This window comes from Nuphar pumila, chromosome 13, assembly GCF_984573655.1.
Source record: "Nuphar pumila chromosome 13, dmNupPumi1.hap1.1, whole genome shotgun sequence".
In the NCBI taxonomy this organism is placed as follows: domain Eukaryota; kingdom Viridiplantae; phylum Streptophyta; class Magnoliopsida; order Nymphaeales; family Nymphaeaceae; genus Nuphar; species Nuphar pumila.
The window spans coordinates 47104977-47249155 of NC_143261.1; the positions used below are offsets into that span (position 1 = coordinate 47104977).

A 144179-nucleotide genomic window follows, 5' to 3' on the forward strand; every position below is an offset into this window, starting at 1 on the left:
GCTTTCGAGCTGGTACTTCCAAAAAATCCTGCTTTCGAGTTGGTCGGTCAAAACAAAAATCTAAATATTCTTTCCTAATTTCAGCTCAAGGTCTCATCAAAATCTATATTGAGTGATTATTTCACAAAGAATTCATGAAAACTTTGCCAATTTGCTAAAAATATTTGTTGATTCCAATAATCTGACTACACAAAAGGATCACATCAGATTACCTCTAGTATTCTTGCCAAAAAGGTGAAACTTTTTACGAAAAGGGATAAAATTCAAATATTTTCCCTGTTGGTCAACCCAAAGGATATAAGAAATATCCTCGATATGATTAGCGAAAGAAATATTTAATGATGTTGAAAAGCCGAAAGCGAATCGATATTGATTATAGCTATGACGCATATTTAAAGACGACTTTCTGGCAATCAGACAGTGGAAATATCCTGAGCTATGAAAAGAATCCACTTAATCCATATCTCCTCAGCCATCTAAGCTACAATCAAATATCTGCAAAAGGGATCTCTCAATTGTTGTCAAGATGAAGACGAATATACGAGCTAGACCCCTGGGGCCAAAGAAGATTTGGATTATCTCCGAGATGAAGGAGCTTGTGATGGATCCTTCCAAGGAACGTTCATATCATCGTCGAGATGAAGGTGAATGTGATGAACCTACCGACAAACCCTAAAAGATATTTGATTTATGCTCTCATCTAAGACCTTTTTGAACCAATATCATCAGCATAATTCCTGAGACAAAAGAAGGATCGAAACATCTCCAAGATGAAGGAGTTTGTGACGTACCCTTGCCCGAAAAAGAGAGAAAAGTCAGAACATCTCCAAATGAAGGATGATGTAAAAAACCCAAGAAAGCTCAATAACTAAAAGAGAGTGACAAAAAATCATCATGGGAAAACACTCAGACATCAAACTGCCAAAATTGCCAGAAATCATCTTTTCTTATGCAAAATCCTTTTATCAATATCTTTTCATTACTTGCTTTTATAAAATTAAGGATATTTCTTCTCTTCTCATATCAGGGAAATGGATAGCTTCCTTGAAGAAAATCATCAGCGCCAAAATTTTGAAATTGACTCTTAAAACCGAGGAGTTAACCTCGTTGGAGGAAATACTCTAGGTAAAAGAGAAAATATCTTTTGCACATACGTGCACATTTTCAAGCGTTTGAGTCAACTACAATTTTATCTTATTGGCAAAATTTTCTAGCTATTCCAAGAATGAAATAAATATTCAATATCCATTTTGATGCAACCTAGCGTTGTTTATATCTTTTCAGAAGAGTTGCCTCATTCAGGAGAAGTATCTCTTCCTGTCCCATCACGGTTTCTTCATTTGAGGATTCCGTATGGTCGTTTCCCACTCAAGTTAAGGGTCAAACCTGAATTTTCTGCGAGAGGTCATCAATTTCAAAAGCTGATTTAGTCTCAGCAATAAGGTGCCCAAGATCATCCCTTTTTCAGGCTTTAGGGAACCCCATTTTTCTCCTTTCACGAACTTCTTTCGGATTTGTTTGTCCAAACTCCGAAAAGTCCCATCATGGTTCTTCCCATCGAGGAATCCATGCTTTGTATATCCATCCGGGATAGGATTCTGCTTGAGCTTCATCTCACAAGGCATTTTCTCCAAAAATGTCCCATCAAGGTCCTCATATATTCCTCTCCCCATTCAGGTTATCTTGAGATATCTTCGTCCCATCCAGGTTAAGGGCTAAACCTGAGTCATTCCAAAAAGTTGATCTTGTCTCACTCATAAGACTTGATCAAAATTCTTATCTTTCATTATTTTGGGATCTTCACCCAAAGTCTCATCACGATTTCCTCATTTCTATTATTTAGTCATATCATTTTCAAGGATTTCGTCTCCTCAAAGCCATTCAGGATAAGGTATTAAGCCTAAGAAGCCATGTCTTTCAAATAAATTCTTCCACACCCTGTTTCAGATCTGCTGACTAGGGCATTTTTCAAAATTTGGAGTATTTTCTTTGCCACTAAGCTCGGCTTTCAACCGGCTTAGTAGCAAAGAGGGGCATCTGTGAACACCCCAAATTTTTCAAAATCTTATAAATATTCTCTTTTTGCCCCTGACCCCATTTTTTAATTAAGTCAGTTTTGAATCTAAATTCCAGTTTATTTCTTAGGTTTTACTGAAATTAAATCCATTTTATATATCTGACTCGATTTCGGATCTGGATCCAGTGTTAAATCCAAATCTGAGCCTCACTAATCCGATTTTCATATTAAATTTTACAAAAAATACCAAAATAAATTCTAAACTGCTCAGACAGTCGATCCAGTATCCATTTGGATTCAAGACTCTATATTCCTCGATTCGAGGATAAGAACTCAAACATTTCCTCAAAATCCGGATGTAAACCCGTTTTTGAAGAAATTTTCCAAAAATAACCCCAATTCTCAGAAAAAACCCTTCTTTTATAAATATTTGTAAATTTAGTTTAAAAATCCTTTAGTTTTAGAATTTTTATTTCAAAAACACAAAAAATACAGAAAATATAAAAAGAACAAAAAAATAGAAAAAAGAAAAATACAGAAAATTGGTTTTAGAAACCCCTTTTTGAAAGTTTCTTTCTTAAAACCATCTTTTTAGAAAATCCTTAAAAGAGAACCACTTTTTTAGAGTTTTTCAAATATTTCGAACCTTCCTTGTAAAAATCATAACGGCCTCCTGTTATAAAACAGGAGGCGCAGGGGGTCTTCGGGCCAACCGCTTTCACCCCACCACACTCCCTCTTCTCGCAAGCCTTCTTTCTTTCTTTTGCCCTTCTTTGATTCCCCTTTCCCCCCTCTTCTTCTGGTCTTCCCCCAGTAGCATAAAGGATCGACTCCCCCTGCGAAGCTACAGGTGAGTGACTCATTTTCTTCTATTTTTTTGTTTTAGTATTGCTTTTTCCCCCTGCTTCTGTATCATCGCACTTTTTCTAATCTTTTATAAGTTTTCTTTTCCTTCTTCAAACTGATGACCGACGATGCCTCGCAATGGCATCATCGATTCATCCAATCTTTGATGTTATCTCTGCACTCATTTTATTCTTTCCCCTTACTTTCTATGCTTTACTCTTGACTTTCTGTTTTTTCCCCCATTTACGCATCGTCGATGATGTTGAGTTGCTTGTGTAATCTCAACTCATCTCTTTGCAACAGGAATGGAATGATCAATTCCAACATCCATCTTATTTTATTCTATTTTATTTTATTGTTCATCTTTGTTGAATTTCTGCAGTTTATATAAATGTAATATCCGTTTATGGTCGATATTTCCTTCATCGTTTTACTCTTTGTACCTCTCATTCTTTTTTTTTACGTTTCACATTTGCATAATGTTATTTTCGGTTAGGCTATTTTCTGTTTTGATACAGGCGCCACTTTCTGCTCTTTACATTTTTTTTTTTTGCAACCTGTAATGTAATTCATCCTATCGATCTATATTTCCTGAGATTGTTTTCCTATTTCATATGTTCGCAATGTTCGTTAGCTTTTCATTTTCACTTATTAATTTTTTTTTCTTTGTTATTATTTCTCTCTATTTCTTCTTTCTCATTTCCTTGAATCGTCAACTTACTGTTTGTCGCTGAGAACCCCTTTCGATGTGTTTTGTTCATCATCGTCATTTTCGATAGTCCTGCTGGTTCACTTGATTGATTAGGTAAGTGCAATAATTCCTAACGTTTTCTCTTTGCTGCATTATATACATTGACATCCATTTTCGTTTTACCCATCTCATTGTAACCCTCTGACCATGTTCTTTCCCATTTACATTTTTAATTTGTGCTGAATTTGTCCCTCAGTCGTTAGAGAAGCCTTTCTTCACAGAAGACTCATTTGCATTATTTACTGATTCGTATCATAAATTCCCCTCTTTTGCTAAGAGTAGTTTCTGGAAACACTAGCAACTCTGGAAACTTTTTAACACACCAGGCAGGTGTATCATCAGTGGTTATTGAATGGGGGAATCTCCTGCTGCAATAGAACTCTTGCAGAATCGTAGTAATCAATCAGAAAATGAGACCAATGTTCCCATAAATGTTGTGAACCCCAGGATTTGTTTCCACTACATGGCCTCCAGATCAAACTCTCGAGAGATTGGATTCGGGCTACAAGAATTGAGTAACTGACGGCGCTATCCAGGGTACTGCAGAGGTTAATTTCATCATTAAGCTCCTTGTCGAACCTGTTGAGACATGCTCAGAAGAAGGTATCACATCATTTTATAGCTCAAGATTGCAGGCCAAGTATCAACTCGTATTCTCCATCCCTGTCTTCATATTCGTTGTTGCTCCTATTTGTTATGATAAATGTTGCTGCATAGATTCCAACACTATCACGACGAGAAAAGCTGGACACTGCCCGTGGTGAGTTATAATTCATGTTCATTGTCTTTGTAGGTTTTTGAAATTTTTGCATGATACGGTATGTCATTTTGTGGATTTCTGAGATTTAGTAGGATACATCTGAGGCTAATCATGATTCAGAATAATGATAGAGACAATGATGTTAAATGCTACATTCAGAATTTTTACTCTTCTGAATTTTAATCCATGTTACAACACATGTCCTCTGTAGCAGCACAGCTACCTTCACCACACCTACCTGCCGCACCTACCACCTCCAGTTGTTATCCCAGCTTCCACATCAAGTGATGCATCTACTACCATCATCAAACAGCACCTCACCTGTTGGCTCCATAACACCTTCTTCGTAGCATCATTTTCAACATCTGCAGGTCCAGCACACATTCTGTACTTCCTCCACAAGCAACATAGGTCATTGTACCTTCACTCAGCTTTTTGTTGCCTTCTTAAGTCCACCTGTAACATCATACTCACTGCACATATCCCATACCTACAACAATTTATATTTAGTTGTATTTCATTCTACAAACCTCCACTGACTTACAGTATGCCAATCCAACATCCCACTAGCTTGCACCAACATGCACGCACCACCACATGCACATGTTGTGAACACCTACTATAATTACCTATCATTAGTACCTATTAATAATTCTCTGTAAACCCATTTCATTGAATATTTGCTGTAAATTATCTAGCAAATGCATTTTTTTTTCTTCCCTTGCTGTAAATCATTCTTCAAGTGTTGGCATTTCTCTTATGTGCTAAATCACCAACCCCTTTACTTATCCCCAGTCATCTCATCCTGGTAACAGTGACCTCCTTTTTTTTTACCTCCAGCACCCTCCTGTATGCCATAGGACTGTCCAGTCACTATTGCCATTTGCACATAGCACGAGTCCTGTACTTCCACTTTCATTGCCTCCAAAATTCCTGTTTGCATATATCCACCTGTTGAAGCCTTTCACAGCCTTCCACTGTGCTCCTTGTTCCATGCACTATCTACACCTCAAGCTATAATCCACCCTTCATAACACTATTTCCTCCATGCAGTGTAGTTTCTATGTGAACACAACTGCATCGATGGCTTCACCAGTCACAAACAACACAATTTCCACCTCCACTGAGCCCCACAGTGACTCCAAATTTTCTGCAAATCCAACTATTCATTCAGTCTACATTTAGAACCCTTCTTTTCCAAAAATTTTTGTATTTTCCACTGCTGCCTATTACACCCATTGTCATTGTTATTTCAGCCTCACTAAACCATTTGCACACTCTTCACAATACATGCATTGCACCTACCATCTGCAATGTCATCTGACATTTGCACTCAAGCACCCCATTGCTGCATCTACAGCAGTAGCACCCATTTCCAGCTCTCCCTTTTACTCATATCATCATTTGTTGCACTGTGTAGCACATTTCCTGCAAAAATTGTGCTACACTTATGCGCATTTCCTCCCTTCAGCATATTATATTCACCCCTACCACTTGTGCATCATCGAGCATTGCATTGCATTGTCCCACCAGCTTGTTGCACCTTCTTACTTCACACCCTGGGCTACATTGTTGCCCACCTTCATAATGCCACTCCATGCAGTGTTGGCCTGATGTATCACTTACAACAATATAACTCACAGCTCCTCTTTCCAACCTATAGCGTTCTACCATAACCCTCCTCTATCATCTCACCAGCCTATTGCAACACTTGCTGTCACCACTAGTATAGCATCTCCATCACTTCTGTAGCACATTGTTACTTTGTTATCATTTATCCTAGCAACTACGCCACTAGCACCATTCGTTGCATGCCTCCTCTGCCACCTTAATCTCCAGCTATATGGAAATGTGTATACAACACGCCCGCTGCCTGTCATGGTTTGTGCACCACTTGCCCATACACTATATTTAGCATTTTTTTGTTCCTAATGTCATTACCTCATTTCCAGCTCCATCTTCTTTATACATCCACCCTCGTCACCACATGCTATCATCGAAGCCCTTAACTTAGGATATCTTTCCACATTTACCTTTCATTAGGATATTGCATGTAAACCTTGATGTTCATTCCTCACTAGTTTGCCACATCGCCCCAATGTATATTTTAAATAAAGTGTTGCATTTTCATTGATAGAGAACATATACACGAGCATTTCATTAGTTGTATTCTAGGTTCAATGTGAAATTTGGCAAACTTTTATGTGCACCCGTCATCTTTGCTAACTCCATTTTTGTAGGAAAAATGTAAATTATTGAATTTCTTTTTCTAGATTAGGAATTTGAAGATCAAAGCAATTTCAAGAATGTAATAGCTAGATATTAATGAGAACTTTACATTTTATGTACTAGATTAGAATGTATGAGTATACCCGCCTTAGAAATTGCTTGTTTTCATATCATTTTTCTCTTTTATTTCAAAAATTCACCAATGGGAACACGAATGGCACGTGCACCATTCTAATAAAAGATGATTAAATACTAAGTTGATGATTTACATCAATGGCCATAGTCAGGATGTGAACAAAACTTAGGATTTTCATCTTTTATGGAATAACATTGGACCTACACTGGATCCCTCTTCAAAAATCATCTTATTTTTAAATATTTTCCCCTTTTATCAGAGCTTAACTTAAAATTAATTCAAAAATATATATCAATGGCCATAGTCAGGATATATTGAGAGTTAATTTCATTTTAAACTCTATAAAAGCACCAAAATATATCTTATTCTTTATCTGAATTTAAATACGATAATTATATAATACATTCAATGACCATAGTCAGGAGTGTATTATATCATCAATCTTATTTACATTCATTTAAAGAATGAAATATGATTTTCAAAATCCAAATTCAAATTCCTTAAAAATTCATTTAGGGTAGAATTGCACCATCTTTTTAAAATTCTTTTTCAAAAATCCAAGTTCAAAATTCAAATTCAAAGTCAATTTATGACTTTGAAACTTTTTTTCTTTTCTCTTTTATCTCAACTTCAAATTCAAGATTTATTTTCCCAAACTCTGATTATTTCAAAGACTTAGAACTTCAAATCTCTTTCCTGATCTATCTCAAGTTCTAAGTTAAAATTCAACTATTTCAAACCATTTCTTCACCACATTTACTTCAGAATCACTTGGAAAATCTCATATTTCCAAATCATTCTTTTCAAAAGAGCATACATCTTTTGCATTTACACAAGCATGATTTTTTGTGCATTTTCTAGATTTAGAATAAATTCTTAGATGATATTTTAGCAAAGCAAAAAGGCTTAAATTCGATCATTGGTTCGATTACCCCTCGTAAAGGAGCCAGGAACGGTCGAACCTCGTACCGACGAGCGAGCCCCGTCTCCCAATTTTCCTGCAAATATTTCAAAACGGAGGCGAGTAATTTTCTAAAATATTTTCAAAATTAAGGTCAAGTGAGACTTTGCAAAAGAATTCCTCTATCTTCTTCCTTTTCTCATTCTCTCTTCTTTTCTATCTTTTATTCCCCTTCAAAAAGAGAACAGAGGTTAGAAAGGCGAAGAGAAAGGAAAAGAGGAATGAGAAAAAAAAATTGTGATGATCATAGTTTTGGCGACCGTGATGGGACCCGTCTCCGTCCGGTCGAATTTATGCTTTTGCTTTGCTTTAATATTATCTAAGTCTTTATTCTACAAATGTCAGCTTCATTTTCATGCAAAACCTTAGGAGCCTAAACTCTTTCCTAAGCTGACATCATTGCATATAGGATCTAAGTATGGTTTGGTAGAACCATATTGAGGAGATTATTTCATGTTCATATTAGACTTAGGTCTGAAATACAACTCTCCTCAAATTCTAGGGATTGAATGCAAACAATGTATGCAAGTGTATGCTTCTTCTCATTTAAATCTATCTCTTTAGGACTTGCATTAGAGCCATCTGATTTCTTGCATTTGAACATGTTTTTTAAAACATCCCTACCTGTATTCTTGTTCCTTCTTGATTGATTTGCTTCTCTTTATCCTTCCCTCTGTGTACCCTTTAGGTACTTAGGTTGAACACTTTTGTATGGTTTGCTAAAGGGCTCTCTGAGGGCTCCTTGAGGGCACCTCTGAGGATATTTTTACGGCACGAAAAGGGGCTCACCGCACGTTCCAACGCTTTCCTGCAAGACACAAAAACAAACCACAACAGAAAACGAAGAAAACTAAATGCAATCTAAGACTTAGAATTCAGCAAAAGGAGTTTATCTAACTAATATCACATTCACTAAATGACAAAATAGCGAAACAAATTCCTAACAAACGAACAAATTCAGCAACTAACTACACTACTTAATTAAACTATGAAACTAATCAGATCTCGAATAATCAAAATGTATTAGTCTATGAACTAACAATTAATGCAATATGATATCAATTCATGAGGTAAAACAAATCATGACTAATCCAGTGCAACAATGTGTACTATGAACAACGAGTGGGATAACCGACTAATGAATGCTAATAAAATACGTGAGAGAACCTAAGGCATGAACCCTAAAGAAACTTGGGTTTCAAACAACTAAAAAAAACTAATGAACTGTTCCTAAAGGAAAGAACGGCTGATAGATAAAACTCAAAAGAAACGACTCATTTACTAGCACTAAAGATCAGATCTGAAGTAACTAATGCATTAATTAATTAGCAAGACTGGCCAACAACATGCACAAACACTAAATCGCTGAATCATGTGAGGACGAACTGTACTTATCGTCAATCATGAAAACTCATGATTGGCGATAATCACTGAATATAATTCAACGCAGTCTGGCTGTTGTAGCAACAGCGACCGATTTACTCTAAGCATATGAATCACTTAACAGGGTTCAATGATTCATGAAATTACTATTTGAAACCCAAAAACAAAAATTAAGACTTCTAATTAAAACAAGAAAAACTCAAATGAACTAAGAACAAACTGCAACCCACGTTAATTTGTATCTAAAAGACTTGGCTAGGATCTGCTAATTAACTCAATGGAATATTGATAACAAAATAACAGCAAAGTAAAAAAAATGTTGGTAACAAGAAACTAGACTTTATAAAAGCACTTACACGAAACAGACATAAAATATGTATTAGTTGTTGAACCTACATGTTAAAAGACGCTGAACCTGATTAAAAAAAAAGGAATACCGACTGAATGAAATACTATGCAGGTTCAACGAATAAAAAAAGACTTAATTAACACGCATTGACTCAATAAACTAAAACGCAAATTAAGTACCGGCTGAATAAACTAATATGCGACGTTGAGAATAAAAAAAAAATAACAAGCATCGACTAAATTATTTATAAATTTTTATATTTTTATATTTTCAGATGATAGATCTAAACTAAATCTGCAGAATCACACAAAACTATATGTGATGCTATGATTATAAACTACGGAGAACGGGAGAGAAAGAAGATCACCTCGCGGATCGCTTTCGACGGATTGGATGAGAAAAGAAGACGGTCTTTCCAGCTGCATCCATGCTGCCCCGACGAAAAAGAAGTTGTCGATGATGAAAAGGTTCGAAGCTTGAAGAAAAAGAGGAGGAGAATAGTAGAGAAAGAAATCGGCAAAAGAGAGAGAAGAAGAAAGGAAGAGAGAGAAAAGGGAGGCAAGAGGTAAGGGAGGCAAGAGGGCTGCTAGAAAAACCTGTTTTCAGCCCTTGACATGACTATTTATATTAGAATATTAGGTTAAAACATATTTTTCAAAACAAGTCTGATAATTTTTCAATAATTTTCAAAAGGAGTCTTTTGAAAAATGTGTTTCATAAAACCAAACTTCCTAAACTAACTAGAACTCCTACTTGAACTCTTCTAAACTAATTAAAACACTAATTAAAAATTCTTAAATTAAATAAAACATTGAAAAATGCAGGGCAAGCTTTGAAATACGTGATTTTTTGATAAATTCGATTTCAATGCAGTTTCTTAAAACTAACGATAAAATTGGGTTTTTAAAGCAGTTTTAACATGAATCATGTATAAATAAAGATGCATAAAATGCCAAATATTTGCATGATCAAATACCCTCATGCTTATCGTTTGCTAGTCCTCGAGCAAACTGAAGCAAAAACAAAAATATTAAACTAAACACAATAAAAACCTAACTCACTTTCGTAGGAATCACGGTTGCATTTAGCGTATGCAACAAGCTCTTTCAACCCCTGGGTTGCCCCACTGGACGAGTAAGGTCTCGTGAGGGTTTGCATTGATGCTACCCACAAACATCTCTATCATGTATGCATAGAATTACACATCCTCATAAGTAGTAGGTAATTAAAGACTTTGTTTTCACAAATATTTCTTGTTATTACGTAATCAAAATATAATTAGAGTCTTTTATATACCACCACAGAAAAAGAATTTCTTTCACTTTTCTACATATCATAATTATTTATATTTTATTCTTGGAAAATCAAATAAAAACATGTTTTTATTTATTCATCCTCACTCATATGTTTTATGCACAGGTTTTCTCAATCACACTTCTAAGCACTGAACTTTTTTTTTAAACTCTTTTTCTTTTCTTGATTTTCAATTTTTCATGCTTTTTCTTTTTGCCCACTTATTTTTATTTTATGGCTTGCGTATGGTCTGTTTTTATGTCCTGTGCAATGCCAATATCTTCTATACTTATTTCAATGTATACCAAAAGATATTGACTAAGACACAAAAGTGACTTCCTTCATTTACCTTTTCGAAATAAGACTCAAACACTTCAACTTGTGTCTGTTTTCAGCTACTAAAGATCACGAAGATTTTCACTCTCCTTTTTGAAATGAAACTCAAACGCTTTAACTTGCATCTAAGTCCCATCTACTAGGGATTGTGAAATTATCCAAACAACCTAACACATGCTCTTTTTACTTTTGATCTCATTTTTGCGCTTTTATTCATTTGCTTTATTTTTCAAAAATAAAACTGTGCATATTCATATTTGTGATTCAAAATAAACTCTAACATGCATCTATCATCATTTCTTCGAAATTCACATAAACAACCATAATTTCTAGATCCATGTCAGAAAAAAAATTTGTGGGGCTTCAAAATTCTCTAAAAACATTAGATTTGCAAAGCAGTCATATAAGTTCAAACTCGTTCCTTAAAACCCCAATTTTTATAAGTTGACATCAAAAATGCAAGTACAAAGATATGAAAAGTTTGGGTGTGCAAACTACACCCTCCCCCATGCTTGAATGACACTGTCCTCAGTGACACTCCCCCATGCTTGTATGAAACTAAGTGAATGCATATGAAAACAAAAATAAATGAGAGAAAAAAGAGTAGAAGTCACCTGATCCACTCTATAGAACCTTACCTGATACAACATGTGAATGTCTCTGCATAGGTTCCACCTATCTCACAGTTCACAACTCATAGAAATATGCAAAAGAATGCAATGCATACATGATCTACGCTTGGCGCTCATGAAGAAAAACTACCTAAAAATAGAAAAAATACTAACGCTACTAATGGTACATCACAAATATGGGTTATCTCCCATAAAGTGCTAAGTTTTACGTCCTCAGCCAGACGGATCTCTGGAAACCCTTCATCATCCATGAGATCAATGGACGTGAAGTCAAGCTCAATCGGGCTCTCTGAGGAAAAGAGTGTCATCTGTGACACTACGCACTATGTTTATGTTAACTCTACCCCTATAAGTGACACCATGACTCTCGACACTAGATGGTAGGAGGTTAGTCTCCTCGTAGAAACTATGCTCAAAAAGATAGTCATAACCCGAACAACTAGCAGGATGCACATCTAACTGCGGATCAGACTGCTTCTCTATGACATCTGCCACCTGGAAGCAATCATCATGTACTATCACTCTGTTGGCAACATCAAAGATATGCAACCGCATGCACTTGTTGCCAAACGAAATCTCCATCTCCCCAGCAAATTAATCTATACGAGCATGGGCAATGGCCAAGAATGGTCTGCCCAAAATAATGGGGATCTGGTGAGTGACATATGTGCCTTCCATGTCCAGAACAAGAAAATCAACAGGGAAGTAGAAGTCCTCGACCTTGACTAACACATCTTCCAAGATTACTCACGGACGCTTGGTCAATCTATCAGCTAACTGCAATACAGTGGTCGTGGGCTTTAAATCCCCAATCTCAAAAGTGTCATACAGGGAACCCAACAAAATATTCATACTTGCCCCAAGATCGAGCAGTGCACGCTCGATAGTCGTGTTCCCGATAACACAAGAGATAATCGGTGCCCCAGGGTCCTTGAGCTTAGGTGGTGCTTGGTGCTGAAATGCGGAGCTCACTTGTGCAGTCAAGAGGATCATCTTGGGCAATGGCCTCACTTTTCTCTTCTGCATACAAAGTTCTTTGAGGAACTTTGCATAGGCAGGCACTTGCTGGATGGCCTTGAGCAGGGGGATATTTATATGAACTTGCTTGAACAGGTCAAGCATCTCACACATACGCATCCCCTGCTTGCTAAGATCATGGGGGTTGGTAAGGGCCTGAGGAAAAGGGGCTCTAGGGATATACGATGGAGTGGTCACAAGCCGTGGGCCCTGCCTAATTTCCTCAAGACTGGTGGAAGGGGTTGATTGGTCAATAGGTATGAAAATGGGCTCAAAAGTTGACTCCTATGTAGGGTGGTATGACTTCCACTCGAAAGGGATATAACAGAGTTGGCCTGCTCTTGGTGGTAATCTGTGAGGTGCAGGCCAAAAGACATGGGTTTCTTACCCTTTGGGTTGACTACAGACTGATTAGGGAGGCTCCCCTCATTGCGCCTGCTCAAGGTATCTGTCAATTGTCTCATTTGAGTCTCTAGCTTCGCTATTGACTGCGTGTGAGAAAAAAGAGTGACCTTAATGTTAGAAAAGGCCTCTAACATCTCCTGAAATGATGTGCTCAAAGTGGGCTCTTGAAAAGAAGGCAAGCTAAACTGGGAGTGGACCTCTGGAAATGTGGGACGTGAATAACCTTGTAGAAAGATACTCTGTCTGTGTTGTGTCTGAGAGGACTGATGGGGTGGATCTTGTGGATTTCTTCACACAAAGTTGGGGTGATTTCGCCAGCCTGGGTTATATGTGTTGGCATATGGATTGGTTGCGGGCCTAGCAAAATTCTGCGTCATTTGAGCTTGCTCTTGGACAAACTCAGGGTACTGCAACTCGATTGGGCATTTGACAACATGGTGTGCAGGGCTAGCACACAACGCACACACCTGCATGACATGAGAGAAACTCGATAGAAACTGATCCAATTTCTGGGACAACTAATCAACTTTGTTACTTAACTCAAAGTGCATCCCTATCTCAAAAATACCTGCCTTCTTTGTGCCATCCTACGCAGGTGTGGCCCTATCAATTCGTGAAGCATGATGTAAAGAATTTTTGCTCAAGGTCTCAAAGAGAGTTCATGCTTCGTCTTTACTTTTTAGCATAAAGGTGCCCCCACAAGCAACATCAACCATTTGACGGTTATTCTCAGTAAGACCGTCATAAAAATATTGCACCAGTTGCCAGCGAGACGCCTGGTGGTGGGGACACTTGCAGAGAAGATCTTTCATCCTCTCTCAAGTCTCGTAGAATTATTCTCCCTCAATTTGAGAAAAACTGGTTATGGCTTTACAAAACTGATTCGTCTTACCAATTGGGAAGTACTTTTTGAGGAACTCGCGCTGCATTCCTTCCCAAGTGGTAATTTGAACTGTATCGAGAGTCTTTAGCCAATGCTTGGCTTTATCTTTGAGGGAGAACAGAAACAACGTCAACCTCAACGCGTCATCTCCAAAGCTGTTGATTCGCACTATCGAGCAAATCTCCAAAAAATTATCGAGATGATTGTATGGGTCTTCATTGCTAAGGTCATGAAAGGATGGTAGCATTTGAATGACACTGACCTTTATTTCAAATTGATTTGCTCCTACATCAGGTCTCGTGATGCAAGAGGCGGGAGTGTATGTGTTGGGCATGAAGTACTCTCTAAGGGTACGAAACAATGACTGATCTTCGACCATGGTGATGGGATGAGGGGCTCTTCTAACGAAAGACTCGAGATCCTCAATAGACTCAACTAGCTCAGGGTCGAGTGACCATCGCCCTTTCTTGCACCAACGAAGTAGACCGGTACGGCAAACATCCTAACTTTGAGTTTTCTACCTAACTAACGCACTAAGCGGCCAAACCACGCTAACCACAAAGCGAGTAAACAGAAAACAAAGCTAAAAAGCGAGAAATAAACAAACACCACACAGATGCACACAATAGGGATTATGCAAAAAAATGAAATCTATATGCAAGGTACCAATCGTACACAGTCACCTCTAAGGGGATTCTAGTGGGTAGGTTGTGAAGAAAAGTAAGCTCGTCTTTATGGTATGCACACACGTGGTTCTAAGCCTAAATGCGAAAAACAAACTAAACAATCCTAAGTAATCAACAGAAATGTAAACTAAGCAGTCCTAAGTAATGAACAGAAAGCAAACTAGCAACCTAAAATATGAGAACAAACACAAGGCAATAAAGTGAATACTCGTATTTTGCCGTTCCCGGCAATGGAGCCAAAATTTGGTGTGAGTTTTATGAAAACGCTTTTTTAAAATGATTTTTTTAATGAAAATCCATTGAAAGCAAGACACCAAATAATAAAAACCGGCTCACATAAGTGGTGGAGTTTGGGTCGATCTTAGAAAACGGGAAATACTTGTATTTAAACACACAAGTTAAACTACTCTTTATTACCAAAATAAAATGAATTAATTCAATAGTTAACTAACTAAGGGAGTGCTGCCCTACAGAGGGCTTAAACAAATAATAAAGTGCCTTATTACAACCTCAAATGAATTTAATTGAATAAAATAAAGCCTATTCTAAAAATAAAATAAAAGGTCTTCAGTACTTTGAATATTCTTGTTCCTTCTTGATTGATTTGCTTCTCTTTATCCTTCCCTCTGTGTACCCTTTAAGTACTTAGGTTGAACACTTCTGTATGGTTTGCTAAAGGATTCTCTGAGGGCACTTTTGAGGGCTTGAGGGGACCTCAGAGGATATTTTTAGGGCATGAAAAGGGACTCACCGCACGTTCCAACGCTTCCATGCAAGACACATAAACAAACCACAACAGAAAACGAAGAAAACTAAATGCAATCTAAGACTTAGAATTCAGCAAAAGAAGTTTATCTAACTAATATCACATTCACTGAATGACAAAATAGCGAGACAAATTCCTAACAAACGAACAAATTCAGCAACTAGCTACACTACTTAATTAAACTATGAAACTAATCAGATCTCGAATAATCAAAATGTATTAGTCTATGAACTAACAATTAATGCAATATGATATCAATTCATGAGGTAAAACAAATCATGACTAATCCAGTGCAACAATGTGTACTATGAACACGACAAACTATACTTATCCTCAATCATGAAAACTCATGATTGGCGATAATCACTGAATATAATTCAACGCAGTCTGGCTGTTGTAGCACCAGCGACCAATTTACTCTAGGCATATGAATCACTTAACAAGGTTCAATGATTCATGAAATTACTATTTGAAACCCAAAAACAAAAATTAAGACTTCTAATTAAAACAAGAAAAACTCAAATGAACTAAGAACAAACTGCAACCCACGTTAATTTGTATCTAAAAGACTTGGCTAGGATCTGCTAATTAACTCAATGGAATATTGATAACAAAATAACAGCAAAGTAAAAAAAATGTTGGTAACAAGAAACTAGACTTTATAAAAGCACTTACACGAAACAGACATAAAATATGTATTAGTTGTTGAACCTACATGTTAAAAGACGCTGAACCTGATAAAAAAAAAAGGAATACCGACTGAATGAAATACTATGCAGGTTCAACGAATAAAAAAAGACTTAATTAACACGCATTGACTCAATAAACTAAAACGCAAATTAAGTACCGGCTGAATAAACTAATATGCAGTAACTGAATAAAACATTGAGAATCAAGAAAAATAACAAGCATTGACTAAACTATTTGTAATTTTTTATATTTTTATATTTTCATATGTACATGTGATGCTATGATCATAAACTACGGAGAACGGGGGAGAAAGAAGATCACCTCGCGGATCGCTTCCGACGGATTGGATGAGAAAAGAAGATAGTCTTTCCAGCTGCATCCACGTTGCTCCGACGAAAAAGAAGTTGCCAATGATGAAAGGGTTTGAAGATTGAAGAAAAAGAGGAGGAGAATAATAGAGAAAGAAATCGGCAAAAGAGAGAGGAGAAACAAGGGAGAGAGAGAAGAGTGAGGCAAGAGGGCTGCTGGAAAAACCTGTTTCCAGCCCTTGACATGACTATTTATATTAGAATATTAGGTTAAAACATATTTTTCAAAAACAAGCCCCATAATTTTTTAATAATTTCTAAAAAGGGTCTTTTGAAAAATGTGTTTCATAAAACCAAACTTCCTAAACTAACTATGACTCCTACTTGAACTCTTCTAAACTAATTAAAACACTAATTGAAAATTCCTAAATTCAATAAAACACTGAAAAATGTTGGGCAAGCTTTGAAATACGTAATTTTTTGATAAATTCAATTTCAATGCAGTTTCTCAAAACTAACGATAAAAATGGGTTTTTAAAGCAATTTTAACACGGATCATGCATAAATAAAGATGAATAAAATGTCAAATGTATGCATGATCACCCTCCCACTAGTCGGTCTCTCCTTTATCTGATTCTGTTACATGGCCCCAGGTCCCCCCCACCCCCATCCTGGTTCGATCCCACTCCATGTAACCTGGTCTCAAATAGGATCGCTAAAACCCAAGACCTATGTTGTCACTCGATACCCACTTCCTATGATTCTCCTTATAAAATTTTATCAAGAGAGTGAGCCCACATGCTTCTCTCAGGCTCATAAAATTGGATATTGGCGACAGGCTATGACAGATGAGTTCAATGCTCTATTGTGTAATGGAACTTAGAGTCTTGTCCCTCCCAGTTCCGATACTAATGTAGTCGGGTGCAAATGGATCTTAATGATCAAACGTCGTGCTAAGAGTACCCTGGAATGGTATAAGGCACGTCTTGTGGCCAAAGGCTATAGTCAGGAAGAAGGCATTGATTACTTTGAGAACTTTAGCCCAGTAGTTAAATCCCCTATTGTCCGAACTGTCCTCACTATTGCTTTTTTTCTTGGATGGCCCATTCAGTAACTTGATATTTATAATGCTTTTCTTCATGGCATTCTTCCAAAAGAGGTATATATATATATATATATATATATATATATATATATATATATATATATATATATATATATATATATATATATATATATCAACCATAGGTCTTTGTTGATCCTCGTTATATTCATCATGTTTGTAAGTTACACAAAGCTCTTTATGGTCTCAAACAAGCTTGATTCCCATGCTTGATGTCAATGGTTAAGCTTGTTTCTTTTCACTATATATTGGATTTGTGAGCTCTCATATTGACACATTGTTTGTATTGCATAAAGATGGTATTTGAGTCTTTATTCTTATTTATGTGGATGACATTATTATTATTGTCAACTCTACCTCTTGCCTAGATAGCATTATTACTAAATTAGGAGCAGAGCTTACTTTCAAAGATCTTGGATTGTTACATTATTTTCCTGGGCATTGAATCTACGGTTACTTATGATGGTCTCTTCTTGTCTCAACAAAAATACATGTTAAATTTACTGGATCGTACTAATATGATTGGAGCCAAAATAGTAACCATGGCTATGGTTTCCTCTACAAATCTGTCTATTCATGATGAAGACCCTCTGACCGATCCAACTCAATTTCATTAGGTTGTAGGATTGTTACAATACTTAACCCTAACATGGTCAGACTTAGTGTTTGTTGTTGTGTGCCAACTTATGCATCAGCCAACTTTTGTGCATTGGACTGTTGTCAAACGCATCCGCGCATACCCTGACTTATGGCCTGCTTCTCCATAAGTGTTTCCAATTCTGCATCTCTGCGTTTTCTGGTGCAGACTGGGCTGACAGTGTTGATGATCGCAAATCTATAGGAGGTTTTGCGATCTTTCTAGGACAGTCACCCATATCTTGGTCCACCAGAAAACAGAGTTTTGTCGCTCGCTCGAGTACCGAAGTTGAGTATTGGTCTCTATCCAATATTGTTGTTGAAGTTCTATAACTCAGCTATCTTCTGAATGATTTACAGTTTCCTTGCACTCGGCCACCAATCCTATGGTGTGACAATATTAGTGCCTCCTACTTATTGATCAATCCCGTATTTCATAATCGCACTAAACATATCGATGTCCATTTCATCTGGGACCATGTGACCAAGGGACATCTGCTTGTGAAGTATATTTCTTCAGCCGATCAACTTGCCAATATCATGAATAAGCCATTGTCGTCATCCCGGTTTACTTTCCTAAGTGAAAAGCTCCACACCCTCCTATGGCCGTTGAGCTTTAGGGGGGCTGTTAAAGATACTATGGATCCAGGTCAGACCTCAACCGAAGCAGGTTATATGTTCCCCCCTCGAACAGGGCAGTTAGCTACATCTCATGTTCGGGGGTCCCAAAGAGCACCATGTATGTAAGCATGTGTGTCTCGTATCCTCATGTTTGTCAGCATTAATTAGCATTGGAGTTTGATGCGATTGCAAAGACTTAAGTACCCTCTCCTCCATTGGTGTCAAAAAAAATGGCGATTCTTGAAAAGGAGTGGTTGTAAAGACTTAAGTGCCCCGAAGATGATTATTTAAGACTCAGTCCCTACACTGCAGGATTATCCGAGAAAGAAATATCCCCTGGAGGAGGCCATGAACATCAACTCTCTCACTCTCTCTCTCTCTCCCTTCTCTTTCTGCTTCTATGCACATCCAGTAGAAGATCCTACATTGCTCCATCAAGCACCGACTGACCTGCACATTGATTGTTGTGGAGCCTGATTCAGAGTTTTTACCCTTACAAGAGGAGGGCTTGGGGGCTCCTCCCAGCGTGGGTAGCATCATTCAACTAAATGAGTTGTAGATCCTGATTCAGAGTTTTTACCCTTACAGGAGAGGGGTCTGGGAGCTCTTCCCAACGTGGGTAGCATCATTTAACTTGAAGAGTTGTGGAGTCTGATTCAGAGTTTTTACCCTTACAGAAAGGGAGGTCTGAGGGCTCCTCCCAGCGTGGGTAGCATCATTCAACTTGAAGAATTGTGGAGTCTGATTCAGAGTTTTTACCCTTACAAAAGAGGGGTCCGAGGTCTCCTCCCAGCGTGGGTAGCATCATTCAACTTGATGAGTTGTGGAGTCTGATTCAGAGTTTTTGCCTTTATAGGAGGAGGGTTTGGGGGCTTCTCCCAGCGTGGATAGCATCGTTCAACTTGATTCGTTGTGGAGCTTGATTTAGAGTTTTTGCCCTTATAGAAGGAGGGTTTGGGGGCTCCTCCCAGCGTGGGTAGCATCGTTCAACTTGATTCGTTGTGGAGCCTGATTTAGAGTTTTTGCCCTTACAGGAGAGGGGTCCGGGGGCTCCCCTCGGCACGGGTTCCGGATGTTGTGGTCAAAAAATGCACAGGGTATCGTGGTGAGAAAGACATATTTTTGTTCCAAGCAAGATTGAAAGAAATCAATGAAAAATCCAACAAGGAGCATGCCAGAATCAAGATGTGGATGTCAAGCGAGAATGGTGTTGTGCAACTCAAATAACATAGAATAATAGGGGTCTGGTTTTTAGTTAAAATAGAGAATGAAATGTCAATATAAATCACTGAAAATTTACAAAAATAAACTAGACTCAATAACAAAGACACCACTTTTTACGGATTTGGAATATGACCTTCGGTTAGGGAGATATGGCCCTGACAAGTTGGTCCTAATTTGGGTAGCGATTTACAGCGATTTGCTTACTGAATAACACTACAAATCGCTATAGCGATTTGCGGAAGATACTACAAATCGTTATAGCGATCGCTATAGCGATTTGCGGAAGACACTACAAATCGCTATAGCGATATAGCGATTTGCGGAAGACACTACAAATCGCTATAACGATTTTCGGAAGACACTACAAATCGCTATAGCGATTTGCGGAAGACCCGAAAATACTACAAATCGCTGTAGGAAAGGCCGATAACACTACAAATCGCTGTTGGAAGGCCCCAAAAAAATTTGGTCCGGAGGGCGCTGCCCCCGAGCCCTCCGCCAGGGACGGCTCCCCCTGGACCCCCGCCCGCTGACCGCACAGCGGGATCTGCACCGGGGGGGAGCCCCTGGACCCCCTTCCTGTAAGGGAAAAAACTCTAAATCAGGCTCCACAACTCATCAAGTTGAATGATGCTACCCACGCTGGGAGGAGCCCTCAGACCCCTCTTCTGTAAGGGTAAAAACTCTGAATCAGACTCCACAACTCTTCAAGTTGAACGATGCTACAGTCAGTGTGCAGGTCAGTCGGTGTTTGATGGAGCAATGTAGGATCGTCTTTTGGATGTGCACAGAAGTAGAGAGAGAAGGAAGAGAGAGTGAGAGGGTTGATGTTCATGGCCTTCTCCAGGGAGAACTCTTTGTCTCCCTTGATTTCTTCTCTAGAGAGAGAGAGAGAGGGTTTTACAGTGTTTAACGGAGAAAAAAGAAGAAGACTTTGAAGAGTCAACATCATCCTCGACTTTCTGGATGGAGGACATGTTTGTCCTTTTTTTTAACAGAGAAAGAATAAGAAGACTTTGAAGAGTCAACATCATCCTCGACTTTCTGGACGGAGGACATGTTTGTCCTTTTTTTTAACAGAGAAAAAAGAAGAAGACTTTGAAGAGTCAACATCATCCTCGACTTTTTGGATGGAGGACATGTTTGTCCTTTTTTGGAACTGTTTGTTTTTTCTTTTTTGAATGAAGGGCATTTTTGTCATTTTCTCAAACCATCACTTTATGAGAAGAATAGCAAGAAAGGGTACTTAAGTCTTTGCAATAACACCAGAGTCCAATGCAAAGTTATGTCAACATACACGGGAATACGAGTCCCATGTGCTTGTATACGTGGTGCTCATTCAAAGCCCCGAACACAGACGTGGGATTCAGTGAATCATCCGGGGGGAACATACACCACCCTCTCGACCCCAACTCTTGCTCGAGCAAATGCTCAAATGAATCAAACATCAAAATGAAACAAATGGATAACAGTCCCCAAATGGATAACAGTCCGCGTGAGAGAGGATTGAAAGAGGTTCAAATAAAACAAATACAAATGGATAACATTCAAATGAACCAAATGGGTAACAGTCCACGTGAGAAAGGATTGAAAGAGGAAGGAGATAACAACTGCGTAGAGACTTCTTCGGATAATCATGGTTATCAAAAGAGAACCACGATCACAACCAAACTGTAAATCCTGATTCACAGGAGGTTAAACCTCTTTATTATTATGTAATCCAAAAATTATTATTTAAGGAACCTCTCATCTCTTCTCATCTCTGGTTAAAAGAGAAAGAGAGAGGGAGAGAGAGAGAGAGAGAGAGAGAGAGAGAGAGAGAGAGAGAGAGAGAGACCTGGTTCTTCGTGGCCTACCTGGGTCGAACCACGTTACATCTATCACTGCAATATTTTCGTATGTCTGAGTTGATTACTTTTCAATCTAACTGCATTATTTTGTAATCTTTCAACCATTTGGTCTTCAAAATAGGCAACCTACACACACCAGCATATCATGAATCACACTGGATTGCTTTTACCCAACTATTTGGTTCAACAAAATATTTTCTGTACAACTCATGGAATTTTACTCGGTGGACACAAAAACAAGGCCACGGTCAACGTGGCACCTCTTGGCCCGTGTTGGAACAACCCAACTGTGATGGTGGTTTCTCATCGTTATTAAAAATAAAAAATCCCTGTTTGTATCAGCACTGATATAAAATAAATAACAGGTAACTTGATGGTTATCTAGTTTGCTGCATAGACACATACAGACACTATCCTTATAGCTTCGCGTGTTCCCAAAACCGATGGTAAGATGAATAACCAAACCAAACGCCATAGTTCTTAAAAAAGGCCATCCTGTCAAAAGCAATTGATTCTTAGTCATGACCTTCATGACTTTATTGGTGTGGCTCTAGTGTGTTTTGAAACCGAACCAGTGGTTTTTTTTCCCATTTTTTTTCATTTCTTAGGATCTTAGCTCAATTATTCTCATATTTAACCCCCATGAGATGACATCTTTGAGAAATAACGGGCACATTTCCATGTAGACACCCTATTTTATAGTGGGTTTTTTTCATTTTTTTCTATTTCTTAGGCTCTTAGCTCATTTATTCTCATATTTAATCCCCATGAGATATCTTTGAGAAATAAAGGGCACATTTCCATGTAGACGCCCTATTTTATTTTACTTTGCATTATGGGAAACATGAAAGGTGAGGGAGTACTAATTCTCAGATTAGTTTAATCACAAGTTGTCAAAGGCTTCAAGTTGTACTGAATTCGCCTGGTATTTGCAGAATCAAGTATATAGAACTAGCACATCCATAGATATGTGCACGCATATGCAAGGTAAAGGATGATCAAAGGAAAGAAAAGGAGGAAACAATTCATCAAGAGAAGATTTCTTCCATAATTTCAGGATTATCTTACCAACCATTGATACATCTTAAGATCTAAAGCCTAGTGATCCCAATTCCCAACTTGAGGAGCACCTTCATGAGCCATGCCTTAAAAAAATAAAATAAATAACTCCCTCAATTAAACGCCACTTTTGATCACTTTGATAAGAAAGGCGCAACAGCAGCAACAAAAACACGAAAACCAACTAATTAAGCATAAAAGACTTTGCCCAACTGTACATAAATCTTAAAAAATCATGGCCGTTGATCCTATTCCACCCCCATCAATCACTCAAAAGAACTTTGGATCATAGCCGTTGCTTGAGGTTGCAAGGATGTAGTAGGCCACTATGTGGCCGATGGAACCCCAAGCCAACACATCCACGATGTTGAACCCAGCTGGGTCGTTAGATTTCAAGAGACCAACATACTCCTTGGCCCTGGTGTCACCTGCCTCAAAGTGGGTCACTCCATTTTGCTCAGGCAGGCCTTGCTTTGCAACATTCTCCCTCTGAAAGTTCAAGAAAACAAACCTCCCCAAGAACAAGGAGAGGCCGGTGCTTAGGCTGATAACAAGGGAGGGGTTCAGCTCAGCCTTCACCCCACCATACTTGGTGAGCCTGCTAAACTTTACATGGGCTCTGGTTGGGGCCTTGAGGATGGAGTAGAGGGAGTCTGTGGGCTTGAGTGGGCGCAGCCCTTGGAAAGAATGGCGTGTAGGTGAGTCCCTCTGTAGTGGGGTTGTGAGATTGAAGAAGGTGGTAGCCATGGCTTGATCTGATGCAGTCGGGCTCGAGGGTTCAGAAAAAGAAGAAGGATGGTGGGTGTGTGGTGGTGATGTGAAAGGATGTGATTGGTTGGTTTTGGATAAGAGATCCTGTCCTCGAATTCTATGCTGGGTAATGGGGATATTTTATCTCTTTCATATTTTTTTTTCTCCGTGATCAAAATCGTGGTGACCACAGGTTCATTCTTAGATTTGGAATGCGTTGTGTGGATGAAATTGGCTCCACCACATAGATCTCTGACCGACTGTGATACCAAGAGCGGATCATGTCTAGTGTATATCAGGTCATATTGCATATAACCAATTATCAGTAATATTCAATCTCCACCCAAGAACGGATCATGTATGATGCATATATTGTATATAACTGACCAGCAGTAATATTTAATCTCCACCCAAGAGCAGATCATGTTTATTGCATATAAGGTCATATTGTATATAACCAAACAGCGGTAATATTTAATCTCTACCCGAGTGCGGATCATGTTTAGTGCATATCAGGTCATATTGTATATAAGCAAACAGCTGTAATATTTAATCTCTACCCAAGAGCGGATCATGTTTATTGCATATCAGGCCTTATTATATATGGTATATATTTAAGTGCAATCGATTAGTGTAGTTGGAATCTCACGATCTAAGTTGTTTTGACTCAATCTACCCTTATAGATGTGTTCAGCATGGTTGATTTAATAGGCCATTGGATCAAGTTTTTTTTTATGAAAAAACGTTTTTTAAATTTAAAAATAAAAATATGTGCTTTTATAACCATTGATTTTTGCATAGCCGAAAAACCTGTGCATAGCTAGGTTGAATTTAGGCAATTCAAGAGCTGGTTCACAAAAACAAGAGGACGCAGATCACATCTTTGTTAAGTCGTTTGTACGTACAAATGATTGTAGCAAACTTTCACCCATTATATGTATAACCAATCATCGTAATATTTAATCTCCGCCCAACATTGAGAGCACGGCTAAAGCGCATATCCATCAAGTGAGATGCAGATGCACAGTGGAGATTGAATACAACCAAAGAATCAGTGACCTGATCTGCTCACAATCAAGTCAGGGGCACCCTAATGGCATCTGAAGCCCGTTTTTGCGGCATCCATATTTAACCCCTCCAATGCCATCCATCTAGACTTTGTACAGCAGTCTGGAGCCCGTATGAGTGATACTGATTGGTAGTCTGGCTCACCTTTCATCCTGTTGGTTACTCCGATCGAAGAAGATGGTTAACTTTATGGTTTAAGCTCTAATATTATTTTCTCTTTTTACAACAATTTGCCCTGCTTTTTCAACTTCTCTCGTTATAGAGGTCGCGCTCCAGAATACCAGATCAGCTTTTTTTAACATGTAAACGGATTCAGATATCCATTAAATTTGGATATTTTGTCAGATTCGATAGCAAAAAATTAAAAGCATATATGCATCCAATTATAATGGGACATGGTTTTGGGTTACCAAATGCAATGCCACTACAAGGAATCGAGGGCATCGGATAATATCTTATTCATTTGACATCCCTAATTGCATGTAACAAGACAATGAACAAGTACAAGAGCTGGCCAGGCCGGACCATAAACAACTCTTAACACCAAATGCAAGTCAAATGTTGTGTGCTTGGAACATCAGGACCCTAGATCCTAAACAATTTTAGAATTTGGGAAGCTAGGGATTTTCAGGGGGCGTTAAGTACGTGAATATGCTTGTCCCAGGCCGATCTTTCAGAATAGGACATGTGCGGTGCAGAGCTCTATTGAGTGGAAACTGCATCAAGTGTAGAAATGTGCGGTATGCATTCGCTTGATCGGTGACGTGCGGTGGTAGCATGGCATGAGATAGGCATCAGTATCATCGTTAGTGTATCGATGTGTGGCGGCATAGATGTGGAGCGTTGTTCGGTTAAGCAGTGTCAGTGGATCAGAGGATGTTGCCTTTGGAGATTTGGTTAAGGGCCTCTCGGCTTGTAAGATTGTCCCACGCATAGCGGTTGGATGCATGGGGGTGCATGTGAGTTAGGGCTAATTCTCCAAGGGATCACATTAGATGATTTCAACCGAGTATCACTATAAGAAAAACTCTAATTAGCGACGGAAATTTGTGATGAATTTTTTTCGTCGCAAATTTGTGATGGAGTAGCTAGAGAAAACTAGCAGTCGCTAACATTCGAATTATTTACATAATTAGCGGCGAAAATAATTTTGTCATGAATCCATCGTGAATTCGCTACAGATTCGCGACAAATCAATTCTGTCGCAACTTCGCGATGGCTCAACAACAAAAATTTTATGTCACTACTCTATCGCACATTTGCAATGGAATTTTGTCGTTGCGAATCCGTTGCTAAATTTCTTGTAAATCCCTAATGCGAGCCCATTTTTCCTTTCTGTTTCATTTGTCGCTCGCCTGCAGCCCGTCGCCCGCCCGCCACCCGGCGACCTCTCGTCACCCGCCCGATCGGTGCCCGTCGACCTCCCGTCGCCAGCCCGCCGCTCGTCGAACTCCTCTCTCTTTTCCTTCCCGTTCTCTCTCTCATTGCTCCCCCTCTATGTTTTTCGATGACCTCTTTTGTTCCCCTCTCGTTCTCTCTCTTGTTGCTCCCCCTCTAGTTGTTGGAGGGATGACAACCCCAACCCGCCCGTAGGTAACCCTCCCCATTTCCCCTATGTTGGAGCCTCCCCCTTCCCCCTATGGTTGTCGGAGGGTCAGCAGAGGCTTGACAGCCTCTGTCGAGCCCTTCCCACCCCCTATAGTCAGCGGGGGCTGGCAGAGGCCCTGATCGCCTCTGTCAGGCCCTCCCCTTGCCCCGATCTCTGACAGAACAGGGGGCTTTGCCCCTGTCCTTTCGAATGCCGACAGGGAGCTCCATGTCCTCTTGACTTCTCCTGCAGTGGAGCTCCGCCCCACTGCCGAAGAATGATCGGTAGGGGGAGAAGCCCCCTGCCCTTTTGTTTTCCTTGGCAGGGGGTGGCTTCGCCCCCCTGTCCTCGATAATTTTGACAGAGGGCTAAGCCCTCATGCCCCTTGTCTATTTTCCCGGCAGGGGGCGGATCCCTCTGTCGGGAAATTTTGCCTCGGCAGGGGGCGAGACCCCATGCCTCATGATTGATTCTCGATAGGGGGCTCAGCCCATGCCTCCCGATGCTTTCCTTAGGGGGTCTCACCCCCTGCCTCCTGTAAATGTTCCGGTAGGGGGTTTTGCTCCCTGCCTTGACCTTACTGCCGACAGGAGCAACGCCTCTGCCTGCCGCACTTTTAGCAAAGGGCTGTGTCTCCCTGTCTGGGCTCGTTTCCAACAAGGGGTGTCACCCTCCTTGTCATCAGGTAATAAACTTTATTTTAACACAGTGTCTTCTGCAAATTCCGCAATGAATCCCGCTTGTGCCCCACGACCCATGGTAAGTAAGTGACAAAAGCAATGCAAATCGGGTAAATACCCGTGGTGAGTAAGTGATGCATGTGCATCACAGGTTATTTAATTTCTTGGATACAACACTTTTTTGTTCACACACTCACTTAGTTGTGGATATCTAGGACTGCTTTGATGGAGTTTCGAGATCATGCTGAGCATGATTTTAACGTATGAAAATAAAAGTGTTCTTATTTTTTGAGTTTGGATTTCATGCTAGTTATGCTTGTAGTTAGCGGGATATTGGAGTGTGTTTGCTGCAGGTACATGTTTGACATTGTTTTGATATGAATGATTTGAATGTATTGCAATGATTGATGTGATTGTATTCATGCTTGCAGAATGTATCATGTTATGAATGAGTTTGCACATGAAAATGAATGATAAGTTATCAATGCTTCAAACATGCTTCAAATGAATGGTTTTGCACATGAAAATATTAAGTTATCAATGCATACATCATAGTTCTTGTGATTGAATGACATTATATATATATATATGTGTGTGTGTGTGTGTGTGTGTGTATGTATCAAATCATTATATTTACCACAAATGCATGATAAATTTGATATTTTCTTCATTAAAGCATTCTGATGATTCTCTTTTAACTGGTTAGGATAATATCCGTAACATCATAGGACAAAATAATTGCAAACCGTGGAGGGATGTATCGTAGGATAGTTGACAATGAGGTATCGCTTAAATATATGGATGGTGTTGACAGTTTTATTGAATTTGCAATGACAAGTGTCAGTACAGTGGATCTCACAGGTTGGATTAGGTGCCCCTGCACGATGTGTAAAAACAATCGATTTGTAAAACCTCATGGCGTTAGACATCACCTATACAGGAAGGGTTTTGTGAGTGATTATCAGAATTTGACGTTTCATGGTGAAGAATTTATGAACAATTTTGATGCACGGGTAGATGTAGTGTGTGTGCGATAATCCATATATGGATTTGATATTTGATGTCACAGGACCAGAACTGGGTTCTGTTATGGGTTCTAGTGATGTACCAACTGGGTTCTGCAATGTTTGAATGTATTGCATGACATTTTTTATTCTTTGATTATGTATCTTCGATACGTATAGAGTTATGATTTGAATGTATTGTAACGTGCTTAAATGATTTGAATGTATTACAATATTTGAATGTCTTGCATGAAGTTATTTTCGATTTGATTATGTATCCATGAAGATATAGAGTTGTGTAACGGATCCAATTGTATTGCAAGTTAAGGATAAGTTATTCATGATTAGTAAGTGATGTCATATCTTATGTTTTAATGTATTGCAATATTTGATGTGAATGATTTGAATTATTTGAATGTATTGAAATATATTGCAATGATTTGAATGATTTGAAGGTATTGCAATGTTTGAATGTATTGCATGACATTTTTTATTTGTTAGAATATGGTTCATGGAAATTACAGTGGTCGAGCACCCAGTGGTAGTCAGTCTCAGCCTTCATCTTCATGGGCTGCTTAGATAGGTATATCATTTAACTAATTATATACTTGATTAGTTTAAATACGCATTGTGTGAATTTCTAACTCATTTTTTTATAGATGATGTTTCGCTTGCATATGACTCACCTACACCAGTTGTTCATACAAGTCACGAGACAACACTAGATGCAGGGTCTTCTCAGTCTGACACACGATGACTCATTCAAATAGTGTATATCGATAATTGATCGTAAGTATTTCATTTTCACTTATCCTATATTTATCTTATAAATATTATATATTGATAGTTAATGTGTACCAATTCATGTGCAGCGCGAGGTTCGAGCCACAAGAAGTAATACAAGAGATTAAGCATTCGCTACTTCAATATTTACCAGGACCGGGCGCTTAATAGAAAGAGTACCCGAATGAGGTGTTAAACAAATTGTGGTCCTCATTCATGGTATACAATCATTTCTCATAGTTAATGTGTTTCATATTTATTTTTTTGTTATAGCCATGTATACTAACTTCATGAAATTATTTATAGGCTTTGAATCGCTTCGCGACTACGATAGAGGAGCAGGACGCGAGAAAGGTGTGGCAGAAGGTGGTTGTCAGTCAATTTGCAGACATGCTACACAATATGAAGATTGCAGCAAGAAAAGCATCTGGTGGGATAAATGATCCACTGCAGTGGAAGGGCCATGGCCCTCCTACTAACAGGTCAGATGTTTGGAATGCAATGTGCGACAAGTGGGAAGGGCATGGATTTCGAAACCGCTTAGCGAAAGCTGCACAAAACCGAGCGAAGATGCCCGATGCCCATCTACACATAGGTGGATCTAGGACTTTTGGGCGCCACCTGAAGAAAATGGTAACTCATCAATATATATTGTCAAATTTATAAGTATTGTTGCATAACTGTTAAATAATTTTTTTATCATTTAACTTCATAGGAAGCAGATAAAGGAGGCACCATGTCATACAAGGATGTGTTTGTTGAAACACATAAACGTAAGACCACGGGAGAGTTTGTATCAGAGAAGGCGAGAACGATAACGATATGTATTTATTGTATTAATAAATATTGTAATTCATAAGTTATTATAAACATTATAATTCTTAATTATTAATCCATATTGTAATCATTACTTTGTAGGAGTTATACGAGCAACAGATGGTAGAGCTATATGGCGATGACTCCACTCGGCATCTGCCTTTTGATCTTGCAGCATGAGTGATTGCAACAGGTGAACCCAAAAAGGGTCGTGTATTCGGGTTTGGAAGTAATATGAACACCTCACTAGTTGTTGCCTCCTCCAGTCACGGCTCTCAGAGTTCTCTCGCCAGCATCAGCTCCAAGCATCCGACTGTCCCACCTAATTCTTGGGATGGTGTCCGCCAGCTTGTTAAGGACACAATGCGTGACTATTTACATGAAGCAATTTTTGACGTTATTCGTAATGAGTTGTGCAGTTTTTTTCTGGACAGATGAACTTCGTCTGCAGGTGCCTGTCAGGTATGAAAGTTTCATGTCATTTGTTTCATGTCGTTAGATTTCAAGCTAGTATATGCATGATTTTATCATATGAGCATGATTTCAACACTATAAAAGTTTTTGACTGCCTTGTAACACATATATGCATGATTTCATCACTATTAAAGTTTTTTTACTACATTAGAATACATATAAGTATGATTCCATCACTATGAAAGTTTTTTCACTACCTTAGAACACGTATATGCATGATTGAATCACTATGAGAGTTTTTTGACAACCTTAGAACACATATTTGCATGATTAAATCATTATGATTTTTTTCCTGTCATCCTTAGAACACATCTAAATTCTGTTAATATCCTTCACTTTATTGCTAACTAGACTATGTGTAATTCATTCATGTTACTTTGATTGCCTTAGCTTAGGTGCATTGCATATAATTTATTTCATTATATTTTGTTTATCAATACTAACCTTTCTTTTTTCTTGTAGGATGCTGGAGATAATCAACGTAGAGGAGCTGAAGGGGAAGATCGAGACAATGAAGAAGATGACACACAGAATTTTGGTGATGATTAGATTCATGTGTTGAATTTATTGTACCTTCTTGTTGTTTCAAAAGAAACTCTTTGTAAATGTTTATTTATAAATAATTAGAACTTGGCGAGGATTATAGTGGATCGATAAATTGTTTATAGTTGCTTTGTATATGTATTTTTTATGTGTACTTTATTTTTTATTCACATGATATATAAATTGTATCATGAGAATTTTTTTCTTGATATTCATATTTTAAACAATTTTTTTATTTTTTGCGATGGATTTTTATCCGTCGCTAATTAGTATCGGCCTTTAATTTAGCAACGGATCAAGGATGGATATTTAACCATCGCAAAACTGAATCGACTGATGTTGTGCGATGGATTTTAATCTGTCACAATTTTACCGCTACAATAGCGACAGAATTAGCGATGGATTCATATCTGTCGCAAACCCAAATCTCTGCAGATTAACGACAGCCTTGCGATGAATCATAGCATTCGCTAATTCATCGCAATGTAGCAATGAAAGTAGCGATAGATATGTTCCGTCGCTAATTAGCGACTAAAAATTTGCGATGAAAGTTAGTCGTCGCTACTCCGTCATTAAACTCTACAGCGAGAGATTGGCGACGGAATGTGGTCGTCGCTAATCCACAGATTTCTTGTAGTGTGTGATGACTCAGAGCTAAGCGAGTGAATGTCTAGGCACCGGCGAATGAGTTTGGGTGGTGCTCTTCGTTATGGTATTCAATCAACAATTGGTCTTTGGACTGGAGGCCGCAAGGTCTTGTTTCTTTAGTGATGAGGTTAATTTTGCCGTGTTGTGCACATGGAGCCGCAATACGCTTCATGACACGCAAGGCTAAGGCAAAATTTGTGCCTATTTCGAAAGTGATAGCTGGTATGGGACGGCTATGCACTAAGCGGCATAGACTACATGGAATGCGCATTTGAAAATATGCTTGATCAGCTTCCGCTAGGCAGCTGCACATAGGGTGGTACACAGGGCCAATGAAAATGATTCAGTACATGAAAACGTGTTGGTACGCGGTCTTTGGCCGTTAGGTTGGGCAGCTTGGCGTGTCACGGATTTGCGAAGCATTCTATATCCGTGACAGAGCAATAGAAAGGCTTGTGTCGGTAATGAAAGACCGTCACACCACGTTGTCTTATTGGAAAAAGTAAGCCCGTGACAGTGCAGGCCCAATTGCTTTATGTTTCTTAAAAATTTTAAGAACCAATTTGATGGAAGGTTGAATATTAGAGTAATGGACTTTAACATTTAAGTCCTACGTTTGATTGCATGGATGCAATCGTCTGTCCCCAACGTCCCGCATCAAACGCGGAACTCTCTTTTGTCCTCCAAATCGAGACACAAGAGTCAGACCCTCTCCCATACGACTGTTGTGTCAGCAATGCAACAACAGTCCCTGCCCGGACGCTGTCCTGTGGGAAGCTTTATAAATCGTCTGCACAGGACGTGCTAGTCATACCCCCACCTCTATCACAGTGAACTAACCGTTGGGTTGTAGCTACCCCACCTCCATCCACCATTCAAAATTTCAATTACTTACGAAAAGGTGGAAAAGTTCAGGTCAACAACATTGCCCTTTCCCCATTCCTTAAAAAAAAACAAAAGAAAAAAACCTTTCCCCAATCAATTCAACCGGCTATTTATCATCATTGTTAAAAAGTGAACTACGCAAGTGTAGCACCTTCAAAGTTTAGTTTATTGAAGATAACGTGACAGTACGCCCAATTAAATTAAACATAAAGTTCAATTATTTGACATTCTCAAGCGTAGGGCTGGTAACCAAGAGGGTGTTCAAGCTCAGCTCGCTCCTGCTGAGCTTGAGCTCATGGCAAGCTTAAATTAAACAAGCTGAGCTTGAGCTGATTCATTTAAAAAATGGGAAATGATCATACCGTGCAAGTAATTTGACACTTTTTCAAAATACCCCGTAATTTTTTTATATTCTCTTCATGTCAAAAATCGCAAATATCTAAATTTCAAAAGATCTTTTTACCCTTCGCACGTAAACTTTCTCTTATATAAATATAACCGTGAAAACAGAAATTTCTACACAAACATTCAAAGGATTCATGGCATCCCTGAAGGGATAATATTTCGCAAATGCCACCTCAGAGGTAGCCGGAATGGAAAGTGAGGAATACCCAATGCCAAAGTTGTTTGGGATGGATGCAGTTGTAGGAAATGATGGAACTGGGTTGGTATTTGAAACCTCCAGTTCCATATTTCACCTCCCACCTAGATGAGGTGGTAGTTACCAAATACGACACCAGTTCCCACACTGGTGACTGCTCCGATGACCTTCCCAATGCTCTTCAGTTTTGATTTCGTCTTTTCAGCTGCGTTCCAAACAGCTGCACAAGTAGAAGTGATAAATCTCAAGCTGAACCGTTCCACTTAACCCAAACAACCATGTGGATTTGCTAAAACCACAAATTTTAGGGATTTCATAACTGCATCCTTGGCTGCCACCGACTAACAGTTTCCAAACAGGGGCTTAGAGTAGATAACTTTGGGATATCTCGAGCATTTTAAGAGAGAGCCTATGAGACAGAAAAAAGATAATGTAAACTTTTTTTTTTCATATGAGATTTGTTTCTCGCTTCCAAACATGGCCTTCAAGTAGTTCCCCGTGCATTGGAAATCGTATTCTCCAAGCTAAAGGGCGCCACCATTTTCACAATACAAGAAAGAAAACAGAGTAGAAACAAAAAAGGCCATCAAATCCGGTCCTTAAAACAAGTTTTGGGTGGTCCTGCACCATGAGGACCTTTAAAATGATTCCACTACACATGCTTTACTACCTTCTGTACAATCCGTCCCATGCACACTTGTAACATGAAATGCTCTATTGAAAGAACCAGGATCTAGCAGATGATTGCTTTAGTAGAATGAGTCAATGTAGCATCTATTCCGGATCCGGTTATACTGTAGAAGGCTGCCATAAGTCCTATCCCAGATTCCAATGAAAAGCGATTCACTGTCTGGACTGAAAGACACACCAGAGATCTCACCAAAGAAATCAATCTCCTGCTCTTTGTCGTAGTTGTTTTTCGTATCAAACACATGCACGAAATCAGCTGGCTCAGCCATTGTCATGAACTGCCCATCAGAAGTGAATCGGATGGACCTGATTGCACCTAAGTTGCCCCTGAGAACAGCCACAGATTTGGAGAGATTCCTGAGGTCCCAAATGCGGCATGTTTTGTCTTGGTTTCCTGTGGCAAAAGTGAGACCATTCGGGTGCCACGCAGATGCAAAGGAAAAATCCAGGTGACCCAACAGAGGCATAACCGTCTGAACCAAAGTGAGGTCGAGCTTAGAACTTAATCAGGAAAAGTAATGTAAAAAGGATTCTGAGTTCTTCAAATCCTGATAATGATATCCTGCTTTAATTACCAAAAGCTCCCAAAAGCCAGCAAAATTTTCAGTGACATAAATGCACAAATTATTGATCTCAGTGATGGCCATCTTACTAAAGTCAAATAGAAAACCAACAGAAAATACAAAAAACACATCTTTGTAAAAAAACAAAAAGTTTTGACCATAATTCAGATTTTCAGTGTCAACCAGTCTCCTGCCATTAAGAAAAAAAAAATGAAATGAAAAAATGTCTAACTGCAAAAATATAATAAAGAAAAAGTTTTGAAGGCAAATAAAAATGAGGAGATTTTTTATTGCCTTTCTTGAATATTCCTTCTTTTCCCTCCGCTTTTTCATTTTTCACTCCTCACTTTCTTCTTTTATTTATTTTTCTTCCTTCATAAAACTTTGGGCTGGATGACTGCTTTCTAATGTCTTACATACGATGGATTGGGGGGCTCGAGTGGTTTTAGAATCCCCTCTCATGACATGGGGCTTTATGGATTATTTATGAACTTTCAGGTGAGTGAGACGATCTTGTTCCTTTGTTTTGGGCCAACTAGCAACTGAGGTAGTTGGATGCACCAGTTGGGCATGAAGTATGTGTAACGAAACAAATATAACAAGAGATTGCCCCTTATGGGCTTACAAGAACACAAAGACCACTTATTGGTCAACCGCACTAGCACATACACATGGTCCGCTTAGGAGCCAAGAACACTAAAAAAATATAGAATTTGTATAACAAATATGCTTGAACATGCATAACATACAAAAGGGGTTACACTACCTATTTATTTACAAAAGTAAACAAAGAAAAGCCATTAGGAAGTGCTCCCAACAGCTTGAAATATAGTTGTTGGGAGCACTTCCCAATAGCTCTATTTCAAGAGCATTATAAGAACTATAATGCCCTTGATAAATAGAATAAATTACAAAAAATAATAAAAACCTAAAATGCCCCTAAAAATAATATAAAGGACTGTTGTACCCCTCCTAATGGTAAACCTTATTACAAGGCTGTGAAAAGACTAAAATAACTCTATTGGATATTTAACTATTATAATGACAATATATATATATGCATATCTTAACAACCCCCCTCAAACTCACGGTGCCACAACCAAGAGTTTTCCAAGGAAAAATTGAAACCTTGATAATGAAAGTGCTTTATTGAAGAAGTTTACTAATTGATACTCGGTTGGTCCATATGGTAATGTAATGTTCTTTTATAAGAATTTCAATATGACATGATGGCAGTCCATTTTGATATGTTTGGTTCATTTATAAAATGTATGATTGTCGGTGATATAAACTACACTTTTGTTGTCACAACACAATCTTAAGGATTCTACTACATGAACTATCAAGTCTTCTAACAATTGTTTCAGTCATACCAACTCAGAAGTAGTGGTTGTCATGACTTGGTACTCTACTTCTATAGAGGACTGGGACACTTTTTGTTGCTTCTTGCATTTAAATAAAATCAACGAATCTCCTACAAAAACCTGTAGTTGAGCGACGATCAGTCACATCTGCCCAATCAGAGTCTGAATAAGCAATAACTTCTAATAGAGAAAAAGATGACAAAAATAAATCATAACTAATAGTTTTTATGATATATCTAATAATCAACACTCATATGTACTGTAGTAGGAGCATGCTAAAATTGACTAACAGAGTGAATAACATGTATTATATCAGAAGAGTAATAGAGAGATAAGATAAAGCTCCAAATAATTGTCTTTAAGGAATTGATTCTTCAAAGGTTCTTCATCATTCTTCCTCATTTTGGCAATGATAACCTCTTGAGTATCAACTTGTTTTTCACCAGAAAGCCTTAATCATTCAATAATCTTTGATGCATACTTAGTCTGTAATAAATAATAACCACAAGGTAAGTTACTTCAATTCTAAGAAAATACTATAAGAAACTAAGATTTGCAATATTAAAGTTAGAACGTCTTTGATATGATTAAGTCTCTGTTTATCACCTCCTATAATAATCATGTCATCAACATAAAGAAGAGATACTATCATGAAGACTTAACAAAAAATGCAGTGTCAGTATAACAAGATTTAAAACTAAGTTATATCATTACACTATTGAATCAATCATACCAAGCTTTAGAAGATTGTTTTAGACCGAATAAAGCCTTACACAATCGAACCCCAATCTTGGTGGGGGCCATGTAAACTTCTTCATTAAGGTTACCATTCAAAAAGGTGTTTAACGACCATTTAAAAAATAAGTCATTCTTTAATCAAGGTTATAGAAACAAAAGTTCTAACAGTGGTCATTCAAGCAACATGAGCAAAACTTGTGAAGAATCCTTACAAACAATCAAAGTTTTCAAATAACTTGATACTTCAAATACTCAATACACAAAATAAATGTACAGTGTTTATAAGCTTTACACCACAAAAGAAATACAATAAATGCAAGGAGACAACTCCTTACTGTAATACATACATACAATGGGCTCACATAACCCTTATTTATAAGCATACTTAAGAGATGTTGGGCTATTCCCAATGGCTCTTATTAGAGACGTTGGGAATCAGCCCAATGTCTATCTTTTTAAAACTGTGTACACAGTTAGTGGCTGACTGTTGTACACTGTACACGACTAGCCACTGACGGTGTACAAAAGCATTATATAAAAAAACAAAAATAAGAAATGGAAAAATTATAAAAATAAGAAAAAATAAAAAGGAAGAATTACAATCATATTCAAAAACATGAATATGCGTAAAATGTAAAACTAACTAAAATACCCCTGCAGCCAATACAAGAAAGAAATATATATTTTATATATACAAGTAGATGGATACATGTACATATATATGAAATATATATATATATATATATATATATATATATATATATATATATATGTATATGTATCTTCTTTTATATATAGAAAATACATTGTCTTATAAATTACAATTTAACACCCCCCCCCTCAAACTTAGGGCAAGATGACCGAAAGTTTCCAAGGAGGAAATTGAACCGCGGAGCACACAAAGCTTTGGTGAAAAAATCTGTCAACTGATATTCTGAAGTTACATATGGAAGATCTATAACTCCTTTCAGATATGCTTCCCGAACATAGTGACAGTCCATCTCAATGTGTTTAGTCCGCTCATGAAAAGTATGATTTTTGGCAATGTATATTGCACTCTTGTTATCACAGCATAGTTTGGTGGGTCCTTCTATTGAGATCCCCATGTCTTCTAATAGCTGATGAATCCATACAATTTCCATGGTGGTAGTCGTCATGGCATGATATTCAGCTTCTGTTGAGGATAGAGACATTTTTTTTGCTTCTTACATCTCCATGAAATCAGTGAGTCTCCTAAAAACACACAAAAACCAGTGGTGGAGTGATGGTTATTTGGGTCACCTCCCCAGTCAGAGTCAATATAAGCAATTAATTTTAATTCAGAAGAAGAGGATAAGAATACTCCCTTGTTTAGTGTGTCTTTTATGTATCTCACAATCCGCAAGATGGCACTCATGTGAACTGATGTTGGTGCATGTTGAAACTGACTTGCAATATGAACTACATGAGAGATATCTGGTCTAGTAATACTCAGATACATCAAAGATCCCACAAGTTGTCTGTAGGGGGTGGGATCGGAGAGAAGAATACCATCATCAATCTTCATTTTGGCTCCTACTATAGCAAGAGTTTCACAAACCTTATCATCTGTAATACCTGACCGGTCAATAATCTCAGAAGCAAGCTTAGTTTGAGATAAAAAATATTCTCTATGAGAGTATGCTACTTCAATACCCAAAAAATAAGTTAGAAATCCCAGGAAGAAAAACCATTTTCTGACATTACAGAGTTAAATCTATCATAACAAGCCTTGGGGGCTTCTTTTAAACCATAAAATGTTTTTCGAAGACGAAGCACTTTCCCTTTGGGAGTCTTCATTCCTGGTAGAGCATCCATATATACCTCTTCATTCAGATCACCATTTAGGAAGGCGTTTTTAACATCCATTTGATAGATATTCCATTTGTTGATTGAGGCAACGGTAATGAGACATCGGACAGTGACCATTCGGGCCATAGGGGCAAAAGTTTCTTCATAGTCAATCCCGTATTCTTGACTATATCTCTTTGCAACTAATCGAGCCTTATATCTCTCAAGAGATCCATCGCTCTTAGTTTTTATCTTAAATACTCATCTACACCCTATTGCTTACCCTTAGGAAGATCTTGGAACTCCCAAGTCTTTACTCTGTTGAAAGCTGAAAGCTCACATTTCATTGCTTTCAGCCATTCATCATTCTTTTTGGCTTCTTCGAAGTTTTGGGATCTATATAGGAATGAATGGCGCTAATGCAGGCTCTATGTTTAGGAGTAAACGAATCATATGAAATAAACCTAGAAGGCATCTTTCTATTTCTCTCAGTTCTTTGTAGGTTTTCATCATTTGTTGAATTGGACCCACTAGGTTCACTGAATTTTTCAATTGCACTCCTAAAACTGTTTCTATCTCTATGGGTATATGTTATAGGATCTCTCAATGCTCCTTCATTTCTATGTTGGGAGATAGGTGGATGGGAAGAGTCATCTTCTTTATCACTGACGTCATTATGAATGAAATCGTCATCACTATCATCATCATGTGCTAACATTTCAAATAAAAAGGAGTAATCCATGTTTTCTTCAAAGGGTTCACTCCTTTATAAACCATTAATATTTTCCAGAAAACTCACATTTCTGGAAACATATAGCTTGTCATTCTTAATATCATAACAACGAAACCCTTTTTGGGTTTCAGAATATCCAAGAAAAGCGCAGGCAATGGCTTTTGGTGAAAGCTTGTCGTTCTTGTCAGTAAGAACGAAACATTTGCAACCAAAAATTCTCAACCGACTATAGTCGGGTTCTTTGGTATACAATTCTTCAAAAGGCGAGATATTGTTTAAGTTTTTAGAAGGTAGCTGTTTTATCAGATAGACAGATGCTAAAGTCGCTTCAGCCCAAAAACCTTTTGGGATGTTTTGATAAACAAGTAATGTTCGAGTTGTCTTTATTATATATTTATGCTTCCTTTCGGCTAATCCATTTTGTTGAGGGGTTTTGGGACAAGATCTTTGGTAAAGAATACCATGACTTTCAAGATAATTTTTTAATTCACTTGAAAGGTATTCTCCACCAGAGTCAGTTCTAAAAATTTTTAGATTCCCATTAAATTTATTTTTAATCATCATATGATAGGTTTTAAAAATCGAGAAAACTTCATATTTGTGTTTAAGAAAATAAATCCAACAATATCTCGTGTGGTCATCAACAAAAATGACATAATATGCAAAGCCTCCTTTTGATAGGATGGGTGTTGGTCCCCAACATCCGAATGGATAATTTCAAAAGGTCTTGTTGTAAACATAGATCTTTGACAAAAAGGCAATTTTTTCATTTTTCCAAGAATACAGTCATTACAAGTGAAATCACTTTTGCACAGACTTTTAACAAAAGGTAAATGAGAAATCTTTGCAATATTTGGGTGTCCAAGTCTCTTGTGCCACGCATTAATATCCTTTTGTTGGACAACATTACAAAACGGGTTCTTTGGAATTTGAAGGGAATCGACATAGTATAGATCGCCCTTCCTAGAGCCTTCCCCAATCAATCTCCCAGACCGGCGATCATGTAGCCAACATTTGTTAGATGAGAACTTTATATCACACCCATGATCCGAGAGTTGAGAAACAGAAAGCAAATTTAAGTTTAATTTGGGCATAAATCTAATTTTTTGGAATAAAGAACCCTTGTTTTTCAAAATTTTCTATTCCTTTTACTTCAAGAGATGTTCAATCCGCGGTTGAAACAAAAGATGGAGAGGGATTTTTTCAGTATTCGAAAAAAGAACTAAAACTTGGGGTCATGTGAAAAGAAGCACCCAAATCTAAAATCCAAAAGGTCTTACTGGGAAGAGAAGAGGTTGACATGACGGCTCCGGAAATAGCCCCTTTTAGAAGAGGTTGAAGTGCATCCACGATTTGTTGCAATGAAAGAGCTTCATTTGAAGATGACGAGCACTCTTCCTTTGGAGGTTGGGATGTAGTAGCCATGGCAAGTAACTTTTTTCACTTTGGGCAAATAGACTTGATATGCCCCGGTTCCTTACAAAAATGGCATAAAAGATTGCTATAATCCTTCTTCCCTCCGTGACCACTTGAGTTTTGATTCTTGAAGTGAGGAGGCTTGTAGGTCCTTAAGTTGCTCCCCGGTCTTGAGACGGCATTAACTCCTTCATTTTCTTTATTATAGGAAGGTATAGCTAGAACACTTGGGTTGTTCTTGCTTATACTCATACGAGTCTCTTCCCCACTTAGTTTAGTAATTACATTTTCAAGAGAGGGGGAAGTGAAGGCGGATAAAAGAGAAGATCAGATTTGTTCGAATTCAGGCCTAAACCCATTTAAAAAATTAAAAAATCTATCTTCTTCCAATTGTTTACGACGAAGCTCTATGGCGTCTCCACTCCACTTGGGTTCGAGCATAGCAAGCTCATCCCAAATAGAAGAGTTCGGCAAAATACTCTCTTATAGTCATCTCTCCTTGATGAAGAGTTAGAGCTCTCTTTTGGAGGTAATATTTATGAGACAAGTCCCTAGAGGTGTACATCTTCTCAAGGTACTCACACGCTTGAGAAGCCTTCTTAAACTTTATAATATTGGCGTTAATTCTTGTTTCTACAGATGAGAAAATTCATGAGAGGATTTTAAAATTCCTCATCTCCCATTCTTCATGCTTTTTGGTGTAGTCTTCAAGAGCCTTGGCTCTTTCTTCACCTTCAAGGATTTTTATTTCTCCTTTCTCCATCAAGGTTATCTTTGGCTCCAGTTCAGGAATCGAGTCTTGAACATAACCCCAAAGCCCTTTTTCCTTTAATACAAGCCTCCATGTTTCTGGCCCAGACGTGATAGTTGGACCCATTGAGTTTGAAGCCAAGAGAAAAATGAGTCTTTTTCACCCATTAGAGAGGAGAGATGATGAAAAAGAATACATAGCACAAAGGATTTTTAGACCTTTCTTGATAGAAGAGTCTTCTAAAATATTGGATGAACAAGCGAATCCACTTCAATCACCAGAAAAAATGAGGGCACGCTTTTTGAGGCACCCGAAAAAGTGAGAATCCACACGATCTTTTTTTTTCTCCAACCTTGCTCTGATACCATGTGAAGAATCCTTGCAAACAATCAAGTTTTCAAATAACTTGATACTTCAAATACTCAATACACAAAATAAATGTACAGTGTTTATAAGCTTTACACCACAAAAAAAGTGCAATAAATGTATAGTGTTTATAAGCTTTACACCAAAGAAAGTGCAATAAATGCACAGTGTTTATAAGCTTAAGGAGACAACTCCTTACTATAATACATACATACAATGAGCTCACATAGCCCTTATTTATAAGCATACTTAAGAGACGTTGGGCTATTCCCAACGGCTCTTATTAGAGACGTAGGGAATCAGCCCAACGTCTATCTTTTTAAAACTGTGTACACAGTCAGTGGCTGACTGTTGTACACTGTACACAGTCAGCCACTGATTGTGTACAAAAACATTATATAAAAAAACAAAAATAAGAAATGGAAAAATTACATAAATATGAAAAAATAAAAAGGAGGAATTACAATCATATTCAAAAACATGAATATGCGTAAAATGTATAAATGACTACAAATACCCCTACAACCAATACAAGAAAGAAATATATATTTTATATATACAAGTAAATGGATACATGTACATATATATGAAATATATATATATGTATATGCATCTTCTTTTATATATAGAAAATACATTGTCTTATAAATTACAATTTAACAAAAGTTTCATCATAGTTTATTCCGTACTCTTGACTATATCCTTTGGCTACAAGTCTAACTTTATATCTCTCTAATGTCCCATCATGCTTGGTTTTAGTTTTATAAACCCTACACCATATTATTTTCTTTCCTTTGGGTAATGTTTACAACAACAACAACAACAACAACTACGCCTTCATCCTAAAACAATTGGGGTCGGCGATATGAACCAAAAAAGAAAATCATTTTGGGTCTTCCACATGAATCCTTCCCCTCCAATCATTTCTATCCAATGTCATGGCCTCGGTGAGGTTCAAAGCATTCATATCCTTTCCTATCATCTCCATCCAAGTCTTCGTAGGCCTACCCCGACCTCTTTTAACTAATATATTTTCCCATTTCTCCATCCTTCTAACCAGAGCATCATTAGGCCTTCGCCGAATATGTCCAAACCACCATAAACGATTCTCTCTTATCTTATTTTCAATGAATGCAACGCCTACCTTCTTATGTATCTCCTCGTTTCGAATCTTATCTTTTATTGTATTTCCACACATCCATCTAAGCATACGCATTTCAGCTACACTCATTTTTTGAATATGATGTCTCTTGGCAGCCCAACATTCTGTACCATATAGTAAAGCGGGTCTAATTGTCGTCCTATAAAACTTTCCCTTCAACCGCAATGGCATTCTACGATCGCACAACACTCCAGTTGCACTTTTCAATTTCATCCACCCAACCTTTATCCTATGATTTACATCTCCATCAATTTCTTCATATTTTTGAATGATAGATCCCAAATATTTGAAACAGTCATCCACCGGTATTTTTTGCTCACCAAGCTTCACTAAACTCCTATCACTACATCGTTGCTTACTAAACCAACATTCCATATATTTTGTCTTACTCTTACTCAACTTAAAACCTCTTGCTTCCAATGTCTGTTTCCATAATTCTAACTTTGGGTAATGTTTGAATTTCTCAATTTTTTGCTTTATTTAGAGCCTCTAATTCATCATTCATGGCTATAATTCATTCATGATGGTTCTTAGCATCATTATAAGAGGATGGTTCTACATATGAATGGATGACCATTAGACATGCTTTATACTTGGGTTCAAAAGAGTTGTATCACACGAATCTACTTAGAGCTTTGGAAATCCTTATGAATTTTCCAATACTAGATGAATCTATGTCTTAAGTTTGAGAATATCTTTTTAGGGCACATGGTGGATGATCTTCGGTGTGTCGAGAATAAGTTTAAACTTCGTTACAAGACCTTCGTTCACATTCTCATGTGAATAATGAGTGTCCACATTGTCACTCTCATGCACATCATGAATGTCATTACTATCACAATTAACAACTTTATCATGCTCATTAGCTAGATAAAAAAGAAAGGAATAATCATAATGCTCTTTGTTTTTGTTTTTGTTTTTGTTTTTGTTTTTGTTTTTGTTTTAGTTTTTATCAAACTCATTTTCGTTTTCAAGAAACATGACATTTCTTGAAACATACAGCTTGTTTTTTTAATTTCATAATATTTATACCCTTTTTGGTTTTCTGCATATCCTAAGAAAACACAATGTATAGATTTTGCAGAAACTTTATCATTCTTGTTGGGTAAGACAAAACATTTACAACCAAAAACTTTTAACCTTTTATAATCAAGAGGAGTTTTAAATAATTTTTCAATAGGAAAAAAAATTCAAAAGTTCTTTAAGGCATTCTATTTATTAAGCAGACCATCATAAGAGCGGATTCGGCCTAAAAAATTTTAAGAACATCTTTAGATATAAGAAGTGTTTTAGTAGTCTCAACAATATGTTTAAGTTTTCTTTCGACTAGTCCATTTTGTTAAGAAGTGTAGAGACAAGATTTTTGATGAATAATTTCATACAAATCAAGATAATTTTTGAAGTCATTTGATAAAAATTCTCCTTCAAAATCAGATCTAAAAATTTTAATGTTATTTTTAAATTGCATTTTTGCATAATGATGAAATTTTTGGAAGCAATCAAACTTTTGGTATATGAAAAGTTTGATGTTTTCGCAAAATCCCAAAACTTTTGATTTTTAAAGAGGTTTCATCAGTGGTTGAAACATAAGAATCATTTGGATTAGTATGGCATTCGGATAGTATGGAGTCATATAAAAAAAACTCTAGAATCAAGAATCCAAAAAGTCTAATCGGGATCAATACATGCGGCTACGGTCACACCAGAGAGAAAGGAAGTTTGATTTTTAAACATTCATTGTAGTGCTTCCATGAGTTATGCTAAAGACAATGATCCCATGCTTTTGGAGCTTTCATCTACACCATTTCTTTCAAAAGATGGTCCCACGAAAGCCATCTTCTTTTCATATCGTTGTTCTTCTCTCCTTGGGCAAAACGGCTTGATGTGACCCAGTTCATAACAAAAATGGCATATTAATTTGTCACTCTTTGTGTATTCATAGTCTTTTCTTCCATTACCATTTGAGTTTCTCCCATAATCATTGGAGTTTCTCTCATAATCATTGAAACTTCTCTCTTAATCATTGTTTCTCCCAAAGTGAGGAGGTTTTCGGGCCTTGACATAGCAAGAACTGATTATTTATCTTTAGTGGAAGAGGGTTTCTTTAATTTATTTTCTTTCATAGTTAATTCCTCAAGAGTTTCAACTATGGTAGGAACTCCTCTTTTATGAAAGAAGGGCTGATTTGATCCCTTCAAATTCGAGTCTAAGCCCATTTACAAATTAGTAGAAGTGTTCTGTTTTAATTTGATTTTCACAAAATTCTACATCTTAAGAGCAATGTCACTTAGGCTCTAAAAGAGTCAATTCATCCCAAAGAAGAGAAAGAGCATTATAGTATTCTCTAATGCTCATTTCTCCTTGGGTCATGGTTCTAACTTTGTTTTGCACATTTACGTATCCTTAAGATAATTGCATGCAACACTAACAAAATCAAATTTTGCCAAACTTGAGCACTTATTGATGTCAACACCATTGATGAGCCATCGAATAATTTTTTAATGACCCATCATTCATTCTTTTAATCTTTTCTCATGCTCTCTAACGACCTTAGACCTAAGTCACAGGAACTCGGCAAAGCACGTGCCGCACCCGCGTCGATGCAATGTGGGTGCACGTGTGGGTGTGGCACAGGGTGAGGTCAACACGACCCGGGGTGCGGTCAATGCACCAAGGGTCATTTTGGTCCAATTTTTTGGATGTTAAAAAAACGATGAAAAAGGAGGATTAGGGCAAAAAAAAATTGCCTTAATCTCCTCTCTCGTGCAGCTCAGCTCGAGTCCTCCTGACGCCACCTTCTCGTCTCCCTCGTCGCAGGTACCCTCTAGCTCCCTCTCGCTCTCATGTTGGGTCGGCAGGGGAGCGGCCGAGCCCCCCCCCCCCCCACACACACACACACACACACATCTCGCTCTCCTGTTGGGTCGGCAGGGGAGGGACTGAGCCCCCCCCCCCCTGCTCCCTCTATTTTCGACAAGGGAGGGGCCGAGCCCTCCCTCTCGCTCTCCTGTTGGGTCGGTAAGGGAGGGGCCGAGCCCCCCCCCCCCCCCCCCCACATCTCGCTCTCCTGTTGGGTCGGTAGGGGAGGGGCCGAGCCCCCCCCCCCCCCCCCCCCCTCGCTCTCTTGTTGGGTCAGTAGTGGAGGGGTTGAGCCCCCGCCCCTGCTTCCTCTGTTTTCGATAGGGGAGGTGCCAAGCCCCCCACCCTGCTCCCTTTGATTTCAGAGGAGGGGGGGAGCCCCCCCCCCCCCCTCTCGCTCTCTTGTTGGGTCGGCAGGGGAGGGACTGAGCCCCCCCTTGCTCTCTCTATTTTCGACAAGGGAGGGGCCGAGCCCTCCCTCTCGCTCTCTTGTTGGGTCGGTAGGGGAGGGGGCTGAACCCCCCCTACTCCCTCTGTTTTCGGCAATGGAGGGGGTTGAACCCCCCCTGCTCCCTCTGTTTTCGGCAGGGGAGGGGGTCGAGCCCCCCCCCCCCCCTCTCGCTCTCTTGTTGGGTCGGCAGGGGAGGGGTCGAGCCCCCTTCCCTGCTCCCTCTTATTTCAGGAGAGGGGTTGAGTCCCTCCCTGTTTTTGGCAGGGGATATAATATATATATATATATATATATAATATATATATATATATTATATCAAGATAATGTTTGTATAATTGATTTGAAATTTTGAATGTATTTTTTTTTTGTGTTTTCAAGATAAAAATGATGGATAAAGGGAAAGGACTTGCGTCATCCCAACATTTGAGTTCTGCTGCTAGTTTTGTTGATAGTTGCAGTGGGACTGACGAGGTGGGCCACTATGGGTACATGTAGATAAACTTGCAAAAACTGAAGAAGGGGGTGGTGGAAACAAGAGATTTCGATGCAAACTGTGTGAAAGAGATTTTGTTGGGTCTTACACAAGAGTGAAGGCTCATTTGTTGAGGATACCAGGGCATGGCATTTCAGGACGTAGAAAAGTTGATGAAGCAATGCGAAGACAATATAAAAAAATACAAGAAGAATATGAGAAGAGAAAGACAATGATTGATTCTTGTGCAGTTAGTGTGTTATTTGTGAGCCACCGAGAAGATGCTGAAAAAAAAAAGTCAATATAGGAGGTAGAGGAACGATACAAGCAGCATTCAATACATATGGAAGAGAAGAATTGGATAAAAAAGTTGGGAGGTATTTTTATTTTAGTTCACTCTCATTTAATGCGGCAAGAAATCCTCATTGGAAGGATTTAGTAACATCTTTGACAAATTGTAATTTGAGTGGCTATGTACCTCTAGGCTCAGAAAAAATATGAACCACACTTCTTGCAGAAGAGAGGGCAAATGTGGAGAGGTTGTTGGAGATTAAAAAATATTCATGGGAGCAAAATGGAGTTTCTATTGTGTCTGATGGATGGACAGATATTTAAAGGTGTCCACTGATTAATTTTATTGCTTCTTTGATTAGTGACCCAGTATTCTTGAAAGCAGTTGACGCATCTAGAAAATATAAAAATGCAGAGTATTTGAAGGGGTTGTTTATAGAAGTTATAAAAGAAGTGGGTGATCAGAATGTTGTACAAATTATTACAGACAACGCGCCAGTTTGTAAAAGTGCAGCGTTGAGTTTTGAGAGTGACTACCCTCATATTTTTTGAACTCCCTGTGTAGCACAGGGCTTAAATCTGGCCCTAAAGAGCATATGTGTAATGACCCCAACTTACACCCCTTGAAAATACGATTTTTTTTTATGACAAGCTGCGAAAATATTCTCAGAGATCCAGGGCCTTTACAGTTCCACTCACAATTGGATAACCACACACGACAATAGAGCTTACACTTATCATCCATACCAAACCAAGCAATAATTGTAAGAGACATATCACAATTATTTAAACGACATAAAAGTAAATAACCAAAAAAAACCGAGTCACGTTGTCCCTTTGTGAATTGTCTAGCAAGAATGTGACACTCGTAACTCCTACAGGAGCCAGTCGTTTCACTGATCACCTGCGGCTGCGAAAAACCATAGAAGAAGGGTGTCAGAACCGAAATCCTGAGCACAGGTACCTCTAATGAAACAAGTGAGCTAAAGAATATAGATAAGGTTTCATGCAAAAATTTAGAAGAATGCAATTATGATAATTTCATAATTCAATTAAGCATTTATGCAACAAGGAGCATTTATTAAGCATGAGGGAACATTTAAGTAATAGCAAGGATCGCAATTTAAGCAAGACATTAGATATTAAACATCATGCACCCACCAACATGTAACAATTAAGGGAACATATAACATATGCATATTCTAATGCATGGCAGGAATATACATGATTTACGTGCAATGCTTGAACACATCATTATCTTTCATTAAAGTTTCATTTTTTCATATGCATGCCCTATTAAATGCATACAATTTAAGTTTCTCTTTTTAATTATCATTGTCCGTAGATACACCAAACGAGTAAAATCCCCGAAATCAAGTTAGGTTCACAGGGTAGCTTAACACACAATTTTTATTTTATGACTGGGTTCCAAACTTAGCCCTCGACCGAAACAGCATTCGAAATATTAGACTACTCATCTAATGTCGGAAACACCAGGGACACCCCACGCCCATAAGTGTCACTTTCTTAGTATATCAAAACAACAACTGTGTCTACACACTACCCACAGGCAAAGTGGCGGACTCTCTCTAAAACCGGGGCCAGGAGAATGAACCTCAATATCGGGTTCAGGATACAAAAGTAAAGCCCACTGAGTTTTTGTATCCTCAGAGTCTCTCCAAGACCGGATCTCTAAGATCCTCATTCTCCAGATGGGAGATCCCAGAACGTACCCCTGCGAGAACCATCACGGGACTCCCGCCCGTGGAAAAACGCAGAGAACAGTGCAATTCAGAGTAAAATACTTATGTGATTTTTGCGATGCATTCAAAATTAATAAATGAGCAACCCACAGCCCGAGGCCACCCGGCCCTCAAAGCTTCATTTCAATCATTGATGCACCATATGCAAAAACCATAACAATGTGCAATATACGTAATGATATTAACACGATTCCACATGCACAATCTTTCATACAAATTTAGTAATGTGCATGATCCACCATGCTCATATGCATGTGTTCATCATCCCAGGTGCAAGTACTTCCTTTCACATTTATATGACGGATCTTTTAATATCAAAATTGTTGATTATTAAGCTGAGCACATAGTTAGGTTAAACACATACTGTGATATTCTTACATTACAGAAACTGCACAAATTCATATATGTGTTAAGATGTAAAAAATGCATAGATTCAGAGTTTTGACATAGACCTTAACAAACAAAAATGTAATTTCTATCATGGATCCACACAGAAATTTAATTTCTATTAACAAACTTATTACCTATGATCATTCAGCCATTGTATTTAACAATTCTGAAAGTATGCAGCTTAATCGACACACATTAACATTGAACTAACACCCTGTATATCCTGTACATGTTTATACACTGTCATGCGAAAACCCAAAATTTCTTGGCGTATGCTATGGTTTCAGTGTGAACATTTCAGAACATAGGGTAGTATAATTGTGGAATCATACTCCGAACATGGAATAGTTTGAGCATTGAACTATCAAAATCAACGATCTTTTAACAGGGAATAATTCAAAATATACTTAACGCCTTTTGTTCAGCCACTCTAAGGTAAAAAATCAAGAAACTATTGTAAAATTGTCTATGAAAAGACAATACGCATACGAGCACAAATACTTTAGAAAAGATGTGCACGAAGGCACTCTCACAACACTTGAACAAAGTACGCAAAAGCGTAAAAATAATAAACATGCACTATGGCATGTATTTTATAGAAAGAACAAAAATGCTTGAGACTCTCAAGCTTAGGGATTAAAAGGGGGAACACCCCTATTTATACAAATGCCAAAAGGTGCAAAAGGGGGGGCTCCCAAAGGAGTCGTTGGGAGCCCCCAACAGTCACATTTGTGACCGTTGGGGGCCCCCAACGACTCTATTGGGGGACCCCAATGCACTTTAATAAAGAACAAAAAATAAAAAAGAAAAAGTAAAAAGAATTACAAGAAAATAAAAAAGAAAAATTACAACATATTCCAAATAGAATATGCGCAAAACAATGAAATTACAAGAATACCCTTTTTGGGTAAAAATATATAAATATATATATTTATATATAGAGAGATATATGTACATAGAATATATTATATGTAAATGTATCTCTATGTATATAAATATATATATTTATATTTACAATAATGATTTTTAGGAGACACATTTTAACACACTCCTTCAAACTTACGGTGTGATAACCGCAAGTTTGTCAAGAAGGAAATGAAATCTGGGCGAACATAGAGCTTTTGTGAAGAAGTCGGCAAGTTGATACTCAGATGTCACATATGGTAGATCAATGACCTTCTTCAAGTATTCTTCTCTGACATAATGACAGTCCATCTCTATATGCTTTGTTCGCTCGTGAAAGGTGTGGTTCTTGGCAATGTAGATTGCATTTTTATTGTCACAGCATAGCTTTGTTGGTTCTTTGACAACCACTCCCATATCTTTCAAAAGACGTCGAATCCATACAATTTCCATGGTGGTAGATGTCATGGCTCTATATTCGGCTTCAGTGGATGACAAAGAGACCTTCTGTTGCTTTTTACATCGCCATGAGATCAAAGATTCTCCTAAGAAAATACAAAAATCAGTGGTGGAGTGACGGTTACTAGGGTCACCTCCCCAATCTGAGTCAGTATAAGCAAGTAATTTCAATTCAGAAGAAGAAGATAGAAATACTCTCTTATTCACAGTTCCCTTCAAATATCTGATGATGCGAAGCACAGCACTCATATGAACAGTTGTAGGAGCATGCTGAAACTGACTGGCGATGTGTATAGCATGTGACAAATCAGGTCGGGTAATGCTAAGATACATTAAAGAACCTACCAACTGCCTGTAAAGAGTAGGATCGGTTAGAGGAACACCGTCGTCAATCTTCATTTTTGCTCCCACAACTTCAGGAGTTTCGCATACTTTGTCATCAGAAATTCCTGACCTGTCAATAATCTCGCAAGCAAGTTTAGACTGAGATAGAAAATAACCACGTTGCGAATAGGCAACCTCAATTCCAAGAAAATATGTCAGAAAACCCAAGTCTGACATTTAAAATTTTGAAGTCAAGACGGACTTAATACCCTTGACTCCTTGAACATCATCACCTGTTATTAGCATATCATCAACGTAGAGTAACAAAATTACAATCCCTGCATTAGATTTTCTAGTAAACAAAGCAGTGTCAGTATAACATGAGGAAAAAACATTTTCCAACATTACACTGGTAAACCTATCATACCAGGCTTTTGGGGCCTGCTTTAAACCATAGAGGGCCTTTCGAAGACGAAGAACTTTATCTTTAGGAATTATCATGCCTGGTGGGGCATCCATATACACTTATTTGTTAAGATCACCATTTAAGAAGGCATTTTTAACATCCATTTGAAAAATGTTCTAATTTTTAATGGATGCAATAGTAATAAGACACCTAACTGTAACCATTCGGGCTACAGAGGCAAAGGTTTCTTCGTAATCAATTTCATATTCTTGCTCATACTCTTTTGCAACTAAACGAGCTTTATACCTTTCTAAAGAACCGTCGCTCTTAGTTTTAACTTTAAAGACCCATCGACAGCCTATAGTTTTCTTTCCTATAGGTAAAGTTTGGAAATCCCAAGTTTCTGCCCTTTTAAGGGCATTAAGTTCACTTTGCATGGCTTCTTGCCATTCTATACATTTTTTAGCTTCTTAAAAATTTCTTGGTTCAAAATAAGAGTGAATGGCACTAAGGCAAGCCCTATATCGGGATGAAAAAGAATCAAAAGAGACAAAATGAGTTGGAGGTCTTCTATTCCTTTCAGATCTTCTATGGTCAAGAATAGGAGTAAGCTCACTATATTGATCAATAGCACTTTTAAAGGTGTCTTGGTTTCTACAAGAGTAGGTTATTGGCTCACTTGGAACTCTACTTTCTTGTTCATTGAGTGAGTAATGTTCACCAATATCTCCATCATTTTCCTCATCATGGTTTAATGATACATCATCATCACTAGATATATCATCATTACTAGACAATAAGTCGAATAAGAAAGAGTAATCAAAATTTTCTTGTTGAGAAACATTTTTTTCAAAACCACTCTCATTTTCTAAAAAAGTTACATTTCTAGAGACATATAGCTTATCATCTCGAAGGTCATAACAACGAAAACCTTTTTGAGTTTCGAAATAACCAAGAAAGGCACAAGGAATAGCCTTGGGAGAGAGCTTGTCATTCTTATCCGTAAGTATGAAACACTTACATCCAAAGACTCTTAACCTATTATAATCAGGTTCACGCTTATGTAATACCTCAAAGGGAGATATTTTTTCTAATATCCTAGATGGTAAGCGATTTATCAAATAGACAGAAGCAAGAGTTGCTTCAGCCCAAAAGTTTTTAGGAATATTTTGAGATATAAGAAGGGTCCTAGTGGTCTCAATAATGTGCCTATGTTTTCTTTCAGCCAACCCATTCTGTCGAGGCGTTTTAGGACAAGACCTTTGGTAAACAATTTCATGATCCTCAAGATATACCTTAAATTGATTGGAGAGATATTCTCCTCCAGAGTCACTTCTAAAAATCTTTATGTTACTGTTGAATTGATTCTTAATCATTGAATGAAAATTTTTAAAACACGAAAACACTTCATTTTTAAACTTAAGAAAATATATCCACGAATATCTGGAAAAATCATCCACAAATATTACGTAATAAGAAAAACCTCCTTTTGAAACAACAGGTGCAGGTCCCCAAACATCTGAATGAACAATTTCGAAAGTTCTAGAAGAGAACATAGTTCTTTGCTCAAAAGGTAAACTTCGCATTTTTCTGAGAATACAGTCATTACAAGAAAAAGAGCTTTTACATAGGTCTTTTGCAAAATGTAAATATGATAACTTGGTGATATTAGGATGACCAAGTCTTTTGTGCCACACATTTATATCTTTATGTCGGGCAACATTAAACAAAACTTTTGGAACTTGAAGAGATTCCATATAGTATAAATCTCCTCTTCTAAAGCCTTCCCCAATCAATTTCCCGGACTGGCGATCCTGTATTTAACATTTATCACAAGAGAATTTAATATCGCAGCCATGGTCCGTGAGTTGAGAAACAGAGAGGAGATTTAAGTTTAGCTTAGGTATAAATCTGATTTTTGGAATAAAAAACTTTTGAGTTTCAAAATTACCTATTCTTTTAATTTCAAGAGAGGTTCCATCCGCAGTGGAGACATAAGATGGGGAACCATTTTTCGAGTAATCGGAAAGTGAGAAAATGTTTGGATACATATGAAAGGATGCACCGGAGTCCAAAAGCCAAGAGATTTTACCTAGAGAGGAAGAAGTGGATACGGCCGCACCGGAGATAGATCCCTTCAGGAGAGGTTGAAGAGCTTCCACTATTTGATTTATAGAAAGGGTCTCACTCGAAGATGCCTCATCCTTTTGCGGTACACCAGTGGTAGCCATGGCTAGGAGCTTCTTCTATTTGGGACATACGGGTTTGATATGCCCCGGTTCTTTACAAAAATGACAAATAGTTTTGCTATAGTCCCTTTTTCCTCTTTGACCACCATTTTCACCTTGATTTTGAAATTTAAAGTGAAGGGGACGATAGGTTCTTACATTGTTTCTGGGTCTTGATACGGCATTGACCTCACTATTTTCTTCAATATTACAAGGGACCGCAAGAACATTTGGTCCTTGTTTACATAAATTCATACGAGTCTCTTCAGCACTTAATTTGGTGACAACATCTTCAAGAGAAGGGAGGAGAAAAAAAGGAAAGAAGAGATGACCTTATTTGCTCAAATTTGGGCCTTAGCCCATTCAAAAAGTTGAAGAACCGATCTTCTTTAAGTTGCTTGTGACGGAGCTCAATTGCCTCTCCACTCCATTTTGGTTCAAGCATTGCAAGCTCATCCCAAATAGAGGAAAGATCGACAAAGTATTCCCTAATCATCATTTCACCTTGAGTAAGGGAGATAGCCTTCTTTTGAAGATAATACTTATGAGATAGATCCCTTGATGTGTACATTTTTTCAAGACAATGCCAAGCTTCCGATGCCTTTTTGAACTTAATAATGTTGGCATTAATCTTGGTTTCCACAGATGAGAAAAACCATGAAAGAATCTTGAAATTCTTCATTTCTCATTCATCGTGCTTCTTGGAGTATTCTTCAAGGGCTTTGGTTCTTCTCCCTCAAGAATCTTGATTTCGCTTCCATTTACCACGGTAATCTTGGGTTCCGGTTCCGGAATTGTGTCAAGTACATATCCCCATAGGCCCTTCCCTTTTATATGAGCCTCTATATTTCCGGCCCAAACATGATAGTTGGACCCATTTAATTTGAACCCAAGAGCAAAATGAGACTCTTTTTCGCCCATTAGAGAGTAAAGAGGGAGGGAGAAAGGCGTACCAACACAATATTTCCAACACCAACTTTGCACAAGATTCTTCTAAAATATTTGAGAAGAAAGATCCACCATTTCAAACTTCAAAGATCGGAAGGCACGTTTTTCGAGGCACTCGAAAAAAGAGAATCCCACGATCTTCAATAATCAACCTTGCTCTGATACCATGTAAAATTGTCTATGACAAGACAATACGCATACGAGCACAAATACTTTATAAAAGATGTGCACGAAGGCACTCTCACAACACTTGAACAAAGTACGCAAAAGCGTAAAAATAATAAACATGCACTATGGCATGTATTTTATAGAAAGAACAAAAATGCTTGAGACTCCCAAGCTTAGGGATTACAAGGGGGAACACCCCTATTTATACAAATGTCAAAAGGTGCAAAAGGGGGGGCTCCCAAAGGAGTCGTTGGGAGCCCCCAACGGTCACATTTGTGACCGTTGGGGCCCCCAACGACTCTATTGGGGGACCCCCAATGCACTTTAATAAAGAACAAAAAAGAAAAAGTAAAAAGAATTACAAGAAAATAAAAAAGAAAAATTACAACATATTCCAAATAGAATATGCGCAAAACAGTGAAATTACAAGAATACCCTTTTCGGGTAAAAATATATAAATATATATATTTATATATATAGAGATATATGTACATATAATATATTATATGTAAATGTATCTCTATGTATATAAATATATATATTTATATTTACAATAATGATTTTTAGGAGACACATTTTAACAACTATTACTAGATAGTAAAAATGTGTGGTATAGTATGGATGTAGTATCCCGCATCGGATTGCCACCAACCCATGAACCATTCAGCAGGGAACTAGATAGGTAGTAGATACTGTAACCCCGCTTCAGTCGATCCAATGGGTGTCCCAATGTATTTAGGTGAACCACACATGACTGCTTTCATGGCGGAGTTTGATATATTACCCACAGTACAAGCTACAAAAGTTGAACATTACAGTGGCAATACAAATTAAGCAACATATGTTCAAAGATCAAAAGATGCAGTCCCAATTGAAAAAGATGAATTTTATCAATGGATAACAGGAAACAAGGATTTCCCAAGTCTAAGATATGTAACTAAACTGTTTTATTTCCCTATACATGATGAACAAGCTCAAGTTTAGACAGCAAGCTGGAAATTTCAAAACCATGAGACCTCTAGTTGCTATCTCGAACATCAAACACTATTATAACGAGAAAGTCGTGTGAGTGTTCCTAAGCATAATGGATGGTGGAAAAGCAATAAATAAAGCATATTCAAAAGTATACATTAATGAAGTACTGCTGTTGCAGGTAGAAACACACTGGCTTTAAAAACATAGAATCTTGTCAAGCTTCAGTCTCAGAAAAACCATCAAATTATACAAAATTGGAAGTTTGTTGTATCATATAAATACAACAGTATAATTCTAGAACCATCTATGAGACTAAAAATACTAGATGAGGTTATATAGTCTAGTCTATATGTATAATAATACCCACAGTTTAGGTTATTACAAAAAAAAAAACACAGAGAGAAGGAAAATACCACCGTAGGGAGACCCCATTTAAAACAAAATTCCATAACTACATCTAATTAAACCTCTTTTGGTGTCGTTTCACACACAAGAGCACGAATATGCATAAAAAAAATTATAGTTTCAATACCGATCTCCCCAGAACCGATGTGTTAAATGAGAAAACAAAAACTCTATACAGGGCACGCTTGTTGAACCCAGATTCTACCCTTTTATTTTAAACTCACTCGAATGGGCTGAGCAGTTTCTTATATGATACTTGAGACAAGCACTCCACTGAACCATAGAAAAACCCATAGTAGAATCAAAAATTTCAAACAGAAACTTTTCCAACAGCAACACTATGCATGCTTGACATCGCACATATGCAAAAACACATAAACCCTACATCAGTACTCACGCAAGACACAGAGAACCCCCTGTAATCCGAAAACAAAATTTCTCTTTTTTTTCTGTAGCGTCAGCCACAAAGAAAAGAAAACCACGACCAAGAAACTCGATTTGGATTTCCTTGGTAGTCTAAATCATGCAAGAAAACTCCACCCATAATCAATACCTTGCTCAAATCACGAGAGGGAACCCGTACCTCAAACCGGCGATCAAAGACTGTTGTCGCAAAAGGAGGGTTGGTCGGTGCTGATGCTACTGCTGCCACGCGCGAAAACGAGAGGAAGAAGGGGTTACAGAGGATAGAGAAGAGAACGAGAGGCAGAGGTGGGGAGGAAGAGCACGGGAGGCCCTTTGTAGAAAGGGGGTCTCCCGAAAAGGAAGGAGTTTACCTTCCATCTTCTGGCGGCCGCGTATTGCCCCCTCCCCCCTTTTGCGATTCTAGGGTTTTCTTCTGTGTTAGGGTTCATTCAGAACCCTAACTCTTTATTTTTATCGGGCAACCCGTATCGGGTTGCCTTTGAGTTTTTATCTCTTTTTTTCTTTTTCTTTTTTTCGTTTGTTTCACAGGGCACGGGCCGGGTCAGAGACCGAGGTCCGAGTCCAGCCGGGGTTTTGGGCCCGCACCACCCACTCGATATGGATCCATGGGTTGGATCCGAATGGATCCAATCGTGGATCCCTTAATATACTTACGTCTATATATATATTCTACTTCTTATTTTCTTTTTCTTAAATGTATATATAAGATATTATACTTATATAAGTAAATATCTTGGATCCGGAATGTGGATCCCAGGCTTATTTACGTATTTTGTCTAAAAACAATTCTAATTAATTCCCCAAAAAAATGCGGTTATTACAATATGCAACCCAAAAGAATAAGAAAATTCACAAGCATATGCTTTATGTTCATGGATTAAAGGTTTAGAAAGAAATGTCAAAAGCATTAAAAATTTTGTTGTTAACCACCATCGTGCTAATGCTATATTTAATAGGCATTCTGACTTAAAATTGTTGAAGGCCGTTGAAACACGTTTTGCGTCCATCATTGTGATGGTGAAGAGGATTAAAAAAGTGAAGAATGCTTTGGTTAGCATGGTGACCGATGAAAATTGGACATTCTATCGTACTGATGATGATGTCAAGGCTTAAGAAATTAAGAAATTCATTGTTGATGATGAGTTTTGGGACAAAGTAGTATACTTTCTTCAATTTACCCAACTTATTTACTATGTCACACGAACTCGGCTAGTGAGGCGCCGCACCCGAGTCGACACGCCCTGACACGGGTGCGGACACGGGTGCGGCTTAGGACACGGCCCGGACTCGGTCAACGACAAGTCAGACTCAGTAAACGAATCAAGGCCGAGTCCGTCCTCGTTTTGGACTCGGTCAATGTTGATCGAGTCTATATTTGTCTATTTTAGGGTGAAAAAACTAAAAAAATGATTTTTTATATATTTTTTTAAATATATATATATATATATAAAAAGACTGTTGTGCACAGTGCACAGTCACACAGTCACAGTGACTGTGCACAGTCACAGTTGTGTTGTGCATTGTGCACAGTCACAGTGATTGTGTTGTGCACAGTCACAGTGACTGTGTTGTATGCACTGTCGTGATTTTTTTTTCAATATATATATATAGTCGAGTCCCCGTGTCCAAAATTTTTAAAATTGTGTCGCACTCGTGTCGCACCCGCACCCATACCCATGTGACATAGCCTATTTGGGAAATGTTGAAAGAAGTTGATAAGGATGAGCCCATGCTTCACAGAGTTTATGAAATGTGAGATAATATAATTGAAAAAATACAAGTTGTTGTTTTCAAGCATGAAGAAAAAAATCCTGCATGGGATGATTCAAAAATTTTTAACCATATTCATTCAATTTTAGTCAGAAGATGGGATAAGAGCAACACCCTTTTACATTGCATGGCAAATTCTCTTAATCCAAAATATTATGCAAAAAAGTAGCAAGCAGGTGGTGTTGGTCGTGTCCCTCCAAATCTAGACCCAGAGCTATCAAGACATAGAAATATGTGTATGATAAGACTTTTTCCTGAAACATATCTTCTAAATCAAGTCACACAAGAGTTTGAAAAATTTTCATCTTCGAGATTATATGGACCAGCATTATTCGCGAGAGAGGAGGATAATATAGATCCTATCACATGGTGGTCAACATTTGGATGAGAAATACATCTTCTCTAACATCTTGCATTACAATTGCTATCGCAACCTGCTAGTTCATCTTGTTGTCAAAGAAATTTGAGCACATATTCTCAAATCCACAACGTGAAGAGAAACAAACTCATAAGCAAGCGTGCAGAGGATTTAGTATATGTTCATTCAAATCTTCGACTACTTTCGCGAACTAATAATGAATACAGGTACTAATTTGCTCTCTTAGTTATTTGATTATTTATTTTTTAATTTTTCATTTAAATATACTTTTATTGTATTTAACATTTTCAAATTGTGTGAGTAACGCGGACAAGGAACATCTAAATTTTGGGATGTAAACCCCAACATGACAAACATGGATTTATCTGAGCTCAGTCTTCCTTCTAATGATGCATTTGATGTTGAAGAAGAAAATTATTAAGATCCATTACTTTTGGTATGTAATTTAGTTCTTTCCTGCTTTACTTATTTGATCGATATTTAGGTTGATTTATGTAATTGCTTTACTTATTTGATTGATATTTAGGTTGATATATTGTATGCATGATGAATGATATTATGACAATATTCACTGTTAAATTATGATAATGTTAATTGTTAAAACTTCAAAATTATATATATATAATATATATATATATATATATATATATTTACATTTTTGCCCTGCCGCACCCTAGGTTTTTGAAAGTGCCGCACCCCCGCACCCGCACCGATGTGACTTAGCCTTAGACATTTCATCTCCTTGAAGTGCTACTTCTTTGTCATTCTCAATCTTGGTGAGCATAAGTTTGGGTTCGCTTTCGATACCATCAACCAAACCTCATAAACCCTTTTTTCATATTTTGTGTTTTACTATGGATGCTCAGATCATATAGTTTGTATCATTGAGTCTCACAAGAATGGATTTTTTTTCATCCTTCATTTTCACAAGAGATAAAAAGAGTATAAGAGCAAAAAAAAAGACAAAAAAGGAGCTAACAAGAAATGAGTTGAAGAGGTTGATGGTACGCTTTCCAAAGCAATGAGCCAACGAACCAAGCTTCACTCATGATCCTTCTCTTGATCTTCACGTACAAGCCACAATCCAAAAGATCCAATGTCTTTGATACCATATAACGAAACAAGAAATACAACGAGAGTGCTTCTTATAGGCTTACAAGAATACAATTTCAAAAAACACAAATACCACTTATAGATCAATCACACAAGCCTATACACATGGGCCACTTAGGGGCCAAGAACACCATAAAAAAATATAGAATTTATATAACAAATATGCTTGAGCAAGCATAACATACAAGAAGAGTTACACCCCTTATTTATACGCAAAAAAAAAAGCAAAGAAGAGCCATTGGGAAGTGTACAAGGACTATAATGCCTTTGATAAAAGGAATAAATTACAAAAAATAATAAAAACCTAAAGTGCCCTTAAAAGTAACATAAAGGACTGTTGTACCCCTAATGGGTACAACTTATTACAAGGCTATGAAAAAACTAAAATACCCCTGTTGGGTATTTAACTATTACAATGACAAAATATATACATACATATATATGCAAATATGCATATCTTAACGGTATGAACAAAAATGATTTGGGCTGGTCTAGTATGAAACTTTCTACTTTTGTGGTTGGTTATTGCTGACTTAACAGAAAGTCCAATAAGTCAATGGACTCAGTAAGCCATGATAAAGTATTTTGAGGAATTGCAAAGAAAATCTCACCATATCCTGCACTATCTTGACAAGTAAAAGATCAATGACCAAAATCAGATCCTGGCAAAACCAGGTATTCGAAACATTTGAAAACTCTGGTAATAATGTGCAATGTCCATACTGTCTTGCAGGAAACCACATCTGATGCTCTAGACATGTAAAATAATCTTTAATGGAACAAAGTTCAACGTATCTTTAAAAAAAATATGTACTGTCATCTAACAGAAAATAACATCCACTTAGTTTTCCCTCCATATTTAGGAAAGAAAGGCTCTCGGTTTTAAATTCAGATTCCATTTGGTGGCAAAAGTCACCATTTCAAACCCGTCCACAAGAATCTCAATATCCCACCATTTATATACTCAAGTTTGCCTCTCAAAAATCAGTGTGTTTAATAGAAAGACTGTTTGTAAAGCAACATACCTTGCCAGACTGAGAATCAACCAGCATTGCATTCGGGTGGTCACCCACAACAACCATAAGCTTACCGTCAGGGTTTAATGAAGTATGCTGCAAGATGAAATTATCACCATTAGGAATTAGAAGCACGTATTGAACTGAAAAGGCAGCAAGTTATATAACCTGACAACTCAAATCTAGAATGAGACACTTGAACTTCAAGTTTGAATTGGGATTTGAGAGTTTCAGAGAACTCAATTGACCAGGTTGCTCCTTTTTGAGGTCCTTGCGGAGAAGCTGGGGAATCTGGTTAGAGTCTTGCTGAGAGGAACTTTTTTTGGGGTCATCGGAAGACAGACACAAAGGAGACAGAGATTAGTGAGGGGAGGTGCCCAAGAAAAAGAGGAGAGGTGGAAGGCATACTTAAGATCAGTGACTATGGGCCAGGACCCAAGTAAACCATGTGATGGGTAACATAGGAGCCAAACACATATTGGCACTTTTAATGTCCAACTTTAGGTGCATTTAGGGGTATCAATTGGTCGGGTTTCACCCAGACCCGACCTGTACCGAACCCCATAGGGTCAGCGTTTGGAGATAAGAAAGGAGATTCAATTAGAATCCAGGTCAAACCCAAAGGGTTCAATTATGATATGGAACCGGGTATGGTTTGTGAAATTTCATACCAGACCCAGTCCGAAGCGAGTTCCAATTAAGACCCATGATTTTTCAACGTAAAAAAAATAAAAATTATTATTTTACTGGGTATGGACAGATCTGGTTCATGTAACCCTTATAGAACCTGGGTATGGTTTTTCGTATAGCAAACTCTATTGGACCCGGGTCCGAACCCGGTACCAGCATCTCAAAGTCAGATCAAGGCTAGGACTCACCTGGGTCTGAACCAGCTCCGACCCATTGACACCTCTAGGTGCATTCACACACATGCACATACAAATAATTAAAAAAATACAAAAAGGAATCAACTGAGTACTTACATTCACTGGCCATGGAAATCTAAAATGCTTTGTAAGCTGAAACCTCTCCATGTCAAATTCTCTTATTCCACAATCATTATTTGAAACCAGGAAATTGAGAGCACCACTATACCAAAGAAATGATATTTGAGCTATAACATCCCACAGTTGCATAAATTACCAACTCATCTCTTGAAAAAATCAAATACCTAGGACTGTTGTATATCTCAACGGCATTTGTTATTGCATTATCGTCATATGTCGTTCTGGTACAGAAGGAAACCCCTGGCCGATCTAAATACTGATAGCACAAGAAACATGTCAGTGAAGATAAATTATAGCCTCCTCAACTGGAACAATGGAATAACAGGATGCTAAAATGCAAATGCTTTCCTGAACAGTCATTGTGTTATTATACTTCACAAGAAAAAGCAACCTGCAAGTCTAGTAGCACAAATATGGAGATGTAAAATTATTTTGAATCAACAATTATGCGCTACAATTACAAGGTTCATTGTGAATTTAGGACTGTGTCCTTAAGATACTCTTCAGCCTGTATCATCTAGAAGTAGTCTGCTAATAATATGCTTGTGGTGAAAAGGGTCATTTTTGTCCTTTTTGAGAGTTGAAAGCACAAAGTGGGGTTGAACCCGCAGGTTGTGTGCATGTTGGACAACATAACATCGACCATATTATTATGAAAACAGAAAACCTATGTCACAGTGGCATGCCATTTTGGTGGTGCGTCCCTGGTGACACGAGCAGACATGCTTGGACATTGACACATACGGACAATATTTTAATATTATTTATTTTTTAAGTTTTATTTCAAAAAATATGCATTTTTTATATTAAAATATGAGAAATTATTTTGTATTTATTTAAAAAAAAAAAATTGTTTTCTCGTGTCCTGTTTTCTAAAAAAATTGAACTTGATAGTCAAACCCGCGTCACGCATCCTCGTGTCCATGTGTCTTTGTGACAGATGAAAACTATTGGAAACAGTCAAGAAAACATGACATTTTTCTCTATCAAGACCTCTCTTCGCCTCCACCATCTTAATTTCTTCATTTCCTTCCATCAGCACGTATCCATTGAAGGACCCAAGGAGATGCCAAACATAATCTACACAGAAGTTGGATGGTTCATTCAAAGTAACAAAATTTGACAAGGCAAGCATGATATAGCCATTACATTTCACATTAGATTCTCATGATTCTTCAGTCATGCTTTTCATTATTTGTGCTGATGAAAACGAATTCTATTTGTGCATTCCAGCCTTTGAATTTACATTTTCTTGCTTGGTTACCGCCAGGTGATTAATCATCATTTCCGTTTCTAGGTCATTTCTATTGTTTCTATACGAACAGACATGCTCTGTGGGTGTTAATTAAGATTTCAGTTAAACACTGTTTTCTTCTCTTTTTCTTTTTCTGCATCCACTATGATGATGTTTTCTTCCATTTTCAAATCTTTTTTGCATTTTCATGTAATATCTAGGTTTTAAAGAATCATTAGGTTCTGCATTTTTCCTTTCTTCACTAAAAGTAATGTTTCTCTGGTATCACTCATAGAAGAATGATGATTGATGAATGATCCTCGGACTGAATTTTTGTTCCATAGGAAGAAAGCAGTTAAGGACTCAATTTCCCAGTCAATCTCTGCAGATTGAGATCTACAATTTATTGTAAGTAAATAATAGCCAAAAAGATTAAATCAGAGCATTAATAAGGCAGCTGCATACTCCATTCACAGTTACACACAGTTTAATGGATAACAATTAGAGATGAGAAAAGGAATGCCAATATAAAATATTCTTCCCACCATAGTCATGTCCCTCCAAGTCTCCCTTTCAAGCTGGAATATCTCCCTATAGATCAAAATACTCCTTTTTCTCCTGCCATCCATGCTTAACTATTCTTTCATTAAGATCAATTAAACCAGATAAAGAATCCTAGTGTGAAAAGCAAAATCTCCACAATTTCCCATTTCATATGAAAATAAATGTTAATCCTGCATTTTAAAATGCCTTGAGTTTCCACGATGCTTAAATGAGTTAAACTTCTATGCTTTAGTCATTTCAAAAAATGGCCACATACATCATGAATAAATTGATAAATGCATGAAAGTCTGGATAGAAAGAAAAAAAAAGAATAAACGCTGACTTAATGTGGGTGGCTGCTCTCAATTCCCTGTGAGACCTAATAAAGAGCAATTAATTGCCGTCAAATCTACAAAACTAAGTCTGTAATTTTTAGTATTTCGGACTATACATTAATGTCTAGGCATTTTCTCTTTCTTAGAGTGAAAAAGCAACTCACTGCAGCTTTGGGTTGATTTGAACTGTTGATTTGCTGGGAACCAACCACATAAAGGATTAAAACAGGGAATACCTCACAATTGTAGATTATCCTGTGCAGTTTTATTAAAAGTGCGCCTCAAGGCGCAAAAAGCGCGCCTCGCCTCAAGGCGAGGGCCTTTGTGCCTTGAGGCGCAAGCATAAAGCGCAAATGCCCCAAGGTGTGCGCCTCATACGCCTTGAGGCGCACGCCTTGGGGCGAGGCGCGCCTCAAGGTGAGGCGTATACGCCTCAGATTTTTAATAACAGGGCCCGATAAATAAAAAATTCTGGCAAGTTTGATCGCCTACCCAAAGCCGGTGATCTTCGACAAGTCTGCGACTAGATACATTGTTATGTCTGATGGGAAGACTACCCATTTGTATATAAATGGCAACCGTTTAGAGGATCCAGTGCAGGAACAATGGGGAGGAGGAGAGCCAGTCCACGGCTATCATCTCCGGCTGCCGCGGCGATGGCGATTCTGTCGGCCGTGGAGGCGGCGTCGCCCAAGGCGAGCAACGACAGGAGGGAGGTGGAAATTGCTGCACCTGTTGCTGTTTTCAAGCTGGTGGAGCTGGTTAAGGACTTGGGGAGGCTTTGGAGGGAGAGAGTTAGTCGGCGGCAACAATGGGGCTGGGAACCTGAGCTCTACTCGGGCCAGTTCAGACCGGCAGCTGCAGCTGGGCTCGTCCAGAAGACCCTCCGGAGAGGGAGGTATGGCGGAAGGGCGGAGAAGGCACCCGAGCTCGGGGGCCTCCGGCCAGCCTCCTTCTGCCTGGCCGGTGGCATCAGCAGGATTTGCTCATGAGACCTATGTCCAAAATTTTTTCACCTTAGCCTCTGCCAGTTTGCTCCCTAAGGTGTGAAAATGTCTACATAAGTTGAAGCCAAGAGTTTTACATGTAGATATGGAAATAGATCGGATTTGCTCCGTATCCAATTAAGTGTATATTTGGTAGAAAGTTTTGATCCAGTTCTCAAGAGAATCAAGAGAATCTGATAATGTAAGTTCATATCTCCATGTCTTGGTAATAATTTGTCAGATTGGATTATGGATCCAACTTTGCACCATATCCATTTGAACCCCTAGAATCATTGGTCAGGCACTTGTGGACCGGACTTGAGCAGCACTCGACTTGGAATGACTGTTAACCAGATCCAACTACCGATTGGAACATACGTGATACTGAGTTTGGACTATCTGGGGCCTTGGGGAGCCCAATGTTGTCGGTCGATATGTATCGTATCTACAGAAAATCGCTATGCATCACCCTGAATCAGCTATTTTTTAATAAATATAAAAAATATGAAAATTCAAAATTTTCATATTTTAAATATTATTTTAATAGTTTTAACACATGTCATGTTCTGTTTGACGCATAATATTTTTTATTATCTTTTGGCTGATACAAAATGACTCCCAAGATTTTGCCGTTTTTAACTTTTGTCATTATGCATTGGGGGAGCCAAAATGGATACTGGCTTCTATTTTTGGGGTTCTTTAAAGGAATGAAGTGTTGGTGTAGGAAAGATGCATCATGTTTTTCATGCATATTATTTTGTCACCAGTGAAATTATTGATTTTACAATGGTTGTTGCTTTATCAATAAAGCAATTTTTTTTTATTTATAATTTTAAATATTTTTTATAGTTTTTTTTATTTAAAAAAAAAATTGAGGCTTACGCCTCGCCTCAGATTTTGGTGGAGCGTCTCGCTACGCCTCAACGCTTTTCACAACACTGATCCTGTGTAAGTGCCTTACAAGGTGAGAAATGCAAATGAACTTTTCCTAGGAGGTGAGACAGTTTTCACATCACATACTTAGGGCGAGGATCCACCTAAGTGGCATAAGGAATTAATATAATTCAAAGAAGAAAACTTCCTCAACCTTTTACACAGTGTCCCCTCTATGTGATGGTTGCAGTATGCAACTACTCAGCCTATTTCATGAACCTGATCTTCAAATTAACTAAAGAAAACTCCTACCACTTTATTCTTTCAACTGTCCATTTGTGTGTGTGTGTGTGTGTGAGAGAGAGAGAGAGAGGTGTTGAGGTAGGGTAGAATAATATATAACAGTTCACCTTACAAATAAGTTCCCCCTGAAAACCACCAGCCACTAGCAACTTTTCCTTTACAGCCAATGTACTGACTTGAGTTTGGCTAAATCCTTCCAATAAACTCCCAGGGTGTTTCTATATGAACACATAAACCATGTCAGCTTCTGTTTCACCAATCAGGAAAAAAAAAGAACACAGACATCCAACCAAATATTTTTGCCAAAATATATTTTGCAAGAACAAGAACCTCGCATGGTGCCACATGCCCAGAAACATTCAGAACTTCTGATACAGTGGAAGATAATGAAGACCAGTGCATGACAGCAAAGCCAGACATTAGGTAGACATCATGCTTTGACGTAGCCCAGACTAAATTTCTCAACTGCAAAAAATACATGAAGCCAATCAGTCAATGACCAAAAATGCAGGCTCCAATAAAAAAAAATGAGACCGGCATTTATGCCATCCAAGTGCATCTAATAGACAGTCTTGCAAAAGTACTACAAAAATATCAACAGAGAAAAAGACTTGTGGAGGCATCAGGAATCCCCTCAGTTCACAAGGACATAGAAAATTCAGCCCTTTTCATACAATCCAGCCGTCTTAATGAGTTCACAGGATGATAAAAGAAAAGATTCCCATATATTTGCAAAACTAGATTTAGTCTCACAAAAAATCATGAATTCAATATGATAATGTTTACACATCACATCTACATGATTTTGTATATCTTCTGTGTGCCTTACGAAAAATCTTCAATTCCATCAAGTTGTCATTTGAATATGCATTCCCAAAGACATGAGGCGATTAAGATTGTAATACCAGAGAAGACAATCATGTTACACATAAACGTACACTGAAACACCATCTACATAACACAATGAAACCTAAAGCAGAAATGAAAACCAATGAAGGAACAATGCCTTATACATGGACAACAGTTAGGAGAACATAAACAATAACCACTGAAGTTGAACCACAGCTTTTGCCTAACAATTTACTAAACTATCACAAACTAAGGTGAGGTAAGCTGTAGCTTTATTAACAAACACAATTGATCTGTAATTTTAAACTCAAGAATATCTTCTACTGTGCTTCTTTTTCTTTTTCTTTTAACGTCCATTTTTCTCCTATAATCTAACCAAATTTTCTCCAAGAATAGCCCTGGAATTCCTTTAAAGTTTAAACTAATAAAGCCAAGAAATAGGAGGCAACCTGACTTCACCCTCCAGCACACCAATAAGTTTTGTGTATGTTGACAGCATTTGCTAAAGTACATAGTAGCTAATTTACAATGTTGTTACCAAGGAATCTGCAAAAGGCGCATCTTAGGAGATGAAATATTTTCAGAAACTTGGTCTTCTAGGGCGATATACTCTGAAATTATCACGATAATTTCCAAATGTTATTATGATAATCTCAGTAAATGTCTCATCAAAAGATTGGGATATTTGTGATAGGACTTGTTGGCATGTGGAACCAGTTCAAGGCCAGGATGCTACTCAAACTGATGAATACAGCTTCATCAGTGATTCAACTCAAGATCTCCTGTAAGACATGGGCATATCACATCCAAATATGTGGACTATCCACAAAAGAGACCAATGGGCTGATTCAGTATGTGCACTGTTGAGATAAGTCGACTAAGTAATGTTTTATCCATGCTTAAGGGTGCTTCTGATATTTTAGAAATATTAAGGGACCTAACTGTAATTTTTCCTTTGTGGTTAATCTCTATTTAAACAGGAGATTAGACCTAAATAATGTGATCTCTCTCTCTCTCTCTCTCTCTCTCTCTCTCTCTCTCTCTCTCTCTCTCTCTCTCTCTCTCCTGGCTTTGCACATGGTATCAGAGCAGTACGTTCTTGGGAACGTGTGAAGGTGGATCGTGTGATTGCGCGAAGGCAGATCGTGTAGAAGATCGGGCATGAAGGTAATTTTTTTTTCGCGTGAAGGCAGATCGGGTAAGTTTTTTCCTTTTGGTACAGATCTGATAACAGATCTGTAGTCTGACAAATATCATGACTCTGTAATCAGATCTACAAGTCGTGGTGAATCCATGGGTTCCCGATCTGGTGAGTGGTATGGATGTTGTGCAGACGTCGTGATTATTGATTTTTATTTAATCAATAAAGCATTTCTTTATTTATTTGTATTTTTACATATTTTTTATAAATTTTTTTAAGTTTTCAAAAAAACATTTTGAGGCTTACGCTTTACGCCTCGCCTCGGTTTTTGGTGGAGCGCCTCGCTACGCCTCAACGCCTTTCACAACACTGCTTCTAAATAAGACAGTGAGCAGACATTCTAGAATCACTAAAGCAAAGTAAGCATTCAAATCATAATCATCATGCAGGTTATGAACCAATGATACTTATCTTCTTTTGGAACAATATCAAGAAATATAAGCTAAATAACAGGAAATAAAACTCAAAATACCATATCAATGGTGAAGCACCAAGAGAAACTTACTTGGAAATGGAGGATAGTGGATCTCACTGATCTTGCATTATGCCAAAACTCATAATATTTTCCATTTTTCTGCGTTTGTTTGCTTTCCTACACACATGTACAACAATACCAAGATCGCTGAATAATGATCTCCACAACACGTCTTATAACATGGGGATTTTTATTTGATAAACGCACACCTTCTCTGTCCCCTCCCCGGATTGCAGAATGTTCTCGTAATTTTTGTACTGCTCCAGCCTAGTCTGCCGATATTTTTCTCTAGTTATGTTTAGCCTCTCCCATGGGATCCCCTGAATATCCTTTCCTCTCCTGGCTTGCGCTGAGGAAGTATCCGTTAATCTAACATCCTAAACACGCATAGACATACACTTTTAATTATGAGGTTAAACATCAAACCTAACATTGAATTCAATCACATAAACTTGAAATCTTTGAAAAACAAGTATAAGAATTGAACAGGAAAAGAAAAACTAACCCTTTCATATTCATCCTCAGACTCGGAGTCACCTGCTCCTCTACTGCAAAACACTTCTTCGATGTCATCATCAAGGTCCGCCATATCATAATCATCTTCCATGTAATCGACTCTTTCCACTTGATGAAGAGCCATTTCTCAGTAAAAATGTTGTCCAGAAAACAAAACGCTGTCAAGATAAGATAATGGCCGTCTTTGTTATAATTCTTGCAAAGAAAGACTCAAATGCAAGAAATCTAATTGAAGGAATAACAAAAAGAACGTTTTTTTAAGAAGTTATGATAATAAATATCAGCAGATGAAGCAACTGCGACTAGCTGAAGTTAATTAAACAGAATAAATTATATTTTTTCGGAGACGAAGTAAATCAAATGAAGGACAGTGGAACAGCGCCATATCAGAAAGAAGAAAAAGGAAAAAAAAAAAAACGCCAAACAAAATTATGCAATACAATTCATTAATAATAAACTCGTGCATCACATATTTCATACAAAAATGCAAAGGTTCATAAAAGACCAGTGAAAGGTAAGAAAACACAAAGATTATTCCCTACAAAAAATATTGTTTCTTCATATTTCGACAGATAACCTATCATATTCCACCCGCACAAACACACACACAGATCTTCTCTTGTCATAATACAAATAAATACTAGAAGGTGAACAGAATCGCTAAAAAAACGGATTTTTCATCAAATCGAGAAAAGAAATCAAGAGAACAGGAAGAGAGCGACGGTTTTAATTCATCTAACCTTGTGAACGAGAGCAGTTCCTCCGAATCGGACTCTTCCGACAGTCAGATCTCGCAGACAGGCCGTCCGTTCATCGAGAGGGAACAGAGATCAGAGATTAAGACGACATATCCGTCTTCCGGTGGGTGATCGGCCAAAGGAACTCCGCTGGAGAACGGCGGGAAGAGGCAGAAGAACAGGAAAAGCGGCTCTCCGGCACCGACCGAGAGGCATGATATCCTTCGGACGCATGGATTAAAACAAGCGCGGGTCCCCCAAAAAGCACCTATGTCTTCAAGTAATTACTTAATATACCCTTTCGCAAATCCATTGGTTCAGCCGGATCCATTTGATCCTACTACCACCAGAGGAGTCACTAGAATATGAGAATTACCATGTGAATTGGGCATTATCAATGTTTTTTTTTTCAAATCCAACCATACAGATGTGTTCAGGACGGTGAATTTGGTAGGAATGGTGTATTTTCCATTAAAAAATATAATTTTTGGATGCTTGAATATTTAAGAAGATTATGAGTTGTTGATCTTAAAGCCTTAAAAAAATCTTATGCATCATAATCACGATGATTCAAGAGCTGGTTCTTATAAAACCAGGTGCATAAAGGTTATATTTAAAAAAAAATAACAAAAAAAATCATAAAAATCATGGTTTACACGGTAGTTTTCATATCTCGATTTAGTGACACACATATATACATATATGAAAATTGCATGTGTGTGTGGAGAGTGAGAGTGAGAGAGAGAGAGAGAGATTATTTAGCATTACACCTTTTATATTAATGTTGGCAACATTTAGCAATTAAATGACTAAAACACTTTTAAAAGTAAAAAATGCATAGTTAAATTTTTTAGGGCAAAACAGACTGACTTTTTTTTTGAGGTAAAATATTTAAAAAAAAATGGCAGTATAAAATTCAATAATTTAAATTTGAAATATAAAAATAGCTTTTTCTTAAATGTGATCATATTTGTTCAAGTATATTATTGTTTTTTTAAGTATTTTGATCATTTTAATTAGTTGAATACTGATTATGTTAAAGAAAAAATCTTAAGAAAACATAAACACAAAAATAAAAAAATAAAATATGAAAAATAATAATAATAATTTTAAAAAATACAAGTTAATAAAATGTAATATATGATCATACACAGTATCTTTAAACATCACACATATTTGTGACTATGATACTACGAGCCTTCCATTGATGACGACACAAAAATAGTTGCAAATAAAGGAGACGAAGGGTGGCCTTGTTGATTGTGTAGGTGGGACCGGCCACAGTTGTAGCATGGTGGGTGTTAGGTCACGTTTTTGACAAACAACATGGTGATGCTGGTCAGCTTGAATCTTTCATCAAAGTGAAAGATTACGCGGTAATTAGCGATCCAATAATTGTACCATCAATGCATGAACTTGGCCCTTCCCTACCAATGGATCGGTAGCAGAATGTGAGTTCGTGAACCTGATGGCAGTGCATGTGATCAACACGTGTCTTTTGTCCACGTGTCCTAATCGATGGTTCCTCAAGCAAATCTTTTAATAATATGGTCTGCCATATCAGAGTCAAAGAGATTGGTATATATCCAAAATCAAAAGGAACCTAAACTCGTTACTAATTGAGGGTTGCTTTAACCATTGCCATGTAGAGTTATGGTCACTCTCATCAGGTCTTTGTTCAATTTACAGCAGGTCAGCTCACCATATTTGCTTGTTAAAACCCTCATCCCGAACCAGCGGGGGCTCCGCTTGTCTGGTAGGAGCAGCCAGTGCACGTCACTATGTGTTGGGACGTTGCACGTTCAAATCCGAATGGTATCATTGTACAACTGGCAGGGGTCTGCCTAACCCCAGCTTGCCTTTAAAAAAAAAAATCAATCCATGCCAAACTGAAGGGGTTCCGATTTACGATTTATGAATTAAAGTCACATCAAGTGCCGCCAAGTATCACCTAAACTACAAATTCCCTTGATTTCTCTCTCTCTCTCTCTCTCTCTCTCTCTCTCTCTCTATATATATATATATATATATATATATATATATATATATATATATATATATATATATATAGCCATTACTTAATGGCAATCCGGTTACTTGTTATTATTATTGTTATGAAGGAAATTTCATTTGAAGGCCCATTTTTATCAAATATTTCAAAAAATGACTCCTCAAATTTTCAACGAAAATTCTCAAATAAAGTCTTGAAGCTAATTTCATTGCTAAAGTTCATATAAAACGTCATTTTGTAACCTTTGATTTGAAAAGGTGCGTTTTGCCCATATTGTTATGCAGTAGGAAAAGTCCATAAATTTTGTTAAATGTGCTCATAATGTCAATTGAGTTGCACCAACTGAGGTCTCAATTCGACAGTTTCAGCAGGGTCACAAAAGTTAATATATCTGCAACTTATAGTTTGCTACCTATATCGGCTACATATAGCTTATATATCGTTAATTTATCAGCAAATTGATTACTATTAAAATATACATAAAAATCAGTACATTTGAAGCACTAAATTAACTTCATTAACTGTCATCATCATTTAATCTTAAAAAAACAAATGTAAACAAAGAATGTGTATATACAAACTCATGTGAACTTAGTTGAAGACAAAAAACTGCAAAAGTATGCTTTTTAGAAAGCAATTTTCACTGCAGCAAAATGTTCAAGTCAGTGTTATCAAAAAAGTGCCTTGAGGCGCAAAAGGCGTGCCTCGCCTTGAGGCACACAAAAAAAAAATCACCACAAAACTTATGAGACATAATAAAAAAGATTTGTGTAGGTTAATCTCATATATTTTTCAGTTATTTCAGTTATGTAATCAGTTTATAAGTATATTTTAACTTTTGTTGGTTAATCTCATATATTTTTTAGTTATGTAATCAGTTTTTTAGTTACTTTTATATGTTAATCTTATATATTTTAACTTTTGTTGGTTAATTAATCTCATATATTTTCCATTTATGTAAACGTTTTCTTAGTATATTTTTTCTTTTATTGGTTAATCTCATATATTTTTCAGTTATGTAATTATTTTTTTAGTTACTTTTATATGTTAATCTCATATTTTTTAGAATAATCTCATATATTTTCCAGTTATTTCAGTTCTGCAATAAGTTTCTTAGTATATTTTAACTTTTTTTTGGGTTAATCTTATATATTTTCCAATTATATAATCAGTTTTTAGTTACTTTTATATGTTAATCTCATATTTTTTAGTACTTATTTGAGATTTTTTATTTCTTATTGGTTGTTATTTCATCAATAAAGTATTTCTTTATTTATTTGTATTTTTAGATATTTTTTTAAAGTTTAAAAAAATTTGAGGCTTAGGCTTTACGCCTCTCGCCTTGATTTTTGGTGGAGCGCCTCACTACGCCTCAAGGCTTTTCACAACACTGGTTCAAGTGAAACAAAAATGAAAAATGAAAACTACCAAATTATTGGAACACAAAAGAAAACTTCATTATACCATGAATTAAAGAAAATTAGACTTAAACAGAAAGGAATGACATGAAAAAAAAACAAGAAAGTAAATAGTGTGCAACCGACAAAGATTTGCACATAATTAAGAAGATTAGACCTCCTACCTTGCCAAACCCACAAAATGAAAGGAAAAATAAAGAACAAAAAAAGAAAGATAACATTGAAAAAATAAAAAATAATTACCTTCTATAAAAATGGGTGACACAATGTCAATAAATTGAGGAACCTTGAACTCTCTCAAATGAATACCGGTTTCTTCCTAAACTCACATCATTCTGGAAGATAAAATATGGAAAAAGAACAAAAGAAATAGAAATATCATGTTTTTTTTTATTCAAAACATATCGTGAGACTTATTTTTTTGGGCGTTTTTTGAGAAATTTATAACTTTGAAGCAAATAGCGATATATCGTTATATATAGCCTATATTGTAACCATGAGTTTCAGTTAAAAATTGGTTAGGAAATATCCTTTTTGTTTGTAATATCAGCCAAAGGTGGGCCTGTAAATGAAATTTTCTCTTAAAAACAAAAAAACTAGAAAAGGAATTTAAGTAAGCCTTCTTGAGTGACAATGTTGACAAAGGGGTGAGCGCAGGGCAAGAGATGATGAGAAATCCCCAGCAGCAGCAGCAGCAGCAGCGTCTGCTGGTGGGCTCATTCCTACTCAAAAGAAAAAGGTTCTTTGTCTTTTCCGTAAGTTTTTTCTACAACATGGGACTTAGCTCACATTACTTTTTGCACTTAAGAGAGATCACCGTGTTGAAAAGTAGATATATCATCCCGATATGACACTGGAACGTGGCAACAGCATGGAACGGAGTCGCCTGAACGTAGGGTTGGCGGAGTAGGAGAGTAGCCGCATGTGAAATTTTCAACTATATAATGTCGTTGCATATGCAAGGAAGGACGGAGTAATCGGTATATATATATATATATATATATATATATATATATATATATATATATATATATATATATATATATATATATATATATCGGGGAGAGAGAGTAACCCGTAAGTGTTTGACGATAGGTTGGACGAACCGTCATTTTTTTTTTGCGCACTCTGGGAAAAATGACATTTAGCGTGGTTCAAAACCGCCTCTAAATATCTTTTTTCAGAAAAAAAAAGTATTGCCCATTTGAACGTGTTCTAAGGAAAACCCATTTAAAGATACGGGTTTTCCTATATATAAACTAGAATATGTAAACCAATGTAATACGTAAACTGGTTGAACCAATAAAAACCGTTCAGATTAGACGGTTCCCGTGCAATCTCTAACCCACCCATCTTCTCACTCTCTCACCCACACTGGAAGACCACCACCACGATCGGAGGTCATCCGGCAGGGCAGGGCGGTGAGGAGGCCGTATGACGGAGCTAGAGAGACCCAATTTGGCTGAGCCTGAGTAAAACATAGAAATGAGAGGAAGGAAGGGGCGGTGGGGAGGCTGTCTGGCAGTGGTGGAGGCCGGAGTTGGCAGTGGGGGAGGTTGCGGATGGTGGTAGTGAAATATAGGGAAGCGGCGGCGGGAAGACCAGATTTGGCTGGGGCTGGGTGAAACACACAAACAAGAGAGAGGAAGGGGTGGTGGGGAGGCTGTCCGGCAGTGGTGGAGGCCGGGAAAGAGCGATGGTTGGGAAAAGAAGGGAAGGGGAAAGTAGGGGTGGCAATCGGGTCAGGTTGGCGGGCTGGCAGGTCAGAATACCTCAACATGAACACACCCCGTTTATTAAATGGGTCGGATGTGGCAAACACAAACACGACCCATTTATTAAACGGGTAACCTGACACGACACGATTAACCCGTTTAATAAACGGGTCGGGTCGACACAACACGGTGACCAATTTATTAAACGAGTTGACCCGATAACATAGACATAGATAAGTTAATATATATATATATATAAATGGGTTGCAGGTTGAAGGGTTCGTGTAAACGGGTTGACCCGCCCGCCTAACCTGTTTATTAAACAAGTCAAACGGGTTGGCATACTCCTAACATGAACACGACCCGTTTAATAAATGGGTTAGGCGGGTCGACCTGTTTACGACACGAATCCATTTAAACCAAACCCTAACCCAGCTAGCAAGCGGGTTGGCGGGTCGGGTCAGATTTTGCCACCCCTAGGAAAACGAGGGTTTGCTAACGGTTCTCCCCAGTTCAACAAACTTTACATATTCTTGTTTATATATATTTATATATTTTTTTTTCTGTATGATAAAGGTAAACTCCAGGTGAGGTCACCGATAAGTGACACTTTATTGCGATCACTATTTTCATATGTACTAGGGTCCCTGTAAAGATCGATGGTCATAAAAATTGTTTTTGTTAGAAACATCAATCAATTATCACACATGACTTTTTGTGTCTCACTAATGTCACAAAAAGTTATGGTGGTGCACGACATTGTTGCTTCACCGAAGCTTACTAGCAAATTGCATGAATCTGAGAATAGCTTGATATAGAAGAAAAGATAGCATGCCAAAGTTAGCGTGAGAAGCGTTCACTCGAGGTAAAAAGTGTCCCCACCAGCAATTTGACACAAGAATGAGTCAAAACAATTTGCAAACTTTAATCTCTTAGCAAGTTCTTTAGAGAGATGACCTATTGTTTAGAAAAACATTTTGCAGTACCAACGGCGTGGTTGGTAGGAGCTGTCGATGCAGGTCTCCATGTGGTGGGACGTTGCAGGTTCAAACCCTAGTGGTACATTGAATAATAACTGGTGGGGTCTCTACCTAACCCCAGTTTGCCTTTCAAAAAGAAACATTTTGCAGTGGTGATTTACGAACCTCACCGAGTTTGCGAAACCCTGTTTTTTGCCGCAAAGCTGAAGTGGGATGTGCTTCTTAGTGGGTAAGGAGGATCTGAGGTTTTACACCAATGAAGTTGGTGGGCGAGATGGTTTTTCTCAATAATAATAAAAAGTCATGTGAACATGTAATATTTAAGAAAAAGTATCTCCAATAAAAGATCTTCTGCAGCTTGCAGCTGAACAGGAAGACGTGTCCACAAGCAAATTAAATTAGTAAAGGTAGGGCCGGAGGCCTCATTCTCATACGAATTTATTTATTGATTGCCATGTTTCCTACTAGCAATTGAAGGTGATGGCCATCAACTCCCACCAAACTATACTCCATCTTCATGTTTAATAAACGAGCAATAGAGGGTGTTCAAGCTTTGCTCGTTTCTTGTGTCAAGCCGTGAGCATATGCGCTAAACGATCGAGCTGAACAGGAGCAAACTCCTTTGTAAAAGAAAACAATTTATTTTTTAAAAGTAGAAAACTATAGAATATGGACCTTGAACCTACTAAGCCAAGCTCGAACTGGTTCATTTTATAAAATAATAATTGTTTGGAACTTGTAAGCAGTAGTATTTGAACTTTAAACTTAATGTCTGCATGCCAAACATTTCAACTATCTTCATTGTATATTCTATCAAAAAAACTATCTTCATTGTATAATATAAAATATGTTTAAAATATATTTATTATTAATAAATGAGCCTAAACGAGCTGGGCCGAGATGAACGGTGGTTGTTCGTGCTTGAGCTTGTTGAGCCTATTTTACGAGTTTGAACGAGTTCTTTATGAGACAAACATGAGCTGAGCTATGAACAATTCGTCTCGTTTTCCAACCTTATGATAAGGTGATATGTGAAAAACATATTTTTTTCAAAAAATGATCTGCCTGTGCAAAAAAATGAAATGTTTCTTTAAATGCCCCATAATTTTTGAAATCCGCCCAAGTCCAAAATTGCAAATAGCCAACTTCGTTAAGACTTTTTACACTTCTCATGTGCAAAACTCATGAAGTTCGTGCGATATATCGTTTCGCTTATCAGGTATTGTAAATTTCAACTTAAAAAAAGGTCCACACATTTTTTTTGATACCACAAAGTTCACATAATCATATTTGTGAACATCTTATTAAACCCAAACCTCGAAACTTCACAAATACGTGACTAAGTTCACATTATATAATATAAAATTCTCATAAAAAAATGTGTGAACCTCCTGTTAAACTGAACCTTATAACCTTGCAAATATCCTACTTAATCTGCATATACCTCACGGAGTTCACATAAAAATATTATTGAACCTCCTGTTAAACTGAACATCGTAACTTTATAAATACTAGACTAAAGTCGCATATATGTAGCGATCAATGCATATACCTCACGAAGGTTGCACTCCTAAACAATTGAGTATAAAAGCTGATTGTTCGCACCTCAAGACTATTTTTGCATAAACTAGAGTTCTTTGTGGTTCCCAATTTGCTTCTCACTGGTAACTTTTTCAACAACCATTTTCAGCAATTCATTGACGACACTTCCTCGAGTATTCCAGAATCATATACAGTGATTTTTTTTGGTAAACACATCTTTAATGACTAAACCAGTTATTTTTTTTTTAAACAGAGGCATGAATCAAAAATTTTTTGCACAATTGGCTTGAATTAATTATTTTGTAAAAGAATTACATGGTTTTCAAGTTATCTTTGCATGTTAAATAGACTATTCCATTTGTTTCAATGATTTGTATGCCGCTATCTTCTAATTTGGTTGTTTATATGATGTGTATCTTGTATGATAAATATAACGTGTTTAGAACACTGTTTGATTTTTTTTATTATTTTCTTAACGATTATGGTTTTTGCATTGTCAATAAGGTATTATATTTATTTTTTGCAATGCTATTTCAATAGCCTATGATTTGTGTCTCTGTTGTCTGCCTATTTACTTATATTTTATGTCTTGTTATTGTAAGAAATTCTAAATTTGTTTACTACAATATGGCCACTAGGAAGACATTGTTAGAAGGGTCCACTCCCATGCCATCTTCTAGTGTTGGAGCACAACAAAAACAACCAAAGATGAAAATTTATGAATTATGTTTGTTACGACAATGAAGTCGTACACGACACTTCAAGTACAAGGTTTTGATTATGAACAAGTGAATCAACTGCATTTCAGCTAAGGCAATGCAGAAAGATGCCAGGAATTGAAGAATTTGCTGCAGAATCTATGAAGACTAGTGTGTAAATGTAAAATTCATTAAAAGTCTTAGATTCTTGTAAGAGCCTTACTTAGAGTGCATATTTCGATTGTATTTCACCTAAAAAGTCTTTAGAAAAACTTTTCTAAAAGAACCCTTCATGAAAATCATTTTAGAAAACTCTTTACTTAATTTTTCATGTTTATTAGTCGACCAATAGACTCACCAGTCGACCAATCTTTTCGCGCTAAATTTTCTAAGCAAAAATATCATTTTTGTAAAATTAGTCGACCGAAGGTTTTATCAGTCGACCAGACAGAATGTCTATTTTCTGAAAACTTTAGCAGCAATCGAATGAAGGTTTTATCAGTCGACCAGACAAAATGTCTGTTTTCTGGAAAATTTAACAGTAATTGACTGAAGGTTTTATCAGTCGACCAGACAGAACGTGTGTTTTTCAAAAAAATTTAGCAGCAGTCGACCGAAAGATTTTTTAGTCTACTAATGATATTATCAGTCAACTAACTTTTTCTTTAGTCGACTAAGTTTCAAATTTCAGATTTTCAAATGGCTCTGTTAAAGACATTATTCGATCGACGACCAGCTAATGTTTGATTTCAGTCGACTAACTACTGTTCCAGTTGACTAATTTTACACTTTTTTCTATAACTTTTAAAAGGCATGTCTTTTCATTTTTCAAACATTTTGATCATTCAGAATGAATTGTTTTGACACCCTTTCATACCCTCAACGTATGAAATCTTTCAACTATAAATATGAGTACATTCTACACTCAAAAACATCGAATTACATTGAATTACAAAGATCGAATTCTTTGTTTTTCACTCCTATTCATTCAAGTATTCATTTTCTCACTCACTTGATATTTTCACTCCAGTTTTTCACTCAAATTCTTTTGAGAGACAGTAAATTCGTGAATTGAGTATTTCAACAACCTCAAAAGCCAATTGCATTCATAAGAAGGGCTTGTAGGTTGATTATAAGTTGATTATTTTATTTTTTTATAAAAGGAAAGGTCTCATTGGTTTAAAGGAGTTGTTTGCTTTTAGTAGGTTTGTTACTGAAAGTGAAACCAGATTTGGTCTGTATGTTCTTATGGTTACACAAGGTTGATAGTGAAAATCTCAAGCAGGTTTTGCTTGGGGACTGGATGTAGGTCTGAAAGACCAAACCAGGATAAATTCTTGTGTTCTTTGTGTGATTGTTTGCGAATCTCAAAATCCTTCAAAATTCCAAAGACGACATTTAAAAGCACTATTCACCCCCTCTAGTGCTTGTTACCTCGATCCTATAGTACTTTCATTTGGTATCAGAGTAGGTTAATTGTATTTTGATCTTATCATCATCTAGCATAGCAACAACATCTTCTCAGCACAAAGAAGGATGCTCCTCTGTTCGTCATCCTCTCTTCGACGAAACAAACTATGGATATTGGAAAGTAAGAATGACAATATTCTTACAATCCATGAATCTCGAAATTTAGAGAGTTGCTTCAGAAAAGTACCAAATGCCATCAACTGATTTCAGCCTATGGACCGATGAAGAAAAGAAGATTGCTTCACTCAATGCCAAAGCTATGAATGCTATGTATTGTGCCATTGACAAGGTAGAATACAATTGTATCTCTCAATGCTCTACAACAAATGAAATATGACATACTCTTCTCGTTACTCATGAAGGTACGTCAAAGGTAAAGGAATCTAAGATTGTTTCTTTGGTTCATAAATTCGAATTATTTAAAATGAAGCAAAATGAATCTATATCAGACATGGTAACAAGAATGACCGATATTACTAATACTCTCAAATTCCTTGGGAAAGATTATTCGCAAGTGAATTTAGTTAGAAAAATCCTGAGGTGTTTAACTCATGAATGAGAGAGAAAAACCACAACTATAGAGAAAGCTAATGATTTAAATAACCTTTCTCTTGAAGATTTAGTTGGTAATTTGGTGGCATATGAAGTTCAACTTCAAGATAGACAAGAAGAAGAACCCAAGAAGAAATCTCTTGCTTTCAAGGTGACTTTCGACTCTAAAGATTCAGAAGAAGATGAAGATATTGCCCTCATCACAAGGCAATTCAAAAGATTCATCAAAAAGAAAAGATTTCAAAAAAAGGTAAAGAAAACATATTCTTCTAATCTTAATGAAGTCAAGTGTTTTAACTACAAAAAGGCAAGACACATCAAGAAAGATTGTTCTCTTCTCAAAATCAAGACTAAGGACCAATTCAAGAAGAAAAAAGCATTTCAAGCAAGTTGGGATGATGGTGACTCCTCTTCCAATGAAGAATCTAATGAAGAAGTTGCCAATATGTACTTTGTATCACAAGAAGACTCGATAAGTCAATTTGAGTATAATGATTTATTAGAAGCATTTAATGATTTATATGCTAAATTTAAGAGTCTAAGTTCTAAAAACAAAGAGTTAAAAACTGAAAATTCAACTCTTGACTCTCAAAACAAAGTGTTACTTCAAAAGATAAAAGATCTTAAGAAGGAAAACTATTGTCAAGCATTTGAGATAAAAGAAATTGGAATTAGAACCAATCTCTTACAAGAAGAAATAACAAGTCTAAAAGAAAAATCAAATGATCTTTTTTTTTATATTGACCAAATTCACTAATGGACAAGAGAATCTAGAAAGACTTCTTGGTTCTCAAAGATGCTTGATTAACAAAATCGGATTGGGATATAGTTTTGTTGATACTCAAAATAGATTAAACTATGTGGTGAAGAATCAAAGACAAAATTCTCAACCATTATTCAAAGAACTAAATTCTCTAGTTATAATAGAAATGCATCTAATCATGGTACTTATAATGTTTATAAGCCTAGACATAATTATTTTGGAAATGCTAAATCATTTTATAGAAAGAATATTTATTATCAAAGGAAACCAAAATCCAAATGGATATGGGTTCCTAAGACTAACTCTCATGGACCCAAAAATAGAAAGAGGTCAAATGCTTTGTCTTCCAATTTTGTTGTAGGTACACAAAATAAGGAGCAAATGGATATTGGATAGCGGTTGTTCCAAACATATGACTGGAAGGTCAGAGTTATTTTTCACTTTTCAAAGTAAGAATGGAGGAACTGTCACCTTTGGTGACAATAACAACGAAAAAGTAATCGGTATTGGTAACATTGGTAATCCAAAATTTCTCTTGATAGAAAATGTTCTTTTAGTAGATGGTTTAATACATAATTTATTATCCATTAGTCAATTATGTGATAAAGGTTTTCATGTTTCTTTTGAACATGATTTATGCTTAATTTCTGATTTTCAATCTAAAAAGATCATTTTTAAAGGCAAAAGAAGGAACAATGTATATGAACTTTATCTAGATGAGTTGCCCACTTTTTAATGAAAAATGTCTTATTGCTTCAAATGAAATTCAATGGTTATGGCATAAGAGACTTGAACATATTAACTTTAAATTAATTTCTAAGTTATCCAAGAATGATCTTGTTAGAGGCCTACCTAGAATACCATATAAGAAGGACCACTTATGTGATGCTTGCCAAATGGGTAAACAAATCAAGAGTTCTTTTAAAGCAAAAGATATAGTTTCAATAAAACGTTCTCTTAAACTTTTACATTTAGATCTATTTGGACTATCTAGAATTCAAAGTTTGAATGGTAGCAAGTATGCTTTTGTTATAGTAGATGATTATTCTCGATTTACATGGGTGATTTTTCTAAAAAGCAAAAATGATGCTTTTTCTGAATTTTCTAAACTTTGTAGAAGAATTACAAGTAAAAAATCTACATCTATTATTATAATTTATAGTGATCATGGTGGTGAATTTGAAAATGAATCTTTTCTAAAGTTTTGTGATTTACATGGTATATCTCACAACTTTGATTTTCCTAGAACGGCTCCACAAATGGAGTTGTTGAAAGAAAGAATAGAACTTTGCAAGAATGTGCTAGAACCATGCTTCAAGATAAAAATTTACCAAAATACTTTTGGGTTGAAGCAATAAATACAACATGTTATGTTTTAAACCGTGTTCTTATTCGACCATTTTTACATAAAACATTTTTTGAATTGTATTATGATCGTATACCAAAGATCTCATATTTCAAAAATTTTGGTAGTAAATGCTTCTTGTTAAATACCAAAGATAATCTTGATAAGTTTGATTTAAAATCAGACGAAGCAATATTTCTTGGATATTCTTTTGGAAGCAAAGCTTATCGTGTTTTTAATAAAAGAACATCTTGCATTGAAGAATCTTTACATGTTGCATTTGATGAGAATTGTGAGCAAGTTATACCTCTAAGCGAAGGAGAAGAAGTCATACTTCAAGAAGAACCTTTGATAGAGAGCACTTCTCAAGAAAATGTTCCTCTTCCACCAGTTTAGAAAGAAGTTCCAAATCATCCACATGAGCAGGTTATTGGAGAAATTAAGAGTGGTGTCCAAACTAGAAGGCAATTGCAATATATTGCAAATATTGCTTTCATATATAAAATAGAACCAAAGAATATCAATAAGGCTTGTGATGATGAATTTTGGCTTTTGGCCATGTCTGAAGAACTTAACCAATTTACTAGGAATGATGTATGAGATCTAGTTGATAGACCAAAAGATCATCCAATAATTGGAACAAGATGGGTCTTCCGAAATAAGCTAGACAAAAATGGAGAAGTCATTCGAAACAAAGCAAGACTAGTAGCACAATGCTATAATCAAGAAGAAGGCATAGATTTTGATGAAACCTATGCACCAGTGGCTCGATTGGAGTCAATTCGAATGATGCTTGCTTTTGTTAGTTACATAAATTTTAAGTTATATCAAATTGATGTTAAGAGTGCACTCTTAAATGAACACATCAATGAAAAAGTTTATGTAGAGCAACCTCCAGGTTTTAAAAATGAGAAATATCCAGAAAAAGTCTATAAATTAAAAAGAGCTTTGTACGGACTCAAACAAGCACCAAGAGCAAGGTATGAAAGACTACAAAATTTTCTGGAATAATCTGATTTTTCCATTAGTCGGGTAGACTCCACTTTATTTATTAAAAATCTTAATTTGGATATTCTTATTGTGCAAATTTATGTTGATGACATAATATTTGGTTCTACTAATGATTCTCTTTGTAAAGAATTTGCTAAAGTTATGCAGGAAGAGTTTGAAATGAGCTTGATGGGCGAATTGAACTACTTCCTTGGACTTTAAATAAAGCAAACTGAAGAAGGAATCTTCATCAACCAGGCTAAGTATACAAAAGAACTTTTTAAGAGATTTGGTATGGACTCATTGAAATCAAGAAGAAATCCTATGAGCACAACTACTGCTCTCGACAAAGATGAAAATGGAAAAAATGTAGATACTAAGCTCTACAGAGGTATGATCGAATCTCTATTATACTTAACTGCTAGTCGACCTGATATAATGTTTAGTGTTTGTATGTGTGCTAGATTTCAAGCTAATCCAAAGGAATCTCACTTAACTGCAGTAAAACAAATTCTTCGATACTTGAAAGATACTTCAAATTTTGGTTTGTTTTACCCAAAATCATATTCCTTCGATTTAGTTTCATACAGTGATGTAGATTTTGCAGGATGCAAATCTGATCGCAAGAGTACTAGCGAAACTTGTCATTTCTTAGGACATTTTTTAGTCTCTTGGTTTAGTAAAAAGCAAAATTCAGTGTCACTCTCAACAACTGAAGCAGAATATATAGCGGCTAGTTTAGCGTGTTCACAAGTACTATGGATGAAATAGACCTTAAAAGATTTTGGTTTGAATTACTCCACAACAACTATTTATTGTGATAACACTAGTACTATAAATCTTTCGAAAAATCCTGTTCAGCACTCAATAACTAAGCATATTGAAGTTAGACATTATTTTTTACAAGATCATGTTTTAAAAGGAGATATTTCGTTAAATTTTATACCCACTAATGAACAACATGCCGATATCTTCACTAAACCACTTAAGAATGAAGATTTTATGAAAATTAGGAGAGAATTAGGCATTTGCTCATTTTTAGATTTATAAAATTTTGAAAGTTTTTGAAAAATCTCAAAATCGCACATTTTTAGTCGACCGATAAAATTCTAGTCGACTGGTGTTTTTTTTAATTTAAGGAACCCAATACCCCTTGGATTTTTATTAAAAAAAAAGGGGGCAATCGTTTTTATGCCCGTGTTTTCTTTAAAGTTTTTTAAGGGACCCGATACCCCTTTATTTTTTTTGTTTAAAAAATGCACCGTTTCGTTTTTACACCCGTGTGTTTTCCCCTTTTTCATAAACAAAACCCTCTCTCTCTCTCTCCTTTGTCTCTTCCAAAAACCTTAGGAGTGTCGAACGAACTCCTCCTCGCTGAAATCCTCTTGCCGTAACAGAGTGCTTCTTCAGCAATCGATGCTTGCGATGCTTGCGACAACATCCATTGCGTCACCTCCTGTTCGCCAAATCCTTTATCGCCTCTTCCCTCTTGCCTAAAATCCATGGAAACTCGACATCCCTTTTCGGTGGACTGCTCCTGCCGATTGATTTGGCCACTAACAGAGATCATGCATATTGTCCATTATATCCTCTCTAGCGTATCATCAGAGCATCATCTGCATCGCATGAAGGCTTCTCCAATTTTTCTTCGGCAGATAGCTATCGTCCTCCACAAACCCTAGGAGATTTTAATCTCTTGCCGAAACCTTCTTGCTGCGACAAAAGTGATTCTGCAGCATTGGCTATCCTCTACGACGCCAGATAACTTTTTCCTTCCACTGGAAGACATTGGATAGCCGACATCGACCGTGTCTCCACCTGTTCCTCTCAACGACTTTGTTGATCAACCACTCCCTGCAACAACGATTCTCTTTAACAGGTGAATCGGTTTCGTTCTTAACAACCAAGCCTCATCAGAAAACAACCTCCGCACAAGGTTCCCTTCCATCTACACCACAAGCACGTCATGGATTTTCTCTTAGACTACTTAGAAATTCTTTTTTATATGATACTTTTGGATCAATTTCTGCACTTCCTATTTTACCAGGCCGAAATGTTCTGTTTCACCTGTTTTTTTGCTACAAAATTAAAGAATTATTCACAGGCATTTCACACCTTTTTGACGCCAGTGCAGACCCTCTTCATTATCCTTTACTAATCCATTTGTTTTACACTAATTTATAAATTGATCATGAAATTGGATTTCTTTCCTCTCTTGTTCGCGATGTTGAAATTAAGTTTGATTCTAAACTTCTTGGACAAATCCTAGATATTCCACCTTTAGAAACTCTTTTCAATACTATTGAACTTTGTTTACTATCATTACTGAACTTTGATATTTTCTGGGTTGTAATATTTTGAACTTGAATTTGCATTTTGCTTATGCTATGTCTGCACTTGCTCTTTTTTTATTCTGACAAAGGGGGAGAAAAAGATAGAAATTTCATAGAAATTGGAGAAAAAGACACATGAATGGAAATTGCATGAGAAAAAGACACATGGAATTTGCATGAGAAAAAGACAAACACGGCAATTGCATTATGTGAAAGCATTGAAAATTGCCTTCATGAAAAAGTTTTAGAAATGCATGAAGTAATGATGGAAATGCAAAACAATCAGTATGTGATATATGTGCTTTGATTGTACTAACTTCTTATGTTTTGTAGCATATTGATAGCGGAAGTAAAATCTCCATCTATGCATCTAAATGCTCCATCTATGACTAGTTTGTTATCATAAAAAAGGGGGAGATTGTTACAACAATGAAGCCGTATACGATACTTCAAGTATAAGGTTCTGATGATGAACAAGTGAATCATCTGCATTTCAGCTAAGGCAATGCAGAAAGATGCCAAGAATTGAAGAATTCGATACAGAATCTATGAAGACTAGTGTGCAAATGTAAAATCCATTAAAAGTCTTAGATTCTTGTAAGAGTCTTACTTAGAGTGCATATTTCAATTTCATTTCACCTAAAAAATCTTTAGAAAAACTTTTTTAAAAGAACCCTTCATGAAAATCATTTTAGAAAACTCTTTACTTAATTTTTCATGTTTATTAGTTAGTCGACCAATAGATTCACCAGTCGATCAATCTTTTCGCGCCAAATTTTCTAAGCAAAAATATCATTTTTATAAAATTAGTTGACCGAAGGTTTTATCGGTCGACCGAACAAAATGTCGGTTTTCTGAAAACATTAGCAGCAGTCAACTGAAGGTTTTATCAGTCGACCGGACAAAATGTCGGCTTTCTGGAAAATTTAGCAACAATCGACTGAAGGTTTTATCAGTGGACCGGACAGAACGTGTGTTTTTAAAAAAAATTAGCAGCAGTCAACCGAAAGATTTTTCAGTCTACTGATGATATTATCAGTCTACAAACTTTTTCTTTAGTCGACTAAGTTTCAAATTTTAGATTTTCAGACGGCTTTGTTAAACACATTAGTCGAGCGAGGATCTGCTAATGTTTGATTTCAGTCGACTAACTACTGTTCCAGTTGACTAATTTTACTGTTTTTCTATAACTTTTAAAAGGCGTGTCTTTTCATTTTTCAAACATTTTGATCATTCAAAATGGATTGTTTTGACACCCTTTCATACCCTCAACGTATGGAATCTTTCAACTATAAATATGAGTGCATTCTACACTCAAAAACATCGAATCATATCGAATTACATTGAATTACAAAGATCGAATTCTTTGCTTTTCACTCATATTCATTCAAGTATTCATTTTCTCACTCACTTGATATTTTCACTCCAGTTTTTCACTCAAATTTTTTTGAGAGACATTGAATTTGTGAGTTGAGTATTTCAACAACCTCAAAAGCTAATTGCATTCATAAGAAGGGCTCGTAGGTTGATTGTAAGTTGATTATTTTATTTTTCTATAAAAGGAAAGGACTCCTTGGTTTAAAGGAGTTGTTTGCTTTTAGTAGGTTTGTTACTGAAAGTGAAACCAGATTTGGTCTGTATGTTCTTGTGGTTACACAAGGTTGATAGTGAAAATCTCAAGTGGGTTTTGCTTGGAGACTAGATGTAGGTCTGGAAAACCGAACCAGGATAAATTCTTGTGTTCTTTGTGTGATTGTTTTGCGAATCTCAAAATCCTTCAAAATTTCAAAGATGACATTTAAAAGCACTATTCACCCCCTTTCTAGTGCTTGTAGCCTCTATCTTATAGCACTTTCAATGTCATCCTCTGTACTATAAAGCATAAAGTAAGCTTGACACGTGGATAGAGAACAAAACACAATCAAATGTCAAAAATCTAGGTGTTTGATGTTTTCCATAAAAAATGCACTCTTCATAAACACGAAAATCTGCGCTCAAACAATCAACAACAAACACCTTTAATGTTGGCCGAACAATATCTAACAATTTAAAAGTGGTCGTAATCTAAGGTAGAATATGTAGAAAAGGTTAAAGGGTTTGTGGATAGGATTATCCCATGATATTCATCTCCAAACATGAACACTGGCGCAATGGTAAAAAAGACATCATCTTGTCATCCATGGTACGTGTCACCGATGATGAGGATGTAGTTATTGTATAATAATAGGTTGCATAAAATCCCTCTACAAAGATGGTCATTTAGGAGGAGGAAGCTGGGGTGAAGCATGGAAAAAGAGTCGACTCTTGCACTAGACGAAATTTACATGATAAAAGATATTATACAAACTCAAGTTGACCTTCTCGATGATGCAAATAAGGCAATCGAGGTGTTGCGAACATGTGTGAAGCATCCAAAATAGTGACTTTTATCTTTGATTATTTTGTAAATTTGAGTATAACTGAGATTCATTTCAAATCAATGTAATTATGAATTATTAAATCATTGAATTGTCTTTGATTGAATTGTGTATGTAATTCTAAATTTGAATTGTAAATCATAACAGTGATTCATTTTAAAGCCATAAATTATTTAAATTATAAGTGCTATAAATTTTAATTATAAACATGTGAATTTGTAAACACCCCAAATTTTTACCCTCATCTAGTGTTTACATTTCATATATCATCGCAATATCATTTCATCGATTTGACATGTTATTTTATTGCATTACATAGCATTGCATGGCATTGCATGTCATTACATCTCATTTTCGAGATCCAGCACTCCTGTTTTCAAAATATTTAATCTAAATTCGGGTTTTAAAACTTTTCTTTCAAAAACAATTGTTAAAACCTGGGTTTTTAATCTACATTCTGTCATTTGCCAATCCCCAGAACCTTATATTTTGAAATGTTTTCTCAGAAAACAATCTGGATTTGTTTTAATCTCAATTTTCAACCGATTTCAACTCTCAGATGAGACTCATTTAGGTGGTGTCGCTTTTGAATTCCTTTACTTGTCAAAAATCTCCAAAAAATTCAGAGTCCTAGTTGGATTAGGACTCTTCTTCAAGAGTCCAGTCGGATTAGGACTCTTCTTCAGAGTTTTAATCGGATTAGGACTCTAATCTTATACAGCTATTTTATCTATTTTCAATCAAATCTTTTAAAATCTTTCAAAATGAGTCAGAAACTCAGAGTTTTAGTCAAAACAGGACTTTGTTCAGAGAGTCCTAGTTGGATCAGGACTCTGATCCTGATTTCAGTTTGAAAGAATCTTTCAAAAATCTTTCCCTCTATCAAAACAGTTACACTTTTATTAAAAAATTTCAAAATTCTGAGGTTTTATCCTAGAGTCCTGATCGAATCAGGACTCTACCCCAGAGTCCTGATCGAATCAGGACTCTATCCAAAATTGGTTTTCTCATTTCATTTTCACTGGTTTTCAAAAGCTTTGCCTAAATTTCATCATGTACTTATCAGAAAATAAAAAATTCTTAGAGTTCTGATCAAATCAGGACTCCTTCTCAGAGTCCTAATCAGATCAGGACTCTAAACCAAAACTTCAATTTTATCCTATTTCTAACTGTTTTTCAAAATTCTCTCATTTGTTTTATCAGAAAATCCAAAAAATTCTTAGAGTTCTAGTTCAATTAGGACTTTGTCCTCAGAGTCTTAGTTGAATCAGAACTCTGTTTTATTCCAATATTTGTTATTGTTTTTACTGTTTTCACAAATTCTTTTATCTGTTTTTCAAAAAATACCCAAAAAAAAATAGAGAGTTTCAGTCCGATCAGGACTCTGTCCCAGAGTCCTAATCCAGTCAAGAGTTTGTTCTAGAATATGTTTTTACTTCTATTTTTATTTATTTCCATTTTTTTTTAAAAAATTAGGTCATTTTGTACAGTCCAGTTAATTCAGGACTCTATTTCAGAGTTCTGATTGAGTTAGGAGTCTAACCCTAACTGTATTTTCTGACTTGTTTCACCATTTTCGATGAAATCTTTTCAAAAACTCCTTCATTTGGCTTTTAAAAACCAAAATCACATAGTTCTAAAAATCCAGGACTCTAACCGAGAGTTCCAGTTCGACTGAGACTCTATTTTCGAAGATTTTGAATTTCAATTATTGATTTTAACCTCTTTTTAAAGTTATTTTCAATGTTTATTTCAAAACCTGGTGTGGGCCCACTCAGTTGGCGCCATATCCAGAGGAATTCTAACCCAGTTGAAACTCTATGCCATTTCAAAATTTTAATTCCAAGTTTGCCTTTGAAAATCTTTTGAAAACTCTCTTAATTTCAAGTTTTAAAATCATTTTTTGAAAAACTCAAGTAGGGCCCAATCGGGGTGGCGCCACTTTTGAGAAAGTCAGGGTTAGTTTAGGCTTAGTCAGTGTCTTGGTTAGTTTTAGAAGTTTAGAAGAGTCAAAATCTATTTTGAAAACTCATTTTTAAAGTTTGGTTTTTAAATTGTTGTTTTTAAAAGTTTTAGTTAAAACTTTAAAAACCCAATGTGAGAAAATGCCAAGTGGCATCACATTTGGGGGCTTTTTAGGATTAGCTAGGGGTTAATTAGGAACTAATTAGGATAATTTAGACTAGGGGTAGATAGGTAACTCCACCCCAAAATCGCCCCCCCTTGTTAGAGTCCAAAATTTTCAAAAGACTTGATTTTTAAAACCTAATTTTTTATTATAAATAGATGCCATAGGGGGGGGACGATTTAACCAACTCTTCTCTTGAGGATTCTTAGAGCTTCTCTCTCCTCTCCAGCCCTTCCTCCATTGCTGCAAGCATCAAGGTAATATTTTTTATATTTTTTAGTTTTATTCAATACTTTTTCATGTGTTAAATCAATTTTAGCCATTGGTGCCTTCTATTTCATGGATTTAACCATGAATTCAAGTCTAAGAACCTCAAGAGAGGTTCAAGAAGATTATCTAACTCTGTTTTGATGTTTTTCCAGGGATTCTAATCCATTAGAATCGATTATAGTGTGTTTTTTCATGTTCTTAACCATTAAAACATGTGATTTACCCGTTAAATGGGTAAAATCCATGCCTTTTAAGGTAAAATCAAATTCCAGCCATGAATTCCCTGTGTTTATTTATTTATTTTTTACTTATTTATATTTATTACATGTGTTTTAGCATAGAAATTAATTTTGTTTTGCTGTTTGGTATTTTTTATTATTATTTTCATTAGTTAAAGCATGATTTATTAGGTTTTATCAAATTTCTGTGTGTTTTTAGTTTAGAACAAAAAAAAGTATGTTGTTTCGGATTGAAATATTCACTGTTAGTTTTTGATTTTTTTATATGTGATACATGAATGTGTAAATGAACTACTGTAAAAAAATCATAGGTTTTGGGATTCACGAACCCTGTCAGAAAAACCAGACATCAAACCGTGATTTTAAATCTTTAAAATCGTTATTTAAATTCAAGAGGTAACTTGCTGTTATGTTATTTTTCTCATCCGATATCCGATTTGAGATCCGTAAAGTGCTGTGGATTTATGTTGAGATAATCTATTTACTGTAAAAGTTTGGTAATTTTTGGTCGCTGTTTAATATTTTTCCTCTAACAGAAAGTCTGATTTTAAATTTAAAACTCGTTAAGGTTTACCAAAACCCTAATCAGACTAGTAATGACTATAGATCTCAAACCACAGATCTGATTCATGATCTGTAAAAAAAGAGTTTCATTATTTTTCTGTCTACTATTCACTGCTAAAATTTCATAAATTTTTTATTAGGTTTGCTATTTATTTCTGTATTTTCAATCCGAAGTAGTTGTTTTAATCCCTGTTAGATTTGTTATATTTTAGTTCAGATTGTCGGAAGGGTTTCTCCCTAACCGAAGATGCTTTTTCCAATCTGTAAATAGGAAAACCTCTGTTTTTATGTCTAGTTTGCCTCTGTAAAAATTCAGAAGTTTTCATGAAGGATTGACTCCTGATTCGGGTCTAACTCTGAAACTGGTTTGTGACCTAGGTTAAAAATAGCATATTTTAGGGTTTTAATGCAATTTTCGGATTAAAATAATGTCAAAAAATCGTTTTTATGATTTCAATCTGATTTCAGAGACATAACAAGTGCAGGTACCAATTTTTATGAAATTTGTAATCCGTTTGATGCTTGAATTAATCAAATTACAAAACAGGGCACCCGTAGGATCCCGAAACACTGCCAAAATCACAATTTTTGTGATATTTCTTGATTTTCGTGCATAAATTTGTGTTTTTAGGGTTTACTCATGTCTAGAATCATATTAGAGTGTTTCATGTTTGATTTTGTGTCTATTTCAATCATAAATCCTAAGTTTTTATCAAAATCTATTTCAGAAAACCCTGATTTCAAGGCCATAGTCTTGCTATCAGGAGTAATTTAGTCATTTGACCTCACTTTCGAAATTCAAAACCGTAATTTTCTCATTTTTAATCATGTCATATCATATTTGAGTCAATTTATCATTATTTGTATTTCAAAACTTGCATTTTTATAAAATATCTTTCTAAACGCCCTGATTTCAAGGCCATAGTCTTGCTTCAGGGGTATTTTGGTCATTTTGACCCTAATTTCGAAATGTCAAATTCCATTTTCATATTTATTATATCTTATTGTATTAAGTTTATATAAGGGAATCATATGGAAAATGGCTTATGTCTAGCAAAATCCAATAATTTCTAGATATTACTGGATAAATCTAGAAAAGCCAACATATCTTCACTAACAAGTTTTCTAGTTTTGCAAGAACATTGAAGACTATATTTTTCTTTATTTCCTGTATTTAAATTTGATTAGTGACGTAAATTGTAATTAATTTTGGAATAAGAATTTCAATTCCTGCATAGAATAGGATGCATTGCATATAGTTTTAAACTTTGATATATAACTGCTATGTATGCCAATTCATGCATATTTTTACCAATTCACTATGGTCTACACGAATAGCACGTGCACTAGCTCTTATGGAGTTGACAAACTTGGTGGAATTTGTATTTATGGCCATTGTCAGAATACGAATGATACCTAGATTTGTAATCTTCGTATTAGCCACATTCAGCCTACACTCTTAGGCTAACTTCAAACTGCACTGCATTTCTCAAAAATACAAAAAGGATTTTCTCCATTCCTCAAAATCAAGTCTTTCAAGTCCATATTCATTCATTTGCAAGTTCAAATTCCAAATCAGAAAATCAATTTTCTCAAAATTTGTCTAAGTCTTATTAAAAAATCGATTTTCTCAAGACATTGATTTTCCAATGATATTTCAAGTATTTCCCAAGTTCCAAATTCAATTTTATAAGTTATATTTTCAATTTCAAAGTTTGAATTCAAAGAAATCAAATATTTCCAAAGTTATTTCACCTTTCTCAAAATCGATATTCACAAAACCTCTAGATTCTTCAGAAATCGATTTTCACTTTCTCAGATACAGTATCTCAACCATGATTCACGATTTTCCAATTATTATCTTTTCCAAGAATCTCCAAATATTTTCTAATCTTTGAAGCAAACATCATGTTTTCAAATATGCATTTTCTGAAATCCATAACACATGCCTGATTCTTTGTGCATTTAGGGAATAAAACATGATTTAGACAAGTTGAGCAAAGTTAAGCATACAATTGATCCTTGGTTCAATTACCCCTGGTAAAGGCGCCAAGAACGGTTGAACCTCATACCGACAGGCGAGTCCCATTCTTCAGAATTATCCTGCATTTTAAAACGGAGATGAGTTATTTTTAAAATCTTTTTCAAAGGTCAGGTTTACTCGCAAAAGTAAAAATTTTGTGATGATAACAGGTTTGGCGACCGAGATGGGACCTGTCTTCGCCTGATTAATTATGTGCTTTAACTTAGTTCAAATTGTCAAAATCGTGTTCCATGGAATGTCAGCCTTTATTTCATGATATCATGTGAACCTAGGAGCCTAGACTCAAACCCAGCTGACATGAATTGCATATAGATTAAGTATGGTTTGGTAGGACCATATTGAGGAGGAAATTTTCATGCTCACATAGACTTAGGTCTAATACAACCCTCCTCAATCTAGGTTTGATTGAAAACAATGTTTGCTTCTTCAAATTTTTCAAAATCTCTATCTCTTTAGGTTTTAGAGCCTTCTGATTTGATTGCATGTGCTCATATTTTCAAAAACCACGCCACCTATCTTTACCCGGTCTTCATGTTGCTGGGCTTTCTTCCAAAACCATAGTTCGGGACAAAGCCTCACAACTGGGCCACCTATTTGGGTGAAAACACCCCTGCCACGTACCAAGGGCCATAGTCCAACGTATATCGGAAGGTGCTCAAGGATGTTGGAAAACTTGAACCTAGAACCAGAGAAATTGATTTTATGCCACGTACATCGAACCTCGACTCGAGTATATAGGCATAGCATGATTGAACATAGATAATTTGAACCTTAGAGTTAAGATTAAGGTCCTACAACTATTTCAAAACTTATGCATCTAGAGTCAGCTTTTAGGGAATGCTGTATGTGCATACTTGATTGTAGAGGATGTGATTGAATGTTAGCTTCTTTTATTCTATTTTATTATATTTTTCACAAGTTTTCCAAAATACTGGACGATTTTCATAATTTTTTCCATTTGTTTCTATATACTATCTGAAATTTCCTATTTTATTCAAACCCTGGACGATTTTTCCAAATTCTCCTTATTTTCTTCAAAACTCCAGGTGATTTCCATTCTTTTGTTCTTCTGGAGCTCGAATTTCCTGCTTTATTTTTATCCTGCCTGCATCTTTTTAAAATCCTTATATTTTCCCAAGTCTTATTCCAAATTTTCCATGTTTTCCAGTCTACTCTGATGGCATCCAGTCAACTTGATTCAGTCTTTCCTGAGGGTCACATCTCCTATGAGGTGAGACAAGGTCTTCCTGAACATCGAGTCCTCAACACCTGATCCTTCTTTCTCCGATGGTATTATTCATGGCTCAAAAACTTCTCTCGTATGTTTCCGGACCATTTGGACGATTGTGGATTGGAACTGGCATCCGCAGTGGGAAAACAGACGGTCAACAACAATTTGATCCACGCACTGGCAGAACGGTGGAATCTGAGCACTAGTACCTTCTGGTTCCCATGGGGGGAAATGACTTTGTTGATGGACGAGTTCTCAGAGATTATGGGATTACCTGAACCAGTTGGTCAGCCTGGAGATCCATTGGAGAAGCAATTTTTTATCAATGTCAAGAGTCTGGATCCCCAAGACGCTTTAGCTCGCATGACAGGACGCAAGTCTTGGCCATTGATCGAGGATAATGGAAGCAAATATGTGGACCTGCTCGAAATCTACAGACAGTACGAGACATTTGCGGAAGTCAGTTCCTTATCATGAACAGCTCGAGAAAGAATTCAACATGCAATGGTCTTATGCACTATAGGATTAGCTCTCTTTCTAGATGGACGGAATTATATGGATATCAGAATAGTTCAACTTCTGCGAAGGTGGGGAAGTCGACAGACCAGTCGTTTCTCCATAGCCATGGCCACACTCGCTTTTCTATACCGTGGGTTGACCCGTTTCACGCTCGAAGAATCAATTCTAGTCGAAGGGTGCACCTATGCATTGCAATCTTGGTTTCTCCGGCATGTGCCAGCCCGAGCCAGCTCATTCAGATACAATGGTGAAAAGCTTCTTCCAGTTGCTCGATACCGGTTCTTGATCGACAACCTTCAGGAGGAAGAAGTCGTATGGGACTACTTTGATCGTCAGGAATCACCTCCCAGATATACTTATGCATATGGCAAGCGATTCATGCTACTTGGCCCATTCTTCTACGCATACTATCATCCAGAGCGGTGTGTCAGGCAGTTCTCTCAGAGACAGAAGCGCATAGAAATTCGTCCACTATCAGGGATCTTGCCAGAGTTTGATCTCACATCAGATCAATGGTCCGGAGCATACCATTCTGCCAGACATGACTGGGATTCTTTTGTTACTCTCACTATTTTTCCTGGTTCTCGAGTGTCCAATGATTATCAGGAGTGGTGGAAAATTGTCTGTCCCCCTCCCATTTGTCAAGTTTATTATTAATAAAATCATGTTTTTCCTTCAATACAATTCCTTTACTTTTCATCTTGGTTTGACGACCTCGCCTAGGTAACAAGGCATATTTTCAGTTGTTTATTTTGCAAAGAATAGCAGCGCAATTGTCGTAACTCCAGCGACGACTCAGTCCTTAGTAATGAGACATCCTTTAAATCGTCTACCAGATATTCAACAAATATTTCCTATCCAAAACCATTTTCAGCAGCTAATCCTCAGTTTTGCCCTGCAGAGAGCACTTGTATCCTTACATGGTTCAGACGAAGTCTGGAAAGAAGACCGCACCAATCCAGCTTATCAGTTCTCTGTCAGCTTTAGTACAAGAAATGGCCTCTTCACAATCTGCTGGAAATGGAAGTCAGCAAGCTAATGATGACATCGACCCACAGATGTATTCGTTGTTCCAGAGAATGCTGAGCAAAGTATTGTCTGAGGAAACAGGGGCCGGTTCAGAAAAAGCCCATAATAAGAAAAAGGTTAAAAGCCGAACAACGAAGAAGAGTGTGAAGATCACCAGAAAGCAGAATCGTCGCGAAGAAACATCTGATGAATCAACAGAAGATACTGGTGACGAATATGAAACTTACCAGGCATTTAAAGGGTCTACTCAAAAGCAAAAGTCAGCTTATAAACTTGGGAGTCAGTCAGTCAATGACCCTACTCAGCCACAACTCCGAGATGTGATGAAAATAGTCAAGGATATGCAGGCCCGTGACAAGGGTAAAAGGGTCTTTACGAGCGAAGACTTTTATGATGGACTGGATGGGAATGATGATCTTGAAAATCTCCCCAAGAAATTTATCAAATTCGATGGTTCGGGTGACCCAAAGACACACCTCGCCCTTTTCTTTGCAGAATGTTCCAAGTTCAAGAGGAATAACCGAGCCTTATTTCTTTGTTTCCCTCACAGTCTAGAGGGTATTGCAGCTAAATGGTATTCAGAGCATATTAATCCCATAGAGCTGAAAGAGTTTGATAAAGTGGTCAATTTGTTTATTGAACGCTTTTTATTCAATGTCGAAGCCCTCCCGTCTCTCAGCCACCTCTGCAGTCTGAAGCAGAAAGAAAATGAAAAAGACAGGGATTTTATTCATAGATGGAGATCTGCTTGTAACAAGATGCGTGATCCAATATCAGAAGGACACGCACTATCCTTAATCCTGAGTAACTTCTCGCAACCCCTAAGGGGATTAATTTTCACCGCTCCATCAAAAACCTTCATAGAACTGACAGAACGAGCCGAATGACTCAAGTTGAGTATAGAAAATGGCTCTTATGAGGGCTTCATGTTCAGTAAAAACAACGGTCAGCAAGAATCAAAGAAGAAAACCCATTTCACATACTCCGCCAATAACAGCAAGAACCAAAATAAAGGAAATGAGAAAGATCACAGCTATGGTTCCGGAGGGTCGAATCTCAACAAAAGTGATCAGAAAGGAAAATCGATCCCTCAGTATGACAAACAACCACAGCCGATTCTTGATCAAGGGTCAAAATCTCAAGAAAAGCCAAAGCGTGAAGGGTGGAGTTATAACCACAAATTTACTCCTCTAGATCAGTCTCTTGAAACGGTCCTAGAATATATGCTCAGCAGTGACATGATCAAGCTCCCAAGGGTAGCCGATCCACCAGCAGTTATGGGTAAAATGAAAGACAGATTCTGCAAGTTCCACCGAACAGTGGGACATGACACTGAGAACTGTTTCATTCTTAAAAATATTATACAAGATTATATTGATAAAAACCTGTTGGTGGAAGGGGCCGAAGGTGAGAAAATGAAAATACTAAATCAACCGTTCCTCCAGCATTCAACTACAGTGATATCTGATCATCCTTTTCAGCCACAAGATCATATCCAACCATGTCCAAGCAGCGATATCGATGTACAACATCAGGTGTTGGTGTTGCATAAGGTTAAGTCCAATTCCCAGAAGATGGACCTCGTTTCAGCTCTCAGTAAGCTGAAAGTTTCAAAAGAGCCTGCTGAGGTGTCTCCAGAAGTAGCCAAAAGAATGCCATGGTTTCCCAAGGGCTTTATCAAACCTGTTTCAGAAAAAGAGAAAGCATCAGAAAAATAGGTCGATACAGTGCAAAGACCAATCACTACCCTCTCTAATATCCCTATTCTTGAGTTGGCGCGTGCCTCTCCTAAGCATCAGCAAGTCCTAGACGATTTATTGCGGAAAATCAAGGTCAAGCCAGGCACCACACCTGAAGACATGGCCCAGATCGTTAATCAAGCCATGACCAATGCTCCCATAACCTTCTCAGATGAGGATCTACCCAAGCCTCAGGCGTTTCATAACAATGCTTTGTACATTGTAGTGCGAACCCGGGGAATGACTGTACCCCACGTGCTTGTAGATGGAGGCAGTAGCCTTAACATTTGCCCCGAAATGACTGCCAAGGCTCTGGGCATAAAAGAAGAAGAATACACGCCTGATCCAATCACCATTTATGGATTTGATAATCACGGACAAACAACAAAGGGCAAAATCTTTGTGGAAATATTCATCAACTACTCTGTTCACACGGTGCTTTTCCATGTTGTCAATGTGCTGCCAACGTATAATCTTCTATTGGAAAGAACCTGGATTCACAATGCCAATGCGGTGCCATCCACCCTGCACCAGTGTATTAAATGGTCTGAAGGTGGCATGATCACTAGTGTCCTGGGGGAAGATCCAGAAGAAAGGCTACCTCAACTTATGATTCCTCGGCCGACCTATACTACAGATATTCCTAGCATCAAGGAGAGCGAAGAAGTTGTTCTTAGCAAAAGTCTGAAAATGTTAAAGTTAGAGGCAACACCAGAAGCAAAGCATACTACAACAATGGTCCAATGGCAAGGGCCACATTTCTTCAAAATCGGGGGTCGTCTCGATTACAGCACTTTCAAGGACCATCCTTTTTTCCCGCAGTTTGTAAGAGCTAAGAAAGGGTTTGACCTGTTACTAAAGCATGGTTATCAGTCTTTCAAAGGTTTGGGCAAGAACGAAGATGGCCGACTATAGCCAGTGGTCCCGGACCATCATCCGCGCAGAGCAGGATTGGGGTTCATGGGCAAAGGATCTCACAAAAATACTGTCTTCACTAAAGGGATTCATTAAAGTCTTCTACCATTTGTCTTTCTTCTTTTCAGTCATTTTCTGCAGTTTGTAGGGACAATGTCCCATTTCAGTTTATGTCATCATTCCATTTTAAGTCTTCAATAAAGCTATCAATTTTCTCATCTATCTGGATGCCATCTTTCTCTTACTCTTTTGCAAATTGTCTTTAAAATTCATTGTTCTTATCCTTTTCCATTTCATGCAACTTATGCCATAATGAACAAACTTTTTCTGAAAGCTATTCCTTTTCAAAATTTCAGAATGTTTTCCCAATCAATAAGGAGATTAGTCATCAATTCGTCAATCACATCGAAACCTGCAAAGATTTATCGGGTCAGGGCAAGAGCAAAAGACAGTAAGGTCACAAAACAGCCAGAAGAAATGGCAGAATTTGATTCAGCGCTTCCAGAATTGCCAGAGTTTGCAGCGATTAAGAAACAGGATGTGCCATCGACCCTAGTTCAGGATCCAACTGAAGACATCAACATTGGTTCAGAGGATAATCCTAAAATTCTTAAGATCGGTTCCTGTCTAAGCACGGATGAGAAGGAAAAACTCATCAATTTTTTCAAGCTATATCAGGAAGTGTTCGCATGGACTTATGAGGATATGCCAGGGTTAGATCCTAAATTGGTGGAACATCACCTCGTTTTGAAGCCTGATTCGAAGCCAGTTAAGCAAAAATTAAGAAAGATGGATCCTCAAATCGAGCAGCAGGTCAAGGAAGGAATTGAGGATTTGCTTAAAGCGGAATTCATTCGAGCAATAGATTATCCGAATTGGTTGGCAAATATCATAGCAGTTCCCAAAAAGAATGGTAAAGTCCAATTTGTATCGACTTCCGTAATCTCAATAAGGCTACTCCTAAGGACGACTATTCGCTCCCAAATATTGATCTCTTGGTCGATAGCACGGCTGGTCATGCCACGTTCTCTTTTATGGATGGATACTCCGGATATAATTAAATCAAACTGGCCACTCGTGACCAATCCAAAACATCCTTCACTACACCATGGGGCACTTTCTGTTACACAGTCATGTCGTTTGGGCTCAAGAATGCCGGAGCAACCTATCAATGCGGAATGACTGCATATTCCATGACCAGATGCACAAGACCATGGATGCATACGTGGATGATATCCTAGTCAAATCCAAGGAAGAAGAAGACCATATCGATGCTTTAAGTCAGGTCTTCAAGCGACTTATTCTTTACAAGCTAAGACTCAACCCTCAGAAGTGTGTCTTCGGAGTTGAATTCGGCAAGTTATTAGGCTTCTTGGTCAGCAAAAAGGGGATAGAAGTGGATCCCGCTAAAGCAAAGGCCATCATTGATATGTCACCCCCGACTACTCTCAAAGAATTGTGTAGTCTTCAGGGATGTATGCAATCAATTCAAAGATTCATATCCAATCTTGCCATGAGATGTGAGCCTTTCAATCATTTGCTTAGAAAAGGAGTGAAGTTTGAGTGAGGACCAGAATGTCAGCAATCATTTGATCATATCAAAAAGTACCTTCTTAACCCGCCTGTTCTGAAGCCACCGGAATTGGGAAAGCCTCTTTTACTGTATGTTTCAGTTAACCAAGCCGCTTGTGGTGGATTCTTGGCACAGTACGAGAAAGGCAGTCTGATTGAGCATGCCATCTACTATGTAAGCAAAACTTTTATTGATTACGAGAAAAAGTACTCCCAGATAGAGAAGACATGTCTAGCACTGGTTTGGATGTGTCAAAAGTTAAGGCATTACTTGTTAGCATCAGAGGTCAAGATTCTTTCAAAACTTAATCCTCTCAAGTACATTCTCGAACAACCATTTCTTAGTGGACGGATTGCCAAGTGACAAGTCCTTTTGATGCAGTATGACTTGAAATATGTTTCTCAGCAATCTATCAAAGGCCAAGCAATTGCAGACCAATTGACAGATTTTCCTTTGGCATAAGATGTTAAAGTTGAAGATGATTTCCCCAATGAGCGGATCTACAATGTTCAGCAGTCTCCAGTTTGGAACTTATTCTTCGATGGTTCCAAGAATATAGCCGGCATAGGAATTCACATCTTACTAATCACACCAGAGAAAGAGATGATCCCCTTTTCTCTAAAACTAGATTTTCAATGTACCCATAATATGGCTGAGTATGAAGCTTTAATACAAGGTATGAGAATTCTGCAAGACTTCAATGTCAAGAGAGTACACGCTTTCGGTGATTCATTGCTCGTCGTCAGCCAAGTCAAAGCTGAATGGCAGGTAAAAGACCCGAAGTTGCTTCCTTATCAAAAGATTGTTCTAGCCCTCATCAACAATTTTGATGAATTTCAGCTTTTCCATATCAAAAGAGAGTTTAATCAAATAGCTGACGGTTTGGCCAGCCTAGGCTCCATTATGTTTTTCAGAAGCGAAAAATTCTGTCGTTCTTTTGAAATTGGCAGACTTGATCAACCTGCTTTCATTCCACTAATGCAAGTTAACCAGGCGGAACAGAAAAGAAAACCTTGGTACCAAGATATTAAAGATTTCTTTGAAACTGGTGAGCTTCCACCGGAATTATCAAAGAAGAAGCAAAAAGCGATTCAACATATGTCGGCCCGTTATTTTATTCTCGCCAATGTTCTTTATCGTCGTGGGTTCAGTTCTAAATATTCTAGGTGCTTAGATGAAGAAGAAGCCAAAGAAGTCATGCGAGAAGCGCATGAAGGCATTTGCGGTGGTCATGTTGGCTACCAAACCCTTGTTAAGCAAATCATTCAAGCAGGATATTATTAGGAAAACCATGCAGCAAGATTGTTATCGCTTTGTAAAGAAGTGTGTTCCGTGTCAGGTGCACGCACATTCCATTCATGCGCCAGCTACGTACTTGCAATCAGTCGTGTCTCCATGGCCATTCTCTATGTGGGCCTTCGACGTCGTGGGACCCATCACTCCTTTCGCTTCCAATGGTCATAAATATTTTCTTGCCGCAACAGAGTACTTCACCAAATGGGTTGAAGCTGTCACTCTACGTATGGTAGAAGGTCGACATGTGGTCTCGTTCATTCATAAGAACATTCCTTGTCGTTTCGGTATACCGCACGACATTGCGTCAGATAATGGTACTCATTTCAAGAATAAGAGAATGAAGATCTTTCGTTCAAAATTCAGAATTCATCATCATTTTTCAGCTCCTTATTATCCCCAAGGGAATGGCCAAGCAGAAGCAACGAATAAAAGTTTGATCCGCATCTTGGAAAGAACCATTGAGACGGGCCGTGATTGGCACGAGAAAATCCATGATGCACTTTGAGCATATCGAACCCCGACCAATGCAACTCCTTCAGAACTTGTTTATGGGACCGAGGTGGTGTTACCCCTTCATGTTCAAAAACCCGCTCTTAAATTTGCATCTCTTCTAGAGCTACCACTTGATCAGTATCAACAACAGAGATTGGTACAGCTAAATCTACTCGATGAGAAAAGACTTAGAGCAGCAGAACATGCCCAATCTTATCGTCAGAGGATATCAAGGCAATACGCCAAGTCAGTCATCGAAAGAAGATTCCAAGTTAATGACCTGGTCCTTAGATCAACGACTCATCTCAAGCATCGTCCGCGTGGCAAATGGTCACCAAACTGGGAAGGTCCCTACGTGGTGAAAGAAGCGCTACTCCGTAATTTATATCGTCTGATTAATGCAGACGGGGTAGAACTATCCGACCCCATTAATGCTCGACATCTGAAGAAATTCTACACCTAGAAAATCTCTATTCTATCTTTTGTATGCTTCAAAAATCCTTTCAATAAATGATCAATTATTCTTTTATAATTCCCAGAATATACTGAGGCATTCTTGTTATAAAGTTGTCTTTTATTCAAAACAACCTGTGTGTAGACAAGATCTAATAAATCTCTCATTTTGCACGCATGTGCACTCAGTTGCATCCTTTGCATTTGCATTCATTTTACATCAAGCTTTTTCACACATTCAGGATAAGGGATAAATCCTGAGACCTCGGCAAGGCGTTCAAGTCATTGTCAGTTGATAATCTTTTAAAACTCAGTGCTCGTACTAATAATCTTCCAAAGCCCGATGCTCGTACTGGTAGCCTTTTAAAATCTAGTGCCCGTACTGGTAATCTTTGGAAATCTAGTGCTCGCATTGGTAACCTTTTGAAAATCCAGTGCTCGTACTGGTAGCCTTTTTAAAATCCAGTGCCCGTACTGGTAATCCTTGGAAACCCAGTGCCCGCACTGGTAGTCTTTTAAAATCCAGTGCTCGTGCTGGTGGTCTTTTAAAATCCAGCGCTCGTACTGGCAATCTTTTAAAATACAGTATTTGTATTGGTACTTTGTCAAAGTCCGGTCTTCATACTGGTCACAACATAACTCTCACATTGAGGTTCAGACTCAATCTTTAGATTTGCGAATCAAACAATCCTTACCAGACCTTTAGGTCACTCCATTCTGTTGATCTGACCTTTGGGTCACCAATCTTGTCAGACCTCTGGTCATCCATTTTACCAAGCAAATCTTTGGGTTATTAAATCTTACCAATATCGATCATATTTGTCCGACCTTTGAGTCGTATCCTACAATCATAGTCTTTCAAGATTCGACTTTTATGCCGAATTCGTTTGCCAATTAGTTCATTATCAAACATCTTCTCTTGCGAGGAACCCTTTTTCCAGGGAGAGTTCGAGGGAGCTCGTTCTTCTCGCATGTCTTTATTGTTCGTTCGTTGAACCCCTTTTTCTAGAGAGAGTTTGAAGGGACTCGTGCTTCACGAACAGTTTGCAAAACAATCTTTATTGTCATACAAGGAACCCTTTTTCTAGGAAGAGTTTCAACAGAATCTCGTCCTCCTTGTAACCCTAAATGTCTTTTGTTAGGCCACCCCCGTCGTTGAGGACCCTTTTTTCAGGGAGAGTGTGATGGACTCGTTCCTCTATGATATCCTTTCAATCTTTGTTAGCGGCCCCCTTTCCATAAGAGAAGCCTAGAAATAGGGAGTTTTGACGAAAACTTTATTTCTCTTCGAAAGTTCGTTTTGCAAACACCTCCTCTTTAGGGAAGAGAGAAGTATCTTTTTATTACCCGTTCAGGTAAGGGTCAAGCCTGAGTCTCTCCTTTGGGGAAAGGAGAAGAGAATCTAGCCACTGATAGGTCATTTAGATCTCAAGTGATTTCTTTCACCAAGGATTTCAGGAATATTTTGCCATTTTGCCATGAAAAATAATTGTTGATTTCAAAATCTTTATCGCATAAAATTGTACCTCAGAATACCTTCAGTATTACTTCCAAAAGGACAAAGCTTTTGCGAAAAAGGATTCAAAATTCAAAATCTTTCTATTGGCCAACCAAAAGGATGAAGAATAAATCCGCGGTATGGCCGGTAAAGAAAATTCAATGTTGTTACAAAGCCATGAGTGGTCGATATTGATCGCAGTCAATGACACACTTTTAAAGATTATTCTTGGGAAATTAAAACAATCGAAATATCCTGGGCGATACAGAAAAATCCACTCAATCTCCATATCTCCTCAATCACCTAAGCTACAATTAAATATCTGCAAAAGGGATCTCTCAAGATGAAGGCGAATTAAGCGAGTAGACCCCCAGGGCCAAAGAAGATTTGGATCATCTCCAAGATGATGGAGTTTGTGACGGATCCTTCCAGGGAAAGTCCAAAGCATTGTCGAGATGAAGGCATATGCAATGAACCTCCCGACAATCCCTAAAAGATATTTAATTTATGCTATCACCAAGAGATTTTCAACCAAAGAGCCAATAACCATCAATATAATCCCTGAGAGAAAAGAAGGATCAGAACATCTCTGAGATGAAGGAGTTTGTGATGTACCCTTCCAAAAAAGAGAGAGAGAAAAGTCAGGACATCTCCAAAATGAAGGATGATGTAATTCCCGAAAAATCCAAGAGAGCTCCAATTTTGTTAAAAAGAGAGTGCAGAAAGATCATCATGAGAAAAAAATCTCAGGATATCAGACTGTCGAATCTATCAAGAATCTCTTTTAATTTTATGAAATTCTTTTATCAATATTCTTTCACCAATAGCTCTCACAATATCAAGAATACATTCTTTTCCGCCCATATCAAGGAAATTGATAGCTTCCTTGAAAGAAAGTCAATGGCAATGATATTTGACATCGAATCTTGATTCTACGGAGTTAAGTCCAGTCAGAGGTAATACTTCAAGTAGACAAGAGGGAATCTTTTTCATATATATATATATGTGCTTATCATTCTTGAATTAACTATAATCTTTATCTTGTTGGCAATCTTTTCAAGTTATCCTGACATGAAGTGAGATCTTGATGTCTATTTTGATGTATCCAGGCGTTGTTGTTATTCCTTTTAGGATCGGATGATGAGAGTTGTTCAAGATCCTTCACTTCTTGTCTTAATCTGAGTGTTTGGGCTCTCAGATTCGCACACTTCCCTGTGCTCCCCACTGTCCCACCATAGACAGCTCCCGTTCAGGTTAAGGGTTAAACCTGAATTTTTTGCAAAAGATCATCTGTCTTAAAAGCCATCTAGTCTCAGCGATGAGACGTCCAAGATCAATCCCTTTTCAAGCTTGAGGGAACCCCCTTTATTCCTTTTGCAAACCCCTCTCGGATTTATGGTGCAAAATTCGAAGGTCCCATCATGGTTTCTTCATTCTAGGATTCCGTTTATCGTCCCCTTTCATGTTAAGGGTTAAGCCTGAGCCTCATTTTTCCACGAGGTATTGTCCCCTTTCGGGTTAAGGGTTAAGCCTGAGCCTCGTTTTTCCACGAGGTATCGTCCCCTTTCATGTTAAGGGTTAAGCCTAAGCCTCATTTTTCCACGAGGTATCGTCCCCTTTCAGGTTAAGGGTTAAGCATGAGCCTCATTTTTCCATGAGGTATCGTCCCCTTTCAGGTTAAGGGTTAAGCCTGAGCCTCGTTTTTCCACGAGGTATCGTCCCCTTTCAGGTTAAGGGTTAAACCTGAGCCTCGTTTTTCCACGAGGTATCGTCCCCTTTCAGGTTAAGGGTTAAGCCTGAGCCTCATTTTTCCATGAGGTATCGTCCCCTTTCAGGTTAAGGGTTAAGCCTGAGCCTCGTTTTTCCATGAGGTATCGTCCCCTTTCAGGTTAAGGGTTAAGCCTGAGCCTCGTTTTTTCCCAAGGTATCGTCCCCTTTCATGTTAAGGGTTAAACCTGAGCCATGTTTTTCAACGAGGTATCGTCCCCTTTCAGGTTAAGGGTTAAGCCTGAGCCTCATTTTTCCACGAGGTATTGTCCCCTTTCAGGTTAAGGGTTAAGCCTGAACCTCGTTTTTCCATGAGGTATCGTCCCCTTTCAGGTTAAAGGTTAAGCCTGAACCTCATTTTTCCACGAGGTATCGTCTCCTTTCAGGTTAAGGGTTAAGCCTGAACCTCATTTTTCCACGAGGTATCGTCCCCTTTCAGGTTAAGGGTTAAGTGATCATGCATATATTTTAGGGATTTTTCATATAAAAATATGCATGATTTCATGAGAAAATGATTTAAAAACCCAATTTTATGTTAGTTTCGAGTAAATGTGCTAAAATGATTTAAAAATAGAAAATGCATGAAAAATAGTTTTATTTTACATTTTAATGCCTATTTTAGTCTTTGACATAATTGTAGTAGTTTAGTTTTTGAAAATCATAAAAAAAATTAGTGTTAAAATAGACTTAGTTTTGTATTTTCTAAAACATAGTCATTTAAGTTGTTTTGTAAATAACTTTTTGAAGAGAGGTTTTTGAAATGTAATTTTACAAAGAAGAGGGACTTATGGAGAAAAGTTCAAAATTATAAATATCATACGTAGGGGGAAGAGAGGTTTGTCTTCTCTCTTTTGCCCAAGCCCTCTCTTCTTCCCCTTCCTCTCCACCTCTTCTTACCTCTTCTTCTTCTCCCTAATTTCCCCTCTTTTTCTCATCCTCTTTCCGGTGGAGAATTCCGGCAATGGCTGAAGCAAGATAGAGGATTCCAACCTCTCTTCTAATCATTCTAATTCGGTAAGTTCTTCTTCTTCTTCTTCTTCTTTTCCTCTTCTTCTTCTTCTTCCTATTCTTCTCCTTTTCTTCTTTGAATTGTTGTTTTCATGTTTAGAACTCAAATTCCATTAGAGAAAAAAAAAGAACATGTTGTTTTAGATTTAGAAATTTCCAGTTTGTAAACATTCTCAAAATCTGTGAATCGTTGAAGTGTTTTTACTGTATTTGAATTGTTTTTCTTTTTAGTTTACTGTATTAGGAATCGTGTCTTCTTTGCTATATTAGCATCAAATCATCAGAAAATAAAAAATATGATCAATTAAATTCATGCTTTGCTCTTTGATCTGTTAGAAATTTATTAGATTAAGCATTGAAAATCTAGATCGATCTGCATTTCTTACAACAATTATGTTTTTTTTTTAAGATCATTTAAGGAAAATTGCTGGCATCGATCGGATAATCATTGAATCCAATCAATGATTCTGATAAAGGCTTTGATTCTACCAGCAATCTGACTGCTGAACATATTAATTGATTCCATGGATTTCAAATGCTGATCATCAACTGTAAAAAAATTTCAACATCTAGCCACCGGAAATTTCTATCGTGAAATTTTGTCAAGTTGTCGAAATTTTCTTATTCAGATCATGAAATCTTGTCACGATTGGCATCTGAAAGAGGGATAATGCTGCGTATGTTGATAATAGTGAAACATTTACTGGAATCCAGAAATCTAAAGTAATGATGTTACTGTTCTGGTAAAAATTTGAGAATCCGATGATTTCAATTTGAAATTCCGGTGGATTTAAATGTGAGAATCCGGCGATCATTTGATTATCGGATTAGTACTTGTTTGTGTGAAAAATCAGCACGATCATTTGATCTGCTGAGATCTGGTGTTGTTCGATGTGCTGGATTGAGTTTCTTCCATTAACATTCAGAGTTATCACCGTAACTGAGAATCCGGCGGTGATAGTTTCCCAAACCAACTGAATTTGATCATCGACTAATTCAAACTGCTCTGTTTCTGGTTAGAATCCTTTATTTTAAGCAAAATATCACTTCACATTTATCGTGAAGATGTAAACAAGTGTTTTTCTTCTGGAGCCACCGTGAAATTTATTTCACAACTGAGTTTAAATTCGGTGGAGGCTGTTGAAGAATTCCGGAGGAGGCTGTTGAAGAATTCCGGTAGGCTGTTGAAGAATTCCGGTGGAGGCTGTTGAGAGTTCCGGTAGGCTGTTGTGATTTTCGGTGGGCTGTTGTGATTTTTCGGTGGAAGATATTGAGAGTTCTGGTGGAGGATTCGCCGGAAGTTCTGGTGGTTCAGCTCCCTGAAATGGTGGGAACCGAACTCACCTGTGTGAGGTCGTGTATTGTGATTAAATTGTGAATTGTTGATATTGTATTTTTCTCATTTTCACGCAAAGAATTATTTTGAAAAAAAATGTTTTCAGCAAGTGTAGCTGTTCCTAATCTTTGGTGATTATTGTTTGAAGGTTGATTGATGGACTTTTGGCATTAATCAGATGTCTGTTTTAGATCAAACTAGTGATTTCTGAATGTATAAGATCTAAAAATGTTAGTTTGAGTGTATTAAAGAGCATTTGATTGAATGAATAAATTGCTACTTGAACATTGATTTTTGAGCTTTGTAGAACTACTGGTTTCTTGATTAATCTGATTATCGGTCATCTTTCCAATTTCTAAGCAATATCTGGTCTACATATTTGATGAATGATCAGTAGTGTTAATTTTTGAACATATGTTACTAGTTGATTAGTAATTACTTTTAATTAGTTGTTTTGAATTTAGGTTTAATTAGTTGATTTGAAATAATTAGCAATGGTAATTGCTTTGTAATTAGAATATTTAGGTAATTAGTAATTAGTTTACTTAGTAAAGAAATATGATGTTAGTTTTTGGATACTATTTTTAGTCTTAGAATTAATTAGTTAATTGTCATTAGCTTCCTTTCATTATATCTTTTAGAAAATTTTTTTAGTGTACTTTGTTTAGTATAATTTTTACTTTTATCTCGTATACTGCTCGTGTTCATTTGAATTGTGCAGGATAGCACAGACTGGAGTGGAAGAGATTACGTGACACAAAGTACGAAGAATAAAGTTTTTTTTTTTTACTTTTAAATTTAGAATTAGAATTTTAATTGGGTTTGTAAATATTGCACTTTACGCCCTCTGCGAAGGGTATTCATTTGTTGTAATAGTTAGTTGTCTTTACTTTTCTTGAATATTTTACATTTCAAATAATTCGGCAATAAAGATTAGTTTAGATTTGTGTACTTGAATACGATATATTCCCGTTCCCTGAGTTCGACCTGGTCTCATCCACTAGTGAGAACCGGTTTTTATTATTTGATGTCTGGTTTTCACATGTTTTACATTTAAAAATCTTTTCAAAATTACAACGATTACAAAAAGACATCATTAAGCCTGAGCCTCATTTTTCCATGAGGTATCGTCTTCTTTCAGGTTAAGGGTTAAGCGTGAACCTCATTTTTCCATGAGGTATCGTCCCCTTTCAGGTTAAGGGTTAAGCCTGAGCCTCGTTTTTCCATGAGGTATCTTCCCCTTTCAGGTTAAGGGTTAAGCCTGAGCCTCGTTTTTCCACGAGGTATCATCCCCTTTCAGGTTAAGGGTCAAGCCTGAGCCTCGTTTTTCCATGAGGTATCGTCCCCTTTCAGGTTAAGGGTTAAAACCTGAACCTCATTTTCCATGAGGTATTTCATTTCCCGTCCCATCCAGGTTAAGGGCTAAGCCTGAGCCTCATTTCGATGAGGTGATTCTTTCTTCTTTATTCTCCATCCCATACCTATCATGATCACTGTTAAAGCTAATTTTTTCACACCCAGCCAGATTTTTCTAACTGAGGCATTTTTTTATATAGTCCAAATTTGGTGTGTTTTTCTTTGCCACTAAGCTCGGCCCTATACCAACTTAGTAGCAAAGAGCGGCATCTGTAAACACCCTAAATTTTCACCCTCATCTAGTGTTTACATTTCATATATCATCGCAATATCATTTCATTCATTTGACATGTTATTTCATTGCATTGCATGGCATTGCATGGCATTGCATGTCATTATATCTCATTTTCGAGATTCAGCACTCCTGTTTTCAAAATATTTAATCCAGATTCGGGTTTTAAAACTTTTCTTTCAAAAACAATTGTTAAAACCTGGGTTTTTAATCAGCATTCTGTCATTTGCCAATCCCCAGGACCTTATATTTTGAAATGTTTTCTCAGAAAACAATCTGGATTTGTTTTAAACTCAATTTTCAACCGATTTCAACTCTCAGATAAGACCCATTTAGGTGGTGTCGCTTCTGAATTCCTTTACTTGTCAAAAATCTCCAAAAATTTTAGAGTCCTAGTTGGATCAGGACACTTCTTCAAGAGTCCAGTCGGATCAGGACTCTTCTTCAGAGTTTTAATTGGATTAGGACTCTAATCTTTTATAGCTATTTTATCTATTTTCAATCAAATCTTTTAAAATCTTTCAAAATGAGTCAGAAACTCAGAGTTTTAGTCAAAACAGGACTCTGTTCAGAGAGTCCTAGTTGAATCAGGACTCTGATTCTGATTTCAGTTTGAAAGAATCTTTCAAAAATCTTTACCTCTATCAAAACGGTTACACTTTTATCAAAGAATTTCAAAATTCTGAGGTTTTATCCTAGAGTCCTGATCGAATCAGGACTCTACCCCAGAGTCCTGATCGAATCATGACTCTATCCAAAATTGGTTTTCTCACTCCATTTTCACTGGTTTTCAAAAGCTTTGCCTAAATTTCATCATGTACTTATCAAAAAATCTTAGAGTTCTGATGAAATCATGACTCCTTCTCAGAGTCCTAATCAGATCAGCACTCTGAACCAAAACTTCAATTTTATCCTATTTCTAACTGTTTTTTAAAATTCTCTCATTTGTTTTATCAGAAAATCCAAAAAATCTGAGAGTTCTAGTTCAATTAGGACTTTGTCCTCAGAGTCTTAGTTGAATCAGAACTCTGTTTTATTCCAATATTTGTTATTGTTTTTACTGTTTTCACAGATTCTTTTATCTGTTTTTCAAAAAATACCCAAAAAAAAATATAGAGTTTCAGTCCGATCAGGACTCTGTCCCAGAGTCCTAATCCAGTCAAGAGTTTGTTCTAGAATATGTTTTTACTTCCATTTTTATTTATTTCCATTTGTTTTTAAAAAATTAGGTCATTTTGTAGAGTCCAGTTAATTCAGGACTCTATTTCAGAGTTCTGATTGAGTTAGGAGTCTAACCCTAACTGTATTTTCTGACTTGTTTCACCATTTTCGATGAAATCTTTTCAAAAACTCCTTCATTTGGCTTTTAAAAACCAAAATCACAGTCCTAAAAATCCAGGACACTAACTCGGAGTTCCAATTCGACTGAGACTCTATTTTCGAAGATTTTGAATTCCAATTATTGATTTTAACCTCTTTTCAAAGTTATTTTCAGTGTTTATTTCAACACCTGGTGTCGGCCCACTCAGTTGGCGCTGTATCCAAAGGAGTTCTAACCCAGTTGAAACTCTATGCCATTTCAAAATTTTAATTCCAAGTTTTCCTTTGAAAATCTTTTGAAAACTCTCTTAATTTCAAGTTTTAAAATCATTTTTTGAAAAACTCAAATAGGGCCCACTCGGGGTGGCGCCACTTTTGAGAAAGTCAGGGTTAGTCTAGGCTTAGTCAGTGTCTTGGTTAGTTTTAAAAGTTTATAAGAGTCAAAATCTATTTTGAAAACTCATTTTTAAAGTTTGGTTTTTAAATTGTTGTTTTTGAAAGTTTTAGTTAAAACTTTAAAAACCCAATGTGAGAAAATGCCAAGTGGCATCACATTTGGGGGATTTTTAGGATTAGCTAGGGGTTAATTAGGAACTAATTAGGATAATTTAGACTAGGGGTAGATAGGTAACTCCACCCCAAAATCGCCCCCCCTTGTTAGAGTCCAAAATTTTCAAAAGACTTGATTTTTAAAACCTAATTTTTTATTATAAATAGATGTCATAGGGAGGGGAGACGATTTAACCAACTCTTCTCTTGAGGATTCTTGGAGCTTCTCTCTCCTCTCCAACCCTTCCTCCATTGCTGCAAGCATCAAGGTAATATTTTTTATATTTTTTAGTTTTATTCAATATTTTTTCATGTTTTAAATCAATTTTAGCCATTGGTGCCTTCTATTTCACGGATTTAACCATGAATTCAAGTCTAAGAACCTCAAGAGAGGTTCAAGAAGATGATCTAACTCTGTTTTGATGTTTTTCCAGGGATTCTAATCCATTAGAATCGATTATAGTGTGGTTTTTCATGTTCTTAACCATTAAAACTTGTGATTTACCCGTTAAATGGGTAAAATCCATGCTTTTTAAGGTAAAATCAAATTTCAGCCATGGATTCCCTGTGTTTATTTATTTATTTTTTACTTATTTATATTTATTACATGTGTTTTAGCATAGAAATTAATTTCGTTTTGCTGTTTGGTATTTTTTATTATTATTTTCATTAGTTAAAGCATGATTTATTAGGTTTTATCAAATTTCTGTGTGTTTTTAGTTTAGAACAAAAAAGAGTATGCTGTTTCGGATCAAAATATTCACTGTTAGTTTTTGATTTTTTTATATGTGATACATGAATGTGTAAATGAACTACTTTAAAAAAAATCAGAGGTTTTGGGATTCGGGAACTTTGTCAGAAAAATCAGTCATCAAGCCGTGATTTTAAATCTTTAAAATCGTTATTTAAATTCAAGAGGTAACTTGCTGTTATGTTATTTTTCTCATCCGATATCTGATTTAAGATCCGTAAAGTGATGTGGATTCATGTTGAGATGATATATTTACTGTAAAATTTTGGTTTTTTTTTGCTTCTGTTTAATATTTTTCCTCTGACAGAAAGTCTGATTTTAAATTTAAAACTCATTAGGGTTTACCAAAACCCTAATCAGACTTGTAATGACCATATATCTCAAACCACAGATTCGATTCATGATCTGTAAAAAAGGAGTTTCATTATTTTCTGTCTACTGTTCACTGATAAAATTTCAGAATTTTTTTATTAGGTTGCTATTTATTTCTGTATTTTCAATCCGAAGTAGTTGTTTTAACCCCTGTTAGATTTGTTATATTTTAGTTCAGATTGCCGGAAAGGTTTCTCCCTAACCGAAGATGCTTTTTCCAATCTGTAAATAGGAAAACCTCTGTTTTTATGTCTAGTTTGCCTCTGTAAAAATGCAAAAGTTTTCATGGAAGATTGATCCATGATTTGGGTCTAACTCTGAAACTGGTTTGTGACCTAGGTTAAAAATAACATATTTTATGGTTTTAATGCAATTTTTGTATTAAAATAATGTCAAAAAATCATTTTTATGATTTCAATATGATTTCAGAGACATAACAAGTGCAGGTACCAATTTTTATGAAATTTGGAATCCGTTTGATGCCTGAATTAATCAAATTGCAAAACAGGGCACCCGCAAGATCTCGAAACACTGCCAAAATCATAATTTTTGTGATATTTCTTGATTTTCGTGCATAAATATGTGTTTTTAGGGTTTACTCATGTCTAAAATCATATTAGGGTGTTTTATGTTTTATTTTGTGTCTATTTCAATCATAAATCCCAAGTTTTATCAAAATCTATTTCAGAAAACCCTAATTTCAAGGTCATAGTCTTGCTATCAGGGGTAATTTGGTCATTTGACCTCAATTTCAAAATTCAAAACCCTAATTTTCTCATTTTTAATCATGTCATGTCATATCATATTTGAGTCAATTTATCATTATTTGTATTTCAAAACTTGCATTTTTACAAAATATCTTTCTGAAAACCCTAATTTCAAGGCCATAGTCTTGCTATCAGAGGTATTTTGGTCATTTTGACCCCGATTTCGAAATTTCAAATTCCATTTTCATATTTATTACATCTTATTGTATTAAGTTTATATAAGGAAATCATATGGAAAATGACTTATGTCTAGCAAAATCCAGTAATTTCTAGATATTACTGGATAAATGTAGAAAAGCCAACATATCTTCACTAACAAGTTTTCTAGTTTTGCAGGAACATTGAAGACTTTATTTTCCTTTATTTCCTATATTTAAATTTGATTAGTGATGTAAATTATAATTAATTTTGGAATAAGAATTTCAATTCCTGCATAGAATAGGATGCATTGCATATAGTTTTAAACTTTGATATATAACTGCTATGTATGCCAATTCATGCATATTTTTACCAATTCACTATGGTCTACACGAATGGCACATGCACTAGCTCTTATGGAGTTGACAAACTTGGTGGAATTTGTATTTATGGCCATAGTCAGAATACAAATGATACCTAGATTTGTAATCTTCGTATTAGCCACATTCAGCCTACACTCTTAGGCTAACTTCAAAATGCACTACATTTCTCAAAAATACAAAAAGGATTTTCTCAATTCCTCAAAATCAAGTCTTTCAAGTCTATATTTATTCATTTCATTCATTTGCAAGTTCAAATTTCAAATCAGAAAATCAATTTTCTGAAAATTTTTCTAAGTCTTATTCAAAAATCGATTTTCGCAAGACATTGATTTTCCAATGATATTTCAAGTATTTCCCAAGTTCCAAATTCGATTTTCTAAGTTATATTTTCAATTTCAAAGTTTGAATTCAAAGAAATCAAAATTTTCCAAAGTTATTTCACCTTTCTCAAAATCGATTTTCACAAAACCTCTAGATTCTTCAGAAATCGATTTTCACTTTCTCAGATACAGTATCTCAACAACGATTCATGATTTTCCAAGTATTATCTTTTCCAAGAATCTCCAAATATTTTCCAATCTTTGAAGCAAACATCATGTTTTCAAATATGCATTTTCTGAAATCCATAGCACATGCTTGATTCTTTGTGCATTTAGGGAATAGAACATGATTTAGACAAGTTGAGCAAAGTTAAGCATACAATTGATCCTTGGTTCAATTACCCCTGGTAAAGGCGCCAGGAACGGTTCAACGTCGTACCGACAGGCGAGTCCCATTCTTCGGAATTATCCTGCATTTTAAAACGGAGGCGAGTTATTTTCAAAATCTTTTTCAAAGGTCAGTTTGACTCGCAAAAGTAAAATTTTTGCGATGATAATAGAATTGCAAGTGCTATAAATTTGAATATAACAAGTGAATTATGTAAATGTTTGAGCTTTTTATGAATATTTAATTATAGATTATAATTATAAATAAGTGAATTATGTAAATGTTATCAATTTGATTTGAACATGTAAAATTGTATATTTGCGAGGATATGGAAGTCATAAAAAATAATAAGAAAAAAGAACCAATAATTGTGAGGATGAAGAAGCCTGCATAAAATAATAGACAAAAATTGATAAATATTTACGAGGATAAAAAAAATTGCATACATTATTCACGAACAATGACCAATATTTTTGAGGATGTAGATGTCTGCAAAATGAATTTGCAAATAGTTGATCAATACATTTGCGAATTCATCTTAAATATATGAGTTTCCTCCTATAAAGAGTTGCAAGGAATGGGTCTTTTACAATAAAAAATATATGAATGAAGAAAAAAACTTATATTTTTTGTTGCAAAATTCATGATCCTCATAACTCTTTGTAGGAGGAAAATCACGTATTTAGAAAGATTTCACAAATGTATTGGTCAACTATTCACAAATGTTTTTTGCAAACTTCCATATTGTCGCAAATATTGGTCATTGTTCGCCTATATTTTATGTGGACTTCCCCATCCTTACACATATTAGTCATTGTTTATCTATATTTTATGCAAACTCTCTCATCCTTACAAATATTGATCATTGTCGCCTATATTTTATCTAGACTTTCTCATCCTCACAAATATTGGTCATTGTTCGCTCATATTTCCTGTAAACTTTCTTATCATGTTAAATATTAGTCATTGTTTGCCTCTATTTTAAGCAGACTTCCTCATCCTCATAAATTTATAGTTTTATTTGTTCAATTCAAATTGATAGCATTTACATAATTCACTTATTTAAAATTATACAATTCACTTGTTTATAATTACATAATTCACTTGTTTATAATATTTACATAATTCACTTATTTACATTTTCACATGTTATGATAAAATAATTCAAATTGATAGCATTAACACAATTCACATATGAAATGAAGTTAAACATATAAAATTTACATAACCTCATTAATTGTTTAAAGAATATCCTTTATTTACAAAACATAACATATCATAAAATATTTAAAGAATATAAAAAATTTAAACTCATAATTTACATCCTTAAATTTTGACAATTCAAACAAATTTACATTTTTAGTTAAACTAAACTCTTCGTAATTGTCCATAGCTCAACTATCGAGAACTCGCATGCCCACACCACACTAATTGGTGTCTCTTTAACCCCCACCTTTTAATTGGCCTTTATACCATCTGTATTCTGTTACAATTCATTTTTGTTCTTTGTCTCCCTGTCAACCTTCTTTTTGGCACCCTTCAAAGTCTCCTTGTGGCACCCCAAACCCCGACCTTGAAAAAAAAACTTTTGGTTTCTGAGCAATTTTTTTTTTAAATTGTTTTATGACAAACAACAGAAAGACAAAAGAAATGGGTAAACAAAGGCAAAAAGGCCGCAAGTCTGAGCAGGCCACAATAAGTGATACATATCAATTCAAAGTCCACATTATACAATGTCCAAAAGTTTCAAAATACAAAATGAGACAATATACAACATCTCAACAGTCTCTTAAAATGAGAGAAAAATCCCCTCAAACCCCAAAAGAAGAAGCCAGGATCAACAAACTAAAGGTGAGTCTCAAGCCTCCAACTGTGCCTCGTCGCATCGCAGCTGAACCTATTCGTCACCTGTATCCCCATAAAACGGGGTCAGAACTCTTGCGAGTTAGTGAAGAACAACAACATCATATATCCATTTATCAAGGGAAAAAGCATATAGCATGTAAACAGGTAAGGTGACAGATTTATATGCATGTGTCAGGTAAGTGCACGTGCTACAAGTCTAAGTAATAACAAAAGTAATGAAGGCAATAGGCTGTAGCAATAAAATAAGGAACTACTCAACTACTGAACAACGATCAACTAAGAATAACAAAGAAGACAGTACGAGAATAGTAACAACATAAGCAAGTAAAGAAACTAACAAAGTAGTTAACTGTGATTGGTTAGTATTTATGTTTTTCCGATTACTCCTTCGGGTACACGAAGGAACCTCACATTCTGTGAGACATGCACCCAACGTCTATTATTTAATTTCTAGTGTGGTAACTGAGGATGCTACAAACCGAGTAAACCTCATGCGGGCAACACACAATTGAGAGAAATCCACACATAGGTAAAGGATTACAATCCATAATACTGCAGTAGTGAGGCACCCTAAAAGGTCACCTCGACCTCCCTAACTCTGAGTGACTGGAGGTCCAAGGATGCCTCAGCTTCTCAAAATGTGTCATAGTAATGACCTGTCACTCAGGGTTGTACCATTCACCCTCTCTAAGGTGAACCATTTTGTGAATGGGGCGCGACAAGTTATCTTTCTTAGACTGGTTTAACAAATCATACCTCCTTTCGAGGTATTTATGCCTCATGGTCCCTACGGGGTATGCAACGAGGACTTAGACTACCCATTCATGTGCTCCGCCTCACACGAACACAGAAGAGCACATCGTCTGTGAAGACGATATAACACCATTTTATCATTTTTATTTTTAGGGTATAGACATGTGTGATCTCCCTCACGAATATGGGGCCATCGCCCAAAGACTCCATCCGAGTCGGAAAACCACAAGTATATAGCTCATACCCTATGGTGTTCAAATCTCAATCATTCCTCATATCAATTGTGTAATGTGCATTTCTTGCACTCACCCATGTCTCAAGCACGAGACCAAGGTGTACTACCCGAGGTATGTACTAAATAGTATAAGTGTCAAGATGTGCTACTGTGCACGTGCGAAGCTAAATGCCACAGTGCGAAGCTAAATGCCACATAATTTCAAGTCTTTCACACAAATATCAAAATAGAAGCACTGATACATACGCACATCAATGAAAAACACATTTCAACAAGTGAAAATGTGCAAGTGAGTGTACTAATCAACATTCTTAAGTGATGCTAAACTCAAGAAGCGTAACTTAATCATGATTGCATGTATATCAAGCTAGACGAGTCTCAAATACTTTGTTGTGTGAGCTATATTACAATTTTTTTTCCAAGCAAAAGAACTTCAAATGCCATACATTGGCAAGTATCGCATAGCGGAACCATTTGCATAAATTAATCCGTGATTTTGACACACACATGTGTTGAGAATAAAATTTAAATTATTCCCATACGTATGGAAATTACATTAGCATTTCCAAGGTGGGTCGTCGCACTTGCAGTATCTATCGATGCGAAAATGATGGTTTTTGATGAAATGGCCAAAAAACCTAAGACAGAGGAAAATTATATATATATATATATATATATATGTGTGTGTGTGTGTGTGTGTGGGTAGCGTATTGTTCACCAAACAACTCACCCTAATACTGCCAAGACAGGACAACGAAGAAGCTACCAGAGTCACTCCAGGCCCACCACACATTCAACCACCCAAATGTGTCAAGCACGAGGCACGAAGTGCCGACAAGCCCAAAACACCAACTACGACCCAAGAGGCCACAATCACGAGTCTGGACATTGCACGACTATGCTAAGTGTCCAAACTGGGTCTGCTGGACAGCGGACACAGAACAACTAAAACACACACTTATATTACCCCTTCTTATATATATATATATATATATATATATATATATATATATATATATATATATATATATATATTTGATTTGATTGCTTGTTTTTGCAGGTTGGCGACAATGATGGGTCAGCAAATCGGTTGGTTGAGCACCAACGGGGCTCAACCAAGTCCGGTCCATATGAGACTACACTCTGTTGGGTTCACCCTAGTCCTGACCTGAACAAGAATTCAGACCAGGTGGGTGCCGCAAGAGGCAAAATCGCAGGAGCCCACACCGAACAGGGAACGCCCGACTTCCCAACCAAACCAATGACCAGACCACAGGGTCTCGTCCTTTGGACCAAACCCAGGGGGTCACAAGAGACCCTAGTCTGAACCCAAGGGTTGAGACCAGGCACTGCACTCAGTGTGCATCCCGGACCAGGGCCAAAAGGGGCTGGCTATGCTACCCAGGTGCTAGAGCACCCGACGCCTACAACCGCGCCATGGAAAAATCAAGGGGAGGAGGGTACGGGGTATGGTTTTTCGGACCAGGTCACCAGGCTAGAGCTGACCTTGATCTAAACCCAAAGTTTAGACCAGGTGCAGCTAGAAACCGCAGGCCCACAGCCAGGCACCCAGACCGATAGGGCTACAACTGTGCCTAGCTGGGAGCACCTAGTCGAGCCATTGCTTAGACTAGGGTGCTCTTGGCTGAGTCTGACCCAGATGGGTACAGACAAACTAGGCCGCACAACAACCAGATTGAACAAAATAACAAAAAAAAAGAAAAAGAAAAAGAACGACGCAATATGTTGCAGCAAAGCGAGGGTGAGAGAGAGACATCCATGGATGGACTGGGCTACAACTGTGCCCAGTCCGATGCCTTGGACACATGCATACTCTGATAAGGCAGACACACATACAAGAGCCAAAATCAACTAGAAGAAATGCATTTTTGTTTTTTTTGTTGCATGCAAACATATGAGAAGAAAAAAGCCATAACAAAAGCCTACGAATAAGAAGCATAAGCACAAATGCATGTTTGATAAAAACACAACATGAAATAGAAACATGAATTTCAGAACCGAATAGAGACAATGGTTGGCTTGAGCTCGTCTCCTTTCATGGAACGAAAGGGAGGGATGCTCAAACACCCACAAACATAAAAATGAAAACTCTAATATTCCAAGAGCCATGCATACAAAAGATGCATCCGGCCCTCTTGGCTTCATGTTCATACTGTCTACGACTTTTCCAAGAAAAATAAAAATATGAAGTTGCATGCTTCACCTTGGTTTTTTTTTTTCGGATGGAGGAGGAGGAGATAAATCGTTTGCTATGCTTAGAAGCTCCACAAATAGGGTAGATGACACTCTCAATCACTCACACACTACACGGTTTTGAGAGAAGAAGAAATAAGAAGAAGAACAAGGAGAATGAGAGAGAGAGAGAGAACGTCTAGAATGGCTTCTCTCTCTTTCTTGAAAGCTTAAGTAGGGAGGGGAGACAAGATGTACGGTTGGAGTTAATCTAGAAAGGATGGAGGGCTGGGGTGACTTCACACCCTTCCATGCAATGGCAATCTTGCAATTGCCATGCATGGCCGCCCAAACATGCCACACATATTGCGGTTTTTAAATCCTTCAAAAAGCTTTTCAAAAATGCCATCCCTTGAGGTTTTAAAAGGCCATTTAATAAAGCTTAAACATTTTACAAGGATGCCCCAAGGCTACCACCCCCCTCTAGCCAATAGGATTGCTCTATTTAGACTCCAAAAAAAAACTTTCAAGAGTGCCATGGGTTGTCGCCCACTTGGCCAATCCGTGGTATCCTTTCAAAAAGAAAAAGAAATTTTACCTCCATGCCACCGCCCAACTTGGTCAACCTTGACCAGCTGGTCCACCAAGGCCTTCCAACGTCTGATAATTGGTCGACCAAGGGCTTGGGTCAACCCCTTAGTCGAACCTAAGGCCTAGATGAGAAATTTTTTAATTAAGTCTTCAATTAAAACTAAATTTTCAAGGTATATATATATTTTTAATTACATCTCTCACGAAAATCGTCTCCGGTATAACCCATACCCTATCAATATACATTCTCCATTAATTCACATAAAATAATAGGGTTTTAGAGTCGTTTGAATTTCTTGATTTGAGATCCGATTGGTCTTATGCAATTTGAAGTGATTTTAGGGTTTCAGTGAACAGTGCATTATGAATTCGCATTCATATCACTACGTATATCTTATATGTGCACATTTGGGTTTCGTATACACACACACACACACACACACACACACACACACACACACACACACACACACATATATATATATACATTATATATATATATATAATTATGTACGAAAACCTTGTAACCATGTAGAAAATTTTATCACAGCATCATATCATATATTGCATTTTTCTCAGAAAGATTGTGGGCCTTACATCCTTTCCTCCTTAAAAGGATTTCGTCTGCGAAATCACCAACATTAAGCTACAAAAAGATGAGGGTATTTTGCTCTCATGCTCGCTTCTAGTTTCCATGTTCATTTTTCAATGCCATGGTGTTGCCAACGCACTTTGACCAACAAAATAGTCTTCGTGTGCAAAACTTGATCTCGTCGATCAATGGTCTCAATAGGTCGCTCGGCCATCGTTAGATCTTTCTAAACTTCCACGTCTTCATACCGAATGATGTGTGATAGGTCAGAAATGTATTTCCTTTACATTGACACACGAAAAACATTATGAATATGAGCATATTGCTGAGGTAGCTCAACTCGATATGCCACTTCACCAACTCTTTCCAGAATCTCGTATGATCCAACGTATATGTTACTCAACTTCTCCTTCTTACCGAAATGAAACACACTTTTGGTAGGTGAGACTCTCACAAAGACCATGTCACCAACCTCGAATGATAGCTCTTGTCGTCTCTTATCGACGTAGCTTTTCTGCCAATCATGTGCTGCCTTCAATCGCTCTTGAATCTCCTGCACCTACTGAGTGTAGTGCTGAAGAACAATCGGCGATTCACTAGATCTATCATTGATATCATCTCAATATGACGGTGACTGGCAAGGTCTCCCATATAGTGCTTCATATGGAGCCATCCCGATACTTGCGTGATAACTGTTATTTTATATAAACACGACTAAACACAAGTGTGAATCCCATTTGCCCTTCCAATAAAGAATACAAGCTCACAACATGTCTTCTAACATCTGAATTGTCCTCTCTGATTGACCATCAGTCTGAGGGTGAAAGGTTGTACTGAACTTCAACCTCCTTCCCAAAGTTGACTGCAATTGACCCCATAGTTGTGATGTGAACCTAAGATCACGATCGAAAATAATCGACATCGGCACACCATGAAATCACACAATCTTTCTGACATACAAATTGGCTAAGCTTTCAAGAGACTAACTTATCCTGATAGGCAAGAAATGGGCAGACTTGGTGAGTTTGTCCACAATTACCCAAATCGCATCGTGCTTATATCTCGTTCACGATAAACCTACCATGAAGTCCATCGTAACATCTTCCCACTTCCACTAAGGAATCTTGATCCTTTGCATGTAACCACCAGGGCGCTGGTGCTCAATCTTGATTTGCTGACAAGTCAAGCACCTCGAGACATACACTGCTACTTCACATTTCATACCATTCTACCAATACTTCATCTGCAAGTCCTTAAACATCTTTGTCCCTCTAGGATGAACAATATACCTCCACATATGAGCTTCATCGAGAATCTTCTTCAACTCAGGGTCATCTGGAACCCAAAGTCGATTTTTCATACGAATACCACCGTCATCTGCCACTCTAAAGAACATATCTTCCTACTCCGCTAGAGCTAGAAGCTTCCCATACTGGGCATCAAGCTTCTGTGCCTCGACAATTCTAGGCAAAAACTCTGATCGAATGATCAAACCAGACAATTGAATCAATTCGCTTTCAATCAAAAATGGCTTCCAAGCTACGAAATCTTTAATCAACTTCTGGCTCCACACAAGACTAGCCAGAATACTGCTCGATTTGCGACTGAGCACCTCTGCCACGACGTTCGCCTTACCTGGGTGGTAAGACAACATAAAATCGTAATACTTGATGAACTCGAGCCATCGACGCTGTCTCATATTCAACTACTTCTGAGATAACAAATACTTGAGACTCTTGTGGTAAAAAAAGACCTCGAACGATTCTCCATACAAATAGTGTCACCAAGATTTCAAGGCAAACACCACTGTCGCTAACTCCAGGTCATGAGTTTTGTAATTCCTCTCATGAATCTTTAACTGCCTCGATGCATATGCAATCACTCTGTCGTGCTGCATTAGCACCAACCCAAACATGTTGCTGAGGCATTTGTGTACATCACAAAACCACCTCTACCCGAAGGTAAAGCTAACACGGGCGAGGTTGTCAGCTTCGACTTCAAGATCTGAAAACTCTCTTCGCAAGCGTCATTCCACTCAAACTTGATGCCTTTACGCAAAAGCTTCGTTAACGATAGCGTAATTCTAGAAAAGTCTTGGACAAATTGTCGGTAGTGTCCTGCTAACCCGAGAAAACTATAAATCTCTAAAATATTCTAAGGTTGTCGCCAGCCTAACACGACTTCAAACTTCGCTGGATCAACTGATACTCCATCTCTGGATATCACGTGACCCAAAAACATAACTCGCTTAAGCCAAAACTCACAGTTGGAGAACTTGGCGAACAATCTCTGCTCACGAAGTACTCCCAAAATGATACGTAAATGCTCTCGATGCTGCTCAGGACTCTCTGAGTAGATCAAGATATCGTCAATGAACATGATCACAAAGATATCCACGAATGAACAAAAGATCTGATTCATCAAATCCACGAATGTAGCTGGTGCATTCGTGAGCCTGAAGGGCATCACTACGAACTCGTACAACCCATATCTTGTTCAGAAAGCAGTCTTTGCGATATCTTCCTTTCTAATGCGAAGCTGATGATAGCCTGATCTGAGATCTATCTTCAAGAAGATTCTCGCTCTCTACTTCGGCTCTTCGAGTTCTGCTGGAGCCATACGATATGGTGCTTTGGAAATAGGGGTAGTTCCAGGCAATAACTCGATACAAAACTCGATTTCATGCTTCGGAGGTAATCCAGGCAATTCCTCAAGAAACACATCAGGAAACTCCCAAACTACATCTAAGTTCTCGATCAGAATTATCTCAGGCTCAACTGGGGTGATACTGACCAAGAATGCAGTACCCCCATTCTGCAAATATTTCTAGGCTTTGAAAGAAGAAATCAAATGGCTATCTCACAATGATCAAGAAAGCTTGATCTCCAAAATTGGACGATCGGGCTGAAATAGAACTACCTTGCCTTCTCTATAAAGAACTTGAGCATAGTACTCAAACAACCAATTCATGCCTAGAATGACATCAAACTCAGTCATGTCTAACAGGATTACATCAGCTGACAAGTTGTGCCCTTCCACCGATACCTCGATGCCCAAAATATAGGAAATACATAATGACTATTCACCAGTCGGAGTACGAACTTTCAACGGGTAATTCAAAGATTCAATGATCAAAGGCAAAGTTCTAGCAAATCTGACAGATGTGAAAGAATGGGAAGCCACAATCAAATAAGGTAAAAGTTGCTTGTCCAACAATTGGAATAGTACCTTGGACCAACTCTCCTTTGGTCACTTGCTCAACAGTTGCGGCGTAAGCTCGATCTGCGATCGTCTTCTGGTTGCCTTGTCTCTGCTGATGCGATTGTTGTGGCTGTTGTTGTTGCTGAGGCTGTCTCTGAGGCACTGGCTGTGACATTCCAGGAACATTCCTCTTCAGATCATCTGACTGCTTCTTTCAGTAGTCCTTGATATATATAGTGTCCCATCTTGCCACAATAAAGACATCCCCTGGTGTCATGATGGCACGGTCAACCTGGATGGTCGATAGGGCACTTTGGACATCTCGAGGCTGCTGCAATCTGTCTCTACTGCTGCTAAGGTTGCTGATGCTGATGATGTTGCTGTTGGGGTCGACGATACTGGTGTTGTTGGTTGATGTTGTGGGATCGGTTCTTCTTTGTCGGTGGATAAAACTTCTTCCTACCAGGATTCTTCTGAAACTGTCTCTTTTTAGGCCAACTCTTTTGGCCTTGCTACTGCTGTTGACCTCTGAAAGATTGCGTCCTCTGAGACTCAGACCAATCTTTCTCTAAAAGTGAAGTTGTCTCTAGAGCCTCATCAATCATCATCAGAGCGCGAGTGTACACCTTCGTACGAAGAGCAGGCTTCAACCCTCGAGCAAACTTTATCGCTCGGTCCTTCTCCGTGGCATATAAGTTAAGACAATAATGTTCAAGACTGCGAAATCAAATAACGTACTATGCCAAAGTAGAGCTTCCTTGTTGTAGATCAAGGAACTCTTGCATCTTTCTACTCTTCTCATGAGCCAGGAAGTACACTCCGTAGAAGGCTTCCATAAATTGTTCTCACGATACTGGCCTATTCTCAAACTTGATCTCCAAGGTGGTCACTCACCACCTTTCTACGTTCTTCCAAAGTCGGTATGTCTCAAAATCAACTTTTCGGTCATCGCTCACTTACAAGACACGAAAGATTTGCTCAATCTCTCGTATTTAGTCTTTTGCTGCCTCTGGAGTCGACCTTTCATTGAAGGATGGAGGATTCATGATCATAAATTGCTTATAGAGAACAACGCTAACAAGAGTTTGAGCAGGTGTCTCTTGCCCTTGAGTGGCCTGCTGAATATGTTCACCCATGGTGCGCATGGTTTCAGCTTGCTGCCCAACAACCTCTGTAAGGTTGTTAAGAGACGCCATCACATCGTCGCATTGAGTATGCACACCATCTTTAATTAAGAAAACATCATGTAAGCAATAATACAATTTCTCAAAAGTAAGTTTTCATTTCATCAATAAAGGAGTTCACGCATTACATGTCAAAAATACCCTTCATCAAAGACAGGGTTACGAAACACATCCAATCCATAGGCAAATAAAAAACAGAAAACTGACACAGTGTTCTCACCAAAAACAACATCATTATCACCGTCTACTGGTGTAAAGGTCTCAGTAGTCCTTTTGACTTCCACAGCGTCACGGCCTGACACAAGAAGGAGGTGCAGAAGTTGACAGAGGTGAATATGATATTTCTTGAACTTCCATCAACACAGGAAGATCTGGCACCAACTCCGAGGAAACAACATACGGGTAGGATTCCGATGAATACTGAGGAGAGTTTGGCGAACCATGCCAATCTCCTTCATGGCTATCAACTTCCACCACTTTTGGTCTAGTGACTGTAAACACCCCAAATTTTCATCATCCATTCTCAAATAACCCTCCTCAGGTAGTGCCAACCCTGTTAGGTCAGTGTAGGAGTCAAACCCCGAGTTAGTTTCAGAAAATCACCATCTTACCCATTTTCATTAGGAAAATTACCATTTTACCCCTAGGTCATTCCAGACCCCAGACAGTCGGAGTCAACCAAGCTCATTGGCCAGTTCAAAACAGTTAGAATATCAATCATTTCAAGCTCACCCAAGCTCACAGTGAGAAGGTTATTTTCATTTCTGACCATTCCTGCCAAAATGGGATCATTTCTTCAGAAATGAGCTCATTTCTCACACAAATCCAAGCCAATTGTCTCTGAGTCAGTCATTCACAGTTAGTCCTATTCCCCAGAGTCTAAATTGAGCTCACCAGAAGTTCAAATGCCTTAGTTTCAGTTCAAGACCATTTTAAGTGTCCAGGAGCCCATTTTAGTCCATTTCAGCTCTTTCAGCTGAAATTGAGCTGAGTTCAGCCAATTGAGCTAGTGTTCAAGCTCCAATTTTAGTTCATGTCAGTATTACTAACCTCCGTTTCAGCTCAAAGTCAACTCAAGTTCGTAATTCACTTCGCTCCAGTGATCATTCCATACCATTTCTCTAAAAATGACAACTTTTCTTGAAAATTCAGTCGAAAAGGTGAGTTAAGTCAGTGTCTGGTGAGTTCATTTGAGTTTTAAAACTCCAAAACCCAGCTCAATCTAGCTCATCTAAGTTCAATCCAGCTCGAACCCCAATTTTCAGTGTCACTCTGACCCAGTAGAGTCCCAAAAAACCATTTCTTGAGCCATTTTGCAATTTTTATCAGTTTTAATGCTTTTTAAACTGGTACAAGTGTTAATTGGGGTCTAACATCCAAAATTCTTCATTCAGGGTCTGCATTTCGCATGTCATTTCTCATAATTTCATATCATTTCTCAGCATTTCATAACATTTCATCATATTTCATTTCATTTTCGAAGTCCAGAACTCCAGTTTTATAAATTTCAATCCAGATCAAGTTTCAAAAGCTTTCAGGAATCAATTTCAAACCCCGGGTTTCCAAAATTGATATTTTTACCCCCGAGAGTCTAAATTTCGAAATATTTTCTCAAGAAAAATAATCTGGATTTATTTCAAACTCAAATTTTTGAATTCTACATTGGATTTGCTTCACAACGGGGTATTGAACTTCAAAATATGAGCTCGTTTAAAAAAACTGCCAAAAATAGCTCATTTTGTCTGGAAATAAATTTGGAAGTATTTTCTCGAGAAAAACAATTTGGATTTCTTTCAAAATCAAAATTTTAAATTCTACATTGGATTTGCTTCGCAACGGAGTATTGAACTTCAAAATCCGAGCTCATTTCAAAAACTGCCAAAAATAGCTCGTTTTGTGTGGAAATTTTGTGAAAAGACTATTTTACCCCTCTAATCGTCAAAATGAATTTCAAAAGTGGAATTTGGACCCGCTCTGAGATGGCCCACTCATTTACATTTCTGTTTTATTAAAAAAAATATATTCTTTTATTTCTTTCAATTTTCTTTTTATTTATTCATTTTTGTTTTTTTTATTATTATTATTTATTTTGCATTTTAGAGAGGTGGGACCCACAAGGTGGTCACCCAAGCCTCCAGCCCCACTTTCCATTTTTTCCTCATTTTCTTTCCCTTTTCCTTTTTCCCTCCTTTTCTTTCTTTTCTTTCTTTTTCCCTTTTCTTTCTTTTTCTTCCTTTTCTTCTTCCTTCTTTCTTCCCTTCCTTCCTTCTTTTTCCCCAGCCATAGCCATTCACGTATGGCTCTTTAGATAATAATAGAAACTTAGGTTTTGATGAAAATCAAAACCTAAGTTTCATACAAAAAGAAAGAAGCCACTTACGGCTGATTCCTATTCAACGCCTCCCTCTCTCTCTCTCTCTCTCTCTCTCTTTCTCTCCCTCTCTCATTCTCTCTCTCTCTCTCTTGACTGCAGCTGTAAAACCTGTGAAATTTATGAAATTCTATATGAATAAATGGGATCCGTTATGTGAAATAGTAAGATTTTAAGTTAGACAGTACAAATTTTATGACTTGTGGTTTCTAGAACGAAACTGAGAACAAACTCTCACAAGTGGTTTTGGATCCGGATCCTGGCGAGATCCGATGATCCGACCCGGTTTACGAGTCCAAGTAAGGAAACCCGATGGTTTTGGGATGATAGCGTGAGATCCGAAGCACATTTAAAGTAAGCGAGTGCAAGTTTAAAACCAACAGGTGAAAAATCCACTTGAAAATGGAAGAAATCCATCAACAAGGAAAAGCGTCCCAATATGACATAAAAAGAATATTTTCGCAAAAGTAAACAATAAGTGGTGAAGTGGAGTTATGGTAGGACGCACAGGGTTGTAGAATTGCAACCTCAATTCAAAACCCCCTGTGCACAAATTTTTTTGTCACAAGAAAGTGATGTTTTCTACCTTGGTGAAAAAGGTAAAAACGTGGGCTCAAATTAAACCCTACCTTTTTGGTCTTTCTCCACCAAAAACGTGAGCAACTCCTCTCACCTTACCAAAAATAGAGGGGAATCCCATGCATCAGGGGATGAGGGGTACCACAATAAGGAAAAAAGAGAGTGGAAGTTGAAAAAAATGACACATAGAGTAAAGGGCAAAATCGGAAGAGATGCTATCCCAAAAAAAATCGTGGGATTTGGAGGAGATTTTTTTAGGGTTGAGTTTTGAAACTCCATCTAAGAAAGAGGAGACAAATCAAGAAGTTTTTCTTTTAGAAATCGTGAAACACGATTTTCTATATCTCTCCTCTCTCTCTCTCTCTTGGGTGATCAGACCTCCATAGTTGGTGGTGGAGTTTTCTATTGCTGCACGACTGGACTTCCATTGGCAAACGTAGTGTGCTACTTCAACGAAGGAAGAAGCGTTGCTTCATTCGCTTGACGCTCCAACAAGAGGTAAGGAGCATTGCTATTTGTATGTAAGTGCTTGATGCCTTGTTGCACATCTATGTTGCAATAACATGGAGTTTACGCGACAAGCACCACCTATATGTAGGTATGTTTAGGGCCTTGAGACCCAGGTGGCATGAGTTGAAACACCTACTCGCCAATAGGTCAATATGTAGTGGTTCAGCCAATGGTTCTCACCCTTGGCCAACGTTGGGGCACTGTGGTGTTCTTTGTAAGGGCATTTTGTTCCTATGTGTGTGCCTGGTAATATGTAATACTCATATCAAAACCTATAGTTCGAATCTATGTAGGAAAATGCATATATTTTTGGTGTGAGTGTTAGCCATGACGGATTCAAGATCGAAACAAAAAAATAAAGTAGGCAAATGGCGTGGAACCTTAAGTATCTTGGATTATTATTCATGAAATTATTGTTTGGTTGTATTTTCTTGTTCAATACACCTTTTCTACTTTGTAGATTGAATGGTTTTAATCAAGTCTGAAGTTATGTATACGTGATTGCTATTTCACATCATGGTAAAATAAAGATATATCATTCCTATTGGGTAATTCGATTGGATTCGATGTTTTTGAGTGTGGAATGCACTCATATTTATAGTTGAAAGATTCTATACATTGAGGATGAAAGGGGTGGCAAAACAGTCTATTTAGAATGATCAAAATGTTTGAAAAATAAAAAGATACGCCCTTTTAAAAGTTACAAAAAAACGGCAAAATTAGTCGACTGAGACAATACTTAGTCGACTGATAAAAACCTTCAGTCGACTGCTGCAAAAATTTCCAGAAAACAGACATTCTGTTCAGTTGACTGATAAAACCTTCAGTCGACTGATGCTAATTTTTTTCCAGAAAACAGGCATTCTGATCAGTCGACTGATAAAACCTTCAGTCGACTGATGCTAAAATTTTTCCAGAAAATAGACATTCTGATCAGTCGACTGATAAAACCTTCAGTCGACTGATGCTAAAATTTTTCCAGAAAACAGATATTCTGATCAGTCGACTGATAAAACCTTCAGTCGACTAATGCTAAAATTTTCAGAAAATTGATATTCTATTCAGTCGAGTGATAAACCCTTCAGTCGACTGCTGCTAAATTTTTTCAAAAAACGGACATTCTGTCTGGTCGACTGATAAAACTTTCGGTCGACTAATTTTATGATCAGTCGACTGATAAACCCTTCAGTCGACTGCTGCTAAACTTTTCCAGAAAACAGACATTCTGTACGGTCGACTGATAAATTCTTCGGTCGACTAATTTTACAAAAAAATAACATTTTTCTTAGAAGATTTGAAGCCAAAAAGGTTGGTCGACCGGTGAGGGTATTGGTCGACTAATAAATATGAAAAATTGAGTAAAGAGTTTTTCTAAAATGATTTTCATGAAAGGTTATTTTAGAAAAGTTTTCTAAAGACTTTTTAGGTGAAATGCAACTGAAATATCTATGAAAAAAAAATAGTTTCGATGGTAAACTAAATATGTGATTCACATATGGACTTTAGGATTATGTCCAATACATAGAACACACATGATAAAGTTGGATAATGCCATGTTGCGGCATATCCAATGGGGGTACGGAACGTACACTCGAGCTCATAAACAAAACTGAAAATGCCGAATGTTTAAGTACTCGACACAAAGTTGAACCAGAATTATGAGAAATTGTGGTTGGTGCCTTTGAGGCATTCGATGGGTAATGTGCATATACTAAGACCAACCTGAGTATGAATTGGGGTTTTGAAAGTCCCCTGTGGTGCAAAGACTTGCTTATAAGAATAAATACACATTAAATATGGGATCCTGGGTATACGTGAAAGATGGTATATGTTACTGGTTTCCCATGGTTCTGGGTACATCTGAAAGAAGATGTATGTTACTGGATCCAAACAAACAAGAATGAAAATTTATACACATATAAATTAAATATGTGGGATTCTAGGTATACCTGAAAGATGGTATATGTTACTGGTTTCCCAAGGCTCTGGGTACACCTGAAAGATGGTGTATGTTATTGGACCCTTGGTCTACCTTGGAGAGGGTAGGTGGTACAAGCTTCGTGGACATTCTTGTTCTTGTGAGAGCTAGGCGTCTCACCCGGTCCCCAGTCCACGAAGTTAGGAGACCAGGACTACCAGAATGTCCTAGGTGGTAGATCCAAGTCTTCTGCAGAAGTATAGGGTGCATCCTAATTTTTGTTCTAGCCACTGGGGAGTTCTCTCTCGGTCACTGACCGTCCTCTTTGGATATCCGTACGGCTAGTCATACGGGTTATTAAATAATAGACCCCCGTATGGTCTCGGTCCGCTACGAGGTCTATGCCTGTGCGTACCCACAGGGTAAGAGAAAGATAAGCATTAAATAATTTAAGTTGACTAGAAACTTATCTCTGAAGAATTACATTCTGTTGAGTTGACTTTAGTAAAACTTGTGAAATCTATAGCTTGTATTAAGGTGGATAAATATACTTCTAGTTCAATCATCTTTTGCACTGTATCATGAATTAGAAAGCATAATCATCTTCTTAGAATGTTATAAACTTCCATGCTAGTTATATCTGCAGTACTTGCACATATTTGTACACAGGTCACTGAGCACCACATATAAATATAATGCTTCTTACGCAGACAGGGGAGTCTGACCCTTCTGCTTTAAATGTTTTTCAGGTAGCAACTAATTGGAGCATCGGGGTGTCGTTTTGGATAAAGCCAAAAGATCTCATTTATTCAGTATTTTATGTTTGAACTCTGATTAGTAGATTTACATTTCTGTTATGGGATGTAATTAATGACATTAATGTTTCAAATAATGAATGGTATGTTTGGTACTTCTCTGTTTTACCCTGTAATGCGCCCGACTTGTGTTTTTCACACTTCCGCTATTTCAAAAAAAAAAAAAATTTACTCCAAAATTTTTACTACAAAAAGTTGGGGCGTTACAGCAGCTATCCTTGGCTACAACTCCCAGCCATTGAAGCCACTTTGAAGCACCATCCTCACCACCTGCACCAGCCTTCTAGCAGCCCACCTTGCTGCACCTTCAGTTGCACCAAGGCAGCCACCACCTTGAACCACCACCTTCAACAACCACAGCTACTTTGAAGCAGTCTTCAACATCATTGGCAGCTCCCTTCCAACCTTCCTTCAGCCCATCTCAAGGCAACTCCAACCACAACAGCAAAGCCTTCCAGCCACCAGACCATCTTCCCTTGGCTCCAACCGATGCCCAGCCACATCATCAACCTCCTCCTTCAACCACACGGTGCAGCCCACCTTCAACTCTGCTTCAGTCATCTACAAGAAGCAGCATCTTCAGTCATCTACTAGGTGCAGTCTCCTCCAGCCGCAGCCTTCCTTGTTGCAGCCTAACTCCCCCTTGGTGACGCCCCAACAGGTTCACTACCTTCAATACATCCAGCCCTTACAACACCTTCAAGCTCTAGCCCTTCGGCTGCCCCTCCAAGCCTCGAAGCTTCAGCCCTTCATTGCAGCCTCCTTCACCACAGTTCTAGCCACCTTGTTGTAGTTTCGTCATAGCATCTCCACCTGATCCACATAACCCAAGGTAAAAATCTATTTCATCTTTTTTATTTGATTAATCCAGTATAAAAGATAAGTTTAAGACTGTATTTATGTTGCAAAACAAAAAAAAGAAAAGAAAAGAAAGATTTTGCCTTTTAGATTAAAGCTACGTATGGGAAGGGATCCGTCCGATCAATGGATCAGATCCTTTCTCATCAATAGCAAATATCAAACATAAGATCATATCTCCCCAATCACTTTGAATTTATTTTTGGTTACATGTAAATTTCGTGATTAGAAGCATTATATTTAATTTATGTTATTGCTTAATAGGTATTTTACTTAGTTTCACCCATGTTTGCTTATTAGTTTGTAGTTTTCAATCTAGGCGTAGAGTCCAGTTGTTATTTCATGGATGTATCTTCATTTTCAAATCCTAAAAATTTCATGATAATCGTGATTATTTGTCTTTGATTTCTTCTAAAATTTTGATTTAATTTGGGTTTTGCAACCCCATTAAATAAATCAAATCCCAAACTGGGATTTTTCATTTCTGGAACTTCCAATTTCTGCTTTAGCAGACAAGAATCTTTGGAATCACCCCTGTGGGAGATTCGAATCATCTTTCAAAAATCATAGTGGATTCATAATTGAATCTACTAGTGATCTGGAAATTTTTAAGTTTTTCCAAGCAGTTTTGTCTTCTGTAAAAAATTAGAATTCTCAGACCCCTGGGAAAATATCGATTTTCTTTTGTCAGGGTATAGACAGACTTTAATGCACCGAGTCCATCCAATCTGTAACCTTTTTGCAAAAACTTTCAACATGAAAGTTATTCCTAACATAATTTCCTATCATTTCTCAAAATTTGGGAATTTTTGAATCTGTTTCAGTATTTTTTATAGATTTTTAATTTCTGTCTGACAGATTTCAATATCCAGAAATCTCGGAGATTTAGGTCTCTGATAACAGTATGGCCTTTTCCAAACCATAACCCTAATCCCAATGGTGTCAAAATATCAAACTTTCTCCTATTTGTCAGGGATAGTTTCTCACAATTTTAGCCTTTTTCCCATCTGTGTACTATGCTTCCCACATTTTCTACCAAAACTTGTCTGTTTCCCCCAAATCCTAGAGTCGCCGGATTCCGATCCGACTTGCCGTAGCTGTAAAGCTCCGACCATAAATCAAAACCAGAAAGTGTAAAAGAAAAAAATCTTTGTATTATTTTCCTCTGTCACTCCATAAAAGTTGGGAAATTTTTATGGAAGTTTGATATCCTAAATCCCCTTTAGAATCAACATTTTAGGCAAAAATCACAAAATTTAGGGTTTTTACTTGAATTTACATATTTAAAAATATAAAAAATTAAATTTTAGAGCTCCATTATGTTTTTACGGATATTTTAGGTGTCCATGCCAAATTTGGTTTAATTCCAAGTTCATTTGCTCCATATGTTAGTTTATCGTTAAGTTCAGAAGCGAAAATCAGGCGAAAATCAGGTTAAATTTGATATTTTATGATATTTTCATCATTTTAAGGTTTTTATCATGTACATGAGCATGTATATCCATATTAGGATTAATTTCAATGTCATTTGCATTTCATATTTTTCAATTTTACAAAATTTATTTCAGAAACCCTAGTTTCAAGGCCATAGTCTTGTTATCAGAGGTATTTTGGTCATTTTTACCATAATTTCGAAATTTTAATTTCTAATTCCATAAATTTTCATGAATATCATCATATTTCATCATATTGTATTTGATTTATTTCATTTGATTTTCAAAATTCCAAAATTTATAAAATCTCTTTCATAAAACCCTGATTTCAAGGTCATCAGGGGTATTTTGGTCATTTTGACACCAATTTTGTATTTTCAAGTTTATTTTCAAAATTTATTCATTATTTATCATGTTTATATCAAAGGGGGTATGAATTTTGGTTTATATCTGAATAATATCCGATAATTTCCAATATTTTCGGATAAATTCAGAAAAACCTACATTTTTGTGCTAACATTGTTTTCTAGTTTTGCAGGAATATTCAAGAAGAAGACATAGTTTTATCTTATTTTATTTCAATTCAATGTAATATCAAATGTAATAATTTGGAATAAGAATTTATATTTTCTGCTTAGAATAGGAATGCATTGCATATAGTTTAATTTATGCAAATTTCAATATGTGATGTATCATTCATGCATATTATTTCAAATTCACTATGGTTGACACGAATGGCACGTGCACAAGCTCTTATGGAGTTTATAAACTCGGTGGGATTCATATTTATGGCCATAGTCAGAATACGAAGAAAACCAAGATTTATGATCTTCATATTAGCCACATTCAACCTACACACTTAGGCTAACTTTAAAATGCACTGCATTTCTCAAAGTTTTAAAAAGATTTCCCAATTCCTCAATGAAATTCCATTTTCAAATTCATATTCATTCATTCATATCATTCAAATTGCATTATTTTCAAATTCATTTTCCAATTTCAATTTCAGAAAAATCAATTTTCTCAAGGATTTACCAAGTCTTTCTCAGGATTGGATTTTCCCAGAATTCTAAATTTTCAAATGAGATTTCAAAGTATTTCTCAAGTTCAAATCAAGATTTTCCTATGTTTTAACATTCTCAAATTTCAAAATCCCAAGTTTTCAGAAATTCATTTTCTCAGAATTCCTGTTTTCCTGAGAATTCATTTTCTCTTTCGGAAATCCCTTTTCCAATGAACTTTTTGATTTTCTCAGAATTTTCAAATCCATTTCCTCAGAAAACAAATTCTAAATTTCAAAATCAATTTTCTGAAGTTCAAATTTTCTATAGAAATCACTTTTCAATGCAAATTTCTGATTTCCAATGAAATTCAATGATTTTCTCAAGAATTCAATTTTCAAGTACTTTTCCAATCAATTTTCAAGCATATTTCAATTTTCCAAAGCAAACATCATATTTTCCCAAACTTGCATTATTTTCAAATTTTCATAGCACAAGCTTGATTCTTTATGCATTCTAGGAAAAATAGAGCATAATTTAGCTATTTGAGTCGAGTTAAAGCACATAATTGGTCCTTGGTTCAATTACCCCTGATAAAGGCGTCAGGAACGGTTAAACCTCATACCGATAAACGGATCCCATTCCACGGAATTTTTCCGCAAAATTTTAAAACGGAGGCGAGTAATTTTCAAAACCATTTTCAAAACTTTGGTTGAGTTTGACTCGCGAAATTCGTTTCTCTCTCGCAAGGGAGGGAAAAAATTTTGCGATGATAACAGTGACCGATGTCATATCTTCAATATCACTTGCGTTACTCTTCCAAAGCTCATAGCGAAGCTTTGACTGACATTCCACTTCAATATGCCCTCCAAGACAACAATATGAGCAATCACACAACTCATGGGGGCAGATCTGTCTCGCGTGATCCACAAAACGCCTGGCACACAGAGGTGCCTGATTTGCCATCATATGAACACCTCGAGCAAGGTATTGAACAACTCAGTCCAAGGATCCTTTGCCTCGAACCAAGTCTTGAAGAGCTTTAAGAAACACATTGTATCTTGTGTTTGATGACCTCTAACCCATACATATCCAATTAAGCATACAATTTTAACTAAAGGAGTAAAGAGTATTAATTAACATAAATTCAAATTTAAGCATACTTACTGTAATGCCCCAAAATTTCTCAACTTGAAGAGTAAAGTTTCTCTGAAAGAATTCTCTTAAAACTTGAACTTTGTTTTTTTTAAGACTTTCAAAAGTATTTTTCTATTTTAAGAATCAAGCTTGTAAAATCTCAGGCACGTTAGCTTAACCAACCAAAAGTGATAACAACGAAAGATAGTAGAAAGTTGAAAAGAGTGCTAAATCCTTAATTTCAAAATGTTACTGTACATTGAAAAACAGGAGGCCCAACCCTATTAAAGCAAAAACTTAAAACTCAAAACCCTACAATGATAGCTAGAAATCTAGAAGGAAGAGTATAGCCTTGAGCCACGTCTTATGCACCATTGACTGCCTGTCGTCGTTACTCATCACCTACCCATAAAATGGGTCAGTCTCATGAAAAACTAGTAGGAGTGTCAAAGAATAAGAACTAACAGCAAAAGCAGCTAAGCATACTACAAGATCAACAATGAGAAGACACAATATGATGCACAAGAAACTCACAAGTATGCTAGCACGTGATACCATGATTACTTAAAAACAACAACTGATGGGTGAGCATGTTTAATTTAGTTATCACTTGTTAACCGACCATGCATGTACGTACATGGCACACAAGTAGAGATAGTCGAGACCAATCTGAGGGTTTATCATGCTATGTATTTTAAGATATCTCAGTTGACTGACTGAATCCTATCCTAAGGAGATAACTAGTGGTCGAGAGAGCAAGCCCCCAAAGGCCTAGTAGGGATGCATCCAACTTTTGCAGAAGTATTAGGCTATCTATTGCAGCCCCTTTCCCCTAACCTCCGATGACTGGGGAAGCCGAGTCTTTTGCCCGTATATACCCATTAATGGCCTATTCATCAGAGTTAGTACCCTTCATCCTCTCTCTTGGCGAAGCTAGGTCAAATCAAGTGTGACAGGGGTTTCTTAACCGCCACGTCATTCTTCATGCTATGGTCCATGAGACTAAAATGAGCATCTTGCCTGTGAAGGCGCATGTGAGGCCATTTATGTGTGTTTTGAAACCAGTGCCCTTGCACGATTGAGGTCTTATCTACCTCGTGGTACTCATTGCATCGTGCCAATCATATTAGTGCTGCAATAGTACCAAAACCCAATCATTTGCCCAAGACTCAGGAAACAACAGACCTACGTGCAACAAGACTCTTTTCTCGAGTTAGGGAAAACCAGTATCTCATTTCTGAACTCACTACAAAGTTTGAATGTTGATACTTGCGCGCTTATGCTAGGCTGAGCTCTACAATCAACCCTGCCAACTACAACAGTGGTTGAGACTGCTACGATAAAAAGAAGAGTGACATTTGCTATATATATATATATATAAAAGAAATAGCAGAGGCAACAACAAATGAAATCAACAGGGACCAAAATCGTGAAACTGCATCCTAGATATAAAGACATGTATTCGAACGAAGCCTCACCGCAAAGCGCGGGGCTAAAGAAAATATAAGCAAGAAAGCGAAGGACCAGGAACGTGAAACTGTGTCCTGGAGGTAAAGGCATAAGTAAATATATGTATATATACGTATAACAATTGCCAAGGCGCAAAGCGCGGGGCTAAGAAAAGAAAATAGACAGAAAGTAGAGTAAACAAGGACCAGGATTGCAAAACCGCATCCTGGAAGTAGATAGGCAAGCATTCGCAATTAATTGCTAGGGCGCAAAGCGCAGGCGGAAGGAAATTAAAAGATTGAAAAGGAAAAAGCGAAAGCAAAGGATCAGGATCGCGAAACTGCATCTTGGAAGTAAAAGGCAAGAAAGGAAAGTACGAAATGGAAAGCCTTGGCATATATAGCACGACGACAATGAAAAGTAAAGTGCAGAAAGGAAAAGGACCAGGATCGCGAAACCGCATCCTGGAAGTAAAGACTTATATATATATATATATATATATATATATATATATATATAAATGTCTTAATTTCTTTGTTAAGTCCTTTGCTTTTCAGCAGTTCATTGTTCCAGTCCTTTTTATGCAAACCCCTACATAGAAGGGGTGCGCGGATCAGTACGCTTGTGAGCGTAAGTGATCACTGACTCAAGCTGCGTGGCATGAGAAGACTCCATGGTGCAACTTGGAAAATGACGAAGTCAGTACACCGCAATGTATAAAGAAAAACATCCCTATGGCTGTCGAGGGCAACCAAGTCAAGTCGGGAGAACCGAACAAGGCAGGGGCCTGCCTATGCCGAAAACAGACAAAGCAGGGGGCCCTATCCCTGCCAAAAACCAAGCAGGGCAAGGGGCCTGCCCCCTGCCAAAGACCCAACAAGGCAAGGGGGGCCACCCTCTGCCAAAAAGCGCAAGGCAGAGGGTGGGCCACCCCCTGTCGAAAAGCGCAAGGCAGGGGGTGAGCCACCCCCCTGTCGAAAAGCGTTTCGGTAGGGGGGAACCACCTTCTGCCGAAAAGCGCAAGGCAGGGGGTGGGCCACCCCCCTGCCGAAAAAACAGCAAGGCAGGGGGGGCACCCCCCTGTCAAAAAAAGCAAAAAGGCAGGGGACTCCACCCCCTGCCAGAAAACGCAAGGCAGGTGTGATCATGCAAAATTTTTCCTCTCGTTCCTCTTTTCCTTTCTCTTTGTTTTTCTAACCTCTATTCCCTTTTTTGAAGGGGAATAAAAGATAGAAAAGAAGAGAGAATAACAAAAGGAAAGAAAAGAGGAACTTTTTTCCAAGGTCGCATCTGACCAAAATTTTGAAAATTGTTTAAAAATCACTCGCCTCCGTTTTGAAAATTTGCGGGAAAATGGAGAGACGGGATTCGCTCATCGGTATGAGGTTCGACCATTCCTGGCGCCTTTACCAGGGGTAATCAAACCAAGGATCGAATTTACACCTTTTGTTTTGCTAAAATGTTATCTAAGAATTTATCCTAAGTCTAGATGCACAAAGAATCATGCTTGTGTGAATGCAGAGATGCATGCTCTTTTGAAAAAAATGATTTTTGAAAATTTCTAAGTTTTCTGAGATGATCTTGATGATGGAGTGAAGAGATGATTCAAAGAATTTGATTTGATTTTAGATTTTGAATCCGACCCAGGATTTGAGATGGATCGGGAAGAAGAGACTTGAATTTTCAAGTCTTGGAATGATTAGGACTTGGAGAGAAGGAATTTAGAATTGGCATTTTGAAATAAGAATGATTCTTCAAAGTCATAATGGACTTTGAATTGGGGTCAATTTTCAAGAATCGACTTTGAAGCCAATATCTAAACAGGAATTTTAATTTGAATTTTAATTTTAATTTGAATTTAGACTTGAGAATAAATTTGAAATGAGCTTTGACAATTGGAATTGGAATCGGTTTTGAAAATGAAATTTTGATTTAAAGTCTAATATCAAGATGAAACTGGATCTGAGGTCCGAGGTGGGATTGGATCTGAAGTCTAAGATCCAAAAGTTGAATTCTGGATCCTAAGTGAATTGGATCCGAAAATCTAAGATCCGAGATGAAGTCAGATCTGAAATCTGGATCCTAAAAGAGAATTGGACTCTGGACCCTAAAGTGGATTTTGGATCTGAATTCTGAGATCCGAGATGGAGTTGGGTTCCGGATTTAGAATCCTAAATGGGAATTGGATCCGAAATCTGAGATCCAATGATGAAGTTGAATTCTTGATCCTAAATGGAATTGGATCTGAGATCTGGAATCCAAGATGGAATGGGGTTCTAACATTGGATTTGGATTTTTGAAAGTCCAGATGGGACTTTTGAAGATGGGTCTGGGTCTTGAAAAACCCAGATTGAATTTTAAAACTTAAGAAGAGCAATATTTTGAGATTCAGAATCAATCCCAAACTTTGATTTAGAATTTGAAGATAAGAAAATAGACTCGATTTTGAATCAGAAGATGAATATGAGATCTCAGAGTTAAATTGAACTTTGAAATTGGATTTGAATATGGAAATGAAATTTTGAAAATAATATTGAATTTGAAATTTCAAAGTCAAATTGGACTTTAAAATCGAAATTTTAAATTTTTGAAATAAGATAGAAGAATGAATTGAAATAGAGATTGAAGAAAGATATTTGAGATCACTTGGAGTTTTGAGAAAGAATTTTGAAAATATGATGCAATTCTATCCTAGATGATGAATGAATTTGAAGAATTTGTTGAAATTGGATTGGAAAGTCATATTTTATTCTTCAAGTGAATTAAAATAAGATTGAAGATATAATACATCCCTGACTATGGTCATTGAATGTATTATATAATAATCACATTTAAATTCAAGTGAAGAATAAAATACATTTTTGGTGCTTTTATTAGAGTTTAAAATGAAATCAACTCTCAATATATCCTGACTATGGCCATTGATATATGTATTGAATTAATTTTAAACTAAACTTTGATAAAAGAGAAAAATATTTAGAAAAATATGATGATTTTTTAAAAGGATCCGGTGTGGATCCAGGGTTATTCCATAAAAGATGAAAATCATAAGTTTGTTCACACCCTGACTATGGCCATTGATGCAAATCATCAACTTAGGACTTAATCACTTTTTATAAAATGGTGCACGTGCCATTCGTGTTTCCATCCATGAATTTTCAGAAATAAAGGAGAATAATGAAACAAATGTTATTTACATGCTCATCCCTGACTATGGTCATTGAATGTATTATATAATAATCACATTTAAATTCAAGTGAAGAATAAAATACATTTTTGGTGCTTTTATTAGAGTTTAAAATGAAATCAACTCTCAATATATCCTGACTATGGCCATTGATATATGTATTGAATTAATTTTAAACTAAACTTTGATAAAAGAGAAAAATATTTAGAAAAATATGATGATTTTTTAAAAGGATCCGGTGTGGATCCAGGGTTATTCCATAAAAGATGAAAATCATAAGTTTGTTCACACCCTGACTATGGCCATTGATGCAAATCATCAACTTAGGACTTAATCACTTTTTATAAAATGGTGCACGTGCCATTCGTGTTTCCATCCATGAATTTTCAGAAATAAAGGAGAATAATGAAACAAATGTTATTTACATGCTCATCCATTCTAATCTAAGACTGAAAAGGTAGAATTTTTCATTAATATCTAGCTATTATAAATTTGGGAATAACAAAATCCTAAATCTAAAGAAATTTCAATGATTTCTCAGTATTTCCTGCAAAAATAAGGTTAGTGTAAAAGAAGAAGAGCAATGGAATGGCGGGAGGTGCGATGTCCGAATTCCATATGCCTATGGTTAGATGAGATATCTATATTAAAGAGAGATGTATTTGTGAAAATCACTACACTTATATTACTATGGAAATGATAAGTGCATATACACCTAAGCATCATACTTATATGGAACGATGTACCTACATCAAATGGTAAGTGTACATGGCGGGCCCTATGTTAATGAGGAATACCTATGGAGTTATTTGAATATGGTGCTCATGGAAAAAGAATGTGTATAAAATGCTTCAACGTGTACCACATAGGAGGAGGCATATGACATGTGTATAAGGAGCAGGAAATAAAGCCAACGCAGTGAGTAGCAATACATAGGCAATATACAATATGCAGACTAAAGTGAACACACAGGGCATAATGATGATATTACAAAGATGCTATGCATCATGAAACAGAGAAATTATACATAACAGTGTGCAAGTGATAAAGTAATTGAGGATATAGCAGGTGTTGTGAACATGGAAGATTAGCACTTTTAGCAGGAAAAGTGTAGGTGCGTTGTGTGGGTATAGGCCGATGTGAAAGGGTAATGATACTTGACAAGTGCTATTGAAATGGTCTGGTGCAAATGAGATGCTGAGATTGATATCTAGCTCTTAATTTACAACAAATCTGAAAGAGCACCCAACTGTATCACCACCTGTCAGACTGATTTTGTAGTACCCAGAAGAGCTAAAAAAAAAAATTCAGGGGTTATCTCCCAATTTGTAATCACAACCCCTTGAACATGCCTTGACTTCATTCACATGAGCCCAACACTACCTTCCCATTTATTGATCTACACTGCTTTATTTGAGTTGCTCAAAGTGAGCTGGGTTCAAAAAGCCAAACTCCAGTTGCACTATCTGATGAGGTTTTAGTTGCACTATCTGATGAGGTTTTGACTGTATCGGTACTCTTATGGAGGGAAAACTTCAGGTCTGTGTGAGTCCCACAATTGATTTGGGCCGAGCCTTTCCTGGAACCTGTTAACTTGAGAAGAATATTCCTGCGATCGATGTTTGATTAAGGCTGCAGGTACAGGGTTAACAAAAGTTGACATTGTGTGATCATCGCAAAATTTTTCCTCTCTTGGTATTTCTCTCTCTTCCTTCTCTTTTCCTTTCTAACCTCTATTTCCTCCTTTTTGAAGGGAGAAAATAAAAGAAAGAAAAGAAGAGAAAAGAGAAAAGAAAAGAAGAGAGAAGAGGAACTCTTTTGTGGAGTCTCACTTGACCTTGATTTGAAAATATTTAGAAAATTACTCGCCTCCATTTCGAAATATTGCGAGAAAAAGGGAGAGACGGGATTCGCTCGTCGTTACGAGGTTCGACCGTTCCTGGCGCCTTTACCAGGGGTAATCAAAGCAAGGATCAAATTTATGCCTTTTTGCTTTGCCTAAATATTATCTAAGATTTTATCCTAAGTCTAAGTGCACAAAGAATCATGCTGGTGTAATGCAAGGATGTATGCTTTTTTCAAAAAATGGTTTTGGAAATCTCCAAGTGTTCTGAGATGAACTTGATAATGGAGTGAAGAAATGGTTTGAATCTAATTTAGAATTTTGAAGTTCCAAGTCTTTGAAATAATCAGAGTTGGGAAAATAAATCTTGATTTAAAAAGGATGATTTTTGAAGCTGAGATAAAAGGGAAAAGGAAGATAATTTCAAAGTCAGAAAAATGGACTTTGAACTTAGATTTACGAGAAGAGATAAAAATTTTGAAATGGAATTGAATTTAAAATTTGAAATCAAGATGGATTGGAGAAATCCAAATGGTATTAAAAAATAGAAATGGATTTAGGAAGTTCAGATGAGATCTAAAAATGGAGTTTGATTTGAAATCTAGAGTTGGGAATGGAATTGGATTCTGGATCCTGAATAGAATTGGATCCAAGATCTGGAATCCAAGATGGGATTAGACTCTGAATCCTAAAATGGATTTTGGATCTTAAAATGGGTTTAGGATCTGAAATCTGAGATCCAAGATAGAGTTGGACTCTAGCTCCTAAGATGGATTTTGGATCTGAAGTCTGAGTTCCAAAAAGTGGAACTGGGTTCTGGATCCTAAAATGGATCTTGAAGTCTAAGCTCCAATATAGAATTGGATTCTGGATCCTAAAATGGAGTGGATCTGAAGTCTGAGATCCAAGATGAAATTGGATTCTGGATCCTAAAATAGACTTGGATCTGAAGTCTGAGATCCAAAGTAGAATTGGGTTCTGGATCCTAAAATGGATTTGAATCTGAAGTCTGAGATTCAAGGTGAAGTTGGATTCTGGATCTAGAATCCTAAATGGGAATTGGATCCGAAATCTGGAATCCAAGATGTAATTTGGATCTAACTTTGGAATTTCAAAATTGATTTGAGAATAAATGAATTTCAAAGTCAAATTGGACTTTGAATTTGGAATTTAGAAAATGAATCAAGAATTTCAAAGTTAAATTGAACTTTGAATTTGATTGGAGTGTTGAAATATAAAACAAATTTGAAAGTTCAAAGTCAGATTGGACTTTGAAAGTGAGATAAAATTGATGATTTGAAATAGTAAATCCAGATCACTTAGGTTGTTTAAAAAAGAATTTTTTAAAATATGATGCAATTCTATCCTAAATGATGAATGAATTTAAAGAATCTTGAAGTTGGATTTTGAAAAGCTATTCCATTCTTTAAATGAATGTAAATAAGATTAATGATGTAATACATTCTTGACTATGGTCATTGAATGTATTATATAATAATCATATCTAAATTTAAATGAAGAGTAAAATACATTTTGGTGCTTTTATAGAGTTTAAAATGAAATTAATTCTCAATATATCCTGACTATGGCCATTGATATATGTATTGAATCAATTTTAGACTAAACTCTGATAAAAGAGGAAAATATTCAAAGAAAATATGATGAATTTTGAAAAGGATCCAATGTTATTTTATAAAAGATAAAAATCCTAAGTTTTGTTTACATCCTGACTATGGCCATTGATGTAAATCATCAACTTAAAATTAATTACCTCTTATGAAATGGTGCACGTGCCATTTGTGTTTCACCATATGTGAGATTTTAAAAAATAAAAAAAAGAAAAATAATGAAACAAATTATATTTTCATGCTCATCCATTCTAATCTAAAAGCTGAAAATGTAAATTCTCATTAAGATCTAACTATTACAACATATAAAATTGAATTTACAATTCCAAATAATGACATTTCCCACTTATCTCCTGCAAAACAACTGGGTTAATATGAAAAAAAAATGGAAGAAAACTGCACATATTATATAGATGTCAACGGCGAAAATGCTCAGATGCCAAGGTATTTAAGGTCTAAATTATGGAAAAGATGAATATGATATGTATTTATGTACACACACACACACATATATATATATATATATGTGAAATGGTGAATGTGAAGGGACAATGTAGGTGGCTGAAATAGATGACATATGTAAATGGGTGTGAATGATAATGAAGACATATGGTATGAAATGCAGAGAAGATATTTAAATGGTTAAGGATACTGTGGGTAAAGATT

The 144179-nt window shown here is 37.0% G+C and overlaps 2 protein-coding genes across 2 annotated transcripts; both read right to left on the bottom strand.

The window, feature by feature from the left end:
- Window positions 1-22926: 22926 nt before the first annotated feature.
- LOC149818290 (photosystem I reaction center subunit V, chloroplastic-like) lies at window positions 22927-23738 on the bottom strand. Its single transcript, XM_089986026.1, has one exon. It carries the CDS (start codon window positions 23706-23708, stop codon window positions 23232-23234), a length of 477 nt encoding a protein of 158 aa, XP_089842152.1. The 5' UTR covers window positions 23709-23738; the 3' UTR covers window positions 22927-23231.
- Window positions 23739-33231: 9493 nt separating this feature from the next.
- LOC149818291 (putative WD repeat-containing protein C2A9.03) lies at window positions 33232-69413 on the bottom strand. The gene is made up of 10 exons (XM_089985716.1): window positions 69202-69413; window positions 68451-68619; window positions 68155-68322; window positions 67976-68062; window positions 65751-65885; window positions 65528-65638; window positions 61311-61402; window positions 61123-61228; window positions 60149-60235; window positions 33232-33964 (listed from the first exon to the last, which is right to left on the bottom strand). Exons 2-10 carry the CDS (start codon window positions 68583-68585, stop codon window positions 33551-33553), a joined length of 1335 nt encoding a protein of 444 aa, XP_089841842.1. The 5' UTR covers window positions 68586-68619; window positions 69202-69413; the 3' UTR covers window positions 33232-33550.
- Window positions 69414-144179: the final 74766 nt, after the last annotated feature.

Excerpts from the sequence above, each read along its gene's own strand:
- LOC149818290 (XM_089986026.1), bottom strand. The coding sequence starts at position 23,708 with ATGGCTACCACCTTCTTCAATCTCACAACCCCACTACAGAGGGACTCA.
- LOC149818291 (XM_089985716.1), bottom strand. The coding sequence starts at position 68,585 with ATGGCTCTTCATCAAGTGGAAAGAGTCGATTACATGGAAGATGATTAT. Across the intron at positions 68,063-68,154 it reads CCGGGGAGGGGACAGAGAAG|GAAAGCAAACAAACGCAGAA; the intron begins GTGTGCGTTTAT and ends ACATGTGTGTAG. Across the intron at positions 61,403-65,527 it reads AGGGGGAACTTATTTGTAAG|TATTTAGATCGGCCAGGGGT; the intron begins GTGAACTGTTAT and ends TTGTGCTATCAG.